Consider the following 115,863-nt stretch of genomic DNA (forward strand, 5'->3'; position numbering starts at 1 on the left):
ACTATCATAGTTTTCTGGCATGCATGAACACAAAATAATTGATCATGTTTTTTCTTCTTGGGGTTGGAAACTGCAGCTTTGGTTGATACATTGGTTGCTAAAACTCGCACTTGGGAAGAAGTACACAACATGTCATTCACATATGATGGTGTTCCTCTCCTTGCTATGCTGGATGAATATGCCATGCTGAGGCATGAACGACAAGAGGAAAAACGAAGGATGAGGGCAAGTTTCAATGATGTTATGATTACAATAACTGATTATTTCTGTTCATTCGTATTTCTGCTGATTACTCATGAACTGAAAAAAGTTCTTATGATGTTTTGTAGGACCAGAAAAAGTACTATGAACAGCAAAGCACAGATCAGGAATCTGTGTTTGGTTTAAGACCTAGTCCTGCAAGGCCACTTGGCAACAAGAAGGTAGTTGGCCCTCGACCAAACGGTACTCCAAATAGACGGTTATCTCTTAATGTTCATCAAAATGGAAGCAGGTCCATAACAAAAGATGGAAAAAGGGATAATACTAGACCAGTTGCTCCCCTTAACTATGTATCAATATCAAAAGAAGATGCTGCTTCTCATGTTTCTGGTACTGAACCAGTCCCAACATCACCCTAGTGAAATATGTATTTTAGTCCCATAATGTCATTTTTGTATCATTGTCATACTACTACTGCTGCTGCTTTAATCTGTTAGAAAATGTACTGCATAATTGACAAGTAATAGGAGAGGAACTCTTTTTGAGATGTGTATCTTACATCTGCCATTTAGAGGTTTTCTGAATACATGTTGCTTTATCCTTTTCTTCTCAAAAAATTAGTAACCGAGAGAGTTTCATATGATTGATTGAGTGAACCAACTGTTATGACATGCATTTTACATATTCTGCTTATTCACATTGCTCTATGCTTATTTAGAGTGGGATGGAATAATAATTCTAAATTTCATACTGTAAAATAAGATGAAATAGGGTTTTGGGATTAATCACCCTTGTGTAAACCCTACACAAAGGACAATTTATTTTTATATTGATAATGGACCAAATCCCAGAAATACATAATGGGCTGAGTCCAACTATTAAACACAATATTATATCATCTAACACTCCCCCTCAAGCTGGTGCATACAAATCGTATGTACCAAGCTTGTTACAAAGATAATCAATTTTAGGTCCTCGAAGAGACTTAGTGAAAATATCTGCTAATTGATCACTTGAGTTGACAAACTCGGTCTTGATGTCCCCGGATAGGATTTTTTCTCGAATGAAGTGATAGTCAATTTCAATGTGTTTGGTCCTCTCATGAAAGACAGGATTAGAGCTAATATGAAGAGCAGCCTGATTGTCACATATGAGTGTCATTTGAGTGACATCTCCAAATTGCAATTCTTGAAGCAATTGCTTAAGCCAAATAAGTTCACATGTGGCTAAAGCCATAGCTCTATATTCCGCTTCTGCACTAGATCTTGCTACAACACTTTGTTTCTTGCTCTTCCAAGAGATCAAATTACCACCAATTGAGACACAATATCCGGAAGTAGATCTTCTGTCGGAAGGAGATCCTGCCCAGTCAGCATCTGAATAACATACAACTTTTGTATCAGAGTTGGAATCATATAGTAAACCTTTTCCAGGAGAGCTTTTGATATACTTTAATATGCGAATGACTGCATTCCAATGTTCTTCACATGGGGAATTAAGGAATTGACTCACCACGCTAACAGCAAAGGAAATATCAGGACGAGTAACAGTAAGATAATTCAACTTTCCAACTAACCGTCTGTACTGTTCAGGATCTGAGAAAGGCTCCCCCTGTTTAGGTAGAAGTTTAATATTAGGATTCATGGGTGTTTCTACCGCTTTAGAATTCATTAACCCAGTTTCCTCCAGAATATCCAATGCATATTTCCTCTGAGATATGACAATACCACTATTGGATTGTGCTACTTCAATACCCAAGAAATACCTGAGTTATCCAAGATCTTTGGTCTGAAAATGACGACAAAGATGTTGCTTTAAGAGGGAGATGCCAAGGTTGTCGCTTCCTGTGAGAACAATGTCATCAACATACACTATTAAGTAGATACATCCAGCACTGGAGTGACGATAAAAAACTGAATGATCCACTTCACTACGAGACATGCCAAATTGTTGAACAACACTACTGAATTTTCCAAACCAGGCCCGAGGAGACTGCTTTAGGCCATATAAAGATTTGTGAAGACGACAAACCAATCCAGAAGACTCCCCCTGAGCAACCAAACCCGGAGGTTGCTCCATATAAATTTCTTCATTCAAATCACCATTGAGGAATGCATTTTTGACATCAAGTTGGTGAAGAGGCCAGTGGCGAAGAGCAGACATGGCAATGAATAAGCGAACAGATGCCATCTTGGCCACTGGAGAAAAAGTATCACCATAATCCAAACCAAAGATCTGTGTGTAACCTTTGGCAACAAGGCGAGCTTTGAGACGGTCAACAGTACCATCAGGGCCAACTTTGATAGCATAGACCCACCTGCAACCAACAACAGATTTCCCGGATGGTAATTGGACGAGATCCCATGTTCCACTATGCCTGAGAGCACTCAATTCATCAAGCATGGCCTGACGCCAACTAGGGTGGGCTAATGCATCACCTAAAGATTTTGGAATTGACAAAGAGGAAATAGACGAAAGGCATGTATAGAAAGATGGAGAGATTCTATGATAACTCAAAGCAGCATAATGAGGAGAATGATTACGGGTAGAACGCATACCTTTACGAAGGGCAATGGGAAGATCAGACTCGATTGTTGGAACCGGAGGAGACAAATAACTCGACACTTGATGTGAGTCATGTGTTGGTGGTTGGCAACGATGTCTTCTGCAATAAACCTGAAGAGGTGGTCTATCCACAATAGGTACACTCGGAGGTGGCTGAGGAGAATCCGAGGTGGCACTGGAAGTGGGCACACTAGGAGGATCACACACAACAGGGATATCTATAGTAGTAGATGGTGTCTCACAACGAGAAGAGGGGTGTGTGAAGTAAAAAGAAGACTCGTCAAAGGTGACATTAGCGGAGATAAAATGACGGTTGAGGGAAGGAGAGAAACACTTATACCCTTTTTGTGAGCGGGGGAATCCTAAAAAGACACATTTGTGGGCTCTCGGAGACAACTTATCCAAGCCAAGACTAAAATCATGTGGACCCAAAGACTTTAAGAGGTAAAGGGTGAAGAGGGTCGTGAGGAAATAAAATAGAATGAGGAACTTGGTTATGCAAGACTGAAGAAGACATGCGATTAATAAGATAACAAGCAGTAAGAACCGCATCACCCCAAAAATGTGAAGGAACTGCACCATGAATTAAAAGAGTGCGAGTTGTTTCAATAAGGTGTCTATTCTTGCGCTCAACCACTCCATTTTGTTGGGGTGTATAAGCGCATGATGTTTGATGAAGAATGCCCTGAGAAGCCATAAAATGTTTGAAGGATTGAGAGAGATATTCACGACCATTATCACTCCGTAAATTTCGAATAGAAACCCCAAACTGTGTTTTAATTTCATGAAAGAATGATTGAAAAATAGAGAACAACTCAGAACGATTTTTCATTAAATATAACCAAGTACATCTTGAATAATCATCAATAAAAGTAACAAAATATTGAAAACCTAAAGTAGACTTAACACGACTAGGTCCCCAAATGTTCGAATGAACTAATGCAAAAGGGGACAAAGCCCGTTGTGAGACACTACAAGGAAATGAACTACGACTATGCTTTCCTAATTGACAAGACTCACACGACAAACTAGATAACTTGGACAAGCTGGGGACAAGTAGTTGCAGTTTGGCAAGGCTGGGATGACCAAATTGTGCATGAAGAAGGGATGGTGATTCCATAGCTGCGCCAACATGTGAAGGAGGACGAAGATGATACAGACCATGAGACTCACATCCGGTGCCAATCATGTGTCTCGAACTCCGGTCCTGTAAACAAACAAAATCTTTAGTAAAGGAAATAATACAATCAAGAGAACGAGTTAGCCGACTGACAGATAATAAATTGAATGGAGACCCAGGAACATAAAGAACATGATAAATGGATATGGATGGAAAAATATTAACAGTACCAACACCATGAGATGAGATTCTAGACCCATCAGCCATTGTACCTGAGGGTAAATGATCCGGACAAGACAAAGAAGAGAACAAAGATTTGTTACCAGTAATATGGTCTGTGGCGCCTGAGTCAAGAACCCAATGACCAAGAGAATCAGAGTGAGTCAGGCCAACGAATGATGTACCTGTGCGTGCAACAGAGGCAGATCTAGTGGAACTAGAACTCTGACGTTCCTCATACCATTTGAGAAAGTCGTTGAAAATGGCAGGGTGCCCTGCGGTATCAAATGAAGCAGGATCCACAATCGCTGATCGGGGAGGAGGATCAGAGTGAACTACTGCAGCAGACCGAGGAGGACGTCCATGTAGAGCATAACATTTGTCAATCTTGTGGCCTAATTTGCCACAATGGTCACACTTGGGTCGTCCCTTTCCCGGCTTGCGAGAACGATTGCGATCATCCCGCTGAGAGACCAAGACTGAGGAATCATCAGCACAAGTAGATGTATCAATGATTTGTTTTCTTGGCACACGTAAAAGGGCAGAACTAGTGGCAGTGAAGTTGGGCACAACAGGAGACCCCAAAATCTGGTCGCGAACATGGGAATATTCATCAGAAAGACCATGTAATGCCAACAACATAAAGAACTTTGACCGTTGCTCAAGTTCTTCAGCTGGAGTGGAGGCCGGAGGCAATAACTCATTAAACTCATGCAGAAGGGCATGAATTTTGCCCAAATATTCAGCCATGGGTCCAGGACTCTGCGGAGCAACAACCGTGAAAAGATCCTGACAAACACCATAAAGACACTGAGTGTCATTGGTGTATAACAACTTGGCCTGTGCCCAAACGTCTGAACATGTTTCATATGAACGAAACATTTGTTTCAGTGAAGAGTTAATGGTGGACTTAATGACGATGCATAATTGGGCCTCAATTTTCGTCCAGCGGGAAACTTCATCTGCAACAACTGTAGTTACACTCTGGGTGAGATGATCTTCATATCCTTGACTCTTGAGCCAAAGTTTGATATCGGATGCCCATGTTGCGTAATTTGTGCCATCCAACTTGTCAATGGATAAATGCACATTGACGTAGTTGGTATAAACAGAGGGTTCAGACAGCGGAGTGCTTGAAGATAACACACCCGAATTGGCAGCGGAAGAAGCCATAGAGGGAGAAACCCTAAAAATTCAAGGTGCTCCGATTGAAACAATAACCACAGATTCAGAAAGAGCTCAAGAAGGCGATTCAGGCGAAGTTGATCGGCGCAGAAAACGACCGGCGACGCGTCGTCACGCGCGGTGAAGAGGGGGCGGCTGCCGGAGCTTGCGACGGCGCGTGGAGGCGCGTGAGAACTCCGATGGCGGCGATCTCTGCGGCGTTGGAGTCGCCTGGCCGAGACGAACAAAACCGTCTGGTTGTTGGTCGAAACTGCAACTCCGGCGACGGTGGCGGCGGAGGCGACGGTGACGACGGCAGAAGCGACGACAATGAGCGGCGGTGGGACGGTGGCTGTAGTAAACTAACCTAAGCTCTAGACACCATATAAAATAAGATGAAATAGGGTTTTGGGATTAATCTTCCTTGTGTAAACCCTACACAAAGGACAATTTATTTTTATATTGATAATGGACCAAATCCCAGAAATACATAATGGGCTGAGCTCAACTATTAAACACAATATTATATCATTTAACACATACAAATGTTCTCACTTTGAATCTTGAATTGGAATTAGAAAACTTACAAATTTATATTTTCTAATTATGAAACTTATGATTATTATTGTATGACTTTTTGGAAATATGTTAGGGGTGTGCTCTCTTTCTTTATGCATAGGTGCCTTTCCCATCTTCTTCCTCCACCTTCAATGAAGCTCCTTCCTTCACCTCTACCAAAGTCTTACTCATCTCTTTCTTCTTCCTTCCCACCCTTTACTGTTCTTCTCCTTCATCTTGTATTGTATAATTCAAAATGTACTTTGTTTTGTATTTTAGTTTGTACAATTTGAAATGCATTGTATAATTCAAAATGTACTTTGTTTTGTATTTTAGTTTGTACAATTTGAAATGTATTTTTTTTGTTTTACATTTTAAATTGTATGGTTTGATATATATAAAAAAATATTCTAAATTGAATATTTAGAAGCATTATGAACTGTGTATTTTAGAATTAAAAATAAAAAAATGTTAAAGTTGGAATTTGAGCGTAAGCAGAAATTATGGAGGTACAAAAAGAAATACGGGGTTTTCTTCTACATTTTCAAAGTTTCTTCTGTACCTTTGTATTTTTTTTAAATCTAAAAATTTTCAAAATTTCTTCTATACCTTTGTATTTTTTTTAAATCTCAAAAATACCTCTTTGACCATTTAAGCAAAGTCACGTAAATTGCACCTCGTATAAGAAGAAAATATGGAGGTACAAAAATAAATTCAGGTTATCTTCCTGCATCTCTAAACTTTTTTTTGCACCTCCAAATTGTTTTTCAAATTTCAAAATTACCCTTTATCATTTAAGCACAATCACATAAATTACACTCCAAAATTAATTAATTCTGTATGTCAACTTTCAGTAAAGATTACTTACGGATGTCGATATATATTATCAAAAATTGACATCCGATATATATATATATATATATATATATATATATATATATATATATATATATATATATATATATATATATATATATATATATATATTATTATTATTATTATTATGAGAAGTCAATTTTTGAAATATATATATATATATTCATTCATATTTTTTAAATTTAAAGTTTAACTTTTTTTTGAATTAAATTATTTTAATATAATATATAAAAAAAGTTTATATATATAGATATAGATATAGATATAAATAGATAAATATTCCTTCATATTTTTTAACTTTAAAGTTTAACTTTTTTTGAATTTAATTCTTTTTAATATATTATATAAAAAAATTACATTTATATATATATATATATATATATATGTTAAATTTTATTTTTTAAATATATATTAAAAATACAAAGGAAATAAATCAAATTAAAAATACTTAAACGTCAAATTAAAAAAATATTAATATGTTTTAAAGTTTCTGTTTTCTAAATGTTAAATGTATTTATTTTATTTTATTTTTTATGTTTTCTTAGTTCTTAATATATATTTTAAAAATAAAATAAAATATTAATTTAAATTATTTTTTAATTTTATGTATATTTAAAAAAAGAAACTTTAAATTAAAAAGAATATATATATATATATATATATATATATATATATATATATATTTTGGAAGTGAACTTTTAGTATATATATATTTTCGGAAGTTGACTTTCAATATATATTTTTTTAGATATTTGGAAATTTAAATTCTTCACCGAATGTCGACGTTCGAAAACATCTTTATCAGAAGTTGACATCCGAAAATAAATTTAGAGGTGTGATTTGTGTAGCTTCTCCTAAATGATCAAAGGATACTTTTGGGTTTTAAACAATATTGGAGGTGCAGAAGAAATTATGGAGGTGTAGGATGAAATTTCTAAGAAACACAAACTTTGTTTTTACCTAATTTTTGGGTCTTGTAGCATTCACTTAGGTGGCTAACGATGTACCTAAGGGGGCTTCTCCCTGCATCCTCAAACATTCTTTTTGTACCCTAAAAAATTACAGTTTAGACCCTAATAAATTTTTTACCTGTCTCGATGGTTGAAAGAATTAAAACGCAATTTACTGCGGTTGGTCATGGGTTTATTATTGCACTACTGCACCCTAAAAAAATATTTTTGTTCCGTTCTTTCTTCTTTTTTCTGCTTCTGTTCTCTTGTTCTTTTGTCTGTTTCTTCTTCTGCTTTCTCAAATGGTCCCTCCCTGCTTTCAATCTCTTTCATTTGAAGGTACTCTCTCCAGTGGTGGTCCCCGGTAGTCCCTGCTTTGCTTTCCCTCATTCATACGTCGTTGAAGCTTCTCAAAGCTTTTCTGTTGAAAGTGTTCTCTTCCAGGTTATTATTCTTTCCACTTTCCACTTTAATGATGTTGTTATTACTGGATTGTTGAATGTTGTGTATTGCGAGTGATATAGTTGATGTTTTATTTTTGATTATTACGAATGTCGAGATTCATTTCAGGAAAATGGGAAACGGATGTGGACATCCGTTTTGAATTTTTTTTGTTTTTATTTGTATGAAACGGATGTCGAGATCCATTTCAGAAAAATGTGAAACGAATCTCAACATTCGTTTCAAAAAAAAACAAAAAAAAATAATGAAATAGATGTCGAGATCTGTTTCAAAAAAATGTGAAATAGATCTCAACATCCATTTCACAAAAAAACAAGAACAAAAAATAATGAATGAATGTCGAGATCCGTTTCAGAAAAATGTGAAACGAATCTCAACATCCGTTTCACAAAAAAACAACAAAAATTCGTGAAATGGATGTCGAGATCTGTTTCAGAAAAATATGAAACAGATCTCGACATCTATTTCACAAAAAAAAATAGTAAAATGGATATCGAGATCCGTTTCACATTATTTTTTCAACCACCAAGAAAGGTAAAATATTTATTAGGGTCAAAATTGTAATTTTTGAGAGTACAGAAGAAGTTTTAGGGGTGCAGGGAGAAGCCGATGTACCTAAACCTCTATATTTCAGCTTCTTCTTACTGCACCACCATAATTTCTTAGCGCGCTACCATAACCTTCCATAAAGGTAACTTTATGATTCCATGTTCTAAAATAAACTTTCTTCAATTTCTAGAATGTATTTTAGGAATTGGATTTTTAGAACAAGATTTTGAAATGCACAATACATTCAGGAAATTCTAGAACAATATCTCTAAAATAAGCTTTGTAAGGCCCCCTTTTTATTTCTGCCCTAAAGTTAGTGGGCTGCCCTTGTAAGTGGGCCTAAGGGCTGACCCAGCATATAAGATCCTACTATGTTGCCCTAATCCCCTACCCACTTTCACTCTTTCAGAATCGTAGCCGTCACCTTCCTTAGCGCCAAAAGTACGTTCTGCTAGGGTTAGGCACTTGCCGTTGTCGAGCTAGTTCGAAGTTGTCTCCTACTCCATGTAAGTACTATGCTAGCCATTCTCGTCTCCATTGTTCCTTTTCGTTTCTTTCCGTTAGGGCTTCCAAGTAACCCATATCGTGCTTCTGTTTCACTATCCTTTCAGTTCTTCCATTCGCTCCTTGAGCTGTTGTGCTCGTGCGTTCGGTGTCGAGGGAGTGTTAGGTCGTTTGCTAGCTTATTCCAGGTACGGGAAGCTGGAATCCTCTGTTAGTTTAGTGCGAGTATGCTGTTTTGTGTGCTTGGTGATTCTCTTTTGTGTTTACCTGTTGATTGGGATGTATGATACGGTGGGATTGTTGCTTGCGGTATGTCTTTGCGTCTGTTACAGGTGAAAACAGTGGCGAGCACTGATAAACTCGCCCAAGCGAGCTAGTCTTGCCTAGGCGAGATTAACAGAGGCTCGCCTAAGCCTTTTTCTCCACGAATGGTCGCCCAGGCGACCCGCTGTGACTTTTGAGCGAGCAGGCAACTCGCTCAGGCGAGAGGGATCTCGCTTAAGCGAGATCCCGCGTTGCTCATGCTCTTGTTCTTGCGCCCTCGCCTAGGCGGAGGGGGTGGCTCGCTTGAGCGAGACCCCTCAGCCTGAGCGAGGTGCTGGGCGAGACAGTGCTGCAATTGGATGTCTGTTTGTTCCTGAATGATCTGTTTTGGTTGAGTATGATTGTATGATGAGTGATATGTATATAAGGGAATATGAGGTATGTTTGGCATGATTCATGAATTGTGTATGACAGGTTGGGTATGGTATTGGCATATGAAATGAATGAGTGGTTTGGAACTAAAGGGACACGTGTTTAATATGAGATGAGGCCCTAGATTCATGGGGTGGTGATGATCAGAGGTATGGATTCGAAATATGATGCGTATGAGGAATTAATCTCAAGGGTTGGTATAGAAATGTAAATACGATTTTATGTTCGTTTATTGCTGAGCTATGAATGTTGGTCCGTGTCAGCGTATAAATTCCTTGGGGTCTCTAGGTGAGACCTCTGGGGTTGCGCTTCAGTGGTCGGGACGTAATTCCATGGCCCTTGTTAGTGGGTGTCCATGGTGGTGCCCCATCTGTATAACTAGGTAAGGATTCAAGGTAAGGACTGCATCCTGACACTCTAAGGGGCCAGTTAGTCTCACTTAGAGCGGACTGACCCCTGTGGTGAGAGTAGCAGGAGGCCTGAAATTCATCAAGGGCTAACCTTGTGGTGAGGGAGATTTGATTCATCGTAACACTTGTAACACATAGCTCAGGGGTGAGCAGCTCAGGGTCGAGCAGAGGTATCCACCACAAGTGCAAGCATCCGCTGAATCCGACCAAGTTATACGTATCCGGATGAGTCGAGTCGAGTCGTAGTGTATTGATTGAGAGTCATAACATGTTTGGTTGATTATTTGGATGTGAGATGACGAAAATGCTTTTGACTTTATGATGCATATGTTGTTGGCTCTAGCTTACCCGTTTCGTTGCATGGCTGTGTTGTATGTGGCTGTTCTTTCTTGCGATGATCATCGACTTGGTTGATGGGAGCAGATGGGCGAAGTTCTCGTGGTCAACAAGGGAATGATGATTCCACCGCTTAGCCGTCTGGGCTGGATCTTACACTTCTCTTCTTGATGTCTTTTTTAGGGCTATGGCCCCTGTATTCGTTGTCCTTGGATTGTAAACTCTTAATTAAACTGTTATCATGTTTTTGTTGGCATCGTGGTGTGCCTGGTCTTGTAGGGGTGATGTGGGGAACCCCAGGACTGCGTGATTTTACTATCTTATGTGTGACGTTTCCTTTAATTGTGTTTCTAAATTAAATGGGACGTTACAAGCTTTCCAAAACTATATAATATCTTTCAAAACAATATTTTATAATTTTTTTAAATGGTTTGATACTTCAATTCTTTAACTATAATATTTTATTCTATCTCGGATATCTCCTTATTATTATTTTCTTAAAATTTGACTTTTGGGGAAATATAAACTATTTGGTGGAAGGTCTTACAAGTTTTAACACTTAGGAAAATTAAATTCAAAAATATGTTAAAATTTTAACACTTTTTAAAACTTTTTCTCAAAAATGATATTTCAAAAAATAAAATAAAAGGTTCATTAGTATAAGGACTGGGAATAACACTTTCCATTAATTTTTTATTTTCACAAGTTGAGCCTGAGATAAATATTGTGGCCCAATATATAAGGAGAACAATTACTTCGTAGATTTATTTTTGCACCTCAGTTATTTTTTTTTCTTCCATGAAATTTATTAAAAGTTAAAAATGTCCTTAGAACACATTTAATGCATGCATTATAAGAGTTCTAATATATTTTTGATGAGTTTTACCAGTGTTACCACATATTTATGATCTGACATTTACTCTTTTCTTCAATAGTTTCATAAAATTTTATTTAATGACATATTATTTACAATTTAACTTAAAATATTTAATATTAATTTTATTTTATTAATATTTATTGTGAATGCTTTTTTCTAATTTATTGTTTTTAATGTATAAGCTTTTTTAATTATATAATTTGTAAATATATTACAGATTAAAAAAAGTCAAAATGTATTACTAAATTAAATATATATATATATATATATATATTATTTACATAATCTAAAATATATTTTTAATTTGTAAATATATTTTAAATTATATAATTAAAAGTAAATTTAGAACTTATAAACAATTGAAATTATGAATTTTGAGAGTGGGAGAGCGCATGCATGGTTTCAGTGTGACCATGATCCCATGTTTGAATAGAACCGATCGAAAACAGTCTCGATTTTCTCAAACAGTGACAATACTTCCTTAATTCTTTCTTGTCTCTGAGAAAAACCTGATTCAAATGGACAAAGTGAATCGCATCTGGTCCAGGCCGAGGAAAAGAAACACAACATTAATTTTAACTCTTTGTCCTTAAAACCCGAAACACGAGAATAATACCCACCTGTGAAGAGACAGAATGCGGGTCATATCGTCACTGTCATTGGACATGAGACGAGGTCGGAGAATTCAGACGAATTCGGACAAAAGCTAAAGGACATAAGAGAACACAGTAATGATAAAAAAAAAAATGGTCATTGAGATTCTAAGAGTGATTGATAAAAAGATGTATCCAACTAGGTAAATTCAGAATTTATAATTAAATTTCTGGGTTCAATATTTTAAAAGTAATGTACACTTTTTTTTTTAATTTATAATATAATATAAAATATATTATTTTATTTTTTAAATTGTACAATTTGGAACTTACTTATTCTAATTATGGATAATGCAGTTTAAAAGATTATATTTAATCTTTCAAAATATATAATCCAAGATATTAAAACTTAATTTATTATTTTAAATTTTACAAAAAATTAAAATAGTTATTTTAAAAGGAATGAAGCTCACATGAAGCTCACTATCATACCAAATGTTTCTAATGTCCTAAATTATTTGGACTTAAAAAGTTTATCAATAAGTCCATCTAATCATTGTTTGGAAGCATAACAAGAAGATCAAAATTTAAATAATATACTTCCATTAAGTTCTAAAGCTTGTTACAGAATCAACTATCTTAAACCTAAATCTTGTTCTATCTCTAGTTGAGAATGATGTAAAAGAATTTAGGCTTTAGAAATCCAAACTATTGCTGAATAATCATTAATCTGATCAATAAAATTTTAGCTAAACCTAATGGGTTGTTTTTCCATGGAGTTTCAACCATTCACTGTATTTTTTTTTTTCTAAATACTTATTAGTCCAGCATGTAATAAGAGTGAGAAATTCAGTAAAACATTGATTTTGGTTAATAGTGAATCATGTAACTCTACTACTGAGAAATTCAATAAAAAACTTACCCCACATCATATGTATGAAAAAAATTTACACCATGTTTAAGCCATAAACTTTTACAAATTTACATTACCATCTAATCATAACAATGAATAGGTAATCTAATAAAACAGAAAATTTTCATTGGAAATTTATGCGAAAAAATCCGCTACATCTAAAAGGAGAGACACATTTGTTACAGCAAGGTTATCAACTACTGTCTTAATCCCTTTGTAAACAAAGTACAGAGTGTAAGGATATTCTGATAAAATTAAGTAACTCCCTTTGGATTTTAGTGTTCATATTTTAGCAACTTGAGAGAAGCTTATGATTCTGTTATGTCTGCCTTTACACTTTTCATCATGATTATGTCGGATAACGCAACAACTGACTCTTGTTGTAGCAGTTAGGACAAGGTGACAGTGGTTGCATGTTTTGGCTCCTGAAAGAGTGGACAAAAACCAACTATCTTCCAAAATTCTGATACCAATGTAACCTCAGGATCTTACTTATCTCATTGAATCAATAAAAAACATGCAGAATCGTTCCAATTAGAAAGACTTTCTTCTGATATATGCATCTTCAATGTCTTCTTTCCCATGACAGTTTTGTTGAGGGGACATTTTCTTCGACAAAAAACTGTTGCACCTTTCACTGGTAGCCATGGTGTAATCACCCCTCTATGCTTCAGATGCATATTCAGGATTGCATGCAGATTCCTCTGCATATTTCTCTGCTAAGATCCTTTCTGTTTAAAGCCAACAAACAAAGTGACATGCTACATTTCCATCACTTTTCTTAAGGTTTATATATTCTGGTGATATTCATTATTTAATGTGTTCATCTTTTTATTCCATGACAAATGTGTTGGGTGGTTATAATTCAGTTAATTTATAGTTAACCAATGATTGTACTGGTTTGTTATTGTTAGAATATGTGTGCATGCATGGTTTTGGACACTTAATTAGAATACATAATAAAATATTCTTCTTCACCACTTCAGAAAAAGTGAGTATTTCAGCAAACAACAATGATATTTCAACACTTTTTTGAACTCAATAGAATGAGAAAAGCTAATAATATATTCCTTCACAAGCTTTTATATTACTTGTACATTGTTGAAAACTACAGAGTTATATGAGTTTACTACTTATTTAATGAATCTTACAGTATCTTTCAATACACTTTCACCAAAAGAGAATGTGCTACATGTTTTAGAGGAAATGTTATTTAGACTCTTCTTTACAAGATTATTTTGTAAGAAAAAAAAAAGAAGATAACCGGTTAGAATGCATTTTTCAAAAGATCATCTTGAAAAACAGTATAAGAAATAAGAATGATATAAAGAAAATGTATTAATAACATTAATGCATGGTTAAAGTTATTATTTTAATTAAACCTTGTGAACTACATGCATGGTATAACATATGATTTTATTATAATTTATACCGTAACTGAATTCTGGCTCATCATCCTAGAATTTATCCCACAGATATAACAACAAAAGTCCATGAAAAGCACAGAAGACAAAAAAACTTTGTATCAGCCTGAAAAGCTAAGGAATCTCCACAGTCCAAGGACCACAATTAGCTGTCTATTTTTAACTTAGAATCAAAATATTGTGCCATTTGTTTGTTTCCAAATATTGAGGTGCACACCCTTTATGTTGCAGTCTGTACAAATTAAAGCACCTGATACAGTGTGATACCGCATTTTTTCACCTTGCCTAGGTCAACCAATGCACTCTACACAATACTATATGCTTAATTATGTTGGTCATAAAATCAATATTTGAAGATAAATATTCAAATTATCTGGTGACTGTTTGTCCAATGAGGTATAGGTTTCAGTTTTTGAAAATTCTCATACTCTTGATCAACTTGATTGTACTACTAATTAACATTTTTACATATGATTTCCCTTCTTTTACCTTTGACATGAAATCGATTCAAAGATACGATAATCAAATATAATGATATTTTAACCCACTTTTAACTCACCATTTTTATCACCCTTAAATATTCACATCACATTACTTAAGCAAATCAAAATAAATAATTGAAAAATGATTAAAATGGTGGGTTAAAAATGAATAAAAAAAAAATGAATTAAAATATCATTATCTTAGTGAAATAGAATAGTTCTGAGTGGAATATGCATTTTAAGGTGTGCCATAATAATATATGCATTAAATATGGTGAGTGAAGTTACAATACATTAGTTGAGTCACTTTTGTACCTATAAATACTCTTGCAATGTGTGAGGCTTAATCCAAATCAATGGATAAAATTTGAAGTGGGTTTACTTTTGTATTTTTCCTGCTCCACCAAATCTCCTTTGTTTATATGAGATTATTCTTGTGTCTGGGGACTAAAGTTTCTCTTTGGATAAGCCTTTGAAAGTTAAAAAGATTGATCATTAAAGTAAATAAAACGGGGTTTAATTTATTGACAAGATATCAGATATCAAGTAAGAAGAACAAAATAATAAACTTTATATACTAATGCGCAGAAGGGTAAAATATTATCATTTTGTATACTCCAGAGGTGAATTTTGAAGAGTGATATGTGGCACAGTATAGTTTCTTTCTTCTGATTCAATATAATTGTGAATTTAGCAGACACGTGTCTGTATGTCTCTGCAACTGATCCTTCTCTGTAGCATATATAAAATGTCAAAGTTGTTAAGGTCTAGTTGGAGGTTTTGAGAAGAGTGCAAGGTGCCTTGATGTTGAGCCCTTTTGATGGATTGTGGTGCCATTAGATTCATATCTTTTCCTGCACCTTATTTAATGGACATGATAATGTGGGATTTTAATAAAGAGACTTTACACTATCAGATGCGTGGAGGGAATGAAAAGTCAGGTGATGCTTCATTTGATATTTTCTGTTTGCTTCAAGCGTATGTTCTGTTTTCACTTCTCTTCTTTTATTGAGGTTATCATTTGTTTTTTCTACCAGTTAGATTTTGCAGTTCTCAGCATTGCACAAGACATGGTTGATATGATTTAACATAATCACGTGGTAAAGTAGGAAACTGGCTACCTTAGAGATGAGAAAGCAAAGAAATAATTCAAAGCCTTTGAAAAGAGAACCACGTTTCCACGTTTCAATAATAACATCACTAAGCAACCCAATATATGTCTAATTATTAGTTTAGAAATCAACGTTATTGGTACAACCCTTCATATAAATTGTGCAATAACATCTTTCATGTATATTATGTTGCAGGTGCGTCAAATGTCTTGGGGCAGAAGTCAGGTAGGTCGAATTATAATTGAATCATAACATTTGAGCTCATTTTTAAAAAGAAAGAGTTACGTTCTAAGTAACCGTTATAATTTTTAGTCTAGTGGTAAATATTCGATCAAACATATTATATTATGTCATAATGATAGCGATAGAGAGATATAGTTAAAGAAACATATGTTTTATATGTACTTGCGTATATGTTTTATAGCAGATCTAGTGAGTGTGGCATGAGTTAATGATAATCATGCAATCTTAAGTGGATAATTGAAACTGTTTGACTTAAACACGATCTTAAACTTTTGTTATATGTTAAGATTAGTTCCTTTTGTGCTATCACCTGGTATACTTTTTATACACATATTATTACATGTGATAGAATGAGATGAGATAATTTTGACCAATACCATTCTTAAGCATGATAAGATTAACTTTTTTCTGTTCTTGCGACCTCGTATGATTTGGTATGTCTCCTATGTAATAGACATAGTTGTAAGTGATAAACACAAAGAAGAAAGGAAGAAGTGACTCATCATTCATCAAATGACATATTCCATACTCCAGTTTGTTAGTACAGAACATTCTTGCTGCTTTCACAAAACAAGGACATGTACATCCACACTGTGAAAAGCTGTTATTTCAGATAACACGAGGAAAGCTTTATCTTTTGATCCAAAGGGAACACAAGTCAGAAAGCATATGATGTGTAGAAAGTGCAAGAACACAGAAAAACACTCATAAGAGAGAAAAAAAAAATAGAGGCAGCAAGTGCTGAACCCTCTTTTCTGTCTCTCTCATGTGTGTTTTGACTCTTCCTATGAAATAAAAAGTGCAAAAACAACACACGAAAAGAAATAGTAAGAGAACTAGATAAGCCATTTTCCTTCTCCTCTTGTTGTGTCCAAAGGGTCTTTTTCTTCTTTGTCTCTCATTATCATTGAGCAAAAGAAAGGGATGCAACTATGTGAAAGAACTGTAACTGCTCCAATAACTCCTTGCCATGGCGTGCTGCTCTACGTTCCACTCTGAGAAACAGTTCTTCACTAAGCTTGTCACCAATGTGAGCTTCAACAAGAACACCAGACACACTCCTGCAGGTGTTGGCAAGGGCCTTTCCTACTTCTCTAGCATCACCTGGCTGGTTCACCACAAGAGGGCTTCCTCCTTTGAACACCTCAAGCTTGTTTATGGCAAATGAACCATCAGATTCAACCACCTCCTTCACATCTTGCAGGCTTGGTGCATAAACTGGAATGTTGAAGCTGTCTCTTTTCTCACTGCTAATTAATCCCTGTGATTAACAATATGATTTAGTCCATGTTCCATACACACATGTCACATCTCAATATACATGAAAGAAAATATCATATTCTTTATTTGGTTGAAAAGGGTTTTGAAAACAGAACAAATAAGTGTTTGATACAAAGTACAGCATTTAATGTAAGTTTTTCATTTGATACTTTTTTACTTTAAACCCCTCACATACACTCTACAAGCAATGGTTAGTATTTACTGCTTTTCAAGGTACAGATACAAATCATTAGGTGAAAATAGATGAGAGGAATGGAAACATATCCTAGTTGTCTTGCTTTAAGCTACGATGATGATTTTGTGTGTTCTAAACATCGAAAACCTAATTTGTTGGCTAATATTATGATAGGTAGCAGCTAATTATTATTTGTGCCGACATGATGATGAATGCAAGGATGGGTAAGGGTAGCTTGATGGAGTTGGGGTGGCCATCAAACGGTTGAGATAAACTTGTTTGAATGATGAGAAGTGAAGTGAAAAATTGACAATAATAAGCTATTACATTATTATTGTGACGCCTACAACAATTGATTGTTTATGTTTTTTACTTTATCCCTTTTCATCTCCTCTAATGTGTCTTAAAGTTCTTTTTGGTCTGCCAATGACAGATATGTAAGACTATGTGGTTCTGATGTGCATTCTTCACTGTTTTGACACACAATGCACGCATAAAAATGTTGTTAATATGATATAATATGATATAATTACCTCTTGGACAAGATCATCCCAAGCATCCTGAAAGTGGGTCCCAAATAGGAGTCCTGCCCCACCTTGGTCTGTGGGGTCCACAGAAGTTCTGCCTAAGCAAACCAAGAACATGGACCCCCCTCTCTTCAATTCCACAGACCTTGAACTCAAGAACCCAGCCAAGTCTGAACGAAATTGTTTTCTGTAAGCTTTTGCTGTGATCTCACTAGCACCATGGATGAACACCCTCCCCTTGTTGTATGCACTTGACCTCTTCTCCATCACACATTCTGGTACCTATGTTCCATAAGTAAAAGGTTGTTTAGTCATTCATTCATGTTGGATCAATCATGTTCAAATACCATCTGACACTGTGTTTGGAAATGCATGGAGTTGAATAAAAAAGTGTGAGCTTAATTCATTAATATTCATTCCATGCATCGAAAAATAGTCCAAATACGTCATTATGTTCCTGAAATATGATAATAAGTCCTTAAAGAGCATGCTTCTGTTGCACCAACTTTGGACCATAAGTTAGGACTTGGCCTTCCAATTAATGCATTACAAATATAACGGTTTTGTTACGTTGTCCTCGGGAACTGGCAAATATTTTTGTTTTGTTTTTATTTTTGTCGCAGAAATTACTGCATAGACTACTATTAATGGGTTAGTGGTAAAAGTTTTCAAGAGTTTTATGATACCTTTAAGTTTGAATTCTATAATCAAAAGCTTAGCAAAAAGAAAGAAAGAAAAGCAGGAGCATGATCTGAAAAATAATACTATTAATTTGTGTGATTTAACTGGTTCAGGTGGAATAACGAGTTCAGCAAACAAAATGATTAGTTTAATGAAAGATATTAGGATTAGAAATGAAATCATTTATATGCTACCTTTTTCTTTAAAACAAACATAACAAAAACAAAACAGGAGTCTGACATGATTACTTTTCCCTGCAATGAACTTTCAAATGAAAATATCAAGAGAAGAAAGAAACAAAAAATAGAGAGAGAAGGAAAAGTGATACACTAACACTACACTACCAATTAACAAAAAGTTTTAATCCCTCAATTCTTTCATATAATTACCTGAGATAACCAATGCAAGGAAAAGGCTGAGTGGAAAACATCAATGAACCTTGCCGGAAAAAGTCTCCGGTAGAAGGAGCCAGGGACGCCGGCGGCGAAGTAGGCACGGTGGTTGGTGGCGGCAAGGCACTCCTCCATGCTAACTCCATAGTTGGCTAAGGGAGGAAGGAGCTGGAAGAGGGTGTTGAAGTCATTCCCAGGAAGGTCTGAGAAGAAAGCAGAAAACTCAGGAGGTTCTGATCCTAAAGCCTCATAGCGTTTGATGATGTGCTTTATGATCACATCCACCACATTGATGGTGTTGCTGCCACATGAACACCCCAAATCCACCACCACAAAAGGGATATTAGGGTCTTGAAGTTGAACTCCATCTAGGGCTTCTTTCAGAAGGTGATGCATGGACTTGGCATGGATGGCCTGCATAGAAACCACACACACCAAATGTTAAACAACAACTTCTAATGATTTTATATCAAACTCTACATACAAAAATAGAATAAAAGTTAACAACATATTTAAAAAGTTTCATCTTTTATGAAACTTTAATGGTGATTACAACTATTCACGTATAATTCTATAGTCAATATTTAATACTTCTGTTAAACAGTACTCAGTTTGGAACATTTCTTAAAATGGAAGAAAATGGAGAGAAGAGAGAGAGTACCTGAGCTTGGGAATTGTTGGCGTAGCTTCCTTCACCTTTGCCTCCTTTCATGCTAAGCAATCTCTCAAGCTCCATGTTGGAAACAACAACATTGTCTGGCATGGCGGCAAGTGAAGAAAAGATGAAGAAAAACAAGGAAGAGAGTGAAGGATATATAGTGTGAGTGTGTGTAAATGGTGGTGGGCGATTGTGTCTGTGTGATAGGTAAAATGAGAGACAAGAGAGTTAATATATATAGACAAAGGAAGAGGAGACTGTTATCAATTATATTGTTATATGTCTGCTAATTCTCTATATTCTATCATCTATAGCCTCCTTTTTACTGCTACATAGATTACAACAAACAAGAAGTTATAAGTACTAGAAGATGCAACAATTATTATGCACTATACTTCACAGGGAAAAAATAGGAAAAATGTTTTTTTTTTTAGATTTTGACGACTATTTAACAATTATTATAAAGAAAAAATAATCTTAACAAAAATTAATTTTTATATTTATAAAAAAATAGATAATAAATAATAATAAGGATAGTGTCTGATAGTAAAAAAAAAGTGTAATGTAAAAATATCGGTGTCCAAAACAATAATAATAATTTACAATATTAATAAAAAATTCCTTTTTTATTTTTATCACTGTAATTCTTTAAGTGGTTGTTTATTTATTCTCAACCAATTTGTAAATTAAAATAATTATTTTATTATTATATTCCTTATGTAATTATTTATTTAATTTGAATCATTTTTTAAAACTGAAATAATTAGTTATAATAGAAAAATATATATACACAGCATATGCTTTCACTACTATAGTAATAATAAAAAAAATAAAACACAGAAAACGTTGAAAGCATAAGTATGGGCCTCATGTGCAAAATAAGGAAGGCCCAAGATTGGCGCCGGATTTTGATTTTATGCTCACCCAGCAATTTACTGCAAATGAATAGATTAATAAATGACTAATTCATGGTTAAATTTTGTTTTTAGTTATGTGAAACGAGTGGTTTTTCTATTCTTTAGTATATAAATTAATTTTTTTTGTCGCGTTATATTTGTTAATTGTTTGTTTAATTGCTTTATGAAGGTTTTAAACTACATCTAGTGTTTATGTTCTCGTGTTAATATATGTATAACACTTTTAAAATTTTGAATGTCATTTATCTATGTTATAATGAATGATAAGAATAAATGCATAATTTATAAATTTTAAAATATTTTACAGATTGTAAATTGAAATTCGGTTGAAAAAGGTAATTTTAAGAGGATAACAAAATAATTTTATACAAAAACTAAAATTAAAGTTAGCATGTTTTATATAATAAATAAAATATTTTTTCTAGATATATTTTTTTTCAAATATTAAAGAAAAAGTACTTTAAAAATCTAAGTAAACCATTGGTAAAAGTAATGAAATTTTATAAAATTAAAAAAGTAAAAGAATATTAAATTTTTATAAATTATCTAATGAACTAAAGGTTTATATGATTGAAGAGTTAAAATTGAGAATTATATATTTTCACATTACTAAAACTAAAAATCAGATAATTTTTAAAGTGTAATTTATTAAATGTGTACTCAAGAAATGATTTGGTCAAATGAAATTGAATTTGATATTTCTTAAAATACAATATGTCATTGATTTAAATAAAAAATAATGTTATAACAAAGATTGTGATGAAAGAAAAAATTTCTTAGAAAAATCAACTTGGTGAATGTTAAATTGAACAACTAGGAGAAAGAATAAAAAAACTATATATTAAAAGAGAGTTCTTATAATAAAATAAACCATGAATAAAAAAATAGTAAAAGTAAATTTTATAGGTATATATAAAACTTCAAATATTTGAATAATATATATATATATATATATATATATATATATATATATATATATATATATATATATTGAAAGAGTTAAAGGAGGGAACAATGATGTGATTGGATGAAACAAAAATAGGGATAGTGACCTAGAGTGGAGTTCAATTCAAAAATTCGACATCTTTATTACACCTATCTTTGTAGACTTCAGATGAATTAACAACTCAACTATATAATTCTTTCTCCAATTAAATGATTTTTTACCTTCTCACCATTTAATAATTTAATGTCTATTGTTTGACAATGTTTTTGTAGAAAAGTAAATTCAAAATTTTCTAAAAGTATATATTTTGTTTGAGTTGAGATTTAATTTTTCTGTGATGGAATATAAATTTAGGGTTAAAGAAATTTTTAGTTTTCAATCAGAGGACACTTGATGTGTATCCTTTTTAATTGAGAAAAATTAAGAGTGTCTATTTTTTTTTTTAATTTTACTATTCAATGCATATTTCATTATACATATATACATATTAGAATATTTACAAATAATTACTATTTATAATTAAAAATACTATAATGTTTGATTTGTATAATTTGATTTAGTAAAAGGGATAAATCAATTTATGACTTGTTTAAATTATTCGTAACTGGTTAATACAAGAGATAAAATATTTTCTAATTCACATCCTTCATCTTCCTCAAATTAATGTAGTTGGTGAAAGAATATTAATTTGCTAACAAGAATTTGATGGCCTGTGTGAGAAATAATTTTGGCAAGAATATTTGGAATCTGAAACTAAATTTTTTAAATAAAACTTTTATATTCTAAAATGGAAGAGTTACTCAAATTTTATACATGTAGAAATAACCTTTAAATGCATAATTAATAATGTTATAATTTTCTAATAAGAAATGTTCTTACAATAATGTAAGAATAAAAAAAATATAATTATAATAATTTCAAATTGTTATAGTTGCATATTAAAATTCCTCACTTACCTACATAAGTTGAAGTAAAATAGAAATGCTAAAAACACACAAGTTGTATTAAAATACAAAGTAAACACATCATATTTTATATTTTAGTTTGTGTGGTGTACTGAAGCAGTAAAGTAAAAGAATTTTGAAAAGGTCTTAAATTTATCCAAAGGTAATAATGAGTAGGTCCAAAATAAATGATCTTGTTTTTGTGTATATAATAAGTAGTGTGCTGGGTCCAAATGGTCTAAATCAACATATATTAAGAAATTATTATCATTATGAATAACATTAGCATTGGCTTGCTTTTCATCTTCCTGAAAACCCAATTTTTAATTTAATTTTTCAATAATTTTTTTTTCAAATCACTTGATTTTTTAAATCTTAAAATAATTTTTTTTATTAAAATAAACTAATCTACCTTTATAATTTATATTGTATATCATAAGATTAACTAGATTAAGTGTGATGAGAACATGAAAAACTGTCTAAGAGTACCGGTGACTTTTAAAAGATGATGCTTGAACATTTTAATATTAAATAATTGAAACTATAAATATATTTTTTTATTAAGTAAAGTTCATTTTATAAAATCCACAATTTCTCTTGATTTTCTTCTAAATTTTTCATATGCATTTCTTCTAGACTTCTAACTCTATTCTTCATTATTTTGAATATAAAAAACCATATAATTGTTCTTAGTGAAAAATTTTAAATATCTATCTGATTATATTGAAGGACATAGTAAGTTTACTTATTATCTTTTTTAAGGTTGTTTTAGCTTTTTGAGTTACATGTGAGGAGTTACTCAATGCATGCGACTCAATTATGCTCAAAGTGAGTCATCGTTGATTTATGATTGTGATGATGTGTTTAGATTCTAATTTGGAGTTTTAATGTTATAATTAGGTCATCCCGTAAGAAATAAAACTCCTTGGAGCAATTGTGAGTTAAAGAATTATTTAACCAAGATAAGGGAAGTTAATCTTAATCTTTGCACAATTAATTCATTTATTTAAATTGATTGTTTGGTACTCTGGCATTTGATTGTTGAATTAGTTTGTGTCAAATTTGTTATTAGATTGATTTGTATAACTTGATCGATTTGTGATTTGTAAATGAATTGTTGAACTAGTGATTGAGTTGTGAAATTTTGGTTAAATTTGTGTAAGGGTGTCTTTAGGCTCTAATGAGTCATTTTGATCAAATTGGTACAGCTTATGTTTATATAGAGAAGGAAAACTCTCATTAGAATTAAAGTTATCATCTAACACGCAATATATAAACTCGTTGAACGAGCTTTAAATATAATATTATAAAAAACATCAAGACTTTTTACTCACACACATGTTTATATGTTTATATATATATATATATATATATATATATATATATATATATATATATATATATATATATTGACTAGATTTAGTTAATATAAAAATATGTGTACCTAGAGCTATAATTAGAGTTGTTTAATTAACTAGATACATTGATTCACATTTCACACATTAAAAAGTAATTATATATATATATATATATATATATATATATATTTTGTTGGGGGAAATATACCAGATCTTTTCGAAAACCAAAAACTATATATGTTGTACTTTGTTTGTATCATATGGCATTGAATCGCCTATAATATAAATCTGAGCACGTTTTATTAATTATATAATCCGCAAAAATAAGTACAAATCACAGTAAGTGTTTTACATGGATTTTTACATAATACACAACTATATGTTACGCATAGCCTTTTTTCCCCTATATAAAAGAAGCTTAATGATTAATTAATTAAAATTAAAAATCTTATGATAGAGAACTTTATTTTAACGTAGTAGATATTATTGAGTTATGCTATATAAAGGAATCACTGGGTGTAAGTGTTCATTCTTTCGAAAGTTCTCTTATTTCCCCATTCTATTTGAGTTTTTTTTTTTCAAAGAAATAACAAATTGGATTTTCTTTAATATTATATGGCGTCAATACTACTCAAATCTTAATTAAGATTTAATTTCTCTGGCTTCTGTTGTAGAATTTAAAGCTTTTTTATTTCCTCCTATTATTGGGCATATATATTAATCTTGGGAGATAATAAAACTTTCAAATATTATGTAGATAAAGTGATTAATCGTCTTCATAACATAATAATCTTGGCTGCTCTGTTCTGTTTCGATTTGTGTTGTAGGTTGTTAGGTTTATAAATGAGGGAGTTTCAATAGAGAGAACAACACCAATGAAATCTTAGTCTAACCACATAAGATACTGACACTACTCTCAATCCAAAATCTTAAGGCAATGGGTTTATAGATTTTGATCCTTATATGGTGCTCTACTTTCTCAATTTTGGTCAATGTGGGACTTAGACTCACACTTGGATTCCTAAAATAGGTGGTGTTGCGGTGACATGGTGATATAGTTGTGGAGAGAAGCCAGGACGGTGGTGAAGTTGAAGAAACCATGGCCGAAAATCACCTTTCTCTCTGTTGGTCACATATTTTATCCTTCTTTCGGGTAAACCGTTACCCATCCGCATTTGACCGATCCGGATTAATCCGAACCCGTGAAACCCAAAAAATAAAATGGTCGGATATGAATTCTAAATAATAAATTTGGATTGGGTCGAATTGATCTTATTGGACCCGAATTCAGCCCAATCCGACCATTACTCACCCCTATTGGTTAGACTCCAACCGCCTTCATGGAACTCTACCTTGAACTATTTGTGAATTGTTTCTTTCTAGAACACCTTATCATAGAAGATACCGCTCTCAAAGCTCTTCCTATCATCTTGGGAACCGTGTTGAGTTAAAGAGATCAAGTTTCAAGTGCTTTCGTTTCATTTGTGAAACAAGTTTTCTGGTTCAATCCTTTCTGGTTCACAAGGTCTTTTGCATCGTAAAATGGGGAATGCGAAGTGTTTTTGAGGTTTTGGATGTTGAAAAAAATTGTATTGTCATGTGCGTGTTTTTTTATCAGTACAATCATTGCGGACGAGGTTAGAAATTCATTGATGTTGAGTTGTAAAAAAATGAGACATTGCGGTTTTGAAAGTGGTGATAAAATTGTCACACAACTAACCGTTCAATTATAACTAACTGTTTAATTATAAAATAACACATGGGGATAATTAAACAAGGTGACAATGCATAAGTAACAATAAAATCATTCCACCTAAATAGATAAGTTATATAAACTCGTATACTTACAATTTATATATCAAATCACTCCACCTAAATAGACAAGTTAATCTTATTTTTTGCACTTTCGCTACATAAAATTATCAAATAGGGACCAATTTTATGACCCAAACATATGTTTAGAAACCAATTTAAAAGTTAATTTCATAATTAAAGACTAATTTAGAAATTAAATTTTTTGGTAGTCAGAACTTTGGTAGCTAATGTTAATGACGAATTAAAGATCAATTCATGATAAAAACTATTTTTGTTACTAATTTAGAGACAAATTATAATTTTTTTAAACTATTTTAGTTACTAATAATTTTCACTTTATAATTTATTGGTTAGGTTACTATCGTGACTAGTTATTTTTTGTCATTAAAATTGATTATTAATCAAGAATTTTCTTCTAGTGTTTAAAATAAAATATCACTAAAATTGGTATCAATATTATATTTGATGAAATTACACGTTTTGCTAACTTTTTTATTTTCAAATTTTCATACATCAGTCGTTTTTAAAGATTTATATCATATAATATATTTTAAAATAATTCAGATTTAATATATAGGAGGGGCTAATGTAATATTTCTAAAACAAATTTTTTTTTTGGTTAAAATACTCATTTGGTCCATATTTTTGTTGAAAAATCTCAAATAGGTCTTAAGATTTTTTTTAGTCTCAATTAGGTCCATATTTTTGAAAATGTGTAACAATTAGGCCCATTCCGTTAGTATAGAGTTAACGGTGTTAAAAATGTGCCACGTGTCAGCTCCACATTTTTTTGAATTTTTTTAAAATTTTTTTAATTTTTAAAATTTTTTTTTTGAATTTTTTTTTTGAAAATTATTCATGCCACGTGTCACGTCAGTATTGTACCACGTGTCAAGTCAGTAAAGTGACACGTGTCAAATCATTGTCTGAATCTCAATTTGGTCCATATATTTGTTATTTTTATTACATTTCAGTCCATTTTTTAAAATTTGTTAAATATATTTATTTTAACTTTTTACAAAATTATTTTAAAATTTTATATTTAAATTTATAAAATTGTTAATTTTAAACCAACTCTAACATTTGTATATAAATTATTTAAAACAATTTTGTAACAAGTTAAAATAAATATTTTAAAATTTTAAAACAAAATATAAAATAAACTTAATATTATTAAAATGTTTAATAAAAATATCATTATAAAATTTATATAAAAGTTAAATTTGATCTCAATTTGGAAATGATGAAATTGAAAATAAAAAAAAAATGGACTGAAATATAATTAAAATAACAAATATATGGACCAAATTGAGATTCAAACAATGACTTGACACGTGTCACCTTACTGACTTGACACGTGGCACAATATTAATGTGACACGTGGCATGAATAATTTAAAAAAAAATTAAAAAAAAATTTAAAAAAAAAATTAAAAAGAAATTAAAAAAAATTTAAAAAAAATTTAAAAATTCAAAAAAATGAGAAGCTCACACGTGGCATATCCTTAACACCGTTAACTCTATACTAACATAATGGGCCTAATTGTTACACATTTTAAAAAATATGGACCTAATTGAGACTAAAAAAAATCTTAGGATCTATTTGAGATTTTTCAACAAAAACATGGACGAAGGAAATATTTTAACTTTTTTTTAATTCTAAAAAGTAGAAATAATATTTAAAAGAATAGACAAAGTCCATTTATAATACACTGTCCTATAATATATATATATATATATATATATATATATATATATATATATATATATATATATATTACTTTTTAATATATACTTTGCTTTAATATTATTCTATGCATATCTTTATTTTTTTAAACATGATTCTAACTTTTAATATTCTATTACTTTCCTTTTTCGACCCATTTACAATTCTAAACAAGATCTTAGAATGCTTCTTAAAATCTTAATGTATAGAATTAATTCATTTTAAGTAGAAAATAGGAGCAGAAAACATTATCTACATATCAAATCATGCATTATGACGATTTGTTTTTTCATCGTAGACATGTTTATTGGAAATAAATATTGCAAATACATTGAGTTAGCAAATTCGGGCGGAAAAACAAGGTGCTAATTTTTTATTATAAAAGAAATAAAATTCTCAAGTATAATTTTATTTGTTTTCATGTTTATATTATATTGTTTTGAATTAGTGGGTAATGTAGTATTGTTATGAATTATATTCATGTTAATAATGGGTCCTCAAACTAATTTTTAGTTTAATTATTTGTTTATATAGTTTTAGTTAAGATTAGTTTTAATTCTAATTTAAAGTTTGAATTTGAATTTCCAATTTTAGTTTAGTATTTAGAAATTTTAATACTATTTTTATTTTGACAGAATGTGTTTACATCATTCATCGTTCTAAGTATATATATATATATATATATATATATATATATATATATATATATATATTTTGGATTACTAGATTTTTAGTATAATAAATAGCACAAGATAGAGGTAAATTTTGAAGTTATAGTATATACAGATTTGTAATTTTAATAGGTATTTGGTACTTTGTTGACTTAAAAAGTCACTACAAATCTTGTTAGGATTTTAATCCACAGGTCATTCAACCTTTTACGGGATTGCAATAAATAATTAAATAATTACTATTTTCGCGCTCCTCACATTTTTTCATTTTCCCTCTCGTTTCGTGTTTGCAAACTCCTTACCCATTCTCATTCTAGACCGGATTGTTCGACGAGGTATTGTCTTTAGTGATATTCAGTACTTCAACGTAAGTTTAATAAAAAAGATTATGATCTAGGGTTGGAAAACCCCTTTCTTGTTTTTCTTTGTTTCATCTTTCACTTCCTATTTCTGCATCTCTCTGTCTTTGACTCACATTCCTTCATTGCTCCTCTAATGTCGCAGAGACCGAGTCGAATCGCTATGAGTCAAACTCGTTCATTGCTGAGTTATTATCCGAGTCGTCATTGTCCTCGATGAAATCATTGACTAGTTAGGAGAGGCACGGCGAGTCGCCGTCACCGGAATGTTCGCTCCCGCTGCTGGTGTAGATTGGTTGCCGATGGTCACCGCCAACTAGACGCACTTTGGCTTTGTCATCGAACGGGTCAGTAATTCGTTTCTTTATTGCTAAAACCACCGTTGATTTGTGTTTTCTAGAAATTTGTGGATCAGTTAATAATCAATTGCCAGATTCGGTGATGGATTGGGTTTGAGTGTGGTTTGTGTTTGTAGAAGTTACTTATAAAGACTGACAAAAATAGCTGAAATTTTCTCGAGAGAATATTCGTGGAAACAGTTTCAGATTTAAAATAATTGCTGTGATTTTGATTCAATCTTGTCTGTGATTTGACTCAATTCCAATTTTAGAGAAGTTAAAACGGGGATATGCGCGGAATGTCACAACATTTCACTTTCTCTTATTGTATTGATTTTTCTTTTTTTGCCACCGAAACCTAACTCCTACGGTTATAGGAAGAAAAAATTAATATAGAAAGAGCTCTCGCATTTTCTGAACCTACTCCTCATCGATTTGTTCTCATTCTTTTCTATTGAAGCGAACTTCTTAACGTCCCAAGCTTTAAGTTAAACCTTCTCTTTTTAATTATGTAAATTGAAGTAGAAATGTCAAGACAACCATTGCAATCTTTCTTTCTTGTTCATAACTTAATAATTTTCTGTAAAAATGTCAAGAAAACCCTTTTCACTTCTTGGGAAAACCCTTTTCACTTCTCGTGCTTCTTTTTCTCTCTCGCCCTCTTTGCAGAAAACGGGCCACTATCTTCTTCTCTTTCAAGCCATTGTAAACCACTGTTTGGCCCTTCAACAAGTTTTCCGATACCAAGTTTTTCATCGTCGCCGTCACCGTTGTGCCCTACCGCCGCTGCGTCACGTTTCAGCAAGGTTTTTTCGAAACCAAACATATCCTCATTTTGAAACACCATTCCCAATCGTGCTCACAAAGGGTGTTCTTAACCGCGAGTCTCCCCTTTCTCCCAATGGCTATTCATTCAATCACCGTTTAAATCACTTCTTTCCAACCTCATTTTGTTTATTAATTTATTTTTTCATTCGTTATTCATTAGGTTAGCGAGGGAGAGCTTTTGCTTATGAAGACACGGGATATGGGTTACATTCTTCAAAAGGTTCAGAGGGAGAGAAAAGTGGGGGCTTTGCATTGAATTGTTCTATTGTTTTTAATATGGGGTTTAACCTGTAATGTTTTGGTCTTCCATTGAAAGCTAACTGCCTCGCTGCACTCTATTGATAATAAACCTGCAATGAATGCTATGAATGTTGATGATAGTTTGTTTGTTGGTTTAGTTTGCTTAAGAAACTGGATTCTGGATTATCTTAACAATATTGTTGTCACAGTATATACTTTTTGGGATAATAGCCAATACGTTTTGGATTCTGGATTATCTTAACAATATCTTAACAATAATTGTTGGATGATAGTTTAGGATCAAATGTTCAGCTATACGTTTTTGGCAGAGGTATGATATAGATTTTTGTACCTATTTGTGAATGAAAATTTAGTCTTGATAATTGGAATACTAGATGTGGAATATGTATATACTGTGATGGCAGTATTAAATCTTAATTATTGTAAACTTTCTCTAACCTCATATACCCATTTTTTCTATGGATATGGTCTTGATGTTTTTCTTGCATTTTTTGTCTTTTAGGATACGTTAAAAGCTTCAAGTTTTCTTAGAAGGCTACAATTGAACTGACGTTGTAAGGAATATAAATTTGTTTATTTCTTCATCCTAGCGTCTGTTATCTAACAATCACATATTGTATAGTAATTGGGGTACTGAAAGTGATCCAGAGTTCAAAGGATACCACAATGGCAATTCTGAAACTCGTGGCTTTGGTACGTGTGATATTTCATTTAAATTAATTTGGAAATTGCGTAGGTGCAATAAGTACTATAAAGCATTGTTAGTTTCTTGATTTGGTGATTAAAGTCTGTTATCTTCATTTTAACATACCTTTGAATATCTCATGTTGTTAGTCTGCATTTCCTTGCTATCTATTACGATTGGCTATCATATTTCCATATCTCATGATTTTTTTTCCTTTTTAATTAAGTTTGTGATTATTTATATGGTTCTTTTCCTTTTTTTTCCCTTTAAAACCTCATATAATAATTTATCATATGTTAAACTTTCCAATTTTTCATGATCGTAAAAAAAGTAAAATTAGTGGACATTATTTACTCAAGGGATGTGGATGTGTTTGCCTTTGCCAAATTTGCATCTCGCATGTGATTGTAGGGCATGTGAGGAAATCATGATTGCGGAGAATGAATTTTGCTTTACCACATTAATCATGTTGCCTCCAATTTTTGAAAGCCCAACAAAATTACTTTTATTCCCAACGCAAATTTCATAGGCTTATATTTGATTTGTTGCTCATAATTCAGTTGTGAGATGAATGCCTTATTCTATTTATGACTATTTCTTGAGTCCAAATGATATTAAAAGTTTAATATCTCAATATTGGATGTGTAACTTGGGTGTGCAACCACACTGAGATTGAGGGAGCAATTTTTGAAATATGTATTCATAGTCAGAATAAGGTATGAGTATTTTTGAGTTAATACTTTCGATCTTTTTGCAATATGAGAATTTTTGGTAATCACAAGAAACAATGATGATTTTTAGCCTAATTTCGTGTGAAATTGTTAGATTACAATTTGGCTTTATATTGAATTTATTGCCAGCATAAATTGTTATTGATCTTTGTAAGGACTTGAGATCCTAAAAATATATTGTTTCATTTGCTCTTTAAAATCAAAGTTGAAATTGTGGCTCCAATTTGAAAAGGTTTAGGTATACACCCTAAATGGAAATGCGAATAGCACTTTGCTTTTTTGATTCACTGTGCAAATTTCATAAGGGTATATTTTGAGTTATCCCACCTGGAATTGTCGAATTGCACTTTGATTTTTTTAGTTCACTGTGCAAATTCCATATGGGAATATTTTTAGTTGTTCCGTCATAAAAAGAATTGTCAAAGTGCACTTTGACTTACTCCGTTCACATGGGAAAATTGAGTTGCCTCTTGTTATTTGAATTGCGGATGAATTCTTTAGTTATCTTTTGATGCATTGTTGGCCCAAAGTGGAATGACTTCAGATTATAATCTTACTTCTTATTTATTCATTTTGTAAATATGAGTTAGGTGTGCGTTGTGAAAGTAGTTGACAATTTTTGACTGCTATTGAAAATTTGGAAAACTATATCTAAGTTGTTCCTTATAATACGGTAATGTGATACTTTTATCCAATTAGGGATAAAGTACTGGTTTTGAGGCCTATATTGGGTTTACTGAATTCAAATTTTTTTCTTTCTAGTGCAATTGAGTTGAGCTTGTACTTCAACTTTTGATATTTGGTATTGGTCAAAAAGCCAAATGTAATTCAGTTAGGTGAGTATCTAGGTTCCCCCTTTGAAACATTTTATCAAACTTTTGGTATCGATTGTGGGTAACAGTTTTGCCTAATGTTGAAAGTCCAATAACTTTAGTTGGTATAGTGCCTCCAATTTTAAAAGTCCTACTACTTTATTTGATATTGTGCCTCCAAAATGATATTAAGAGTTTAATATCGTAATATTGGATGTGTAACTTGGGTGTGCAACCACACTGAGATTGAGGGAACAATTTTTGAAATATGTATTCATAGTCAGAATAAGGTATGAGTATATTTGAGTTAATACTTTCAATCTTTTTGCAATATGAGAATGTTTGGTTATCACAAGAAACAATGATAGTTTTTTAGCCTAATTTCGTGTGAAATTGTCAGATTACAATTTGGCTTTATATTGAATTTATTGCCAGCATAAATTGTTATTGATCTTTTTAAGGATTTGAGATCCTAAAAATATATTGTTTCATTCGCTCTTTAATATCAAAGTTGAAATTGTGGCTCTAATTTGAAAAGGTTTAGGTATACACCCTAAATGGAAATGCGTATAGCACTTTGCTTTTTTTATTCACTGTGCAAGTTTCATAAGGGTATATTTTGAGTTATCCCACTTGGAATTGTCGAATTGCACTTTGATTTTCTTAGTTCACTGTGCAAATTCCATATGGGAATATTTTTAGTTGTTCCGTCATAAAAAGAATTGTCAAAGTGCACTTTGACTTACTCCGTTCACATGGGAAAATTGAGTTGCCTCTTGTTATTTGAATTGCGGATGAATTCTTTAGTTATCTTTTGATGTGTTGTTGGCCCAAAGTGGAATGACTTCAGATTATAATCTTACTTCTTATTTATTCATTTTGTAAATATGAGTTAGGTGTGCTTTGTGAATGTAGTTGACAATTTTTGACTGTTATTGAAAATTTGGAAAACTATATCAAAGTTGTTCCTTATAATACGGTAATGTGATACTTTTATCCAATTAGGGATAAAATACTGGTTTTGAGGCCTATATTGGGTTTACTGAATTCAAATTTTTTTCTTTCTAGTGCAATTGAGTTGAGCTTGTACTTCAACTTTTGATCAAAAAACCAAATGTAATTCGATTAGGTGGGTATCTAGGTTGCCCCTTTGAAATGTTCCATCAAACTTTTGGTATCGATCGTGGGTAATAGTTTTGCCTAATGTTGAAAGTCCAATAACTTTAGTTGGTATAGTGCCTCCAATTTTTGAATGCCTAACAAAATTACTTTTATTCCCAATGCAAATTTTAGATGCTTATATTTGATTTGTTTCATAATTCAGTTGTGAGATGAATGCCTTATTGTATTTATGACTATTTCTTGAGTCCAAATGATATTAAGAGTTTAATATCCCAATATTGGATGTGTAACTTGGGTGTGCAACCACACTGAGATTGAGGGAGCAATTTTTGAAATATGTATTCATAGTCAGAATAAGGTATGAGTATTTTTGAGTTAATACTTTCAATCTTTTTGCAATATGAGAATTTTTTGTAATCACAAGAAACAATGATAATTTTTAGCCTAATTTCGTGTGAAATTGTTAGATTACAATTTGGCTTTATATTGAATTTATTGGCAACATAAATTGTTATTGGTCTTAGTAAGGATTTGACATCTTAAAGATATATTGTTTCATTCGCTCTTTAAGATCAAAGTTGAAATTTTGGCTCCAATTTTCAAAAGGTTTAGGTATACACCCTAAATGGAAATGTCGAATAGCACATTGCTTCTTTGATTCACTGTGCAAGTTTAATAAGGATATATTTTGAGTTATCCCATATGAAATTATCGAATCGCACTTTGATTTTCTTAGTTCACTGTGCAAATTCCATATGGGAATATTTTTAGTTGTCCCGTTATAAAAAGAATTGTCAAAGTGCATTTTGACTTTCTCTATTTACATGGGAAAATTGAGTTGCCTCTTGTTATTCAAATTGTTGATGAATTCTTTAGTTATATGTGTCAATGCAAATTTCAGATGCTTATATTTGATTTGTGCGATGAAGGCTTTGTTCTATTTTTGGTTATTTCTTTAGTTTGAATGATATTGAGATTACAATTGGAATATTTGTTGTGTAACTTGGGTGTGCAACCACATTGAGTCGGAGGGAGCAAAATTTGAAATATGTATTCATAGTCATGATAAGATGTGAGTGTATCCAAGTTAACACTTTGAATCATTTTGCAAATATGAGTTGGGTGTACATTTTAAGTGTAATTGACATAATACACTTAGAGTTTTGACAATGTTCAAAATTTTCAGATGAGTATATCAAAGTTGTCCCTTATAATGTTGAACTTTTAGTGAATCATTTTTGATGAATTAGTTATGAATTGTTGAACTTAAGATTGTGTTATTAAGAAGAATCATTGTGATGAGAAGAATAAAATAAGGAAAGAGAAGTGGAACAAATAATTGTGTTCTTTTGACAGGTTAATTTTTAAAGCACATTTATGTTTCTTTTATAACTGTTTGATGTTTATATTATGTTGGTTCTATTAATATAATGCCTGAGATATGATGAAGTTTACTACATGTGTTAAAATTTTTGAATTATTCTTTCTAACTAATTGACTTTCTAATTCTTTGTTTTGGTTTGTGAATATATACCATTTCCTTGTTAGGTGAAGCTACAACCTTTTTAACGATGTTGCCTCTTTGAAGTTCCAACCTATTTGTAATTGTTGTTCTCTATGCTTAACCTTATTCTCAATTTTGTACCATCTTCAAGCCAGGTAACATTGACTCCCTTAATCATAATTCTTTTAAACCTCATTTCTGTTTAGTTATTTTACATTAGATTGAAAATTTGTCCTCTTAGATTACCATAGGTAGGAATTAAAGGGTGCTACATGATTAAAATTTTGTACGAGTGTGTTGATCTAGCTAGCGTTTTAGTTAATTTTAGAATTAAATCATATGAATTATGGAAAATTGTGGTTGTTGAGTGTCAGTTTTGTTAGTGCTGCTTGCGAAGAAGTATTATTAGACAAATTCGGTTAATTTTTCGTTTGAAATTTGATTACATTTAGTTTAATTTATGGTTGTGTTAATAGTCTTTGTGGTTAGAATGTTAAGTGTTGAATTTTTAGTGAATGATTTTTGAAGAATTACGTACAAGTTCTTCAAATTATAATTGTATGTTTGGGAGATCTGTTATGTGTTCTAGCCTAGTTGTTATAAGTTATTATTCTAGTTAGTAATTTAAGTATAATTATATGATTAGAATTTTGTAAGAGTGCGGTGATGCAGTTAATGTTTTAGTTAATCTTTTCGCGAAACCATATCAATTATGGAAAAGTGTGTTCGTGTTGAACATGACCTTATCATTGAATGTTGTTTTTAAATGCAAATTCCGTCAATGCAGAATATGTAATTTCTGTAATTAGATTAATTTTGTAGTGAATGGTGTTTTGAAGTATAAATATGAATTCTCGAATTTAGGATTGCTTTTTGGTGATATGTTTTACATATGACGTGTTTGTATGTTGGTTAGGACTGTAAGTGTGATTGTAGGATTAAAATTGTCTCGTAATATGATTATGTAGTTATTGTATTGGTTGGTCAATCGACCACACATCGATTGGGCGAGAAATTGTTAATGTGAAAATGAATTCAAGTTTCAATGTTTTTTTGTTTGTTGTATAGCCTAGGCGTTAGTTGTATGTAAATTCCGTCAAATCTGCCTTTGCAATTGTATTATAGTAGTTAAACTAGTATATATTTTTGTGTAATGGTTTTACATGTGAGAAGCAATTAGAGAAAAAAAAGGTTCTCGTAAATCTTTGTAGTATATTTGATGGTGCATGTTTTCTTAGTCGTGGTTGCGAATGATTAGTTTATATTTAGTCTAATAGAGGATGATAGTTGTGTTAATTATTGTTGTAATTAGAATTTTGTGTGAATAATTGAGTGTTGAATTTACGGTGAATGGTTTTTGAAGAATTAGGTATGAGTTCTTCAAATTAGTATTGTACATTGGATGATCTGATATTTCTTGTGGCATGACAAGTTAATTTGGTAGTTAGGAATTTAAGTTTGATTGTGTGTTTAAAATTATGTATGATTATGGTGATGTAGTTCGCGTTTTAGTTAATCTTTGGATGAGAGCATTTCACTTAATTGAAAATGTGGTTTTTATTTACATGGGTATGAAGATTACTTCTCTTTGATTTGAGCGGAACAATAGTGCTTGAGCAAAGAAGTGGTATTGTTGAATGTGAATTTGATGATAATATAGCTTTGATTACTTTTTTAAAATTTGGATAGCAATTTAGAACAAGTCAATGTTGTTTATGCAATGTCTGTGATTTTCTTGAAATGATGTAGTTATATGATTAGTTAGTGAATCTCGAAGAATATTTGTATCGCTTGAGCGCAAAGCGATTGTATTGAATGCGAATATAGGAATAATGTAACTTTTGGTTGATATTTTTATATATGTTAATCATTAGATGAGTGTCAGTTTCGTTAGTGCTACTTGTGAAGAAGTATTATTAGACAAATTCGGCTAATTTATCGTTTGAAATTTGAATACTTTTAGTTTAATAGAAGATTGTGGTTGTGTTGATACTCTTTGTGGTTAGAATCTTGTAGAATGTTGAGTGTTTAATTTCTAGTGAATGATTTTTGAAGAATTACGTACGAGTTCTTCAAATTATAATTGTATGTTTGGGAGATCTGTTAAGTGTTCTAACCTAGTTGTTATAAGTTATTATTCTAGTTAGTAATTTAAGTATAATTATATGATTAGAATTTTGTAAGAATGCGGTGATGCAGTTAACGTTTGAGTTCATCGTATCGCAAAACCATATCAATTATGGAAAAGTGTGTTCGTGTTGAACATGATCATATATTTGAATGTTGTTTTTATTTGCCAATTCCGTGAATGCAGGATATGTAATTGTCTGTTATTAGATTAGTTTTCAGTTGATTTTATAGTGAATGGTGTTTTGAAATATAAATATGAATTCTCGAATTTAGGGTTGTTTTTTGGTTAGATGTGTTACATATGATGTGTTTGTATGTTGGTTAGGACTGTAAGTGTGATTGTAGGATTAAAATTATCTTGTAATATGATTATATAGTTATTGTATTTGTTGGTGAATCGACCACACATCGAATGAGTGAGAAATTGTTCATGTGAAAATGAATGTAAGCTTCCAATGTTTTCTTTGTTTGTTGTATAGCCTAGTCGTTAGTTGTATGTAAATTCCGTCAAATCTGTCTTTGCAATTGTATTGTAGTAGATTTGATGGTGCTTGTTTTCTTAGTGGTGCTTGTGAAAGATTAATTTATATTTAGTCTTAATAGAAGATGATAATTGTGTTAATTATTGTTGTAATTAGGATTTTTTTTGTGTAATTGGGTTTTGAATTTACACTGAATGGTTTTTGAAGAATTAGGTATGAGTTCTTCAAATTAGTATTGTACTTTGGAAGATCTGTTGTGTATTGTGGCCTAATTTTGATAAGTTAATGTGTTTTATGAATATATACCATTTGCTTGTTAGAATTTTAGTTCTTTGTTGTTATGCTACAACCCATGTTGCCTCTTTGAAGTTCCATCTTCTTTTTAATTGTTGTTCTTTTAGCTTAATCTTATTCTCAATGTTGTACCATCTTCAGGTTAGGTAACATTGACTTCCTTTGTCATAATTCTTTTCAATTATTATTTTTTACCAATTTTACATTAGATTGAAAATTTGTCTTGTTTGATTTCCATTTGTGGGGATTGTTAATTTTTCTTGGGATTAAAAATTTTTTAAGATTAATATAGTGATGAATTTTAGTGAATGATTTTTATGAATTAGTTATGGATTCTTGAACTTAGAATTATGTTATTCAGAAATATGTTTATATCTTGTAGAATAATTGTGATGTGTTATTATTTTGGTTAGGAATGTAAGTGTGATATTATGTTTAGAATTGTGTGATGGTATAGTTAATAGATTAGTTAGTGAATTTTAGAGTGAAACCACATCACTTGAGTAAAAAAGTGGTTGTGTTGAAGATGAATTTAAGGATCACATCTCGCCGTTGCGAAAGAAAACTTTGATATGCAAGTCTGTTATTCCTTTTTCTGTATATTTATCCATCTATGCCTCGTTGCACCTTTGGTATGAATGAAAAATTGTAGAATGAAAAATTTACCTTGCTGTTGGTTATTCCTTCTCGGACTAAAAGCGTGGAAGTGTTTGGTCAAGGCAGTTCTAGTGAGGTAAACTATGCAATTAACATATTAAAAGATATGGTTCTCTCATTATTAAAATCATGTCATTTATTTCAAATAATGGAACCTAGATATAGAACATAAAGGTGACAAAGAATGTCCATTCTATAAATTTGATTCTTTTTCTGAGTTTTTTTTTTTTCAATTTATAAAGTATTGTTGAATTTGGCAGGAAGTGTGGTTAAAGGAATTTAAAAGGAAAGGGAAGTGGAACAAATAATTTTGTTCTTCATGTAGGTTAATATTTAAAGCACATATATGTTTCTCTAGAATTGTTTGATGTTCATATATAATGTTGTTCGTGTCAATTTAATTCTTGAGATATGATAAATGCTTATTACATGTGTTAGAAATTCATAATTATTCATTCTAATTGATTCACTTTTTAACTGTTTATTTTATTGTATAGATATACCATTAGCCAGTTGAAATTTTAGTTGTTTATTGGGCTGCTATTGCGTTCTTGACGATATTGCCTCTTTGCAGTTCAACCTCGTATTTGCAATCCCTAAGCGTAGTCTTCTTATTGTTGTACCATTTTCAAGCCAGGTAACATTGACTCATTTTGTCACAATTCTTTTCAACGACGTTTTTTTAGTAATTTTGCATCAGAATGAAAATTTTATATGCTTATATTTGAGTTGTTGCTTAGAAATATGTTTTTAATCCTTGTATTGATTTGACATCCTACATATATATTGTTTTATGCACACAAGAATTCTGACATGATAATGTCCCTCCAATTTTAAATCTGAGTTGATATTGTTCCTCCAACTTTGAAAGCCCTATAACTTGATTTGATATTGTGCCTCCAATTTTGAAAGCCCTATAAAATTTCACATGCTTATATTTGAATTGTTGCTTATAATACAGGTGCAATATAAATGCATTATTCTGTGTATGACTATTTCTTGAGCCTGAATGATATTGAGATATTATAACTAGAATATTGGCTTAGCAACTTGGGTGTGCATCCACATTGAGACTAAGGGAGCACAATTTAAATTATTTATTCATATTCAGGATAAGGGATGACTATATCTGAGTTAACATTTTGAATCATTTTGCATGATGAAAATTTTTAACTATCACAAGGAACAATGATGGTTTGTGAGCATCATTTCGTATGGAATTGACGGATTATAGTTGAGCTTTACATTAAATTTATGGGTAATAGAGAATGTTTTTTATCTTTGTATGTATTTGACAGCTTATAGATATATTGTTATATTAACTCTTAAAATATGAGTTGATATTGTGGCTTTAATTTATAAAGCCCTATAACTTAAGTTGGGCATACACCCTAAATGAAATTATCGAATAACACTGATTATTTTTGTTCAAATTATAAGTTCCGTAAGGGCATATTTTGGGTTGACCCACTTGGAATTTTCGAATTACACTTTGATTATCTTATTCAATGAGCGAATTCATTATGGAAATATTTTGTGTTATCCCCTTATAAATAGAATTTTCAAAATGCACCGACATTCTTTGTTGACAATAGAAAATTTTGAGTTGTCCCTTACGGTTCGGACTGCGTATAAATTCTTTGTCTATATTTTGATGGTTTGTTGGGCGAAAGTGGAAGGATTTTGGATTATAATTTGAGTTCATATTTATTCGTTTTTGACTATTTTTTAAAATTTCAAATGAGTATATCTAAGTAGTCCCTTATAATATGGTTGCAATATGATATTCTTATCCAAAAGGGATTGAATGTTGATTTTGGAGACCTTTGTTGAATTTACTTAATTAAAATGTATTTTTACTATCTAAATTAGTTGAGATGGGTTATTACTTCAACTTTAGATATTTGGTATTGGTAAAAAGTAAAATGGACTTGAATTAAATGGGTATCTAAAGTTGAATTGACCGAGTGTGATTCAGAATTTTTATTCTTTGTAGAATTTGGACAGGTATAAGTCAAAGTTCCCACCTTTAAATGTTTCATCAAAAATTTTGGAATTGATGACGGGTAACAATTGTGCCTCTAATTTTGGAAGTCCAATAACTTGAGTTGGTATTGATCTTTTTAAGGATTTGAGATCTTAAAAATATATTGTTTCATTCGCTCTTTAAGATCAGAGTTGAAATTGTGGCTCCAATTTTGAAAAGGTTTAGGTATACATTCTAAATGGAACTGTCGAATAGCACTTTGCTTTTTTGATTCACTGTGCAAGTTTCATAAGGATATATTTTGAGTTATCTCACCTGGAATTATCGAATTGCACTTTGATTTTCTTAGTTCACTGTGCAAATTCCATATGGGAATATTTTTAGTTGTCCCGTCATAAAAAGAATTGTCAAAGTGCACTTTGACTTACTCTGTTCACATGGGAAAATTGAGTTGCCTCTTGTTATTCGAATTGCGGATGAATTCTTTAGTTATCTTTTGATGCGTTGTTGGCCCAAAGTGGAATGACTTCAGATTATAATCTTACTTCTTATTTATTCGTTTTGTAAATATGAGTTAGGTGTGCATTGTTAATGTAGTTGACAATTTTTGATTGTTATTGAAAATTTTGGATAACTATATCTAAGTTGTTCCTTATAATACGGTAATATGATATTTTTATCCAATGAGGGATAAAATTCTGGTTTTGAGGCCTTTATTGGGTTTACTAAATTCATTTTTTTTTTCTTTCTAGTGCAATTGAGTTGAGTTTGTACTTCAACTTTTGATATTTGGTATTGGTCAAAAAGCCAAATGAAATTCGGTTAGGTGGGTATCCAGGTTGCCCCTTTGAAATGTTCCATCCAACTTTTGGTATTGATCGTGGGTAACAGTTTTGCCTAATTTTGAAAGTCCAATAACTTGAGTTGGTATAATGCCTCCAATTTGAAAGTCCTACTACATTGTTTGATATTGTGGTTCCAATTTTTGAAAGCCCAACAAAATTACTTTTATTCCCAATGCAAATTTCATATGCTTATATTTGATTTGTTGCTTATAATTCAGTTGTGACTATTTCTTGAGTCCAAATGATATTAAGAGTTTAATATCGCAATATTGGATGTGTAACTTGGGTGTGCAACCACATTGAGATTGAGGGAACAATTTTGGAAATATGTATTCATAGTCATGATAAGGTATGAGTATATTTGAGTTAATACTTTCAATCTTTTTGCAATATGAAAATGTTTGGTTATCATAAGAAACAATGATGGTTTTTTAGCCTAATTTCGTGTGAAATTGCCATATTACAATTTGGCTTTATATTGAATTTATTGCCAACATAAATTGTTATTGATCTTTGTAAGGATTGAGATCTTAAAGATATATTGTTTCATTCGCTCTTTAAGATTAGAATTGAAATTGTGGTTCCAATTTTGAAAAGGTTTAGGTATACACCCTAAATTGAACTGTCGAATAACACTTTGCTTTTTTGATTCACTGTGCAAGTTTCATAAGGGTATATTTTGAGTTATCCCACCTGAAATTATCAAATTGCACTTTGATTTTCTTAGTTCACTGTGCAAATTCCATATGGGAATATTTTTAACTGTCCCGTAATAAAAAGAATTGTCAAAGTGCACTTTGACTTTCTTTGTTCACATAAGAAAATTTTGAGTTGTCTCTTGTTGTTCGGACTGTTGATGAATTTTTTATGTTTCTTTTGATGGTTTGTTGGCATAGTTCAAATATGATTTTTTTGTCCAATTGGTTTTTGAGCTCTTTATTAAATTTACGGATCTCAAATTTATTTTTCTATCAAAATTTAATTGAGTTCGAATTGTACTTCAAATTTTGATATTTGGTAGAAAGTCCAAATGGACTTGGGTCAGGTGGTATCCTGAATTGAATTGATTGAGTGTGTGTGGTTCGAAATTTTTATTCTTAGTAAAATTTACACGTGCACATGCAAAGTTGTCCTCTTGAAATGTTTCATGAAGCTTTTTATATTGATCACATGTAATATATGTGCTTCCAATTTTGAAAGTCCTGTAACTTAAGTTAAGTTGATTCCAGTTTTGGAAGATAACCATGTAGAATGTAAAAAAAACATCAATGGATGTGGCAACATATTTAAAACTGAACTAGGTGAGTAGCTGTTAGAACGTTGCCGGAAAAGTCACTAGAATTGCGGTTGTGGTTGAGAAACCTTGAAAAATAAGAGACTTATTATACATAATTAGAGGATATTCTCTCATCTAAATCAAAGATTATATGCCTATATAATGCTATTATTGCAGTAAATATTGTATTCTGATTTTCTAAAGCTTTTTGTACGTGGATCTGATTCATGTCAAATTAGCTGATGTCTTCGGAAATCTTTTTGATGAGGGGACAATGTGCTTTGAATTGAACGTTCTTTGCCATTATATTGTAGAAATCTTTATATTTAAAGGCGATTCAGCTGGAGGAAGTGCTAAGCAAGGGCGTGACAGACACTTCCAGGTAAAATATACATGTTTCCATTAAAAGAAGTTAATTGTATTTGCACATACACCATTTAGCTATTTAGTTATTTCAATTTCATTCTTTTAAAATAAAGGTTTCACAAACTCATATAGCTAATAATTTTGTTTTGTAAGAGTTTCCCTTAGTTTGTTTAATCTATGTCTAGTATGTTTACAGTGGATATGATATATTATCTATATGATGTATTTAAAAGTAAATATCAGTTGCTTTTGAATCTTACTACTCCATTCAAATTATGATTCATGATTCAAAAATTTGCTTGGCGATTTACAACTGAAATCTCAATTTGATAACCTTGCCTAAAAGATTGAGTACTTAGGCAGTGACAGATGAACACACTCATTGGTTTTGTTATGTCTATGGGCAGTGTTAGGAAATAGATCTCATGGTGATTTATGTAGCGATGTTCACATAGTAGAATAAGGCTTTTGTTATTGTCATTAAAGCTTTATGTTACCTTTTGAGTGTAAGAAACATTATAACTAACGTAATGGTGTGATGAGTGGAAATATAAAATTGAGAATGTGGTTTTCATGCTACTAATGCTTATTTTTCTACTTCTTGTATCCAATCACTTGAATTCTGTTTACTGACATGTTGAGCACTTTGTTAGATTGGATTTCATTGTGTATAAAAGAATTATTTGGAGTTATGTAAGTGCATCTATTTACCAAAGCATATTTGATGCAGGCCATTCTCCCTCTGAGGGGTAAGATTCTGAATATTGAAAAGAGGGATGAAGCAGCAATGTACAAAAATGAAGAGATCCAAAATTTAATTTTCGGGCTTGATCTTTGTGTGAAGGTTAAAATACTTCCTGTTTCATTAATTTGCTATTAATGGCCGAGTTAAAGCACGCAAATAAACTGATAAAATCCGACAAGAAATTTCGCTACCTTAAGAACGTTATAGTTACGATCGCCGTTCACTGGGGTCATCGGCTCCACTGTCATCAAGTCACTAACTTCTTTGATCTTCTATCACTGGACAGGCGTCAATAATTAGTGAAAGTTCTGAAAGACAGGCCATGATTAAGTGTAAATAAATTATAGAATATTACTAAATTGAGATATCTTCAATTGCTAAATTGTAAGTTTTTGTCTTTGTCATTTTCTTCTTAATTATATTGAAACAGAAGTAATTTGACATATGATCTAGAGTCTAGTGGAAAAGTAACTTGTATGAAGTTCAAATTTGAAAAAGTAAATTCAATCTTTGAATTGCTGAGATTTCCAAATGGAGGCCAACAAAAGAACCAAGTAACTTGGTAGAAGTTTTGTGCACTGTTGTCATGGTATTATCTCAACCTTTTTGAGTTTCTGGGTAAATTCAATCACTATTGATCATTGCAGCGGTGGATGTTGTTGTCTACGGGAAATTAATATTTAAATTTTGTAACTTGAGGACGATTGAAGTTCTGATATGAAATTCAACGTGATCATGATGGATTTCGAATGCTGAAAAGAAGGATGTGGTGGTAATGTCATCAACAACCTAACACTCATTGCTTGTTACAAAAGATGGGATTTTAGTGTTTAACTTTGAAATATTCATCAGTTATCACCAATTAAAGTTGACAGAGATTGAAATGTCAAACTTGACTTAGCTTTGGTTTCTTGTGTATCAGCTATTATAACTGGTTGTGATTTATATAATCATTTTGAACCACTTTTAGTGTATTAAAACTAGAATGGACCGATCTTATTTCCACTTTTTATGTGTATTTAATATTTTTTGGTTTCAATAAACAAATAAATTCCCATTAAATAAGGAAAAAAAATAGAGTATATAGCATTATGAGTTAAACTAGTTTTAAAAGTTGTGAATTTATTTATTTTTTCTTAATTGAGCGATTTTGGTTTAAATTTTGATTTAAAAATAAAGAACGGAATAACATTTAACAAAACTAGATTATTGATTATATTTAAATATCATGCTTTAAGGTAACTTGCATATAACAAATAAGTCGGTGTGACTATTAAAAATTATTTCACAATTTAAATATATTGTACTTACAAAATGTTATATTTATAAAAAATGGTAACAATTTTGAGTTATAACTTTTGATTATGAGATTTAGTAATTTTTTTTATGAGGATAAGAGAAAATTTAAATTATGAATACAATAATAATTATAAAAAACGTCACAATAGTAGGATTCCAAGTGAGAATTCGGTTCAGTAAAAATAGGCATGAAAAGCAGAACACCTAATTCACATTCACCTCATTACTCCTTTATTTAACCATTATTTATTATAAAATATTTCAGCTCTGTAATATAAGAAATGACTGTTTTTGTGGATATATACATATATTTTACACTATACAACCTCTTGCTACAAAATACAGCAGACAAATTTTCTACAGTAGCTTTAATTCTATGAAACATAAGCTGAAGATGATTGTTGACCTAAATAGTAATCTTCTAAGAAGGAAACATCACTGCACACTGCAATCCATGGATGATTGTACAAGATAACAGCATTCTGAAAGCCATAACCATCAATAATTGGTAATGGAAATCCTCTCTTTAATTTGAAGTTCAAGTATGGAAGGACAACAGTTTTGAGGACACTTGACATTAGTGACTGCAAAAGTTGGAGATAAAGATTAACTTGTAGTTTGAAGAATCATTCATAATGATTAAGATTTAGCAACCAATTATTTGAAACTAGAAATTAGAAAATGTAAGACTACTTTTAATCTGGTTTACCTGAATCAGACGCATGTGCAGTTTCCCTATTTTGCTCCATTTCAAGTATGTAGAAAAATCCTGTAATATGAGCCTACCAACAATGTCATTTCCTACAATTTCTACAGCACATGAAGCACTAATTTCCTGTAAGAAAAATAGAACTTGTTAAATATGATAATTGGTTAATGGTGATAAAACAGAGATCATGGACATGCTGAGTCAGAAAAAGTATGATTAGTCACTTGGAAACTTTAGTCAGTGTAACTTGCTTTTGCATATGGCAGCAATATGAGAATAACACAGACGTTTAGTTTCCTGAAAGATTGCAGTTAAAAAGTGAATTTTAATTCTAATTCAGCCAGTTTGTAAAATAAGATTTGTATTTATTTACATACCATAAATTAATTTTATTTTTATTCGATGTGAGATCTTCAAGAGCTAACTTTAGGAATTTTTAGGTATCAAATTAAACACATTTGGTTCTTATCGTGGACATTATTTTGCATACCACTGAGATGGATGCAACAGGTATGACTTCAAAATCTTCCAGAACCTCAATTGTTATATCTACAAGAATAGTTGCACCAACATCTTGATATGTCAGTTGTATAACTGGTGGAGAAGACATAGAGATGTTAAGCTGCATGTCATCATTTGGATATCGCTTGTATAACTGGGGAACTATGAATCTCCATTCAGCAGTGTTCAAAATAGCCTGATCAGGAAGTTCATCAACAATCAATTCCATTTTACCTGCCTGAGCACAAAAACAACATAAAACTGTGAAACTACATTTTCAATCTATGATAAAGCAAAAGCATCCAACTTAAATGCTTAAAATTCAACTATTCAGAAACTTACAGTGAAGTAAACTTGGGAAGCAGATTTGAACACGTTTTCATGTATTGATACTTTTATCATCTTTGGTAAACCACCACAGGCAGAAGAAATCTTCAATTCTTTCTGGTGGTAACTTTGAGGTAGTAACACTTCCTTTTTCTCTGTGAATAAACCATTAATTGCTATAGCAATGGAGGAACTGCTCAACACAGGATTGCCAACAAAAGAAACATTTAGTGTAGCAGTTTTGTCTAGTGAGACATTCTTTGGAAGAGAGTCCAAAAAATTGTCAAGCTTCATTATCCCTTCTTTTATTTTCTCTGAAATACCCTCTTCAACTGCAGATGCTATATTCCCTTCAAAAGCATCAACTAGCCTGAAGCAAACATAAAGAACTCAATGGCATAATATCTTCATTGAAGTATATGGGACCATATTCAGTTGTAAACAAAAGACTGATATGCTTAATTTCAGAAAAAGTTCTCATGACATATAAACTGTGACTCTGCATTCCAAGGAATAAATTGTTGTAAAGTCAATAGAAGCAGATTTTTCTGTTCTCTTTCTTTCAAGTCACATTAGACCAAAGTAGGGAATAGAATTGAAACATGGCTTTGTTATAGTAATAGTTTACCAAATGCTCACCATGGGAATGTGAAAACACTAATAAGCAAAGAATTTGTTCTCAAAAAAAGAATATGTGAATAGTGTCTATTTTTCATAAAAACATGGATCAAGAAGATTGCTTACAGTTGGTAAAGCCAAGATGCACCTCCGTCCAACTTTATAGACAAGTCTCCCACATAACATCCATAATCTAAGAGAGACAACTTCAGAGTTCCTTCTTGGTTCCTTAAATTTATTGTAAGCCCCACTTGCATACCTGTAACCTTTAAACATAGTACAAAACTTCTGAATGTTGAATTCAACCATGTAAACAACAATTCAACAAAATTCTGCAACTGCAGCCATAGAAAACTACAAAAGGGGATAGTGAAAAGTATAAACCTGAGAGAAATTCTCAGTTGTGTACCTTCACTGAAGCAGTTCCTTTATCCGAAATTCCAATTGGAATTAACCAAGAGCTAACAGTGTACCTCCACCTCATACTTAAATTAACAATGGAACCTGAAACAACAAGAACAATTCCATTCTCTCCCGTCTTAACAGATGAAGAATTGACCTGAACATCCGTAATTGTGATGTTAGAAAGAACCACTTTAGCATTTCCAACAAGAGAAACCTGTGCAGAATTTTCAATCTCTGGCAGCTGAAGCATAACAATGGAAGCAATACCCTTCTCTATCAGCAACTCCTTGGCATATTCAAGACCCTTGTCAGATATGACCCCAGAGATGAAACCATCTTCAAGGGGTTGCACATAACCACATGTCAGAACCGACAGAAGGCACAACACAGAGAGAAAAATAGAGGGTGCCATGGATTATTTAATTGAACCCTATGAGAGGGATAAAGTTAGCACCAGCATCAACTCTGCATAAAAATTGAAAATTTCTTAAGAGCGTGATGGTTTTACAATGTTCATGATGTAAAAGATGAAAAATTTGAGACACCCATGTGATGAAATAGCAGGGTTAGTTAGTAAAGGGTTTCCAAAAAAGGTTGTTGTGTTGAAACTTTGGAGTTTGGGTTGTCTGAGACGCATGTAGCAGGAAGTGGTTGGTACGTGCGTTGTTGTTGTTTTGGTTAGAGTTTCCGTGTTATCGACCAATGATTCCTATGTGAGCTTTTGGTATATTCTTACTCTTGAAAACGGATGATTCAAATTCTAAGCAGCACTTTTGTTTGCGTGTGGCTCCAGACAGCTAAACCAGATTCACTTGGAATGCTAATTTTTGTTTTTCTTTCATGTTTCATCTTTCGAGAGTCATTAGTCAATGGTATAATTCAAGAATTTCTATAATTTCTCTGTCTTCTCTTCAAAATTTTGACCCAATCTTTAATCTCTTTCACGATTCAAGCATACCTTAGAGCTTATGGCATAAGGGCAACACATTTAATATCAAATTCTCAAATAGAGTGAATTCAATTTCTACCCTATTTTAGAATCAATCTTTGATTTGGATGCATGTGATGTCTTTAGTCTCACGTGATCTTAAGAAGTTCTTTAAAAATCCTTATTCTAATTCTAAGATGTGCTTGAATTATTAATGATAGTTTAGGATAGATAGAGACAATAGAGGTATAAGTCTACTCTTTCCTTTTGAATTACAACTTAATATCTACATTTGGAGAATTGTACTGTATACTATACTTGTACCTATTGATATATTTATGTAATTGCCACTTAATAATGGTTATCATGATATAATTTGATTTTTAAGTTTTTAAAAGTACTTTCAAGAAATATAAACAACAATAAATAATTAAATTAAAAAATTAATTTAAAAATAACATGGTGTTAGGTATAAGTCCCATTTTTTAGCTCAATAAGTGATTTTGACCTAACCTTTTCATGGGTCCAAGGCTAACCCATTAAGGGACCCAATACTCCTTTCCAGCTCCTAACCCCTTTCATTCTGTCTCATTTCCAGAAATCAGCTCTCTCTCTCCCTCTCTTTTCTTCACCAAAGTGCTCTCCTAGGGTTTTGAGCAAGCATTCTTTACGGGCTAAGTTACGAGTTCCCTCCAACTTCCTAAGCTGCTTGGTTATTGTTGCTCCTCTGCTAAAAATCTTATTCGTAGCCTTCAGCCCAAAAAGGTAAGGGGATCTACACCTTGTATTCACGTGATTTTTATTTTATGTGATTAGTGTTTTGTGGAATATGAGACAAGATTGGGGAAACATTAATTTTTGGTGTATTTTTGAGTTAGGGGTTCAAATATTCATGAAACTGATATTTGACGTTATTTTTTGTATTCTGGAAGCGTTGAGTGGTCGCTGGGCGAGTGCTTTGGTCGCTGGGCGACTTTGTCTTTTATCTGATATGCACAGTTTTAGTAAAATTGACTCTCCCAACGCATTAACCGTTGGATTGAGCTCAAATTTAGACATTTGGTTCATAACATGCTATTTTGTGGTTTGAACGGTTGGATCGTCGATTAGATGTTTTTAGCTTGAGAAATGTGTCACGCATTACTACAATGATTTTGGTTTTGTGATAATAAATTTTCTTATAAATTTTGGTGTAAGAATTATGATTGTGTTGTGCTTGATTGTATGGAATTGTAGGTACTTAAATGTTGACACTCATTTGGGATGAATACTATTTTGTGATATATGTATGTCATGGTATGCATTTATAAAGTATGAGATTAAATGAAATCTTGTTATGTTGAGTATGAAATGGAAAACATGACTTGTTTGGTTGGTGGTGGATTGACATGAGACTTGATATAGGAGATGTCTAGATAAAGGAATGTATTCTGAACTCTAATAATCGTTCATGCTCACATAAAGCATAATGATTTATGTGGTGAAAGTGGCAGGAGGTCCTAGTCTTGGGACATATTGGGCCCAAGACATTAGAGGATTAACCCTGTGTGTGGTTGGGTGATAACCCCTTGCGTCTAGACTCTGCAGAGTTTAGAAACCAGCACAGGCGCATACTTCCTTTAAAATTCTATATCAAGAGTATGATTTGGATATTGAGTCAAAGAGTCTTGTAATTGTTTACTTCACATGATTTGGATGCTTACTACTTTGTTGGATTATGACATGTTTTATCATTTGTTTGCTCGATAACATGTTAAAATATTTTACTCTAGCTTACCCTTCTATCCATGTTTTGTGTTTTGGTTGGTTTTTCCTTTTTGCAATGATCACCAATACTATTGGTGTGACTAGGTATGAAAACCGCTGGAGGTTCTCAGGGTGGTGATGATGCAACGATGTAGGGTGGTTCCCAAGGTCGGGATTGTGGCCCACTGTTGAGTCCCTTTTGAAGAACTCTTTGTTTATATTTAATTCTTTACTCTATGAGCACTCTTTTGCAAGACAATAGTACTCTTGTGTCCTTTTATGACATCGTAGTGTGCCTAAACTTTCTTTTCAAATATGTTATGGACAATTGTAATAGTTAATACATGTATACTTCATGTTGTATGCTCATTTATACGATAATTATGTGATGTTTATTTACTAGATTTAGTCTATTTAAATGAAATGTTACGTCAACTTTGATTTTATGAGTTTTGAAAAGGTAAAAAATACTTTAACTTTTAAATCATATGAATCTTTAATTACCACATAAATAAACGATATATCTCATATATATATATATATATATAACTTTGAATTTCTTTTAACAAAATAAAAAAAATTAAGTCACTTTATTTATATATTTTAATATAAGTACGTTCCTTCAAAAGTTAAAACAACATCACATACTTTCTAAAATGAATTTAGTGATTTAAATTTTACTTCATTACCTATTATGTTTACCATCAAATTTTTGTTATTGGGTATGGCATGGTGAATTTCAATTTTTTTTTTAAATTTCTTTAAACTTTTATATACAAATCTTTTTCGACACTGAAAATAAAAATAAAATATTTTTTCTCACTACTTCTTGTTATGGCATCTAGCAATGATCATGGATCTCAAGTCTAACCTTTAATTTTCATTTATTCAAGTATGGATTAATATAAAACTAATCAATCAAAATGAAATAAACAACTATATTTGTTTAAATAATTAGCTTGGTTTAAAATTTTAAAATTATAAATTCAATAGTTCAAACATCAAAACTAAACATATAAATCTCGAATTAACTAAACTTATTCTATATTAAAAATATTTATTTCATAGTATGTAATTCTATAATTTTATAGCTTTTATGGTGGGTAATTCTATAACTCTAAAATTCTTAATTCTATACTAGCGTAACACAGGCGCGATATGTTTGTATGCATTTTTTAAATATGCGCGATATTATATTAGTAGATGATAATATTATAATGTTATTAAGTTAATATTTATTAAAATTATATTTATTAAAAATAAAGTGAAATATATCAAAACAGATAAAAGAATAATCATTAATAAATAAAGAAGAAGAGAAAAAACAAAGATATTTGATTTTATAATAAATTTATAAAAGTAACAATCAATTTTTTAAAATTTAATAAATTATTATCTTTAAAAGATAAAATCGATATTTTGAAAAATTGACACAAATTTTTTAGATTCTTAACATTTGATATCATTCATTATTTTTTCTCCATTTTATTGTATTTCCCTCTGTGAAATAACAAATATATCCATAGTTATTTTGAATTGAAAAACACGTTAATCGCAATTTTCATAATTCAAAGCATTACTTACTCCATATTCTGACACTAAACGACACCGCCACATCTTAAACGACGACCGTATCTGACAAACGGTGCCGGTTGCTGGTGCCACCGCCATTATTCCTATTTACACATCAAAACCATTCCTTTCGTTTTCTTCCCAAAACCTAATTTAGAGTTACTGGTAAGATTCAATTCCCCTTTCGTTCCTTATTCTACTCTGTGTGCCTGGTTTTGATGTAAGATGGAACCAGATGATTATTTTGGACTCTCGAGGGTAGTCAAATATTGAATCCATTATAAGCTTATTCAGCCAATTGGTGAATTGACATCACCGGAGACACCGCTAACATTTATTTTTTTTGGGTTTTCCAGTTGTGTAAGAAATTCAAAAACTATATTTTTTTTACCAGCAAATTTCATAAACTTATAAATGTATGATTTCAGTTGGTGATCGACTCCAATTCGGATTTGAAACCGCAGAGAGAATGAACAATTCTATCATGGCCTTTGCTCTGCTATTATTCCTTTGTTTGATAGGCTATTCAAACGCCGAAGAAGCTTTCGATGTTCGCAAGCACCTCTCCACTGTCTCTAGGTCTCTTTCATTTTTCATTTGCAATTGATTCAACAAATTAAATATTCTTTTCGCTCATTTTCTGGGATTTTATTATTTCTTTTTTATTTCCTAGAAATTTTGATAAAAATTTTGTATTCATGTGTTTGTTGACTTTATTAAGTTGTTTGTCTTAATTGTCTTCGCAGATATGGTGCCGTGAAAGACATTGCTGATGATAACTTCGTTCCTTCAAAAATCCCGGAGGGATGTGTTCCGATCCATTTGAATCTTGTGGTAACTTTCCCGACTATTTGAAGTGTTTTTTGGTTGATTATGAATGTGTTATGTTGTTATCCTGTTTGCGGGAGAAAGGTACAATGGTGTTGAATTGAATCAAGGGTTAATATTTCTAGAATGTTTAGGTTTTGATTAGAACTTGATAGTTTTGAACCATCTGGTTGACTGGTTGCACTTAACTTAATGGAAGAGGATGGTGATGCTACTTTACTTAGGCAAGGCATGGAACTCGTTCTCCCACGAAGAAAAGGATAAGGGAGTTGGATAATTTGTCTGCTCATCTGGAAGATCTCGTGAGGGATGCAAAAGAGCGACATTTGCCTTTGGAGAGGTTTCCTTCCTGGCTGAATGGATGGAAATCTCCTTGGCAGGGAAGGCGTAGGGGTGGTGAATTAACTAGCAGAGGAGAGGAAGAACTATATGATCTTGGAATCAGGATTAGAGCCAAGTTTCCAAATTTGTTTGATGAAGAATACCATCCTGACGTATATCCTATTAAGGCATCTCAGGTGAGTTTATTTTCGATTTTGATATTTTAGTTTAGTTTTTGTTACCACAATTTACAACACTAATAGCTTTTGGATGAGTAACATGGTGATTAATCTGAAGCAGAAAAGAGTATTTTGCTTCAAGTTGATGAGGGAGTGCTGATTTGATGCTGATTTGTTGCAGTTCCACTGTATTATTAACTGCAATATAACATATGGACTTGCCTTTGGACATTTGGAAGCTACAAATTTATTTAACTCACATCTCTCTTATCATGTAAACAGATTCACCGAGCATCTGCCAGTGCTGTGGCATTTGGTATGGGGCTTTTCAGGGGCAATGGAAGTCTTGGACCTGGGCGTCATCGAGCCTTTGCTGTTACAAGTGAAAGCCGTGCTAGTGACATACACCTGAGATTTCATGACTGCTGTCATAATTACAAGGTAAATTGTAGTCATGGTTGATTTTTATATGTTCAACAAATAACAAATTTCACTAGACGCGAATAATAGCTTTGATACCATATTGAATATAGTAAAACTAGGTATATGATTAATCTCCCTTGTGTCTAAGATACACAAAGGGTAATATATTTATAATAAAGAATGATACAAATATATATGGCAACCAAACATAAATATAGTAAATAGAAGATATTGTTACAAACAATATCAACAATATCTACCAATATCAAACAATATTAATGTTTTCTTCATTAAAATAAAATGCAATATATCTAACACATTAATTACCAGTGTGTGACAAAATTTAATGTAATTGTAGAATTTATAGTTAGACAATTTCATGTTTTAATGTCTATTTGAAAACGTGCTTGCTACCCATTATATAAAATCACTCAAGCTGAATGTCACCCTTTTTAAGTTGTAATTACTGATGACCATGTTTCTTGTGTCTGCTCATTTCATTGCCAAAGTTTCTTCTGCATGGAAAGTTTGCTAACAAATTTGCCTCGTTATCCCATTCTGAAGGAACTTAACATATTTTAAATGAATTTAAATTTCCAAATTTGCCTCATGTTTAGTTCATTGTTGGTTGAATGTGAAAGTTGTTGTTGTGTTTTCAAGAGGCTATATGACGTAATTTACAGGCAGCATGTGTAATTACTATTTGCCAAATATCTGAGCATGACTTTGTGGTTAAATGGACAATTTGGGATCTTCAATGTTCTTAAAGGCAGTGCTTATGCTTACTTTGTTACTTTTTGTGTGTTGTGTAATTCTTCTTGGGTTATGGTGCAGGCTTATAGGAAAAACCAGGAACCTGCAGTTAGTAAACTTAAGGAACCCATTTTGGATGAGATTACATCTGCACTGATTGGACGCCATGGACTTAATTTTACTAGGCAGGATACATCTTCTATCTGGTTTTTGTGTAAACAGGTTATTACAAATTTTAATACCGGAAACTTTTGTTCTTACCAGTTTGAGTTTGTAAATAATCATTTAACTGAGGTTTTGGAGATTGATAATTTTCTTTCTTTTTCATTGCTTAATCTGTCGTTATTTTGACAGGAAGCATCCTTGTTGGATATAACTAATCAAGCGTGTGGTCTTTTCAACCCTTCTGAGGTGCTTTTGTTTTGTAGTCATTATACGATGCAATCTATGATCTAATCTTAACGATCTCCTCTTTGAATGTCTATAAATATTTAAATAAAGAATAAAAAATTATAAAAATGTCAGGAAACTATTTAAATTTGACCTTATGATATATGAAAAGCTCGGTTCAGTCTTTTGATGTGATGTTTCTACAATATCTTATTGATTTATAATAAAACTGAAAATTCCATTCAAGTAACAGTTTTTAACTGCCTGCAAAGCAGCAGAATTCAAAAAAGAGATAACTCCAGATAAGTTATTACTCATGCTAGGCCAATTATGTGATTATTGTTGAGTGGGCAAACGAAAAATAGTTTATTATGTTAATATATGCTGGATGTTTATTGATATGCTAATTTCTGTGTGCATAGATCGAATTGCTTGAGTGGACAGATGATTTGGAGATGTTTATTCTGAAAGGTTATGGTAAATCACTAAACTATAGAATGGGAGTTCCGTTACTTGAAGATGTTTTTCAATCCATGGAACAGGCTATCATAGCTAAAGAAGGTAGTTTAATTTTGTAGTTTTTAAGTGTGTACTATATATCTTTGTCTTCATGCCATATCCTGTTAATGAAACTCATAATATTTATGCATATATTAACCTTTTCTGGTAAATTATATCTTAAAATTGTGTTTTCCACAAATACCTCGGGCAAAGACTCTATATGTCATAATGCGTGTGTCTACACACATATTCAGCCTTAGCTGACAACCATTGCCATTTTAGCTATGTTTTATTGTACTTTGATCAAACAAATATCTTTTTGAGCCAAGAATTTATTTGAACATACTTAGCTAAGGAAGTCATTATTTGTTTGTTGTAATTAAAGGGAAAAGATGCCTCTCATTCTAGAACAACTTTAAAATGTTTGCTGCCTTCCAAGAAAATAGGCAATAGTAATTTTCATTATGTAATTTCCAGTAATAAATACTATGTTATTTGCATCTCATTGTTTCAGTTCATTTACATGTCTTGCGTATTAATAAACTGGGTCAAACTCTTTTCGCCGTGCTGATTATTTATGTTTGTGCACGTGCTCATTCAAAGTTGTTGGTTGAAATTATAGGTTATAAAAAATATCAAGGAGATTATTTTTACTTTACAAACTATTGTTTCTCCTTTTGAAGCACGTCTCCTGAATATGTGAACACTTGACTCATCCCCCCTTTCTTGATTGCTTCTATAGAAAGACATCCTTCTGGCAGCTTTGAAAAGGCAAGACTTCGGTTTGCGCATGCTGAAACCTTAGTTCCATTCTCATGTCTCCTTGGTTTATTTCTCGAAGGATCTGGTGAGGCTTTTATACTCTTTGCTTGAAATATGTGCATAGTTACAATTTTGTTTTGTTATTTCTTTACTTTTCATTACTAACTAGCAGTTAGCGTGCTTATACATATTCTCTTTTAACAAAGTGCAGATATTAAAAAAATTCAGAAGGAACAACCTCTACAGCAGCCTCCAATGCCTCCACAGAAAAGAAAATGGCGGGGTAGCACTGTAGCCCCTTTTGCTGGTAATAACATACTGGTCTTATATAGTTGTCCTGCTCCAGATAAAGCTATAAGCAAGCACTTTGTGCAGGTGTTACACAACGAACACCCCATTCCATTGCCAGTAAGCTTTTGTTATCTTAGTTTTACCAATGGTTAAGGTCCGGGGTTTGCAATGTTTAGTTATTGTCTAAAATCATATTGAGATATTATTTGTCAATAACTCGGTATGTGTCACCATGTACAGGGTTGTGATGGCTCTGATCTCTGTCCATTTGAATTATTCAAGGTACTTTTATAGTCCCACTACGATTCTGAATACGGCATACTGTTTTATATTCTGCTATTCTTAATTGAGTTTTCTCCACAGGAAAAAATAGTTGCACCTCATCAGAAGCATGACTACCATACGGTCTGTAATCCAAAGCTAGAGCATGAGCCCTCGGGGAGCAAGTTTTTTCAGATATTTCAGTGGCTTTTCTCATCAGCGAAAGGTGATAACTACTCTAAAGATGAATTTTAGTTTGTATCTTAGGAAAGGAGCTTCAAATCTTACACTCTGCTCCCTTGGTGGTATCATCGTTTCTTAACTACTTTCAAATATGAGCACCTATTCCTTCTAGCAGAGAATCAGTTTTACTTAGTTATGCTGCCAGTAGAGAATGCCTTTGTTTTTGTTTTTACTATCAGTTACTGTAATGCCTTTGCTATTTTTAAGCTTGGTGCTTGAGTAGCTTGAGCCCTCCCATGTTTAGCTTCTAAGACCCAGAGAATTTGGAGTTGGAAAGTTTAGTTTTCTCCCTTGTAGGTTTACTCTTAGTACTCTACTGATACCACAGATAGTGTAACTTGATGTGTTTGCAGACTAACTCATGCATTAGCCTCTCACGAACTCCACTTTTGTTCTTTTTGAACAGTAGACCTCTGACTTCTACTAATGCTCATATTTTCGTTTTTCTTGTGCTGCTGTCGAATACGATTTAACGAGTCAAATAAGCCAATACAGATATGAATTGCTTGCAACAATTTGAAAGGGGACTGATTTTGCAGAAAGTGGTTTAATGTGTTGTTGAGTCAGAGTTACCGTGTCATCGACTAGTTATATTTACTATGTGAACTTTCAGCATATTTTGACACTTGAAATGTCAATGTTACCTTTTCTTTCACAGAAAAATTTCTCACATTGATTTTGGTATTTAATTCTATGTATTATCAATGAAACAAACTTATACTGCTTGAGTTAAAAACATAATATAAAATCTGATTTTTAAAATATCTATTTTAGAAGCTAATAACATTATAAAACAATCTATTACTGTACTGGATGACCTTTAATTAAAGTTATCAGTTTAATCATATGATACTTAAACAATGATACACGGAAGAATGTTAGAAATACAAAATATTTATTTTATAATTTTTTTTTTTTATATTCAATGAGTACAGAATTTTTCTCTTATTCTGTATTGAATGACATTGTATATCATGTACATATATTAATCAAATAATTAAAAAATAAATAAAAATGACAGCAAGATAAACATAAATATTATAGTACGAATGGTTCAATGTTTACAGGGTAAATTTTCAATGTAAAAAATATCATTGATAACGAAATAACAATAGAATAAATATCAAGTAATTATTTTATTTTCTGAAATGTAGTAGATCAATTTAAGTAAAATACACAAGAAAAAAATGTATAATTAATATTGTGATGAAAGGAAAAATATGTTTGAAATACGAGTAAATTTGGTAGATATTTAGCGAGTCAAAATCGTTGAGAGTTTATATATTTTTTTTCTTACAAAACAAAATTTCTTTGAATGAAATTCAATTACTTGAAATTGAGAGTTAAAGATAATTACTTGAAATTGAGAATTAAAGATAGTAAAAAAAGTAAACAATAAATAAAAATATTAGATTATTTATTAGAAATGAGTAAAAATAATCAGATTTATATATTAACAATTATATAATTCAATGAAATTGGGGTTTATATTTTTTTAAGTGTAATACACCTTTTAAAAAAAATGTTTTTAATTTCTAAAATATTACCGTAAAATTATAAATATTTCTTAGTTAAAACTTATAAATCATTTGGTCCTTATATTTTAAAAATATTGATTTTTATTTTATTTTCTTAGAAACGTTCAAGTTTATCTTACATAACTAATAACATGCCACAAATTATTTAACTTTCTATAAATAAAAGAAATGGTCTAACGAGGTGGTGCATACAGTAAATATGAATAATCTTCATCACAATCTTTCTATTATTATTACAATAATAATAATTATTATTATTATTATATATAATAATAATAATATTATTATTATTAATATAATAATAATAATATTATTATATAATATTTTTTATTATTATTATTAATAATATTATTTTATTACATATTATTATTATTATACTATTATTATATTATATACTATTTTTATTAATTTAGTATTACTGCTACTATTAATAATAATAATAATATTATTATTATTGTTATATTAATATATATATATATATATATATATCATTATTATATATTATTATTAATATAATAACAATATATTAATAATAATAATAATATTATTATTATTTATAACAATATATAAAATATATAAAAAATATATAAAGAAAGTTCATTTTTTATTTTTCAATTTTATCTTTAATTATTATTTTATAACTAATTTATTTTTACTTAAAATATTTTTTGATTATTATTTTAAAATTTTTTTTAAAACAGTTATTTTATTTAACAATTATTTTAAAATTTATTATATATATTTTAAAAATAAATATTATTAATTTTATAAAAATTAAAAAATACAGATACACAGACACGGTCGCGCGTCTGTGTGTTCGCTAGTTATACTAATGGTAATATATACTAATAAGATATATTTTAATATAATAATAATACAATAATAATATTATTATTATTCTAATTAATAGAATAGTATTATTATAAAAATTAATCCAAAGCAAACACTTTTATAAAACTAAAGTCATTTGTTACAAATACAAAAGTAAAATAACAATATATTTCAAATTAAAAATATATTTCAGTCAAAATTATTCGGGAAATAAAGTAAAATATTTATTTTATTTTGTTATGAAATTATTCAAGTAACACAATGATAATCTAGACATTATTCCAAAAGATTTGGGGAAAACAACCTCAGTGTATCACAATAGTCATTGTTTTTCTTACCTCAGCCATTGATCTTTCACAAAAGAACCTAACAAGTTCATCTCTTTTGACCTTCCAATTCTTTCTTAAGGCATCACCAAATAGGTTTAATTTTAATTCAAACTACTCTTCTGTTTCTGCAAATTGTTCTGGTTTTGGCATTACCACCATCACCATTCCCCTTAACCTAAGTCACATTCTTGAATAAGTAAGACCAATTGATGTTCAATTGAAATCAAGATGAGTTTCGTGCCAAAGGAGACAATCGAAGTCATCGCACAGAGCATCGGCATCACCAATTTGTCCCCCGATGTTGCCCTCGCTCTCGCCCCCGATCTCGAATATCGCATTCGCGAAATCATGCAGGTATCCTTCACAATGTTCGCGAAATCATGCACAATTTTGAAATTTTCGCGGGTAATTTAAAACCCCCTTTCTGGGTTTCGTCGCGCTGCGATGACCCGGTTCGTATCAGGTGCTAACAGTGAAGCCCACGTTCTAAATCACGTGAAAAGTTTTATCTCTGAGGGAAAGTAATGAAGTTCCCTTATTTGGTTTTTGAGTTTTCTAAAAGGGGTGTAGCGGTTGGTTGGATTTTGATATTGTTGTTCCTTTTTTTTGTTGTTACCATTACTACTACTTCGAATGTGGCTAATTGAAGCATGGGTTGTTGTTTTGTTTTGAATTGAACAGGAGTCGATAAAATGCATGCGCCATTCGATGAGAACTTTTCTTAGTACAGAGGATGTAGATACTGCACTTGCACTTAGAAATTTGGAGGTGACTTGCTTTTGTTTTTATGTGTTTACTTTGGCTTTTAGAATTTATTATTCTGTTTTGAAACTTTTATGGATTTGTTGACGGTTTATTGAGGTAGCATGTGTTTTTCCTACCCTTTCGACTTTTTTTCCTCAGACTAGTGTATGTAAAGGTTTTGTTAGTGTATCTATCAAAAGGTACTTATTTGTCGTTAAGAGGATGGCAAATTGGCACTGGTGCGGCTCTTGTGCATAGTCTTGTGAGAGTGGTGGTTGTACAAAGTAGAATGCTTCATTCAAGTCAAGATTTTGCTTTGAAATATTTAAAATGGCAAATACTTCTCCAAATAATTCGTGGTTCACTATGAAATGCTTATTACCAAAGTTTAAACCACCCCTAGCTTGTTGAAGTTTTTATCTTTGAACTTGATTTTTGTTTTATTGTTGCTTCTGCTTGTTGTCATGTATCAGCCGATATATGGGTTCACCTCTAATGATCCTCCGAGGTTCAAAAGAGCTGCTGGACAAAAGGATTTGTTCTACATCGATGACAAAGATGTGGATATCAAAGATGTAAGATTTCTAGGTACACCAAAATTGCCATTCTGATAATAAAAGTTGTTGAATTGCTTTCTGATACGATGTTCTCACATTTTTCTTGATTTGAGCAGCTTATTGAAGCTCCTTTACCGAAAGCACCCCTTGATACATCAATTACCAGTCATTGGTTGGCTATTGAAGGTGTGCAGCCTGCAATTCCTGAAAACGCTCCAGTTGAAGGTATTTTTCCAGATTTAAGCACAATAAAACTGAATTAACCTCCATAATGCTCTGAGTTCCAACCAAGCTTATTGTCTGTATGATAATATGATCAATTTTTGCCTATCTAGCCAACCTGCTATAATATTGAAGATTATAACCTTAATGGTACACTGAATTTTGTATTTTACCAAACTGTATGAGGTTCATGATGAAGAAGTTTGATTTTCTTGACATTGACATATTTGTTTGCCCCGTGTTACTTGCAGCTCCCCCTGAGATAAGAAAATCTGAATATAAGGAAGATGGGCTTTCTGTTGATGTTAAATTACCTGTTAAACATTTAATAACAAGGGAGCTTCAGGTATACACTTCATTTGATGTGTCAATTGTTTATGCAATTCCATGTTCTTTTACTTGACTTAAGGATCTTTGTTTCTTACAGCTCTACTACGAAAAAATAACTGACCTAACATTGAATAAGTCTGGATCCATTCCGTTCAGAAGAGCATTGGTTAGCTTGGCGACGGACTCAGGACTCCATCCCTTAGTTCCGTATTTCACATGTTTTGTTGCCGATGAGGTATTGACAAGTTTATGTCAGTGATGCTTTTGGTTAAGCTCTTAATTCAGTGTGTGAAATAGAGCATGAGCGCTCACTTTTATCCTTTTTCTCTTGTCATATCAGGTGGCACGCAATTTACATAATTTAGCTGTTTTATTTGCCTTGATGCGCCTTGTGCGGAGCCTTGTGCAAAATTCTCAGATACACATAGAACTTTATGTAAGTTTGACACCAATGTAAATGATTTTGTGTATGGATATATATATATATATATATATGTATATGTATATGTATATGTATTTGTATTTGTATGTATGTATGTATAAATAGTTGATTTCAGATGATTGTTGTCATCTATGACAGCTGATGAATTTGATCGCCGATATTTAAAATCTGCAGTTACATCAATTGATGCCGCCTATCATTACTTGCCTTGTTGCAAAAAGGATGGGAAGCAGACTATCTGACGATCATTGGGAGCTTAGGAACTTCAGTGCTAATCTTGTTGCTTCAATATGCCAAAGGTTTGGACTTTCTCTCGATTGAATAAGAGTTTAAATACCATGGAAGAGATAATTTAATTATGATGTTAACTTTTGCTGCATGTGCATTGTTTTCATTTTTTCCAATTTTTTCGTACAGATTTGAGTAGGAGATTTTTAGAGTTATTTCTTCATTAGTTGTAATTAGGACAGATTTTTCCTTATTTCTTGTAATCGTGTCTGATTTGTTGCCCATAAATGGTTGGATGACATTAATTCATTCTGATGTCTGTATATATTGTAATCAGCATTAAACAGGTAAAGATAATTGGAAATAATATTAAGAGTTTGCCCATGTTTAAACTTTAACTTAATAATTCCCAGCCCTTTGCGATTCTTTTAGATGGGCAACTGGTGCATATTTCTTCTATTGTATATTTCAAACATTCCATGGTATTATAAAGAGCCATGACAAGGTCAAGTTGTTCTTGACGAGGCTTCAATTGCTGATGAGCAATAATGCTTGACGAGGCTTCAAATTGTAATTATTGAGGCTGTTAAACTTGCATGTGGTTGAAATAGAATACTGTTGGAGATCCCACATCAATTAGAGGTATAGTCAAATAACAGTATGTAACTAGATGAAAATCTTGTCTTATAGTTTTTGTGAGGTTAAGTTAGGTTTAGAGTTACATATGTTTCACATAGATATATAGCTGACATTGACACTTTACAGTTTAACTGCATGGTTTGACCAACGTGTTCTGTAAAACTATAAATGATGCAAAGGGCTTCTTAATATGCATACCTAAATTTCCTCAGGTTGGCACATACTTTAGTTTAATAAGGAAGATTTTGTATTTACCAACAAGAGCTACTGAGTTTGCTTTTATTTATTTTTTTGAGTTTTAAATTCCTTGTCTCTGGAAATTTCAGATTTGGGCATATTTATCACAATCTGCAGCCACGTGTGACAAAGACATTTCTTCATTCTTTCTTGGACCCTACAAAAGCTCTGCCTCAGCACTATGGTGCAATTAAAGGGATAGAAGCTCTTGGATCAAGAGTGGTATGTTCTGGCCTTGGTGTTTTAAGCCAGTAGATTTTAAATGTGGTTGTTAAATTGGTTTCATCGTATTTGTTTGATGATCTCTTGGGGATAATAACTGAATGAAGACGCTCTTCTTTTCCTTTCTAAATCAGATATGATTATTTTCTTATACAAACATGATAGTTTTTACCATCTGTTTAGTTGTTGTGGACAATAATGGAGAATTATCACTTCTTTTTATGTTACTTAAATATATGTATTTTTATTGCCCTCTTTGTATAGGGTTCATCGGTGACTTTTATGCTTTGTGATTTAGAACCTTCGCTTGTATTGGTGCAAACTAATGCCTATATTTCTTCACTTTGAGTAGATTCACTTGCTTATACTCCCAAATCTCGAGCCATATTTGCATCTTCTTGAGCCAGAAATGCAACCTGATAAACAAAAAAATGAAATAAAGAGGCATGAAGCTTGGCAGGTTTATGGAGCTTTGTTGGTGAGTTGTGATGTTTTAATTATGCATAAATTGGTTTGTTTTCACTGAACATCTCTTTAACTGATCACTAGAGTCAAATCTTTCAGGGTGCAGTAGGCAAATGTGTGCATGAAAAGGTAAAAAATTTCAGCAATTTGTTCTCTCCTCCAACTCGGCTTACTTCAAGAGGCAGTGGAAAAGCCATTATTCCAATGTCAGGTATTACTTTATTTTTCTACCACCGCAATTATATTGATGTGTTTGAAGAGAAATTCATGCTTGTTCTTGAATGGAGTAATGAGTAAATTTGTTTGTATGCATGCCTTATGGTGATGATAGCTGTATGATCTCCCTCTCCCTCTCAAAGTTAACTTTTATTCCTAACAGGAAACACAGACATAAGAAGGCCAGTATATTAAATGTTTACAATCTTAAAGCCCGAGTTTTCTGAATGTTCTTCCCCAGATGAATGAATTTGTTTCCATCAGAATCCTCATTTTGGCATCCATGTTTCCTATAATCAAAACACAGTCTTTACTTTTGTGCTCTTATAATGATGATCATACTCCATCTTTACACTAATGAAGGCAAACGAAAAGCCAGTGCCGACAATCTGATGCAGCAGCAACCTCCAATGAAGAAACTTTCAACAGATGGCCATGGAGGTGTAATACCAATGAACTCCATGTCAGTTGACATGCAAGGCTCAACAGGGGGATTTTCCACCATGATGGGGGCTCCTGCAATGTCGATGACTCGTCAAATTTCAACCGACAAGGCACCGGGGAAGGAGGTTGTAGATCAACGGAGGAAGGTGTCTGCCACTCTTGCTCAGGCTTGGAAGGATGACATTGATGCAGGAAATTTGGTGTCATCAGTGGTTGAATTGTTTGGCGAAAGGGTTTTACCATTTGTTCCAAACCCTGAAGCATTTATGTTTTTGTAGCAGTAGAGTTGCACTGTAGGTATTTGTTTTTGCATGTGAAAGTGCATGCAATAAGGTGGCATGCCTCATATGACTTGCTGCAGAATATAAATTACCATAGGCTAGAGTAGAAATTAACCTGTATTTAAATTTGATATTGAAGTCATGGGAAATGCATAAGAAAAGCTCATGAAAAAACCAGTAACACGTCTTAGATTGTCTTTTAGATTATTTGTTCAGCAATTAACAGTGATAATTACCAATTTTTTAAAAGTAATTGATTATTATGTGACTGGGTTGTGAAAAAACAGAGGTGATGAATGGTATTTGTAAAGAATGTCAATAGTTGAAAAGTCATGATATCTGTTGAAAAGAAAAATTACAAAATAAAACTGTGAAGAACAATTCATATGAAAAAATCACGAACAACTGTAATGAACATTTGTGAAAAAATCGACGCAAGAGTCATACATTTGCTTTCGTTAAGAAAATCCAAATAATTGCAATTTAAACATCACTCAGGAAAAATGGTAACATTAACTGAAGCTCGAGCAGATACTATATATAGAATCTGTTACAATGTGAAGAACAAAAAGGTTACCAACGTTGTCTCAACTGCAATTCAAGGTTTCACATAGAAAAAAGAAGTGTGACGTTCTAATTTCGTAAAAATAAACTAATTAAAAATTGTTGGAATATGACATTTATAAAATTTGTTTTTTTAAGAATTTTTCTAATATTTATAATAATTATAGTATTCTGAAATACCAGTATTAATTTTTTTTCCTTGTCATTTATCGGGTGCAGCAATTTTCTTGAAAAAAGAGAAATAAGAAAAGTTAAATGTGAGAGTCCACACACATCACACACTGGTATTGCCACCACTGCATAACCTTCTGTTACGCTTTTCTTCTTCCTTCGTTCGTTTCCAATCCAAAAAACTGAACGTGAAAGATGAATACTGAACTTAATCTTCTTCTAAAACCCTAAACCCCAATTCTTCACCATCAATCCTAAAACAACAACCCCCACAAGTGTTACAATGGCCGTGCTTGCCCTCACGAACCCAAGTTCAATTAGCCACAATGCCTTCTCTTCTTCCTCTTCCTCTTTCGCTCTCAGAAACTGCGTCTCCCTGAACCCCAGAACCAGAACGTGCGTCACCGCACCCCCGCGACGCCGTTTCGCGTCCGTGAGGTGCTGCTCCTTCTCGACACTCGAGAGCGCCAAGATTAAGGTTGTCGGCGTCGGCGGCGGCGGGAACAATGCCGTTAACCGCATGATTGGTTGCGGATTGCACGTGCGTTTTTCGTTTCCCCTTTGTATTTACTATTTCTTTTGGTTAAAAAGTTCATTGTCTTTTAAGGGGTCATTTTTGTTTTATTTATGAAACTATGAACAATGTGAGACTGTGTGATATCTTTGGTGGGTTTGTTAAGAAACCCATTTGTTGTATCTGATAATGCGTCTTTGTTTATTTTTTGTTAGTGTTTTTGAACAATGTGAAATTGTCGATAACTTTGTTGTTTTTCCATGGAATATATTTCTTGTTTTTTATTTTGTGTAAGATGTGTTTTAGGTTTCTCAAGATTTAGGCAAAACTGGTTTTAGAGCCTACCCTTTTTTGGTCCTTGCATTGGTGAGGTGAAAATGAATGTACCGGGTCCGATGAATTTATCAAATTTAGAATACGAGGGTCACTGCTTTTAAAATGTAGAGGCAAACTAATTTTAACCAAATCTTGACGGTATCATGGCCAAGATAGTGTTGATTTTTTTTATTACAGTATTGTTTATGTTTTTGCTAATGCTGTATTCTTCTACAATTCTTTTGTTTTTTTAATCAGGGTGTAGAATTTTATGCTGTAAATACCGATGCTCAAGCACTGTTGCATTCTGCTGCCGAGAACCCTATCAAAATTGGAGAGCTTCTGACTCGGGGATTAGGTCAGGCACTTGTATGTGTGCTGCTATGGGGTGATTTGATTTGTATGCATATGTGGTTTGCTTCCATATTTCAATGTTTCCTTTGATTCGAGTTGCTTGATAGAGATGCAGGTACCGGGGGAAATCCACTTTTGGGGGAACAAGCTGCTGAGGAATCTAAAGATGCTATTGCTAGTGCTCTTCAAGGATCTGATTTAGTGTTCGTCACTGCTGGCATGGGTGGGGGAACCGGGTCTGGTGCCGCACCAGTAGTGGCCCGAATAGCAAAAGATGCAGGTTACTTGACTGTAGGTGTCGTTACATATCCCTTCAGTTTTGAAGGACGCAAAAGATCATTGCAGGCAGGTGTCATTTATTTCCTTATTTGAGAATTTGATTAAGTGCTGTACCAATGCAATTCTCCTTCAAGTGTAAATTATTACTGCCCTATTAAGTGTGTTCAAGAAGTTGGGATTTACTTCTTTATTTTCTTCCATCTGTACCCATTTGCATTTGATCATACGTCATGTGTTATAACTGATAACCATCTTAGTTATGGTTGAACTGTGATAATGTACTTTGAAAATTGATTGATGTTATTGTATTCTCTTGCTCCGACAATACTTGGAGAAGTTAAAGTTCCGATTATATCCTTTCAGGCACTGGAAGCCATTGAAAAGCTGCAGAAAAATGTGGATACTCTTATAGTAATTCCAAATGACCGCCTCCTTGACATGGCTGATGAGCAGACACCTCTTCAGGATGCTTTCCGTCTGGCAGATGATGTTCTACGGCAAGGAGTGCAGGGAATATCAGACATTATCACAGTGAGTTGATTAACAATTTTATCAGACTTTCTATCTGGAAGCGGTTACTGTATCATGGAAAGCATTAGTTGTTCATTCTAGGATGGTAGATTGAGAAGAGTAAGAGGGTACATTACAGGCTCCAATCATTTTCAATGTCCTTTCTCCCAACTCATTGGAGTGTTTGCCCCACTGTCATAATTGAACAATTATATATTGCAAAGTACATTTTGATGTCGGTTTACGAGGATGATATTCCTACTGTGTTTTTTTACAGATACCAGGGCTTGTAAATGTGGATTTTGCTGATGTAAAAGCTGTGATGAAAGACTCTGGAACAGCAATGCTTGGTGTGGGTGTTTCCTCCAGTAAAAACCGTGCCGAAGAAGCTGCAGAGCAGGCTACTTTGGCTCCTTTAATCGGCTCTTCTATTCAGTCAGCTACTGGAGTGGTGTATAATATTACTGGAGGAAAAGACATAACTCTGCAGGAAGTAAACAGAGTGTCTCAGGTACTTCATTGGAAGAAAGAACATTTCACTCTCAACATAGTTTTTGATCATATGAATTTGTTTGGTTTTCTCAAAACTTCATAATTGTTGTAGGTGGTGACAAGTTTAGCCGACCCTTCTGCCAATATCATATTCGGTGCCGTTGTTGATGATCGGTACAATGGGGAGATTCATGTGACTATCATTGCAACTGGGTTTTCGCAGTCCTTCCAAAAGACACTACTAACAGATCCAAGGGCAGCAAAGTTGCTTGATAGAGTGCCTGAGGGCCAAGAAAGCAAGGTGGCTTCCTCTCCTCTCAAGTCCTCAAACTATCCAACAGTTGGATCTAGAGCATCCCCACGAAAGCTCTTCTTTTAGTTGCATAGTTCTTTCACACTTTTTTTTTTTTTTTTTTTTTCTTTTGGTTGTAGTTAATATCTTTGCTTATCTTGAAGATTAGTTGAGATGTCATTCTGGTGATGGTGTCTTTCAAATGTGAAGCTGGCTTTTACGAACTTCTTTTCTTCAAAATGTTGGCTATTTTCATGATTCGTTTGTCAGACTCTTAGTAACTATAACTAACAGCTTGTTTATAACTCACTCAAACAGCATTTTTGTCCAAGGAATGAATATATAAAGTTTACCTTAATATTCTCGGGTATTTAGTCTACACCATAACCGACAAGAGTTTTATGCAGTGATTAATATCAACTTTGTGACTAATATGGATTCAATGCTAAGGTGAAATTTTTAAGAGGATTCTTAGTATGTTTTGAATGGAAAGTTTTTAAATGGTAATTATTTCTGAAAAGAATTTGAAGTATCTTATAATAAAATATGTTATCTGAATAGAAAATTTCTTATTCTTTTCTCTTTTGTATTTATGTTTTTTCTTTTCTTTTCTTTTTAATTGTCCTTTTGACTTAGTCTTAGATCATTGATGATTTGAGTTTTGACTTCGTGATAGGATGGTGTTGGTTTTATATCGTTTTTTCTATGTTTAATTATTCTTTTTGTTATTGTATTGGTCCAAATTTAAAATGCAAACAATTCAGATTTATTTTATTTTAGTTTTTCTAAGATTTGAATTTTTTTATTCACATAAGGTTAATATTATAAATACCCCAATGTTTAAATACCTAAACATTGTTTATATATATATATATATATATATATATATATATATATACACTTTTTCATCAAAGATTAAATTTACAGTCAATTTTTCGTTGTGCTATGGCTAAACTTTTTAAGTAGTTGTAAACTTTATATCTTGAAATTGGATTACCTTCTGAGAATATTTTGGATTTTGAAAAACTTATTCCCAAAAGAATGGAAGGTAATACAAACACCCTTTCGATATTTTATTATGAAATTCTTTAACAATGATTAAATTGAAAAATTACATAGGAATTAAATGGTTAATAAATTACTTATAAGTATTTTTGTAAAGACAAAAACGAATATTAGGCCGAGTTTGGGGCCTATGTGGGCTGAAGCCCAATTCATTCTGAAGCAGAAAATCGACGACGCATCACACACTATATGCGAAGGTGATCGAATCACAGCACCGTGAGATCTCTGCTTCAAAGAGTTCAGAGGTAACATAACAAACTATCATTATTCAATTGTTTTTTCTCTTTTCCTATTTTCACTTTCTTTCATTTTCCACCATTTTCTCGGCTTCCAAACGCCCCCAAATAGTAGGGTTCAATTCGCCTTCGCTCCAAAATCAATCAATCCATCCATCAATTATTCACATTTTATTTCATTCTCTTTTTCAATTCGCGCTAGGAATTCGTTTTCTCTGCTCGGGATCTGGAAAGGGAACGACTCGACATGGGTTTCCTGGTGACGACGCTGATCTTCGCAGTGATCGGAATCATCGCGAGCCTCTGCACCAGAATCTGCTGCAACAGAGGACCTTCTACCAATCTGTACGCTCCTTTTCCCTTTCTCTCTCCATTCTGTTTTAAGTTCTCAATATATCGATTGCGGTACCCTAGCAATCTCGAGAGTGGTTAGCGTTCGAGGAATTTAGAGGTTCTTCACTCAATTGGAGTATATAGTACGATGTGTCTCTGAATTGGATTTCGTGATTTGGTTACGTTGTGTGAGTGGATTATCTCATCGTTAGTTTTCGTTTAGTTGTTGTAGTGCAATTAGTGGGATTTTGATCTGATTAATTTATGGATTGTTTGGAGAAATGTGTTTTACCGCTTTCTGTTGTTGTGAATCCTGCTGCTGCTTTAAATACTTGCTAAGATTTAGGGAAATGAACTTAGATTAAGGTTGTCTTCCTCAAAATTAAATAAAGGTATTTATACTCAGACCTGGCATACGGTTTTGTTGTTGTTGCTGTTGTATTTATAGTGAGGCGTTACTGATTCACTTGGGAAGGATGAGTTGGCCAGTATTTTGGAAAATAAAAAGTATTCCTGGATGTTAATTGATTTTATGGAATTTCTTTCCATGTAAAGAAGTCAAGAGTATGACAGTGTGGTTGCTGTCTTGGTAATGACAGTGCTTGATACTTGTTCAACACCTTATAAACTATTATCGTTCTTATTCTTGTTTGTTTGTTTTTCTGTTAGAAGCGCCATTGAAAATCAATCCAATCTTTTAACCCTTTCACGATCAGTTGCTTTAGAAAAGTGTGAGAACGTGAAAAGAAACATGCTGAGTACTTGACAACTTGATATGGTTATCAACTATTTATTGCCACCTTTTGTGTTTTATAAATGCTACATATTCAGATTTATTTGGCGACTTGAACTAGCTCTGAAGAATTTATACAGACTCACATGCATTCCCACGCTTACAAATCTAATGAATATTCATTGTTGCACTATTTTCCATTGCTGTTCTGAGTAATGTGTGAATTGTTCTTATCTACCTGTGTCTAATCTCTTATTCTGTTGCAGATTTCACCTAACTTTGGTAATTACTGCGACAATTTGCTGCTGGATGATGTAAGTATTGTTTGATGGCATGCTTCTTTTATTTATATTAAGTTAATCGTTGAACTAGAGTGTGTAGAATTTGTGTACGATGTCTTCATTTCTCCTGTCAAGGAATTCATTGATTAGAATAGAAAAAAAAAAAACCTATGTCTTTTACCCCACGTAGATGACTCCACTCAGGCTGCCATTTATTGATTATTAGACCATGATACTGGCGTATTGCATGTGAATTTTGGTCTTTAATGTCTAAATACCGGAGTGGAAGAAATAGCAACCTTCCTATGAAGAGTAGTAATTGAAGCAGAGTAACCGAATTCTGTGATGGTAGCATAAGTGATTGTACCTGATCATATATAAGCATGAATGCCTTTATTCTATTATATATAAAAGGCCATTAGTTTTATTAGTGAAAAAGAAGCCTGCCATGCCACCCAAATGTGATAATAGTAACTTAAAATGTCTCCAACTGTAAATATGCTGCCAAGTTTCTCTTTTTCGTCGGTATACCAACTCATTTCCATTCTTATATATGCACATCTTAAATGTGTGATTTTACAAGAGGAAACTATAAATAGTTATGTACTTATTTATTTGTATTTCTGTTCCTCATTTTGTGATAAAATATGATGAACATGAGTAACTGTATGTTCAATTGTTTTGTTTGTTTTTTTTTTTTTTTTTTTGTGGAGTTTGGGGTATGACTTTTAGTTCACAGCTCATTCCCAAGTTTCCTATTTACTCATATTGAATCCTATCTCGATTGATCTTTCAGTAAGCTATTTTCTGTTTGTGTTTGGTTGAGTTGTAATTATAGCTTTTATAAATACCAAATCATGTCTTCTTTGTCATAGGCTCAATCATGGTCTTTTCTCTGTTCTTTTAGGTGGGCGATTGTATATCTGGCACAGATGAAACCACTCATTGTACCTATACTGAGTGAGGGCGAATAAGTCTCGAAACAGATGTAGCTCCTTGTAAGTTAGAGAACATGGATCACAAATTGGCTGCTGCATAGAATTTGATTTTGGTTATCATGAGTTGTTCAGTATTTTTTTCAGAGTGAACTGGACTGTATGTATTTCTTGTCTGATAATGGCATTTCTGTGCTACCTGACATTAGTCATGTTACGAATGTTGTATTTATCACTCATTCTGTTATTCATTTTAGATATCCGTGGATAATGGTATCAAATATGTATTTCGCTGAAAAATAAGTTGATGAAAGGGAAGTTTGTTTTGTCTAAGATTCAAAAATTTCTTATGTCATGTTTTGGCACTTCTCATGTACTATTCACTCTGGTCACCTACCAGATGACTGAAACGTTAACCGATACTAATTTTATAGTTTTAGTGCTTGTTATAATTTAGCTCAAGATGCCTAAGTAATAGCTGCGCAACTTATTTGTTTCTGACACATTTTATTTCGTTTTGATCCTTTTTGATTGATTAATTTTTAAGTACACCTGTAGAGAAGTGACTGAGAAAATTTAAATTGATTTGACTTATTTAGGTGAACCTTTTCAACTCAACCAAACGATGGATATATATATTTGATAACTATAATATTTAAATTATATGAAAGAAAGTAAGAGCTAACTTGATGAATGTTAGAAATTATAAGGAAAGACAAATGTATAGGTTTGTTAATAGATGAAAAAGAAAAGAAGAAAATCGTATTGTAACTCTTTTGGATAAAAATGTGAATAGTATAGCAATACCCACCGGATTGTCTTATGTTTAAGATATTCAGATATTTGGACAAAGAAAGTTATACATGTTTTCATTTAATTCGAATTATAAGTTATTATATCTAACATTTCAAAAATCTTAACTTACAATCCTAATTTTAGAAATAATCTTTTTATACTAAGAACTGAAGTATAAATGTTATATTACTACAAAAATATTTTTAAAAAACTATAAATAAGAATTACATTAAAAACTTTTAGAAGTTAACATAATAATAATAGTAAACTGTCTCCCAAAAAGTAAAATAACATTCTTTTCTTTAAATACCTAAAAAATCTTCTTAGAAAATAAAAGACTATTGTATCCCTTCGTTAACGTAGTAGGTGGGTGAGGTAGGCTCTGTTTGATTTTAGAAGTGGATTTGTGGAAGCCAAAAAAAAAAAATATGAATTTGAGTTTAAAGAAAGGAGTAGTGTAACATCCCAATTTCAGCAGCTTAAAACTAATAAAAATAGGAAGTTTCATCATAGTTCCAAAATAGATAATCCAGTGTACACAATATATTAATACAATCTTACAAGATATGACTATAAAAATATATCATTTATACACTTAAACTAAACTAATAAACTATATACTTAAATTGACCACTGCTAAAGCTCCCACTGGAAACCTCCTCCTCAACACTAAAACGATGGCTCTTCATCCTCCAGAAGTGTCTTTGACACTGCAACCACATCTGCTCCCACTGAATAGGTGATCATCGCAAAAGAAAAACATACAACACGAGACAGACACATAGAAAGCAAGGGTAAGCTAATCTGATAAGGAAAATCATGCAATTCAATTATATAACAAACCATGCAGTCTTTCTCATTTTTACCAAAATCACATAGGCCACCACAAACATAGAACAAATATATTACTCTAGACTCAATATTCAGATTATGTAAGCGACATCAGATCTCTTGGTGGTGTGCACCTGTGACGGTTCCCAAACTTTGCAGAGTTTGGACACAAGGGGTTATCACCCAACCACTCCCAAGATAAGTCTCCTTCGCGTCTGTGACTGAATCGGGTCCACAGACTAGGACCTCCTACTACTCCTCCCGACATAATCCATCATGCTCTACATGAGCCTTAATGGTTATTGGAGCGTCAGGATACCAACCAAAACTGAGTCCTTATGTCCTTACATACACTAAAACATTCCTCTTAAAATTTCCCTTGAAATCCTAATTCAACCACATCTTCTCATATTCCAACTTCATGCAATTTCACCACACATATTACTAGTCATAACAATTCATGCATATCATAAATAAGTTCACATTTTAACATTTAAAAATAGCTTCATCCATTAGAAACAAGGGAATAACACTTAGCTACAGGGTTCTCGCCCAAGCTGGAAGGTCTCGCCCATGCAAAAGGGCTCTCTTGCTTAGGCGAGTCATTCTCGCCTGAGCGAGGCTCGAAACAGAGAACAACCCAAACTCTGGACGAATTCTCGCTCAAGCTAAGTTGTTTCACTTAGACGAGAGTGACTCTCGCTCAAGCGAGACTGGCTCGCCTAGGCGGGATCTCGCGCAGAGACAAGGTATGAGTTTTTGGTGTTTTCGCTCAGGCGAGAGCTGCTCGCTTAGGCAAAAATACCAAATTCCCAATCTGTTCTCACATGCAACAGTCCATAAATCTATCACAATCCAATCATACATTCAATTAAACAGTTCAAGCACTCATACAACACTCAATCATGCAATTCAAAGTCATCAGAATGATTTCTATACAAAATTTAAGAAAAACAGTTAGCTTCCCTTACATGTTATCTTGTTTAGACATCTTTATAAACGTCAATGCCTTAAAAACGTCAACACCTCTAACTCCACAGGATGCTCTATTTACACATAGAAACATCACAAGAACGATCAGGACATACCGTTATGATCACTGATCAGCAGAGACTCATACTGATGATTAAAACGTCGCATGCAAGCGGAAGATGACTTGCATGCAACTGAAAACAGAAAAGACTAAAAAAGAGAGTGGGAACTCAACTTACGCGAACGAAGAAACTGATCGGTCAAATTTGAAGAGCTCGCCGAGAGGATCAATCCTACGGTCTCAGTTCTTCAATCAGACGACCAAAGAGACAGAACCTCTAGAGAGAAGTCAGAGAACTCTAGAAAAGTGGTTTCTAGAGAGATGGTGTGTTTTAAAATAATGAAACTCGTTTATAACAATTCTATTTATACTAAAACCTTTTAATATTAAAATAATCGAGTCTCACTATTTTTAAACCACTATCACTTTTAAAACGCCATTTTCTAGGGTTTTACATTCTCCCCAACAAGAAAAAATTTCGTCCCCGAAAATTCACTCGTCAGATAGAAAGAAAACCATGCTCTCCTCATGTTCTCTACAACAACCACCTAGACATGACTAACTTAACGATTGCAACACCTAAACTTACTGAAAAATTTGCCTCTATGCTAAGCGATATATGTTTAACAGTGTAGATTGGATTAGTCACTACTCTCAAAGCAACCCTCCACCTTGCACCTTAAAAATTGAATGGTCCTTTACACCTAACCAACCCACTTATGTCTGATATGCCGACTCACCTTCCATATGTTCTCCAATACTTCTGGTAGGTGTTTACCAAAATTTAAAGATTTGCAACCGATCTCAACCTAAAACGTGATTGTTATCAATTCCCATTATCTAGTTTCTTCTTTGAGGTACCACTCATCTGACTTGATCACACACAACTTTATAACATTCTTGACCACCCTATCCACCACCATCTGTATGACATCATGCTTCTCATACTGACTTTGACCAGAGCAGCAAAGTTTATAACAATGTTATCCCACTTCCAGACTAGACCCTTCACTTGCGGCAACAACGACACCAAATTTTGACACTTCCTCAGCATTTATTAAACCACTAATCTGCAACCATCTCTCCACCAATTTTTACTCTTCATTATTGAACCAACCACTGCAATTCTCTTTCTGCTTAAGACACATACTAGTACTTTTCCGCTTCTAAGGTGATAACACAACTCAAAACCATAGCTCGATTCATCTCTCCCATTTCCTATCCATCCCCCTCTATGCAACTTCATACTTCTAGTTGTTGATGATCACTAGACATCTTTAACAAATCTTCATAACACTAACACCTCTACTGTTTTAGAGAACTCACTACCACATCAACCACCAGGTCATGAGTAAGATATTTCCCCGTCTCCTGTATTCCCACTATTGATAAGTATACCCCACCATTATTCCGCTGCGTCACTCTGATCAACAACCATTTTCACACCTGATGTGTTTAGCCACAATAGACTGCAAAGAATAATCATCATTGAAGCGTCGATCATGTTCTTCCTCAACGTCTTGACGACTCTCTTCACACTTGAGAAACTTGTTGCGAAACCTTGATAACAACTTTCTTGAAAAACCTTACTTAAACTCACTCTTAGAACTTCCTTTCCCTTAAAATTTTTCCCACTCATCTTAACCACTTACAGTCGTAGATCTTAACATATAATTACTTCTCTTTCCAAACTTTGTTAGACTGGATTACTCATGATGACACACTACGATTAAACCATTGCTTTTCTAAGGACTTCTCCACCTGTTGTCTTGAATCCACACTTTTAGCAAAATCATCCAATGCAAAACTATTGACACTGGTTACGTTTAGATATCAATGTCACAATGAACCCCACCGCTTGTCGGTGATTGTTCCAACATCTGCTTCATAACATAACTAAAACTGTTTCACCACTAAGATCCCTTGCATATGTTCTTCGCAGGCCTTTACTAGATAAACACTCATACCGGTAACACTCTGTCTTCACTTTTCAACTTGTTCCATACTTGATGCACAACCATTTACTCACCTTCTTGAAACAAGGAACATCACTTCCTATGATACCACATTCCACCTGAATGAGCTTGGAAAACAACCAAGTCACCCTTGAGATTTATGCTCTCGACCAAATCTTGTAAAGGAAGTAATTCAAGTTGACTTTGAATTTGAATCCTTTGATCACCCCGAAGCATACCACACATCCAAGAAATCTTCACTTGTCCACCAAAGAAGAAAAACTATCAACTCAAACTCCAAATCAAACTCCAACTCCTCCTTGCAGTTAACCATAACTCATTTACCATATTGACGATACCAAGGTTTTATGATCACGAGCGAAACCAAAACTCATATCCCAAACACCACCTTTTGAATTTGATAATTTGCATTAACAACTCCAACACCAACTATCGTAGACACAATTTCAACTACTTAAGATTTTTCTTCTCCTTTCATTATTTACGGTACTCTGCCTTCTCTAGCTTTTATCTTTCCCACAAGATCGAACTTAACGGTTCGCTTCTTCTTCCCACACTTGAATTTCTCTACCTCATCCCAATGTCAAAGTTTATACTCATGAACTACTTTTCCTTGAAACATCCTATTATCTACTAAAAAGATCCCAACATCTCCTTCTGATTATTGAACCTAATATGAAACCTTTATTCCACTTCATTCTCATGCACATATTATTTTTCTACTTAGGAAACATCACCTTATCTAACTGATCTGCAAACTCTGCTCTGTCTTAAGCTCCCACTAGAGATTTTTCGTCTTTTTACACTTCAAGATCTTTATCTTTCTTAGCTTGTTCGATGCCAAATAATCTTACCGTTTCCTACAACCTAGGATCTGCCAATTACTTCTTTTTCACCAATCCAAGAAAGCATTAGATATGGCGATATGACTATATCCAATGACACAACTTCTAACATTGCTTGTATTTGCTTATCTTTGAACATCAACATTGCTAGAATGTAGAACAAAGTTTATTCTCTCAAACGTTGTTGCGCTGGCATACATTGATATCTTCCATATTTCTAGCCTCTGAACCCAACTCCTTTTGAGAAACTATTAATATTCGATCTCGTGAGCCTACCCTTGAAGCTTGCTTAGTCTAAACATTAATGCTGAATTTTTACATCTTTATCCAATATACTAACCCAAAGCATAACTTTTCTCGCTCATCGATCTACTTCATACAACAAACCTATATCCTTGAGGCAGAAAGTTATCTAAAAAACTACATCCAACCCTCACAAAGGTAAGCAGGTCAAGTTGACCTTGAATCTGCATTCCTTTATCACTATAAACAATAAACGCAAACCACAAAGGTGCAACAAACCTATATACTATTGATAGCCAAAACTTTTTGTCTATCACTCTTCTTTCCTAAAACCATTAGAATTAAGAAAGTAAAACAATCTTTGATCTAGTCATGAGTGTGCACCCTCATTACTTTATCAAGACGTTTTCTGTTCTTAATACTTTCGGTTTCAAAGACAAACTCTACTAAACTCGAACTCTAACACAAACAAGACATGACAAACCCACAACCCTCAGGTCATCCTAAGGACGAACTGCTCTGATACCATAAATGTAACATCCCAATTTCAACAGCTTAAAATAAAAATAGGGAGTTTCATCATAGTTCCAAAACAGATGATCCAGTGTACACAATATATTAATACAGTCTTACAAAAGATATGACTATAAAAATATATCATTTATACACTTAAACTAAACTAATAAACTATATACTTAAATTGACCACTGCTAAAGCTCCCACTGGAAACCTCCTTCTTAACACTAAAATGATGGCTCTTCATCCTCCAGAAGTGCCTTTGACACTGTAACCACATCTGCTCCCACCGAATACGTGATCATCGCAAAAAAAAAAATACAACACGAGACAGACACACAGAAAGCAAGGGTAAGCTAATTTGATAACAAAAATCATGCAATTCAATTATAAACAAACCATGCAGTCTTTCTCATTTTTACTAGAATCACATAGGCCACCACAAACATAGTACAAATATATTACTCTAGACTCAATATCCGAATTATGTAAGCGACATCGGATCTCTTGGTGGCATGCACTTGTGACGGTTCCCAAACTCTGCAGAGTTTGGACACAAGGGGTTATCACCCAACCACTCCCAAGGTAAGTCCCCTTCGCGTCTGTGACTGAATCAGGTCCACAGACTAGGACCTCCTGCTACTCCTCCCGACATAATCCATTATGCTCTACATGAGGCTTAATGGTTATTGGAGCGTCAGGATACCAACCAAAACTGAGTCCTTATGTCCTTACATACACTAAAACATTCCTCTTAGAATTCCCTTAAAATCCTAATTTAACCACATCTTCTCATATTCCAACTTCATGCAATTTCACTACACATATCATAACTAAGTTCATATTTTAACATTTAAACATAGCTTCATCCATTAGAAACAAGGGAATAACACTCAGCTGCAGGGGTTCTCGCCTAAGCTGGAAGGTCTCACCCATGCAAAAGGGCTCTCTCGCTGAGGCGAGTCATTCTCGCCTGAGCGAGGCTCGAAACAGAGAACAACCCAAACTCTGGGCGAATTCTAGCTCAGGCTAAGTTGTCTCGCTTAGACGAGAGTGACTCTCGCTTAAGCGAGATTGACTCGCCTAAGCGAGATCTCGCGCAGAGACAGGGGATGAGTTTTTGATGTTTTCGCTCAGGCGAGAGCTGCTCGCTTAGGCGAAAATACCAGATTCCCAATCTGTTCTCACATGCAACAGTCCATAAATCTAGCACAATCCAATCATACATTCAATTACACAATTCAAGCACTCATACAACACTCAATCATGCAATTCAAAGTCATCAGAATGATTTCTATACGAAATTCAAGAAAAACAGTTAGTTTCCCTTACCTGTTATCTTGTTTAGACAACTTTATAAACGTCAACGTCTTAAAAACGTCAACACCTCTAACTCCACAGGATGCTCTATCTACACATAGAAATATCACAAGAACGATCAAGACATACCATTATGATCACTGATCAGCAGAGACTCATACTGATGATTAAAACGTCGCATGCAAGCAGGAAAATGACTTGCATGCAACAGAAAACAGAAAATACTAAAAAAGAGAGTGGGAACTCAACTTACGCGAACGAAGAAACTGATCGGTCCAATTTGAAGAGCTCGCCGAGAGGATCAATCCTACGGTCTCGGTTCTTCAATCAGACGACCAAAGAGACAGAACCTCTAGAGAGAAGTCAGATAACTCTAGAAAAGTGGTTTCTAGAGAGATGGTGTGTTTTAAAATAATGAAACTCGTTTGTAACAATTCTATTTATACTAAAACCTTTTAATATTAAAATAATCGAGTCTCACTATTTTTAAACCACTGTCACTTTTAAAACGTTATTTTCTAGGGTTTTACAAGTAGTAACTCTTGTTGTTTGTTTTAAGAAAAGAAAATTGAAAGTGAAAAAACTAAAGAAAAAAATTGTGAATGGTTTGATATCTTTTGGTAGATAAAAGAATATTTTAATAAATTAAATTAGAAGATTACAAATTTTACTGGGTATAAAATTAAACTAATTAGTATAATTTTGTTAAATTGAAATGTGAGTTATTACGTAAAATGAGAAATTTGTAATTGATGACATTAATTTTAAACAAAAACATGATTACTACAAATCACGTCAAAATAAATTATGAGTAATTTGATTAAATAAAAAAATAGTGATTATTTTTGAAGTTCATTTTAGTGAATAATTTGTTAAAGGTATATTTAAATTGATAAAAATAATTTAAATTAAATTATTAATAAGAAAATTGATAATTTAGTTAATTAAAATATAGAGTGCTTTGTTAAAACAACAATTAAATAAAAATATGCATGATTAATTGAATGAAATGTTTTAATCGATATAATTAATGTTAAATAGAATGTTAATTATGGATTTTCATAAAATCAATTGCTATAGATTGTAATAATTGTAAAAATGTTAAGAAAAAAATATACGAAATTGATTTAACCGAATGTATACGAACATAAGATCGAAAAATATACTTCAATTACAATAGTCGAAATAAAATAAAAAGAATAACATCATTTATTTGAAAGAGTCTTGAAAGGTGTCAAATCTTTCTTCTAAACGGTTAATTCTTTCAGTGACCCTATCAAAACCTCTGGTGACAGTTGAATTCAAATTAGCTAATCCTTCTTGCAGATGTTGAATACCTCCCCAAATTTGTGAAAGCATTTCAGCATCATGCTGGATCGGAGGTTCTGCTCTATTGTCTTCAACATGGCGTTCAGGTACGGATGAGTCTTCATGCTCAACATCTTCTCCTTCAGGTTCTTGTTCATCATCCTCATTAACCCCACCATGTTGCCACACACCATTCACATTAACAATATTTAATTTTTTCAACGATTTTGTACCAAAGTAATGAGTCCAACCCAGTGTGGTAGATGAATCGATAGTTAAATCGACGCCATAATAACCCATGATCTGGGTAATCAAAATACCATACGGAAGAGGCATTTTATTGTCCTTACATTTTATCATATGTTGCATGATGTGATGAGGCCAATTAACCAAAACGTTATTTTTCATAACCCATAGCATAAAAATGTCTTCGTGCATTATTTTTGCAAAATTGGTAGCACGAGGACTCAAGATATGCACCAACACGTAATGCAGAAGTCTGTCATTAACATTCATAGCTCCTACAGTCCTCATATTTTGACCCTGAAACTCTGGTCTGATCATGGCACCAAATGCCATGTCACGGTTGTAGGGTAAGTCTTCAGGTATGTTTGGAAATGAGAGTCGTTGACCTTGATACTTCAGATGAGCTATGGTCAACCAATCAGAAGGTTTCATTTTAATCTTTGTCTTGTTAACCTCTGTGTAGAGGTAACCATTTTCTTCCACTCTCAGGTTGGAATAAAATACCCTTATGAGATCTTCAAAGTATGGACATTCCATACATACAAATTCCTCCAAACCTTGAAATTGAAGATGATGGTGAAAGTACAAACCTGATTGTGCAAAGAAAGGAAAATTCATTATCTTTGGTGTCAGGATTTTCCTCTTGTAAAATGCCTTCCCATACTCAATCATCTGATCATGCTCGCCAAAAAACCGTGTTTGGTTTAAAACTTCTTCGATTGAGGGTAGCCTTCTGGTAGGAAGTGCAGGTTCAATGGCCAAAGCTTTTTCTCTTCTTTGATTTCCAGTTCTCTGTCTTTTAGTTGATAAAGATGAAGTCATTGCTACCACAATTTAAACAAATGAAAATATAAATCAATTTAACAATAATTTAAATGAAGTTACTATAGGAAATGATAAAAAGTGAAATAAAATTCACTATAAGTGTCACATGTACATGTACTTAAAATATTACAATACTATACATCTAGACAGAAGAAAAGACACATGCCCAACTATGAGTTGTAGTAGAGACCTTTTGTTGGGAGAGTTTCTATTTATGTTATTGTAAAAACATTTGGATCTTTATTGTTTATAAACTATTGAACAACATTTTTGAATTAAAGAATGAATAAAATTGAGTTTTACATTTTATAAACAAGGATAATAGAGCTAAGAATTGATAAAAATTGAGTTTTGATAAGCCTTTAGTGCTATCCTGAAAAGTTACATCCATCATCCAAATATATGAAATATCTCATTCTTATGCCATGTGAAAAACCTTTATCAGATATGCTCATCTTTCATAAACGATAAATGGTGAATATTATTACACATAATTCTATTTAACTAATTAATTTATAATTTTTAGAAAATTAAAAACTCAATATTTTATACTTAATATGATTTTTATGCTAAACCCCAAATTCTTTCAAACTCCAAATAAAGGCCATTAAAATTCTTTCTAATTAAAATTCTATAAATTTAACTATGATAAAGTAAAAATCTTTTCAAATTAAAAGTTATAAATACTTTCCTGTATTTAAACATAATCAATAAACCCTAAAATAAACCAAAAACTTAAATTAAACCTATAACACACAAACCTAAATTATTTTCCATAATAAATAAATTAAATCTCATAGCACACATGTATATACAAAGTATGCTAAACTTTATTACTTACCTCTTGAAGATCTAAACCTAAACAGAGTGAAGGTGAACCACCACGATCCCCAAAGCACCGACACGAGCAGACCGGAGCAGACCACCAACGACAACAGCACACCACCACGACCAGCCACCTCACCAACTCAGCACCACCACCGCGACGAGATCTCCAGAGGAATGCACCACCTACAAGACAACACAGACAAAAACAGTGACACCAACACAACACAAAAGCACGAGTATTTATTCTCCTTCACTGAAACGTACCCGAGAATCGATTACATAACAAGGAGAATCTGTTCTCCATTCAGTTCAGTGGCCACGGGAATCGATTCTCTGCAATCCATCGCTGAAGAATCTATTCTCAGAGGTCACCAGCGCCCAGATTCGATTCTCGAGAATCGGTTCTCACGTCCCCTAAAACAAAATAAAATCAGTTAGGGATTTATAGTTCCCACGAGGAAAAGATTGTTTAATACTTAAATTCATAAAAGGGTCAAATAATAATAAGAAAAAGGTAGATTTTTGTATTTCTAAAGTAAAAGAAAAGGTAAAAGATAACGAAAAGAAAAAAATTGTTTCATACATAAATTTATATAATGGTAAAATAATAATAAAAAAAGTACGGTATTTCTAAAGTAGAAGAAAATTTGTTGTCTGTGAAATACGACACTGGACAAAGCCACTCTTGCACAGAAATTGCAAGTTTATTGAATCAATCGGTTTCAGAACTTTGTTTTCGTATTAAAATAATTTGATTATCGTTAATAACAATGAAAATTACATTACGTTAATAATGAGAGAAGAACCTTCATCCATGTGTTCCTAAATATTTTAAATTTTCTGGGATTAAGCGAATAACAACATTGATTAGTTCATTAATTGGTGAAAGAGGTGATGTTAGTGTTGAAAAAATTGAAGTGAAGAGCAGGGTCATCCCATCATGAATAGTCAAAAAGTGATGGCATCGAATGCAACAGTTAATTCAGAAATTGATGTGAACTCTGTTCCGAATCCTGCCAAAGGTTCCTCTGCTCCGTCTCCCACCGTTTGCCTTCTTCTCTCCGCCGCCAACTCCGCTTGTGGTGCTTTCGCTGGCTCCCTTTTCGGCTACGGTCCTCTCTCTAATTTGGACTTCACGTCATTTAAACTTGTGAATCTATAATATATTTTCCTACCAAGTAGCCAGAGAAATCAACTTTCGAACTAAATTTCTATGGCAGAGGGTTATGATCATGAGACTGAAATTCTTAGAGTTTAATAGTTGGTGAATGTTTGTATTAATGCTCAAGGATGCTTTCAATTGGTCTGTTTCAGGTGCTGGATTGATCAAGAAGAAAGGCTTTAAAGGATCCTTTATTGAAGCAGGGTCTAATGCTAAGGTATATCACACTCACACATCAATGTTGTTAATTTTTCTGTCTGGCTTTTTACTTTATGAACGCCTATTTTTTTTCTTCTTCTTTTCAATAGACATTTGCAATTTTATCTGGAGTTGATAGTTTGGCTGTCTGCATCTTGGGAAGACTTAGAGGAAAGGATGATGATATAAAATATTTATCCTATTTCGGCAAAATTCCAAATGACTAAGTTAGAGGTTAGTTGAAAACTGATAGACTAGATAGTTGGAGGTAAAGTGTTTGTTAAAATGACATAGAAGAACATGATAAAAGGAATTATGATATGATAATATTCAATCGCTACGTGGAAGAGTGCTTCAAAAAATACCAACAGAACACGTTCCTTCACCCAAGAGGTGTGCTTTGGTGAAACAAACTTTTAATTCTGTCAAATACAGTATGAGCTTACTTCAAAATCCTTGCCAGTACAATGTTGTTCACTGATAATGTGATTACTTTTGCATCTGCAGCCATTAATGCTGGGCTAGCTGGATGTTGTGCTGGTCTTGCTACAAGTTTTCCTGGTATCCTTTTTTCCAATAATTGATGAATTGTCAACCTTTACTTGAAAAGTTTATTAACTTGATTAAGGATAAAAGGTCAGATTAATCTCTGCCTATTTTGATTGCATTTATCTCAATAAAACAAAATGCCTCTTCTAGTTTTTCTCTTTCATTGAAAAGCATGTTTGTATGTTAGATAAGTTTCCAACTGTAATAGTCTCAGTGTGTGTGTATGTGTTATTAAGACTCGTCCTCACGATTCTTCAGGTACACCCCAATCACTTCTACAGAACTGCCTTACTCTGGGGGTTCTTTCTTTTATCGTTGAAGGGTTAACCAAGCAGGGATCAGTACTTGCATACCCCAAGTCCAAGAAAACTGTACACAACCAAGCATGATTCCTACATCTCATAAAGGGTATATTGCTTTCTTTTTTTTTCTTTTGCATCATTAAGATAAGGTTAAGGTGTATAGCATATGCACCTTTCTTTTGGCTTCATTGTAGCTTTATGGACACTTTTAGATATAGGGGTGAGATACATTGTAACAAGGGCGAGTTAGAAAACAATGCCCTTTATTTTTTTTTTTAGAAAAGGTTTTACCCAGAACTTGGTAGCAACATTTTCTTGATATATATTAATAATGATTTGAGCCAGTTTATTGAGTATCTTAACACATTCTCTTTCATAACACATTGCTGATCGTATTGTCACTTTTAGTATGAGACACTCATCTTTAGTTCACATATTCTTTTATACTGTTTTAAAGTGAATAGGATGCGTCAAGAGTAGCAAGTTGTAGAAACTACATGTATCCTTCGATGAAAGTAATCATGTTGTAATTGGGTAGAACAAGCATTAACGGCAAAACTCAACCATTTAATGCAACTTCATCACTATAATAACTTAAGATCACTGATTTAGTTGCGATAATCTCAGATCAGTAGATTCACACTCAAGAAATCATCTTATATGAGAAAGGTGTATTACAAGCTGCTAATATAAAACTAACCGTTTCCTATTTTTACTAGTAAATTTCATGTTAAACCTGTAGTGATAAACAGGTTAATAGTTATAACATGGTTCTGTCATATTACTTAACAATGACACCTAATCACAACTGCAGAAGAAAACAAAATTCTGTCGTACACTGTTTCATCATTATTACTAGTATTTTTACCACAAGATTATTTTAGAATGCACAAGGTTATTTTCGAATATAACAATTAGAAATAGTTAAAAAAGAATAAAATAGACATTGTAAATTTGAATGATAAATACAATGCAGTTTTTGAATAACTATATCATCAGTATATATAATGCAGTTTTGAATAACCATAGTGATGATGCATCTCTGTGAAGTGATGCATCTCTGTCCAATAGTAGAAAAGTTGTTTCATCCATGACTCAAACTTTTATTTTATACCTGAATAGAGACATAATCAGAAAGAGCAGTCGAATGTAATCAAAAGAGCATATAACATTGCATTTAAAAAAGCAGGGCAGAGATAGTTGTGGCTAGTATGAAACTAACCTTAATGACGTGTTTGTTACATTTTTCACAGAAAATTATTCTGGAATACACGGCTTTTTACACACACAAACAGTTTTGTAGATATCATACCGTCCTACAAATCTTTTAACCCTTCTATGGTGTTTCTAGGGGACAGTTCAAGAAACTCATCTCCAAAGCTGTGTTTAGATTATTCAAGACAATTGACTTAGAATTTGTTCTGAGGTCTCTTGAGAGTTGATGTTATAAATTATCTCGGTAGAATCCATGCAATTCTGAAGATGGACCTTATCTATATAAAACATATAAAAGATATTTAATTTAATAATAATAAAATGTAAAGTAATGATAAATTCCAAAATAAAGAAATTATGAATGACGAAAATAAATAATGGACAAACCATGTACCTTAAAAGACCTTGACTTTGCAAAATTGTATACCAATAGCCATATGCTGATTTTCAGCAATTTCAAGTTGTTCAACATAGTTATCAAATAGAGTACCTTCTATTCGAACCCTAAGAAACATGGTTTAGACAAATTGAATAAGATTACAAAATTAATAAATTTTAGGAACTGAACATTCAATTTACCCGTGAGCCTCTAATGAGATGAGATTCAACTTGGTCTTTTTTTCCATTTTTTTCCAACTCCCTCTCAGTTCCAACTCCGGTTAGAAGAATGGTGGAAGACGAATCCAGAGACATCATTACAAATTGGTGCAAAATCAATTAAAAAGATTAAAGAAAGTTATTCGTCAGCTATCTCTGACATTACCCACTAAAAATGGAAAAACTTAGTTGCTTCTTCCATTGCAATAATATTGAAAATAAAGCTTAGCCTACAACTTAATGCACTTTTTCATCACACTTATCTACTAACTGAATAAGAGTCATGAAAATCAAATACACAAGAATTCTGATTGTGGGATGTTAATTTATTGAATATTTAAAGAATTATCTCGGAGCAAAATCAGCACGTCATCATTGATTCATGTTGTAGTTTTTTTTTATTTTTAATTAGCGTTGATTTTCATTTGTTTTGTTGAGACTTATTATAAAACATGAGGGGTAAAATAGCAGGGTATATTGTTACCAGGCCTAATCGAGCTTCATTCCACAAAGCTATTTTTCTTAACCAATGTGAAACTAATTTCTCGGATTTTCAAAAAAATGATAACTAATAAATAATTGACTGAAATTAGCAATTGTACCATATGAAAAAGGAAGGGAAACTTGTATTTATGAAGTTTGGATATGAACATGGAGACGACACTGAAGGTTAAATTATAAATTAAAAAATACAGGATACGGGACACGGTATATATATACTATATATATATAAATATATATTATTTTCAAATTTTTAATTAATATATTGTCAACTAGTATATAAATGAATCTAATTTATTTATCTAATATAAAAAAAATAAAAAGTGGGGATCAGATAATACTTTTTGCTTATTTTTATAATGATAATAGAAATTTATATGATAAATTTATAAATTTATGGATTTTTTAGAAAATTATTGAATTTGTGATTATTAATATTGTATTGGAGTCATGTCAAAATTATGTTAAAAAAAAAAATGTTTTTTAAATTGAACACTTTAGTAATATGTGTCCGGGCTTCATAAACATGAACAGAAGATCATGTACACTGAATTGAAAGGCTGAGATAAAACGATTTCAAAATAAACGATTTCAAAATAAATAAAGGGGAATCTGAAAAACATTACAACTTAAATCATTCAATTCTTTTCTGAATATTTAGTCTTCCCACAAAATGTTGTACCATGCAATATAAATTTGTTTTATTCCTACTTCAATCAGTACGAAGAAAAATTAATATAATCAATTATATCTTTTGATAATATTTGCGTTTACAATGGTGGATTATGGTTTAGGCAACAATGATTATGTTTTCAAACTATGTTCTTAATATTTACGTTTTTAATTATAATAATATTAAATTATTACAAAATATATTAAAATAAATAAAAAAATCATTTTGTTTCATATCATTTTCACTATTTTTTTAATCTAATTCAAGTAATTTACTTTCTATTCATTTCTTTTGTTTTCTTTTATTTCATTTTCTTATTCTTATTCTCTTACCATCTAATCCAAACAAGTGTCCCACAAAACTTTCTCACATAAATTATACATGGATAGTTGGAAAAAAACTTTATAAGTTTATAACATTATGTTGACCCTAAAGACATACATATATGTAAGGTAATCGAGACTTTACAACAAAATCCACCAAAACTCCATACTCTTGTGTGGCCTTCGTATTCACACCATTCCTTAATAGTTGAGGAAGAAACAACCACCAACATGTGCTAACCAAGAACACCATCACAAGAAGCCTCGACACGGCATGGTGTAACTGCCGCCCACGACGGAGCGCCACCTTCTTCACAGCCACCTCCACCGTCGTGCACACACCATGAAGCACAAAAAAACACGTCACTTCCCACGTGGGAGACACACGTGTGAGGTAATAGTACATTAACTCATGCATAAGCCCAGAAACAAGGAATGTAGCCAACATGGCAACTGACGTGGCATACATAGGGTTCACAACATCATTAAATATACGACGTACGGGATTGTATACGGTTGGACGTAGAATACGAGTAATCATAATGTTCCATCTATGGCTCCAAAAATCTTGAAGGGACGTGCAAAGATAGGGTTTGTTGAATAGTGGTTCTATTTCAAAGCCAAAAACAGATTGAACAGTGAAAGTTATAAAAGCTAACACAATCTCTAAACCAAGATACAAGTAACAATAATAGAGAAGTGTTATAAAATGAGGGTTCAGGTGTTCAATGTAGGAAGAAACATGTACAATGAAGCCTAAAGTAAGCACTTTTAGGGCCAAAAGCCATTTGGGGAACTTTTGGGTGGTGTTTGGATTTGTTGAAGGGTGTTGCTTGGGGTTGATGGGGAGGGAAGCTATGAAGATGAAATGGAGAATGTTTGAAGGTGATAGGGCAAGAGGGCCTTGGTTGAAGGAGAAAAGGAGAAGCTTGAAAGTTCCAAGCCAAACAAGGAATAAGGAAGTGAATGCAATTAAGTTAGGTGAAGAGAGGGTGAAGGGAAGGATGAAGAAGATGAAAAGAATAGGGAGAAGGGAGAGAAGCCTCAAGAATCCTTTTGGTATTTTAGAAGCTATGTAATAGCAATAGCATAGACATGAAAATGCTGAAATCCATACTTCGATCAACTTTTCAATTTCATCATCCATATCTTCTCTTTCTCACACTTTCTCTTCAATCTATGTGAAATTTTCAATGAAAATGTTATAGATCTACGTTGGTAGAGCATGTGATATTGAAGACTTAGAGGCTGGAATAATATTAATTTTATGTAAATAATGTATGGATGTTATAAAAGTTATAAACAATAGACATACAATATTAGTATATCAAGATTTGGTTCAATCATTCACAATTATCGACGACTTCTTAAATGTGACACAATATCTTATTCTCCCAATACACGATGCTTTTCCCCTTTTCTTCTGAGTTGATGTTGTTGTCTATTTGATATTATAGATTCCCCAAAAAAAAGTCTCAATTAGTTTGGGGGAGGAAAATTTATCTTTTAAATAGAGATGATAAGACTAACCGAATAAAAAAAAAAACTAGTAATCTTCCTTGACATAAAAATTACCAATGAAATGACTATTTATTCCTATAATTTCCGAAACAAAAACAATTTAATGGTATAACCTTTGAGTTCATTATTGTAAAGAAAAAGGAGAAGGTTGGAAGCACTGCTCAAATGAACGAGACTTTGAGCTTAGAAATGTTTGAGATACTGAAGCCTAAATTACAAATAAAGTGTCTCTAGTAAAGAAAAAGTAATTATAACCGACTATTAATGGAGTTATCACTGAACTTTATCGAATTTAAAAAAAATTAAGATGAAACTGCAGTGTAGATAAACTTGCTTAGATCAGTTACGGTAATGGTGAACATTTTAAACAATAATAATATATACAAAGTGTTGGGTAACCAAGCACTATGTAACCTGCATTTTGTAGTTGATGATGACATATTTGTACTTTACTTAAAGTAACACCATGCATTATTTATTTAAATCAAACTTAATATTGAAAGTAGTGTATTTTAATATAATAAACTATAATAAAAGATTAATCGAAAGACTCAACTATGACAAACCATCCTTACGCAGTTCCCAAATTAGGTCGGTATAAGAAGAATTCATTGACCACACATTCAAGTATTCATTTTACTAACATCATCTTCCAACATATGTCGATGCAAATTAAGCAGGGCTGTGCCTACTTTTGTTCTAATTCGATCTAGATTTTAACATATCTATATTTTATATATTTTTTATTGTATATTCATTCTTTGAATCTATATTTTTAAATATGAAAAATTTTAAATATTTAATTTAAATTTATAGTTGGGTTTGACTCTAGATTGAGATGAACTAGTTCATATCAAAAGTTGAGATGACCAATTCAGACCAAAAGTCAAGACAAATCGATCCAAACTACAATTCAGTTGAATCGACACTAGAAGAAATTTGATTGAGTCAACCCCACTGAAGATTGTCGAAATTTGGTCGAGCTGACTCCGACCAAAATTTAGTCGTATTCAGCCAAATCGACCTAGTCGAAATTCAGTCAAATTCGGTCAAGTCGACCTTGACCAAAATTCGGTCGAATTTAACCGAATCGACTACTGCCAAAATTTGGCCAAATTCGCCCCCAACTGAAATTTTGGCGCAATTGGCCGAGTTGGCTTGAACCCAAATTTGGTCGAATAAGATCGAGCCAGCCCCAGTCAAAATTCGACCGAGTCGACCCCGACTAAAATTTGACTAAATCGACCACAACCCTAATTTGGACATATCTGGCCGTAGTCGAAAATTGATCGTACTTGTCCAAATTCGACAAAGTCAGCCTGAAACAAAATTTTTGGCATATTTGGTCCCAATCGAAATATGATGGTTTGCGGTAGCATTGATCCTTGCTGAAATTTGGCCGTATTCGACCGAGTTAGCCTTGACCGAAATTCGTCCAAATTTGGCTGAGTCTTACTTGGCCAAAATTCAGCCGAATTTGATCAAGTCGACCCTGACCAAAAGTTGATCGAATTTGGTCATGTCGTCCTCGAGCAAAATTTGGCCTAGTTAGCCATGACTAAAATTCAGCTGAGTCGACTTCTACCAAAATTCAACCAATTTGACCACGTTGACCCATGTCGAATTTCGTCGAGTCAATCCCGTCAAAATTTGTCAAAGTCGGCCTAACCAAAATTCGACCAAGTCAGTCCTAGCCAAAATTCTGCCAAATTTAATAATGTCTGTCTCGACGACACAAGTTTTAAAAATATCAATTTTAATTTCTTTTATAAAAAAACACATTCTAAATTTTGAACTTGATCCAAATATTTAGATCTATATTAAATCTTGATCCAAATATTTGGATCTAAATTTAAGATAAAAAAATCAAACTATTATTAAAAAAATAGATTTGGATCCAAAACCTAATCTAATTATTTGGATTAAAGTAATCTAGATTATATATTTAAAAATTCATGATCTTAAGATGTACTTATTTAAATATTAGGTAATCATCACCTGACCTCTGACCTTTATGTTTTAGTTATTGACCTCTAATTTCTTGAAAGTTTGTTAAAAAGAAAAAATAAATATTTAAAGCTAGCTATAAAGCTTACTCAAATATTTTGAAGTTTTAATTAATACAACTATGGTGCTTAATCCTTCTCATCATCCCCTCTTTCTTTCTCTATAATGATTATTAGTGTTGCATATAGTATGTGGGGGGTCTTCGATACCTTTTATTTTAATAAGCATGTGATATTGAATGATAATAATTTTTTGTAAATAATTGATTGATGGTACCAAAGTTTATAAAACAATGCACACATTAATTATACTATACCCAAAGGTAAAGGCGTGGCCAATATTCATATAATTCCTACAACTTATACCTTTTTTTTTTATTATAACCTGAGGTCAAAATCACCATTATGAAACAACTTATCGTGTATCAGAAAGGAAAAAAAAATCTATCTCTACAACCTTGGAGTCCATTAATTTAGACAAAAAAAAAATACATAAAATATAAAATATTAGGAAATTGTTGGAAGCATTATACAAGACTTTTTGAGCTTTTGAAATGTTTGAGATACTAAAACCTAAATTATAAATATGATGTAATTTATAAGAAACAAAACTATATCAGAACATTGATGGAGTACTAATGACTGATTATTTTATAGAATTAAAAAAAAAACAGAATAGATGAGAGATGAGTGACTGTAGAAACCTTTTATACCAAACTTTGAGAAAGAATTAAAGAAAATAAGAAACTTGGAAATGTAACCAATAATTTTTGGTGTTGATGATGGTTTTTTTCCATTTGTTAAGTAACACATTGCATTTGACATAAATAAAAAATTGAGAATAAATAAATCAATTGTGTCACTAATGAATCTCCCACTCATAATATCGGGAGTTTATTATTTAGGAAGATTGATTTGACTTAGTTGTTTAAAATATATATATATATATATTGGAGTTTATTTGTAAGATTGTTAGTATAATTAACAGTTTAGAGATGATTTATAGCAAAAATTGAATAAAATAATGATATGAAATAAGGAGAAGGTAAGAGATTTACGAATAATAGTTTACCTTGTTCGAAAATGGTGATAGTTTTTTTTTTGTCCAACATTTTATTTAATTTTAAATAATTTTATTTATTAAGCTTTCTTTTATTTACTTTTTCATAATTATTATTATCACATTAAAAATAATATTTTTAAATCATTCATATTTTTTAAAAAATAATTTATTATTACTATTATTCAGCTATTTATATTTTAAAAAATTAATATTTTAAAATATATATTCAAAATGACAATTTAAACTTATATTAAAAGATAACTTATTAAATTCATTAATTCAATTAAATTAATCACATATAACAATAAATGTTCTATTCAAATTTACTATATTTTAACCACCACCCTCTGATTTGCAAATCTGAGAACCAATAAAATCATATAACTCTTAATTTTAAAGGCTAAATACATATTTCATTTCTTATTTGTATTTTTAGTCTTATAAAACTTTTTTAAAAAAAATGTTATATTTTTATTCTTCATTTAGTTAATTATTCTGCATGTATTGAAAAAGTGATATTTAATAAATCTATCTAAAATGGTATTTTTCTTTTTATTTTTAACATGAATGAAATTACCTAAACCACGTGAATATGAATACAATCACAAATCCAAATAAACAACATAAGATACACAATGTTTACTACTAATCTGACTCGTTGTCTTTCAAAATCACACCAAGTCTTCAAAATAAAAATAAAGACAATTACTTACGAAGAAACTGAATCATTATGTTGACCTCAGAAAAGATAAACACTCGTAATGTTCATTGAATCACAACACTTTGAAATGAAAACTTAGACTTAAAAATCTCAATCAAAAGAGCATACTCTTCAGTAGCCTTTGTATCCACACCATTTCTCAGCAATTGAGGACCAATTTGCAGTGATGGCTAAGAATGAAATCACAAGGGGCCCTGACACCAGACCATGCAACCGCCACTCACGGTGGCCAGCCACCTTTTTCACAGCCACCTCCACCACCGTGCACACACCATGAAGGACAAAAAAACATGTCACTTCCCACGTGGGAGTCACACGTGTAAGATAATAGTAAATTAACTCATGCATGAGTCCTGATGCAAGAAAAGTGAGTAACATTGCAGCTGAAGAGGCACAAGAGAAGCTCACAAAACTCGTAAGCACAGTACGTGTAGGATTGTACACAGTAGGACGTAGAAGATGAGAAACCATGAGGTTCCATCTGCGACCCCAGAAGTCTTGAAGTGAAGTGGAAAGGTAGGGTTCGTTGAACTGTGGTTCGATCTCAAAGCCGAAAACGGTTCGAACCGTGGCTCCAATGAAGATTAAGAGAAGGTCTAGGGAAAGGTAAACGTGGGAGCAATGGATGGGCAAAAAGAGATTAGGGTGAAGGTTTTGTTTGTAGTCGTAGACACGAATGATCATTGCAAAAAGAAGAAGTTTTAGAGGGAAAAGCCATTTGGGTTTGTTGGTGATGTGGTTTTGCTTTGGAGGGTTTTGTTTTGGGGTGATGGGGAGAGAAGCTATGGAGAAAAAGAGGAGAATGTTTTGGGGTTTTATTAGGGCAAGAGGTCCTTGGTTGAAGGAGAAAAGAAGAAGCTTGAAAATGGCAAGCCAAAGGAAGAATGAAGTTGTTCCAACTAAGGTTGGTGAAGAGAGGTATAATGGAAGGATGAAGAAGAGATAGAAAATTGGAAGGAGGGAGAGAAACCTCAATAGCCCTTTTGGTATTCTAGAAACTATGTAATAACAATAACTTAGAGATATCATGCTTGAAATCCATACTTTCATGAACCTTTCAATTTCACCTTCCATCTTCATCTCTCAAATGAATGAAAATAATGAGTGATATTATAGATTGCTTGACCTATGTATTGAAGAAGACTTGGTATACAATATAAATAATTAAATTTTAAAATATACAACACTAACGCACACCACATATATTAATAATTGTTATAGCAGAGCAAGAAAGTTTGACTTAGATTTCTTCTGTGATTGTGTTAAAAAAAAGGACACGTTTATGTTAGCTTGAGAAGATTAATAAAAACTTAAATATAATATATCATTGTGTCAAATTCTTGTATTGTATGGGTTAATTTGTCTTGGATAAATTTTATACTTTGATCGGTTGTTTTTATCAATATTTGTCTCTCTTTGACACCGAATTTATGTTTTAAGTTTGTTTAGTCAGTGTCAATCTGTAGATTTCATGTTCTTGGCATATTTATTATGTATTATTTCGTGGCTCCTTTCGGTTTCTATGTTTTTGAAAAGGAAAAAATTAATTTGAATTTATTAGGGATGGGTAGAAGGAATCTCTTATGTGAGCAAAATTTATTAGTGATTGTCTTTAATAAATTGCTGAGGTAAAGATGATGGATCTATATTCACCATAGCATTTATTTAGTAGTAGAAGAAGGTTTGGGTAATTGATATATTGTATGATTTAAGTGGCAACATGTGTGCATAGGGATGGGAAAGGGTCGGCATAGGTAGCGGGTAAGTCGCACATGCGCACTGTATTTATTTCGTCGGAAAATAATATTTTAATTTACTTTTTTTTATCTATTTTTAACATAATACTTCAATCATCATTAGATCATTTATTTTAATTCTTTTTAGTAATATAATTTAATAATGATTGAATTGGTGAATTAAAAATGAATCAAAAAAAAGTAAGTTAAAGTATCATTGTTCTTATTCTCCTTATTCCGTATAAAAGAATCTACTACTTCTGTCCTTAATTATTAGGTATACATATAAAAAATACTTGTAGGTTTTATAAATATATAGATACCCTTGACAATTTTTATATTTTATTTTTTAAATTTTAAATAAAGTATTTAAAAACAAACTTTTTGGATATGAATTTATATAAAGAATTAATCTTGAAGCATAATTTAAACAAAATTATTTATTAAACTATTAATATAAATAAATTTGAATTTTCTAGAAAACAAATGTAAATGAGTAGAATCAAAATATAAATTTGAGAAATTAATCTTATTTTAAAATAACTTCAATTTCATAAGTTAAAAAAAAAAAAGGATTGTAGTATAGATATAAGGTTTAATATCTACATAATGAACTTTTTATTATTCATTAAAAGTATTGTAAACTATGCATTATTTTTGTTTTTACTAACGCTATGAATGTATATAATGTAGGGGTGGGAAAAAATCTAATTTTCTTGATTCAATCCACTTTTGCTCCAATCTAATCCATTTATAATCCATTTTATTAAAAATCCATTTAATGAATCTGGATTTCATTCTAATCTACATTTTATATATTTTATGGATTGGATATCCATTTTATAAATCAAGATTTTTAAATATGGATAATCCAAAAAATCCAATACAAATTTTCAATTTAAATTTTTAGTTGGGTTAGACTAAAGGTTGAGACGGACTAGGCTAAATTTAGACTTGGACGAGTTTTGCTCGACGACCTATACGGATCGGGCAGGCCCGACGACCATAAGAGGTTGGGCGGGCCTAAAGATATGAACGGGCTAGGCCGGCTCGACAAAACCGAACGAGTCAATCATGCCCAATGGTCCAAAAAATTCAAGTGAGCTCGATGACCTGAACGGGCCAGGCGGACTCAATGACCCGATGAGCCTGGTGGGCCCGAAGACACGAACGGGTCAAGTGGGCTCGAAGACCCAAACGGGCCAGGTGGGCCCGATGACTCGAATGGGTCAAGCAGGCTCGAAGAACCGAACGGGTCAAGCGACCCCGAAGACCCGAATGGGTCAAGCGGGCCTGATTACCTGAACGAGTCAAGCGGGCTCGAAGAATCGAACAGGTAAGGCGGGCCCGAAGACCCGAATGGGTCAAGCGGACCCGAAGACCCGAACGGGTCAGGCGGACCCGAAGACCTGAACGGGCTAGGCAGGCCCAATGACAAAAATAGGTCAGGCAGGCCTAAAGAGTCGAACAAGTCAGGCAAGCCCAAAGAGTCGAACGAGTCAGGCAGGCCCAAAGACCCGAACTAGCCAAACATGCCTAATGACAAGAACGGGCCAGGCGGGCCCCAAGAACCGAACAGGCTAGACGAGTTCGATGACGTAAACAGGCCCAACGGGCCTGATGACCTGAATGGGCAGGGCGGGCACGATAACCCGAACGGACCTGACGACTTGAATGGGCCCGACAGATCCGGACCAACCTAACGATTAGAACGACCCAGATGGACCCGATCACACGGACGAACACAACCCCATACACAGGCCCGACGAACCGGACGGGCCTTACGACCTACACGGGCCTTACGACCTAGATGGGCATGACGACACAACCGAGCCCGACGACCCAATTGGCCCGACGATTCGGACAACCCAGGTTGTCAATTCTGTCCGGGTTCTCAGGCCCGTTCGGGTCGTTGCGCCCGTCAAGGACGTCACGCTCATTCAGGTCATTGGGCCCGTCCGGGTCGTTGTGTCGTCCTGGTCGTTAGTCTCGTCTGGGTCGTCAAGCCCGTCCGGATTGTCCGGGTCTCCAGGTTCGTTCTGGTCGTCAGGCCCGTTCGTGTCGTCGGGCTTGTTCGGGTCGTCAAACACGTCAGGGTCGTCCGGGTCGCCAGACTTGTTTGGGTTGTCGGGCCCTTTCGTGTTGTCGGGGTTGTCAGGGGCGTAAAGCACGTGTAGGTCGTCGAACCCGTCCCGATCGTTGAGCATGTCTAGGTCGTCGGGCCCGTCTAGGTCGTCTGGGTTGTCGATCACGTTCGTGTTGTCGGGCACGTTTGGGTCGTTGCGCCCGTTCAGGTTGTTAGGCTCATCTGGGTTGTTGGGCATGTACGGGTCGTCGTGCCCTAATGGGTTATCGGGCCTGTCCGGTTCGTAAGGCCCGTCCAGGTCGTCCGACCTATTCGAGTCGTCGTGCTTATCCGGATCTATTTGAAAAAATAATATATTTTTCATGGTGAAGATGAAAGCCCATGGGTTGGCCCTGACCCACAGGGATTTTGTAGGGTTTTTGGCCCTATGGGCTTCTTTGATGGAGGCTTTTCAGTGTGGGCTTTTTTGGCCCAAGCCCACATATCCAGGGCCAAACCCTGTGGGCTGGGCCAAATTGACACCTCTATGGGTCGGCTTGACGACTTAGACGGATCGTGCCTAACGACCTGTACGAACTAAAGCATGTTGGCCTTAATGACACAAGTTTTAAAATATTCAATTTAAATTTCTTTTATAAAAAAATGGATTCTGGATTTTTAACTTGATCCAAATATTTGGATTGGATTTAAATCTTGATCCAAATATTTGGATCTGAATTTTAAAAAAATCTAAACTACTTTTGCTAAAAGAATGGATTTAGGTCAAAAATCTAATCCAATTATTTGGATCTAAAATGTATGTGGATTGGATCATTAAAAATCCAATCCATGCCCATCCCTAATATAATGTTTTAGATGGTTAATTTTATCATACATAATTTATATTGAATTTATCTTAAAGTATTTAACTTTTTTTAATAATACTACTTCACCAAAAGATATCTCCATTTATTTCTTTAACTTCTCTTCCATCATCCTCTTTTCAATAAGTCATATCCTCCTTGAGAGAGGATATGAGAATTAGCATTATTTTGTTGGATAGCTTGATATTTCTTTCTCTTTTCGTGTTAAAGAAATCATATTCATAAACAAAGAATGAGTAATATGAGTTTATCAAAGTGTAATGTCAAGCAGAAGTAAACCTATCAAGAAGGATACAATCGATTCTGAACAAAATATTGCCATGTTTTCTCGTCTATGCCATATTTTTAACAAGAGATTTTGTCTTTATATATTTCCCAAATTTGTCTTGAATACCGATTTTGAACAAAATAAACCTGTTAAATCTCGTCTATGCTACCGATAATATTATCTTACTCCTTATGAAATTGGAAGTCTCAAACTCAAAATTTGTTACAAGTAATAAATTGGTCATAACTAATTAATATTCAAATCATAACTAATTAATTAATATTATATATATAAAAGTTGAGCAAATAACTTCACAAGTATCATAGCAAATCATATTTTTATCTACACCGATTTTTATATAACCATTGAATATCTTGTTATATTGCAATCCTGCACCAGTGCCTTTTTCAAGTGCCATAAGAAATTAAGAAGATTTGAATGATTATTTTGTCATGTATAATATGTGGATCAAAATCTATGTGGGTATTACATATTGTTGAAATAAAGTAATAATTTTAAATTCTCATAAATAATTAGAAAACTATTTTATTGTATATGTTACACTTTTTTGGCAATGGCGAGTCATTGACCAAAGAGATAACAAAATAAATTCTTGAGAGGAAGATATTGTTTGCTGTTAGATATTTGTAATAATAATTACGATCGTTCATTTGTCTCACTTTATTTTAAATTTATTGATCTCAGAAATATATGATATCATTGTATGGTGTAAAAGTTTTATTGCATTTAAAGGCTTTGGAAACAAGATAAATAAGTAGTTTAAAAGAGGTTGGATTTTTTACATTGTTGTATTCATAACTGGTGTAGAAAAATACATATATATTAATGAGAGTTTTCTTTTTAAATCTGTAAACATCCATATAAAATATAACTTAGAATATTCAAAATAACCATGGCAAAAACTCATAAAATCCTTGTAAAGAATGATTAACCATTTTCACTTAGGAGAGTTAAACACATCTAATAATGGCAATCTAGACTTAAAGAAATTGATCAAAACAGCATACTCTTCAGAAGACTTCTGATCCATACCATTCCTCAACAATTGAGGAAAAAACAACCAATTCGCAGTGACAATCAAGAACGCCACCACAAGCACTCCTGAAATCACACGGTGCAACCGCCACCCACGACGGAGAGCCACCTTCTTTACTGCCACCTCCGCCACCGTGCACACACCGTGAAGCACAAAAAAGCACGTGATTTCCCATGTGGGAGGCACACGTATAACGTAATAATAAATCAACTCATGCATGAGTCCAGACACAAGAAAGGTGGCGAACATGGCCACCAACATGGCGTAGAAAGGACCCATGAAAGGAGTAGACATACGGCGTACAGGGCCGTATACGGAGGGGCGTAGAATACGAGAGACCATGAGGTTCCATCTATGACCCCAAAAATCTTGAAGTGAGGTGGAAAGGTAGGGTTCGTCGAACTGTGATTCTATCTGAAAGCCAGAAATGATTTGAACAGGTGTTGCAACAATGGCGAAAATAACTTCTTCCTCCACTTCCATAAAATCTTGAATTTGGATTTTTATTGGTTTTTCTATGTTATTTCTTTGTTGTACGTCCAAAATACACAAATATTTATTAATTTTAAAATTTTAAAATATATTAAAATTATTTTTAAAATATCAAAATATTGTATTTTTAATATTTAACTGATGACATAAAAAAACTCAGTAGAAAAATCGAACTCTAAAATCTTATATCCCTTTTCTCCTTACATTTTTTTTCCTCTTTCTTCTTCCATGAATACATTGCCCGCACTTCCCCCATTAGTTCTTCAGCATTCAAGAAGTTCTCCCTCATCATTCTCCTTCTCCTTAGAACACTATTCTCCCTCATCATTTTACTTCCGTTACCATTTAAGTTTGAGAAACTCTCCCTCACCATTCTCCTTCTCCTTCTTCCTTCGCTGTGTATGTATTCATGCACCTCTCCTCTTCTTCCACTTTTTGCAGATTCATTGTGAAAAGAAAAAAAATAATATAAACAATCATTCTTTTTAATGAATTTAACTTACATTCTTAATTTAAAAATAAAATAAAATAAAGGGTTCATAGAAGAATAAAACAAGAATAAGAAGAAAACCAAAGTCATATATTTACAAAAAGTAATTTGGTGAGAGATACATTCCAGAAAACCTAAACCAAAAGAAAATTTTAAATTTGGAAATGATTTTCGGAACATTTGTTTTGAATTTTTTTTATTCCAGAATGACTGTTTCGAAAGATATATTTAGATCTGGAAATATATTCCAAACCCATAAATACATTTCAGAATAAAAAAAATAATTTAAAACAAATATTCCAAAATTTATTTATGGATTTGAAAATACATTTTGAGACACTTTTTCCAAAATTATTTTAAGTGTTCCGAATTAAATGTTCTGGAATGTATCTTTGGATCTGAAAATACCTTCTCAAACACTTAATCTTTTTTCATATTTTTTAGATTGAGTGTTCTAAAAAAATATTTCTAAATCCAAAAATATCTTTTCTGCAATAATGAAACCTAATAATATAAAAGAAAATTGAGAAAGTGTTGGGATTTTTATTATATTTTTAATAAGGAATAGTTTGGAAATTACAACTTTTGGGGTGCAGGAAGAAAGACCATGACCTGTGGATATAAAGGAGAATAGACTAAAGACATAATCCATATTAATTTATGTGTTTCTCTAGATCTTCTGAAAAGCTTATTGGTATGTACTGTATGGGTAGGTCGGTTAATCAATCATCAGTGGGTTGAAATTACTCCTAAAAGGATTTTTTTAGTAGAGATTATGACATGACTTTTTTTTTTTCTGTTTGTCGATTATTCTAAATGTACAACGTATTACATTGATCAACCACCCGTCGATTGAGACTACTTCAAAGAAAATGTACAAATTTTGTGCAACAACCAACAATCAAACAATCACTCAATTGTTGAATAGTTATTGGGCAGTACAAGGACTGCACACAAAATTTCACCCAGAGATCCATTTACGAAGATATGTAACAATGATCGGTCACCGGTCGGGTTCTCCTCATGGTGTCAATTGTTAGACTAGCCCTAGGATTTCACTTGGGTGTCCTCTTACGCAAATTAGGTACAATGTCGTCCAACAACTTGAACCGAACGACATCAAAGTGAATTATCTAGTGTTATGATTAGTGTTAACATGTTAGTAATTAAGTTTAAAAAGCAATTAAGTTATGATTAGGTCAACCTTAATGATGAGCCCATTAAAAAACTATAAATATAAGTCCAAAGTATGTTTGTTGGGACTTTTCTAACATTTATTACAATATTTATTGTTTTTGTCCGATCAAACTTTATCTTACTTAAACAAGTACTATCGATCAACAAATGAATAGGAAGACTAAAAGGACGACTCAAGCAAGGAATCGAAAACTTGACAAACTGTCTAGTCCTTACACATGAAAGAGAAATGCATTTTATGTTTTCAAAAATTTTATTCCTGAAATCTTATTCTTAAAATTCCAAAAAAAAAAAATTGTTCTCAAAAATTGTCAGAAATTGTAATCCGTAAGTCACTTTGATGGAGGGTAAAATAGTCAGTCTGATATTTTGTAGAGGTACGTAAAGAAATTCTGGAAATGCAGGAAGTAAAAGCCGTTTTGAGATGTGAACATATTGGGCCTTTGGTTATTGGGCCAACTATTTGGAAGCAAAGGCCCATCTTGAATAATTGTCCGCGGCAGAAGAAGCAAAAAGTAGGACGTGCTTCTTATATTTGTTATTATTTGATACAAACGAAGGGAACGAAAATAATAATTAATTCATGGCAATAACACTTTAAGAAAGAAAATTAGAAAAGAAAAATAACTTTACAACGTATCAGTAAAAATAAAATGAGAAAAATAATCAAATTTTAAAAGACACCAAGTTTAATCATTTTTATTATATTAATATATAAATTATTTGGTTCTGAACACCCTTCACAACAATAAAACTACTCACTCATAAACCTCAAAACATCAGCATCATCATGAATCCTTTGATTCACAACAGTAACTTTATTTCAAGAATGGTAACAAACTCATTCTCCAGAAGCATTCTTTAGGAACAATGAAGAAGTTAACAAATGTAACGGTAACTTCAACTTCACAAAATTCACCATAGTTGAATACTCCTCGATGGCCTTTTCATCCACACCATTCCTCAACAATTGCGGAAAAAACAACCACCTCCCGGTTGCCGCCAAGAACGCCAACACAAGCACCGCCGACACAGCTCCATGCAACCGCCACCCGCGGCGGAGCATGACCTTTTTCACCGCCACCTCCGCCGCCGTGCAGACTCCATGAAGCACAAAAAAGCAGGTAACTTCCCACGTGGGAGGCGCGCGTGTGAGATAATAATATATCAACTCATGCATGAGTCCAGACACAAGGAAAGTAGCCAACACAGCAGCGGACAGGGCACAAGAGGGACCCACAAAAGGTGTAGAAATACGGTATACGGGGTGGAATACGGAGGGACGTAGAATACCGGTAACCATGAGGTTCCACCTACGACCCCAGAAGTCTTGAAGGGAAGTTGAAAGATAAGGTTCGTCGAATTGGGGTTGTAGGTTAAACCCTAGAAGGGTTCGAACGGGGATAGCAGTGAGGGCTAAGACAAGTTCTATGCCGAGGTACATGTGAGAACAATAAAGGAGTAAGATGAAAAGGGGGTGGAGATTTTGGGTGTAGTTGTAAGCATTTATGATGAAGGGAAAGAGAAGAAGTTTTAGGAGAAAAAGGCATTTGGGTTTGGGTTTGGAGTTTTTGTGGTTGAGGCTAATGGGGAGAGAAGCTAAGGTGATGAAATGGAGAATGTTTGGGGGTGATTGAGCAAGAGGGCCATGGTTGAAGGAGAAAAGGATGAGTTTGAAAGTTCCAAGCCAAACGAGGAAGAAGGTGGTGGGGGCACCAAGGTGGAAGGAAGAGAGGTTGAAGGGAAGGATGAGGAAGAGGTAGAGAATTGGAAGGAGAGAGAGAAGTCTGAACAATCCTTTTGGTATTTTAGAAGATATGTAATAACAGTAGCAGAGACATGAGATGGTTGTGAGCCACACCTTCATGAACCTCACAATTTCATCATCCATTGTTTTTGTTTTTTTTTTTCTTCCTTCAATCTAGGTGGTGGAATGTTTTTGAAATGTCACGGAAATTAGGAGTGATGATGTTCCGTGGATTTGAGGATCTCAAAGATGCAATACCAAAAAGGGAATTGCAATTTTTAATTCACTTTGGATGAGAAGTGACATACAAAAAGATTTTTCTTAGGCTATTTATTTATTGTTTTAAATTTGTTCTCTTCTTTCGTATTACCATACACTTTTTTTAATTATTACCTTATATTTGATTTTTTATCCTCTTTTTTTTCTTTTCTTCTTACGTGTATTGATTATTAGTTACATCAACTTCTCTGCTGCAGCCAAATTCTTTGTCGGGAGAATTTATTAAGCTGTCGTTATTTCATTTTTTACTCTTTTTTTAAGTGGAAAAGGTAGAGGGTTGTGCATTGGGATAAAGAAAAAATAATGGATATAATTATATAAAAAAAAAAAAAAACTTGTCTACTGCTGCTCTTAACTTGGTACTCTTGATTGGACTGATAAAGCGGTTGTATTTAACTCCTTGATAACTAATTTCTAGATTATTGATGAGTACAGCGACCTAAAATAAATTAAGATGGGTAGTTGATTTAATAAATGAAATTGAATGGAGTAATTTTTGAAGCAGATATTTTAATTTCACATTATTTGTGGTTGAAGGGAAGCTGGGAGAGAACTGTGCAATCTACTTAGCTTTTATTCATTCATTCTTTCCAAAATCAAAGTAAAGTTGAAAATGACATCAATTTCTGAACTCCATCAATTAACAACCTCGCCTTGCGTTTTTAATTCGTTAATAATATAAGTAATTCAAATATTATTATAAAATACATTTAAAATATTAAATAAAATTAATTAAATTAAATTAAAATATTTAAATTCATATATTTTTAAAGTTTTAGATTAAATTTTCAAAAAATACTAATTCTAATTTTCATTCACTCAAAACTAACTTGATGATGAAGAACGTATTTAATTCTAAAATAAAATATTAAGTCGAGTGTCAGGTAGTCAGACAAAAGAAACTAAAAATGTTTGTGTTAGTGAGTAAGTGCGTGTAAAGGATAACAAAAGCAATATTATATTATAATATTACCTTGGTTTTGTAGATTACATTCAGTGCAAACAACTAGACTACAAATCGGATAGATCATATAATTATTTCCTAAAGATCATCAAAGATTTGGTGCAAAGCAAACTAATCAGAAGGTAAAGCAAATGTTGTGAGATGTGTCGTTTCATTCCAATCACCCCGTTTTCATTTTTTGTGTACGTGTCGCTTCATTTCATTTACTAAATGCACGTGCATTAGAATCGTGAGATTCAACTCCGATTCAGGCGATCAAACTACGAGAAAGAATTTTTAATCGAAATCGTGATTCAAATAGTACTGTTTGAACGATTATAATTATAATGTTTTTGATCTTTTAAGCATAGCATGTTTCTGTCTCTCAAATTTCAATCTTAAATAAGCCAATGTCATATCAATAAATTCTAAATGGGCAAAGAAACTAAAATCAGACAACACACTTTCAAAATAAATCATATTGCTTGATTATAAATTTTTTGTGCACAAGTTTTTACATCCTTATCATTGTCTTGATGCAAAATATATATAGATTTAGAAAAGATACACATACAAAATACTAGTGGTCAGATAACTAACTGTATGGGACGCTTCCAGCATCTAATTGGCTGCCATGGGGAAAACTGGAAGTCTGCAATGCTGACTGAAAAATGAACAAAGACTTCTAGAGCTTGTTCTTGGAGGACAGTAGATTAATAATTAGAAGGCATTCAACCCTCCTCTGACTCTGCACATCAGAATAGATATCAGGTAAGGATTTGTTAGAAGAATAGACATGCACCAAAAAGTTGGGCACTATGGAATTTCAAGGCAGTAACTATATACCGGAAAAGGTATGTTACCACTTTACCACCGGTCTTCATACAATATGGAAAACAATACATACACGAAAATGATAAAGAAAAACAGTTTCAACTTTTTCTTCAGCTATTTCTCTTACCATGTATGGCTTCCATGTTATTTTCCTTGAAAACACCTAGAGGTGACCCATGAACAGAGAGAAGTATCTCGCCAGCTTTGGGCAGTCTAAGTGTTTTGGGTGTCATCCCAACAGACAACCTCTGACTAGTCACCTGCAAAATGCTTACAGAGCCAAATTAAATTCAGAACTAATTTGGAACAGTTGGATTTTCTGAACATCACAAAATCATATAACAGTGAAATGAAAATCCGACAACTCAGGTCTCAAATATATGTTGTAATTTCGATTTACAGAGATAAAATACAAATTAGCTCAATCTTCGTCTAGCACTCCTGAGTTGTTGACCGTGTTAATGCATACAAAAAGCAACTAAAATTAATCCAGATCCAATGCCTTCAGCTGTTAAAACTCAGGAGAAGTAGGATATCCTTATTTCTTAGTTAAACAAACCAGAGTTCATGATAAAACAAACATACAATACATAATAAAGTAGCAAGAAAGAAGATACAAACCCCGGGAGTCTGAAGACCTTCCTGCAATGCTAGATTATGAGTGTCAGATGGCTCCTCCAAAACCTGTACAAACAATAGAAATTTAGATCTAACTAGGACCTAAAAAATCCATTCACATTGGAGAATTCTTTGAATTACTTTATAAGTTAGAATGGATGAACAAGAGCAACGCAATTGCACCCATTTTGGAGTTAAGCCCTCTTTGTTACCACATACTCTACAACAACTAAAGAGTAATAACGTTATTGCTAACACGGAAAACATTGAGGAGAAGTTATTTATATGTCAGGATTTATGTTTTTGAATTAAAAATATCACATTGATCTTATGTGTAATATTTTCAGCATTGTGCAACAACATCCAAATCACACTAGAAAAGGTGTATGACAACAACTAATAACCAAACAAAGTGAAAAGAGAACAAACATACAATATCCTTGAATTGCAGGTTATCAGCACCAACAAAACTCATTCTCCCTGCCACAGAAGAAGTAACTATTGTCAACTATAAAAATATGTCAGGTTTTGCTAGTATGTATATGCATGGGATAAATGGTAGGACAAAATCTATTTTGATTCCAAAGGGCATGAAACGTGTGTTTAAATTCATAAGAATGAAATAAAGGATGAGGACACATGGAAAGGAAGAGAAATATGGTTTCTAGTATTAGCCCAATATATAAGATACAACAAAGACATAATATAATATTAGCATAAAAAAATAAACCACTCTTTATAGCCCTCCGGTATAGCTTCTCTGTATTATTGAGTTTAAGCTAATTTAAGCTTATGAAAAATTTATTTCATTTTTCTCTTCTATAAGTATCTACGGATAAATTTGTTGAAACAAATCCATTATCTACTAACTAAGGGAAAAGTAAAACAAGACTCTCAAGATATTCAGGAATTTTTAAACTTATTAAGTCGCAAACTGCATTTCCAGAAGCTATGTTTTTCTAATTTTCTCAATTTCAGAACTAATGTGGAAGTGTTGGACATTTCCGGAATTCAAATGGTGTTTGCCCTGAAAAGTACCTCCTGCACTGGCAGAATGGTCAAAGCCTGCGAAGCGAGGGAAAGAGGCGATGGACAACCTTTGGAGCAAAGAAGCACGCGCATCCATTTCATCGTTACAACCCTCGTTCTCTCTCCATTTCACTTCTAGCATCTTGTTCCGTTCGTCGTTCACGACAGAGAGATTAGGTAGGGTTTCCTCAAAAACCTGCAACACAGGCTTACAAAGCTCCTCGCTGCTGAAACACGAGCGCAACAATCGCACTTCCGTGAGCAAGTGTTCGATCTCCACTTCGCGAACCGCCCTAATCGCTCCAATTTGTCGCTCCATCGCTACACCAAAATTCAATGAAACTCAAAACACATCAAAAAATGAAAACAAAAATCGAAATGTAAATGTGAACCTTGAATTTCGAGGTCCATGAATTGAGGCGGCTGCGTCTGAGTCTGAGAGTCCGGTTTTGATTCGCGAGCTTTCTTGGTTCGATTCGTTCTACGCTTCGGCATTTTCTGATTCCAACAAAATGGTAATCAAACTCGTAAAGTGGAGTTTACGTTCCCACACCGCTGGCCTTGTCTCGGAAGAAAACTCGATCTTGGAGCAAGAACGGTAGGCTATCTGTGATTCGGTAAGGTCGGCCACACTCACATTTTCACATATCTAGTTCTGGAGGGAGTATTAATTTGAAATAGACCAAACTTGGATACAGTATTTATTTATTATTTTACTTTTCTAATCAAAATTCAAGTTTATCTTAATAATTTATATAATATAGAAAATCAAGATCATTCAATTATCATTTAAGTATTGATAATTAAATAAATAATTAAGAGAAAAGATATTAGAAGCATGTGTTTTCAATAATTTAAAGGTTTTCTCGAAAAGCTGTAGGAATTGCTGATAAATCTAACACGTTATGTTTTTTTTTTTTTTCATCTTAGTAAATTTGTTAAAGGATTCTTGTAAGTTGAATTAGAGAAAGAAACAAACGACATGACTGGTGTTATATTATGGTAATTTTAATTAAATAATTAAGAATGATATTTTATTTTTATTAATGATAAAATCAAGCCACGTATTAGTTAAATAAAAGTAAAATATATTTTAAATATCAACTAATAAAATTTTAATAAATACTCGATTAAAAATATATTGATTTATAATTACTTGTTATTTAATTAGACTTATTAGTATAGTATATATTTTTTGAGTTTGCAATCATTTAAATTTTTATCATATTTTGAAAAGAAAAAAAAATTTTGGATCAAGTTTAATTGAGAGCGTACTCATTTAAATTTATATCATATCTAAATTCGTATTTGGAAAGAACAAATTTGCAGATCAAGTTTTAAATGATTTTCTTATTAACTCTATATTGTCGACCATTACTATACACAACAATCTTGATTGTTCCAACAAAGCAATAGTTTTCCATTTTGAATTAGAGAAAACAAACAATATAACTAGTGTTGCGATAATTTTGATTAAAGGATTAAAAGTGATATTTTATTTTTATTAATGATATAATCAAACGACATATCATTTAAACAAAAGTAAAATATATTTTAGATATCAACTACTAAAAATTTAATAAATGCTCAATTAAAAAAATATTTGATTTATAATTACTTGTTATTTAATTAGTCTTATTGGTATAGTATACATTCGTTTGAGTCTATACTCATTTAAATCTTTATCTTGCTTAAATTCGCATTTTGAAAGAGAAAAATCTTGGATCAAGTTTGATTGAGAGCGTATTCATTTAAGTTTGCATCTTACATAAATTCGCATTTGTAAAGAAAAAAAAAAAATTCTCAGATCAAGTTTTAAATGATTTTCTTATCAAACCTGTATTGTCAAGCAATACTATACACTACAATTTTGATTGTTCCAACAAAGCAATAATTTCCATGCACTAACAATCATTCATATGTAGACTTAGTCTTTATGTTTCGTGCCTCCTTTATATGACCCTCAATATTTCATAATTATTGTGACTCCTAATATTTCATAAGTTTGCATCCCAATTAAATTTGCATTAAACTCTCTAATGAGTGTCTCATGTGTGTGTGTGTCAAAGTTTCTCTAATCTCATAAAGCATAACAAAGCCCTAGCCAATTGCTAACCCCACCTCCCCCTAACCCTCCTCACTATATTCTCTCTCCTCTAACGAAAATATTTGCCCCACAATCCCCCTTGCCACCTCACCCATTATGTTATTATAGAATTAAGGATGTGTGCTTGTGGGCCGCTAGGTGATGGGTTTCCACTTATTCCTCTCATAGACCTGTTATATTGTCCTATTCTACCTTTCCACTCCTTCATTCGTATCAATACCTGCCCCTTGAAGATTTACCTTGTCCTCAAGGTGAAGTTCATGAAAAGATTCTCACTTCTTGTTCACAGATTCCCATGAATTTTCACAAGTTGGTAGATTGCGCCATTTTACTAACACTTCCAAAATTTGGTCTCTTTCGCTCCTGATTGCAAGGATTTCTTCGGGTTGGACCTAGAGTTCTAAATCTTAATTTATATACGAAGGTAGTGGTTGGACGACCCCTTCCTCAGCCACCCTTGGTTTCAGTAGAGACACATGAAACATAGGATGAACTCTGCTATCTTTGGGCAATTTCAACTTGTAAGCTAACTCTCCTACTTTTTCCAAGATCTCATAAGGACCGTAGTATCTTGGATTGAGCTTTCGGTTCACTCTCTTAGCCAATTTCTTCAACTTATATGGTTGTAATTTCAAATAAACCATATCTCCCACCTTATACTCCACCTCGCTTATGTTTTTATTGGCTTATTGTCTCATCCTATTTTGACCTTGCACCAATTGATCTTTCAAAATCGCCCATAGTTCATTGCGCTCTTGTAGCATCACTGTCACCTCTTCCATAGGCGTTGCTGGTACATCACCCCTCACTAATAGAGTATGGTCTCTTCTATATAATTGAGTGGTGTAAATTTGGTGGATTCATGGTAGGTAGTATTGTACCAAAATTTTCCCCAACTGAGCCATTTCAGCCACTACTTAGGTCTTAACCCTGTCACACACCTCAAATACGTTTCCAAACAACGATCCACCACTTCAGTTTGTCTATCGATTTGCGGATGATATGCAAAACTAAACTTTAATTTGGTGCGTGCAAGCTTGACTAACTCAGTCTAAAATGAACTCATGAAGAAGCGAGCCCGATCAGAACCCATGCAACCTTACCACCTCTTTGAAGAACAATTCAACAATGTCGTTTGTTATGTAAGAATTTGTCAAAGCGAGGAAATGGGCATTTTAGTGAAACGATCAACTACGACCAAGATAGTGTCCTTACCCCAACTTTGGGTAACCCTCTAATGAAATTCATTGAGATATCAATCCAAATTTGTTTTGGAACAGGGAAAGGTTGTAGCAACCCTGCAAGACTCATGGTTTGATACTTATTTCTTTGACACATATCACATTTCTTCACGTATTCTTGGTTGTTCTTTCTCATTCCTTCCCAAAATAATAGGCTCGAGATCCTTTTACAAGTTATAAAAAAACTTGAATGCCCTCTGATAGCATAATCATGAAATTCTTGCATAATTGATGTGATTTTAAGGATCCCTTTGGAATGACCAGCCGCCCTTGATAATATTATCGTCCTTGATTGATGTTATACCCCGGATGATCTCGAGTCTTCATGAATAAGTCTTGGATAATCTGTTGCAACCTCCTATCTTTCTCAATTTCTGTCTCTAAATCTTCCCATTCTAGAAATCAGACTATATGAATGGCAACATATTGCATTTGTCGAGAGAGTACATCAGCAGCTCGATTATCTTTGCCAGGTTTGTACTTAATTTTGAAATCAAACCCAAGTAACTTATCCATTTATTTTGCTCTTCTCACATCAATATATGATCTCTTAAAAATTACAAACTCTTCTGATTAGTATGGATTATGAAATGTCTCACCAATAAGTAATGGTGCCATTTTTGTACAACCATGACCACGACCATAAATTATTTTTCATAGACTAACTTGTTAAAGTTCTTGTTAGATAATGTTTGGCTCATGTAAGCCACGAGTTATCCATTTTGCATTGAAATTGTCCCTAATCCTTGGCCTAAAGCATTAATTTCAATCATAAAAACCTTTGTAAAGTCAGGCACGCCAAGCACGGGCACTTGTGTCCTGACCGTTTTCAGCTATTCAAAAGTTGTATGAGTTGAGTCATCCGATTGAAACTTGTCCTTCTTCTACTGTTGAGTTAGTGGCCAAGCTATCTTCCCGCAACAAATTTTCAATAGTATCTTGTTAGGCCTAGAAAACCCCGCAATCCTCGCACATCTTTCAAAATGGGCCCTTCCACTATTGTATTGGGTTGTATGACTACAGCCCCCATCATTTCTTGCACAAAATTTTCAATCTCAAACTTTTGATAATAAGGGTACCGACACGGCCTGATATTTGGAATGTTGGTGTTGTCTTGGAGATAAATGGCATGGTCACAATCCCTTTTAGGAAGCAAACAAGTAGGTTCTCTAAATAGATCTTCATAGTCTTGAATAACAACAATCAAAGCAGGACAAATAGGGTAGGTATTTTTTACCTCCGACATGGTAGTGGAATGACATGATAGTACATATGTCTCTATAGTTTGGAAAAGCCTTCACTATCTCCTTCCATGATGCCTAAGATTTTCATATGAAAGGATCACCTTGTATGCTCATTTTGTCATCTTTATCGCCCCAAGTTAAAAACAAGGTTTTGAAGTTTGCTTTGACGTTCCACAAACTGGCCAACCAATCCATGCCTAACACCAAATCAGTGCTACCTAACTCCATGATGAAGAAATGTTGCACAATAGGAACCCTTGGACTTTTATTGTCAAATGCATACATATTCTTCGATTTTGCACCTTGGCACTAGTGCCTACCTCTACCTCATAGCCCTTTGTGTCATTCACTTTTAAGTTAAGTTGCTTAACTAATGTCTTGGAAATGAAATTAGTTGAGGCCCCACAATCCACCAATATTAGCACATCTACCCCCCTAAGCATGCCAACCACTTTGAAAGATGTATTGGAAGTGAATCATTCTTTACTATATAGAGAAAGTTGCAATACTTTACTAATGAGAGTGTAACATCCTAAGCGGATATTACTTAATAAAAGAAATTATAATTTTAAGTGAATTTAAACAATAAAATTGTTCCCAATAACGCGGGAAATTCAAAATCCTTAACGATGGTAAATAAAAATAATTCGTAACAACTTATTACAAGCTTGAAATCCAAGAAAACAACTTAAAAGAAAATTACAAAGTTTATTCAAAACTAGTTCCTTAAATAATTCCCAATAGTAATTCCCCGTCTCGTCCCTATGCTTTTTCATCCTGACATGGAATCACATTTGCTCCCGTGTGACAAGTCACACAATTATCGTCAAACACAAACAGAAAGAGTGAGCTTAAAAGAAAGAAACATGTAATAATCACAATATAAACCCCTCCCCCAAACTAACTTAGCCAATTTATCATTTTGTCAAGACCTATACACCAGAAGGTACGTAGACAACCCCAATCTCATAACTTATATAAGATCAACACATACTCATTCATGGTAATAGGGATTTCATATGCTTCCATGAACATGCCCGCTCGTGGTCCAACTCTACGAACCTCTCTGCTTGTAGTCCAACCTCTACGGACATCCCTGCTTGTAGTCAACAAACGTGAACACCACCTATTATTAATCTCTCCGCTCATAACAACCTCAAGTGTGAGAATGAAACATACGGACATCTCCGGCCGTATCCCCGCACAAGAGTACATCCAATACGAACCTCTTCGTCCATATCAATCACGTATTTCCAACTTCGTTACAAACCTCCTCGCTCGTAACTCATCCAAGCATATCTCATACCAAGATCCTCGTAACAAGCCATGTAAAACACACCACAAATGCATCCTGCCACTGCACTATCGCCTGACACAGCCTAAGCACGTTAGGAAAAATTGCAGTGCATACTGTCTGACGGTCTGAACTCACTATCGAGCGCCACTTGTTATAGGGACTTCCTTGAGTATCCTATCGCCTGAAGAATTCCCTTATGCCATCAAGCACTATACCAATAGCGTGCAACTACTGGTTTTGCACCAAAAAGCAGTTCAGAAACCCCTAAATAATTTAGGCACACTATCCAGGATACCATATACATGACTATACGAATTTAACCTAACTCAACAAGTACCAATTCATCTCAGATGCAGCACTTATAGTTATATTCAATTGTATTCCCAATTTAAAACATCCTAATACTTGATTTTGACAAGATATTCCACAGGCTCATAAGGACTTCCAAAACAGAGACTATGAACTGCATAACTTCTGCTAGATCATACCTTACCTCAAACAGTACCTGCAACATCCCATTCTTCCAATCTATCATATCCAATCACATTTAGCATCATCATACAAGTATATTTCATGCACTATATCCTTCCCCCTACCCTGTACCCTATTTATAACCTTACTACATATATGAGTCCAGATAAACCCCCACAAAAAGCCACTAAGCACCAACACAATCAAAATGAAGAGTGCACAATTGCACTAGACTGTCGCCTGGCGACAAATTATGTACCGCCAAATGGTGCATCAACTCCTGGGGAGATCCTAGATTTTTCCTGTACCTACACAAACCCTAAAATCCCAAAACGCATATTGTTCACCCAATTTCACATACTAGGCAGTCAATCATGCTTCCAGACTCCACATATGACCAATTTAAACTCAATTTCACAAAATATCCCACAATCCTTAAGCTGAAATCATACTTCCCCTCATCCCCAATCCCTCATGAACCCTTCGATTAATTCATGCAACAATTGATTCAGTCACCATAGAGACATTCCAAACAATATATATGTTCAACAACAATCATAGAGAGTTCGAGAAACCAAGTTTAATACAAAAATTCCACAGAATCCAACAAAACGTAGAGATTGAACCAATCCAATTCGTGTTGCCTAACAGGCCTTCATCACCGCCAGGCGGTTCTTGGCAAAACCCATAAATTAGGTTTAATCAACTTGAGTAGCTTAGTGAACCTTCATTGCTACCAAACGATTTTTGGGCAGAAACTTCAAAAAATGGCGCAAAATGAAGGACCTTCATTACAAACATGAGGTACAACTCCCCTTATCTGGATTTCCTGCTCCAATTGCGCTCCTAACCTCCTTCTTAATCCAAAATTGATCACACCCTTGTCTTTTCCCCCACCAAAAACCCTCACTGTCCTTCCTCTCACTCTTTGGTCACAAGGTTATGCTCTCCCAAAACATCTCTATGTTGCCACAAGTATGTCCTTTTGTTTTCCTTTTACTAGACTCTTTTCTCATTTTTTAGCCCAAAAAAATAGAATTAAATAAAAACAAAAATTAACTACACAATAGTTAATGATCATTCAAGTGTCATTTACTGCACCTTAACTGCCACTCTTCTACCTTTCTGGTTTCTCAAGAACTTCTAGGGTTTCTAGGCCTCTTATCACCCAATTATCAAGCATATGCTCTCCAAGAATATCACACAATTATCAAGCATATGCACAACTAATAAGTCATTACATGTTTCATGACAGTTCATGCACATACATTTATGATGCCACATCACATACTCATACGTACATACAAAATAAAATAATAATTAAATAACTCACTAATGGCCTACTCATGATTTGAAACTAAGTCCTCTCAACAACACCCAACATGTTCAACCACTTGAGTTATCATTGTTCCTTGTTATGATTGACCCATTTAATTTCTTGAGGTGTATCCACAATTATCATAATTAAATATTTATTCTTTATTTATTTTTCCCAAGTCTTACATAACCTTTATCCCCTCTTCGTCACTACTCTCCAATTTGTCCCTTTGTCCCTTTGTGACCCTTCAATGAGTACAAATTGATAGTGTTTCAATTTGCATACATGATCGTGATCCCAAGTGTTTCCTCATTTAAAACAGAGTCATTTGCGACTTCTTCCTCTTAATTATGCTTGAGAAAGTTTCTCTCCATTGGATGGTTTCTTCTCCCCCGAATCAGTTTCACTCACTCATCATGTTGCTTGTGCCTTCCTTAATGCCTCATCTCTCCCACTTAGTGAAACCACGAGTAGGTTTGCCCGTTGTCTTCTCTCGCCATTTTTTTCTTTTTGAATTCATTATCCCAGCTTTGCCTAGAGCTCTATTTTTCTCTTCAAGCAATAGTGCTTGATCCATCAACTGTTCCAGAGACCCGTCGAAAATAACTTCAATTCCGCCTGAATCTCTTCCTTCACGTCGGTGAGGAAGATGCCTGGTAGCATGATGCGCTCTTCTTTCTTCAACGGTGTATATTAGCGTTCGAACTTCTCCCGGTATTTCATCATGGGACTGGTTTGTTGCAGACTCAATAATGTTCCAAAAGGATTTTGTATCAACCCCGATTAAAATGGTCTAATAATAACCCCTTTGAATTCCTCCTAAGTTCATGACTATGTTCGGTCCACCGTTAATGCCAACTTAAAGCCTTGTCTTCCAAAGCAATCACCAAAACATCCAATTTTTCATCATCCTCCAGCAGATTGAGTTTGAAATCTCTTTTAGCTCTCACGATTCAACCATATGCATCATCGCCACGAAATATGAGAATTCGAAGTTTCCGCCTTCCAAAATCATGTGACGACGCACGACTACTGGTGCGGATAGACTTCAGTCATTTTGTCATTACAAAATCAAGGATGTGTTCTTGTAGAACCCCGGGTGATGATTTTCCACTTATTACTCTCACAGACATGGTGTATTGTACTATTCTGCCCTTCCGCTCCTTCATTCGTATTAGTGTGCTGTAATGATAGTTTATTTCAAATGTGAAACTCTATGAAGAAGAAATAAGCAATATTACATCATTGATAATAAAAAAATAAAAAAACCTGCTTGGAACTTCGCTTCCAAAAATTTTGAGAAACGGATATTGCAAAAAGTTTTAAG

The 115,863-nt window shown here is 33.0% G+C and overlaps 14 protein-coding genes and 1 pseudogene across 32 annotated transcripts in view; 7 read left to right on the forward strand and 8 right to left on the reverse strand.

The window, feature by feature from the left end:
- Nucleotides 1–748, forward strand: part of LOC114186601 (65-kDa microtubule-associated protein 1-like) — a 4,341-nt gene extending 3,593 nt beyond the window's left edge. The window contains exons 9-10 of the mRNA XM_028074553.2: nucleotides 77–225; nucleotides 330–748. Coding sequence (XP_027930354.2) covers nucleotides 77–225; nucleotides 330–620 — 440 coding nt within the window. The 3' untranslated portion in view covers nucleotides 621–748. The remainder of the gene's footprint in view (nucleotides 1–76; nucleotides 226–329) is intronic.
- Nucleotides 749–16,738: 15,990 nt separating this feature from the next.
- Nucleotides 16,739–20,184, reverse strand: LOC114187551 (indole-3-acetate O-methyltransferase 1-like). Its single transcript, XM_028075824.2, has 4 exons — nucleotides 19,972–20,184; nucleotides 19,308–19,724; nucleotides 18,244–18,519; nucleotides 16,739–17,515 (listed from the first exon to the last, which is right to left on the reverse strand). Exons 1-4 carry the CDS (start codon nucleotides 20,071–20,073, stop codon nucleotides 17,159–17,161), a joined length of 1,152 nt encoding a protein of 383 aa, XP_027931625.1. The 5' UTR covers nucleotides 20,074–20,184; the 3' UTR covers nucleotides 16,739–17,158.
- An 8,400-nt stretch (nucleotides 20,185–28,584) lies between these two features.
- Nucleotides 28,585–44,170, forward strand: LOC114189117 (DNA gyrase subunit B, mitochondrial-like). Of its 12 annotated transcripts, none has more exons than XR_003605561.2 (9): nucleotides 28,585–28,711; nucleotides 28,849–29,050; nucleotides 30,633–30,684; nucleotides 30,753–30,823; nucleotides 35,029–35,139; nucleotides 38,590–38,868; nucleotides 39,122–39,184; nucleotides 42,970–43,037; nucleotides 43,752–44,170. XR_003605561.2 is itself a non-coding variant. In XM_085674875.1 (8 exons), the coding sequence occupies exons 4-8, from the start codon at nucleotides 30,797–30,799 to the stop codon at nucleotides 43,899–43,901; spliced, it is 378 nt and encodes a 125-aa protein (XP_085531001.1). In that variant the 5' UTR covers nucleotides 28,588–28,711; nucleotides 28,849–29,050; nucleotides 30,633–30,684; nucleotides 30,753–30,796; the 3' UTR covers nucleotides 43,902–44,170. The 12 variants fall into 12 exon arrangements, 3 of the variants coding, with proteins under 3 accessions (XP_085531001.1, XP_085531002.1, XP_085531000.1); XR_003605566.2 differs by having other exon boundaries at nucleotides 38,590–38,623; XR_003605562.2 differs by lacking the exon at nucleotides 38,590–38,868.
- Nucleotides 44,171–45,254: 1,084 nt separating this feature from the next.
- Nucleotides 45,255–48,360, reverse strand: LOC114186531 (putative BPI/LBP family protein At1g04970). The gene is made up of 6 exons (XM_028074458.2): nucleotides 47,630–48,360; nucleotides 47,347–47,486; nucleotides 46,618–46,972; nucleotides 46,265–46,513; nucleotides 45,775–45,900; nucleotides 45,255–45,649 (listed from the first exon to the last, which is right to left on the reverse strand). The coding sequence occupies exons 1-6, from the start codon at nucleotides 48,035–48,037 to the stop codon at nucleotides 45,440–45,442; spliced, it is 1,488 nt and encodes a 495-aa protein (XP_027930259.2). The 5' UTR covers nucleotides 48,038–48,360; the 3' UTR covers nucleotides 45,255–45,439.
- A 3,477-nt stretch (nucleotides 48,361–51,837) lies between these two features.
- LOC114188689 (histidine acid phosphatase family protein) lies at nucleotides 51,838–57,200 on the forward strand. 3 transcript variants are annotated; one of them, XM_028077285.2, is made up of 12 exons: nucleotides 51,838–52,036; nucleotides 52,300–52,450; nucleotides 52,618–52,705; nucleotides 52,924–53,217; nucleotides 53,482–53,640; nucleotides 54,457–54,597; nucleotides 54,730–54,786; nucleotides 55,188–55,326; nucleotides 56,009–56,113; nucleotides 56,240–56,436; nucleotides 56,560–56,601; nucleotides 56,683–57,200. In XM_028077285.2, the coding sequence occupies exons 2-12, from the start codon at nucleotides 52,341–52,343 to the stop codon at nucleotides 56,833–56,835; spliced, it is 1,485 nt and encodes a 494-aa protein (XP_027933086.1). In that variant the 5' UTR covers nucleotides 51,838–52,036; nucleotides 52,300–52,340; the 3' UTR covers nucleotides 56,836–57,200. The 3 variants fall into 3 exon arrangements, with proteins under 3 accessions (XP_027933086.1, XP_085530362.1, XP_085530363.1); XM_085674236.1 differs by having other exon boundaries at nucleotides 51,863–52,036; nucleotides 52,336–52,450; XM_085674237.1 differs by lacking the exon at nucleotides 51,838–52,036 and adding an exon at nucleotides 52,043–52,231 and having other exon boundaries at nucleotides 52,336–52,450.
- Nucleotides 57,201–59,494: 2,294 nt separating this feature from the next.
- LOC114186900 (transcription initiation factor TFIID subunit 6-like) lies at nucleotides 59,495–64,725 on the forward strand. Of its 2 annotated transcripts, none has more exons than XM_085674825.1 (12): nucleotides 59,495–59,875; nucleotides 60,203–60,289; nucleotides 60,739–60,840; nucleotides 60,939–61,047; nucleotides 61,296–61,390; nucleotides 61,472–61,609; nucleotides 61,715–61,810; nucleotides 61,991–62,115; nucleotides 63,010–63,142; nucleotides 63,495–63,620; nucleotides 63,707–63,818; nucleotides 64,187–64,725. In XM_085674825.1, the coding sequence occupies exons 1-12, from the start codon at nucleotides 59,750–59,752 to the stop codon at nucleotides 64,543–64,545; spliced, it is 1,608 nt and encodes a 535-aa protein (XP_085530951.1). In that variant the 5' UTR covers nucleotides 59,495–59,749; the 3' UTR covers nucleotides 64,546–64,725. The 2 variants fall into 2 exon arrangements, with proteins under 2 accessions (XP_085530951.1, XP_085530952.1); XM_085674826.1 differs by lacking the exon at nucleotides 59,495–59,875 and adding an exon at nucleotides 59,899–59,904 and having other exon boundaries at nucleotides 60,200–60,289.
- A 655-nt stretch (nucleotides 64,726–65,380) lies between these two features.
- On the forward strand, nucleotides 65,381–68,397 carry LOC114187024 (cell division protein FtsZ homolog 1, chloroplastic-like). The gene is made up of 6 exons (XM_028075125.2): nucleotides 65,381–65,824; nucleotides 66,371–66,470; nucleotides 66,582–66,811; nucleotides 67,109–67,276; nucleotides 67,533–67,766; nucleotides 67,860–68,397. The coding sequence occupies exons 1-6, from the start codon at nucleotides 65,567–65,569 to the stop codon at nucleotides 68,124–68,126; spliced, it is 1,257 nt and encodes a 418-aa protein (XP_027930926.1). The 5' UTR covers nucleotides 65,381–65,566; the 3' UTR covers nucleotides 68,127–68,397.
- An 807-nt stretch (nucleotides 68,398–69,204) lies between these two features.
- LOC114186866 (ATPase, V0 complex, subunit E) lies at nucleotides 69,205–71,955 on the forward strand. Of its 3 annotated transcripts, none has more exons than XM_028074909.2 (4): nucleotides 69,205–69,349; nucleotides 69,543–69,685; nucleotides 70,673–70,720; nucleotides 71,595–71,955. In XM_028074909.2, exons 2-4 carry the CDS (start codon nucleotides 69,588–69,590, stop codon nucleotides 71,659–71,661), a joined length of 213 nt encoding a protein of 70 aa, XP_027930710.1. In that variant the 5' UTR covers nucleotides 69,205–69,349; nucleotides 69,543–69,587; the 3' UTR covers nucleotides 71,662–71,955. The 3 variants fall into 3 exon arrangements, with proteins under 3 accessions (XP_027930710.1, XP_027930711.1, XP_085530489.1); XM_028074910.2 differs by lacking the exon at nucleotides 69,205–69,349 and adding an exon at nucleotides 69,356–69,451; XM_085674363.1 differs by lacking the exon at nucleotides 69,205–69,349 and having other exon boundaries at nucleotides 69,381–69,685.
- Nucleotides 71,956–80,372: 8,417 nt separating this feature from the next.
- LOC114187530 (uncharacterized) lies at nucleotides 80,373–82,830 on the reverse strand. 2 transcript variants are annotated; one of them, XM_028075800.2, is made up of 3 exons: nucleotides 82,653–82,830; nucleotides 82,402–82,571; nucleotides 80,373–81,531 (listed from the first exon to the last, which is right to left on the reverse strand). In XM_028075800.2, the coding sequence occupies exon 3, from the start codon at nucleotides 81,405–81,407 to the stop codon at nucleotides 80,391–80,393; it is 1,017 nt and encodes a 338-aa protein (XP_027931601.2). In that variant the 5' UTR covers nucleotides 81,408–81,531; nucleotides 82,402–82,571; nucleotides 82,653–82,830; the 3' UTR covers nucleotides 80,373–80,390. The 2 variants fall into 2 exon arrangements, with proteins under 2 accessions (XP_027931601.2, XP_027931599.1); XM_028075798.2 differs by having other exon boundaries at nucleotides 80,373–81,559.
- Nucleotides 82,831–83,095: 265 nt separating this feature from the next.
- LOC114189133 (mitochondrial import inner membrane translocase subunit TIM22-3-like) lies at nucleotides 83,096–84,938 on the forward strand. Of its 2 annotated transcripts, XR_014995648.1 has the most exons (5): nucleotides 83,096–83,500; nucleotides 83,703–83,767; nucleotides 83,859–83,982; nucleotides 84,256–84,309; nucleotides 84,556–84,938. XR_014995648.1 is itself a non-coding variant. In XM_085674392.1 (4 exons), exons 1-3 carry the CDS (start codon nucleotides 83,329–83,331, stop codon nucleotides 84,271–84,273), a joined length of 255 nt encoding a protein of 84 aa, XP_085530518.1. In that variant the 5' UTR covers nucleotides 83,113–83,328; the 3' UTR covers nucleotides 84,274–84,309; nucleotides 84,556–84,938. The 2 variants fall into 2 exon arrangements, 1 of the variants encoding a protein (XP_085530518.1); XM_085674392.1 differs by lacking the exon at nucleotides 83,859–83,982 and having other exon boundaries at nucleotides 83,113–83,500.
- A 3,048-nt stretch (nucleotides 84,939–87,986) lies between these two features.
- On the reverse strand, nucleotides 87,987–89,084 carry LOC114189171 (putative long-chain-alcohol O-fatty-acyltransferase 1). The gene has a single exon (XM_028077875.2). The coding sequence runs from the start codon at nucleotides 89,053–89,055 to the stop codon at nucleotides 88,015–88,017; it is 1,041 nt and encodes a 346-aa protein (XP_027933676.1). The 5' UTR covers nucleotides 89,056–89,084; the 3' UTR covers nucleotides 87,987–88,014.
- A 4,123-nt stretch (nucleotides 89,085–93,207) lies between these two features.
- Nucleotides 93,208–94,327, reverse strand: LOC114188946 (putative long-chain-alcohol O-fatty-acyltransferase 5 pseudogene; annotated as a pseudogene).
- Nucleotides 94,328–98,996: 4,669 nt separating this feature from the next.
- LOC114188484 (putative long-chain-alcohol O-fatty-acyltransferase 7) lies at nucleotides 98,997–99,712 on the reverse strand. The gene has a single exon (XM_028077056.2). The coding sequence runs from the start codon at nucleotides 99,710–99,712 to the stop codon at nucleotides 99,131–99,133; it is 582 nt and encodes a 193-aa protein (XP_027932857.2). The 3' UTR covers nucleotides 98,997–99,130.
- A 2,367-nt stretch (nucleotides 99,713–102,079) lies between these two features.
- On the reverse strand, nucleotides 102,080–103,430 carry LOC114187426 (putative long-chain-alcohol O-fatty-acyltransferase 5). The gene has a single exon (XM_028075679.2). It carries the CDS (start codon nucleotides 103,297–103,299, stop codon nucleotides 102,250–102,252), a length of 1,050 nt encoding a protein of 349 aa, XP_027931480.1. The 5' UTR covers nucleotides 103,300–103,430; the 3' UTR covers nucleotides 102,080–102,249.
- Nucleotides 103,431–104,841: 1,411 nt separating this feature from the next.
- LOC114187539 (translation initiation factor) lies at nucleotides 104,842–107,508 on the reverse strand. Its single transcript, XM_028075815.2, has 6 exons — nucleotides 107,251–107,508; nucleotides 106,868–107,179; nucleotides 106,263–106,309; nucleotides 105,833–105,895; nucleotides 105,339–105,471; nucleotides 104,842–105,125 (listed from the first exon to the last, which is right to left on the reverse strand). Exons 1-6 carry the CDS (start codon nucleotides 107,351–107,353, stop codon nucleotides 105,109–105,111), a joined length of 675 nt encoding a protein of 224 aa, XP_027931616.1. The 5' UTR covers nucleotides 107,354–107,508; the 3' UTR covers nucleotides 104,842–105,108.
- Nucleotides 107,509–115,863: the final 8,355 nt, after the last annotated feature.

This window comes from Vigna unguiculata, chromosome 6 (assembly GCF_037176805.1).
Source record: "Vigna unguiculata cultivar grain cowpea cultivar isolate G323 ecotype 2 chromosome 6, ASM3717680v1, whole genome shotgun sequence".
Lineage (NCBI taxonomy): Eukaryota > Viridiplantae > Streptophyta > Magnoliopsida > Fabales > Fabaceae > Vigna > Vigna unguiculata.

What these genes read in the sequence shown, in the direction of transcription:
- LOC114187551 (XM_028075824.2), bottom strand. Translation starts at nt 20,073, where the DNA reads ATGCCAGACAATGTTGTTGTTTCCAACATGGAGCTTGAGAGATTGCTT. An exon ending in CCAACAATTCCCAAGCTCAG is followed by an intron (nt 19,725 to 19,971) that starts GTACTCTCTCTC and finishes GTTTCTATGCAG; the next exon opens with GCCATCCATGCCAAGTCCAT. An exon ending in CCTTGCATTGGTTATCTCAG is followed by an intron (nt 18,520 to 19,307) that starts GTAATTATATGA and finishes TATGGAACATAG; the next exon opens with GTACCAGAATGTGTGATGGA.
- LOC114189117 (XM_085674874.1), top strand. Translation starts at nt 35,098, where the DNA reads ATGCTTAACCTTATTCTCAATTTTGTACCATCTTCAAGCCAG. An exon ending in TTGTACCATCTTCAAGCCAG is followed by an intron (nt 35,140 to 39,121) that starts GTAACATTGACT and finishes GCCTCTTTGCAG; the next exon opens with TTCAACCTCGTATTTGCAAT. An exon ending in GGCGTGACAGACACTTCCAG is followed by an intron (nt 43,038 to 43,751) that starts GTAAAATATACA and finishes TATTTGATGCAG; the next exon opens with GCCATTCTCCCTCTGAGGGG.
- LOC114186531 (XM_028074458.2), bottom strand. Translation starts at nt 48,037, where the DNA reads ATGGCACCCTCTATTTTTCTCTCTGTGTTGTGCCTTCTGTCGGTTCTG. An exon ending in GCATCTTGGCTTTACCAACT is followed by an intron (nt 46,973 to 47,346) that starts GTAAGCAATCTT and finishes TGTTTGCTTCAG; the next exon opens with GCTAGTTGATGCTTTTGAAG. An exon ending in TGCACATGCGTCTGATTCAG is followed by an intron (nt 45,650 to 45,774) that starts GTAAACCAGATT and finishes CAACTTTTGCAG; the next exon opens with TCACTAATGTCAAGTGTCCT.
- LOC114188689 (XM_028077285.2), top strand. Translation starts at nt 52,341, where the DNA reads ATGAACAATTCTATCATGGCCTTTGCTCTGCTATTATTCCTTTGTTTG. An exon ending in ATCCTATTAAGGCATCTCAG is followed by an intron (nt 53,218 to 53,481) that starts GTGAGTTTATTT and finishes TCATGTAAACAG; the next exon opens with ATTCACCGAGCATCTGCCAG. An exon ending in TCTGGTTTTTGTGTAAACAG is followed by an intron (nt 54,598 to 54,729) that starts GTTATTACAAAT and finishes TTATTTTGACAG; the next exon opens with GAAGCATCCTTGTTGGATAT.
- LOC114186900 (XM_085674825.1), top strand. Translation starts at nt 59,750, where the DNA reads ATGAGTTTCGTGCCAAAGGAGACAATCGAAGTCATCGCACAGAGCATC. An exon ending in AGGTTTATGGAGCTTTGTTG is followed by an intron (nt 63,621 to 63,706) that starts GTGAGTTGTGAT and finishes CAAATCTTTCAG; the next exon opens with GGTGCAGTAGGCAAATGTGT. An exon ending in AGCCATTATTCCAATGTCAG is followed by an intron (nt 63,819 to 64,186) that starts GTATTACTTTAT and finishes ACACTAATGAAG; the next exon opens with GCAAACGAAAAGCCAGTGCC.
- LOC114187024 (XM_028075125.2), top strand. Translation starts at nt 65,567, where the DNA reads ATGGCCGTGCTTGCCCTCACGAACCCAAGTTCAATTAGCCACAATGCC. An exon ending in GCTTCTGACTCGGGGATTAG is followed by an intron (nt 66,471 to 66,581) that starts GTCAGGCACTTG and finishes ATAGAGATGCAG; the next exon opens with GTACCGGGGGAAATCCACTT. An exon ending in AAGTAAACAGAGTGTCTCAG is followed by an intron (nt 67,767 to 67,859) that starts GTACTTCATTGG and finishes TAATTGTTGTAG; the next exon opens with GTGGTGACAAGTTTAGCCGA.
- LOC114186866 (XM_028074909.2), top strand. Translation starts at nt 69,588, where the DNA reads ATGGGTTTCCTGGTGACGACGCTGATCTTCGCAGTGATCGGAATCATC. An exon ending in AGAGGACCTTCTACCAATCT is followed by an intron (nt 69,686 to 70,672) that starts GTACGCTCCTTT and finishes ATTCTGTTGCAG; the next exon opens with ATTTCACCTAACTTTGGTAA. An exon ending in ACAATTTGCTGCTGGATGAT is followed by an intron (nt 70,721 to 71,594) that starts GTAAGTATTGTT and finishes CTGTTCTTTTAG; the next exon opens with GTGGGCGATTGTATATCTGG.
- LOC114187530 (XM_028075798.2), bottom strand. Translation starts at nt 81,557, where the DNA reads ATGACTTCATCTTTATCAACTAAAAGACAGAGAACTGGAAATCAAAGA.
- LOC114189133 (XM_085674392.1), top strand. Translation starts at nt 83,329, where the DNA reads ATGAATAGTCAAAAAGTGATGGCATCGAATGCAACAGTTAATTCAGAA. An exon ending in TGGCTCCCTTTTCGGCTACG is followed by an intron (nt 83,501 to 83,702) that starts GTCCTCTCTCTA and finishes GGTCTGTTTCAG; the next exon opens with GTGCTGGATTGATCAAGAAG.
- LOC114189171 (XM_028077875.2), bottom strand. Translation starts at nt 89,055, where the DNA reads ATGGATGATGAAATTGAAAAGTTGATCGAAGTATGGATTTCAGCATTT.
- LOC114188484 (XM_028077056.2), bottom strand. Translation starts at nt 99,712, where the DNA reads ATGGAAGTGGAGGAAGAAGTTATTTTCGCCATTGTTGCAACACCTGTT.
- LOC114187426 (XM_028075679.2), bottom strand. Translation starts at nt 103,299, where the DNA reads ATGGATGATGAAATTGTGAGGTTCATGAAGGTGTGGCTCACAACCATC.
- LOC114187539 (XM_028075815.2), bottom strand. Translation starts at nt 107,353, where the DNA reads ATGCCGAAGCGTAGAACGAATCGAACCAAGAAAGCTCGCGAATCAAAA. An exon ending in CCATTCTGCCAGTGCAGGAG is followed by an intron (nt 106,310 to 106,867) that starts GTACTTTTCAGG and finishes CTTCTGTGGCAG; the next exon opens with GGAGAATGAGTTTTGTTGGT. An exon ending in AAGGTCTTCAGACTCCCGGG is followed by an intron (nt 105,472 to 105,832) that starts GTTTGTATCTTC and finishes AGCATTTTGCAG; the next exon opens with GTGACTAGTCAGAGGTTGTC.